The sequence below is a fragment of the Aythya fuligula genome, chromosome 4 (assembly GCF_009819795.1).
Source record: "Aythya fuligula isolate bAytFul2 chromosome 4, bAytFul2.pri, whole genome shotgun sequence".
NCBI classification, from domain to species: domain Eukaryota; kingdom Metazoa; phylum Chordata; class Aves; order Anseriformes; family Anatidae; genus Aythya; species Aythya fuligula.
This window is the reverse complement of record NC_045562.1, coordinates 17,088,916-17,233,094: the sequence shown is the minus strand read 5'-3', so window position 1 is coordinate 17,233,094 and position 144,179 is coordinate 17,088,916. Positions and strand designations below refer to the sequence as shown.

Below are 144,179 nucleotides of genomic sequence, written 5' to 3'. Positions count from 1 at the left end.
TCTTTATCTTTCAGAATATAAATAGAGTGCAGTGGTGGAAGTACAATGTTGTGGGAAAGAGTCACTTCTGATCTAATGAATACAAAAGAGACACTTCCACCTCAGGAGGTGAATGTGTGGTCATTATCAGTCACATAAAATATTTTAACTGCCCTCTGGAGTTGTGACTTCTGGGCTCTCATAAATCAGATGAGATACTGCTGGTCAAACAGTCTTATTTATATTCCAAGAGTCAAAAGAACTGTTTTTTTCACAATCATTTTCACTTTGCACTCATCATCCTCTAACCCTACTTTAAAAAATCTCTATTTTTTTTTTTTCCTTGCATGTGACTGATTTCCAGCAAAGAAAAACTGGCACCTGACTTCTGTGCAGTGAAAAACGAAAGCTTCCTAGCTTAACACTAACCTTATCTACCATGAAATTCTACCATTTGCCAATCAGCAGGACTTAGAAACATAAATGCCTTTGAGTGTATGTGAGTGTACACCTCTTGTATATGTGCACAAGTACTAATGCCAAAAGCACTCCAGGAGGTATGTACGCCCTGCTAGGAACAACATCTCCTCCCACCCTTCAAAGAACTCTTACATCTGAAAGATAGCTGAGGCCCTACTACTGTTTTCTTTTTGTATAACTTCTTGCTGAGAGTGAGCTTTTTCCTTTTTGCCTTCTTCACATTTCAATGAGATGCCAGGCTCTTGGGTAACTTGGAGATCAAGTGATTTTTATGCGCATAGTGCTAGGGCAAATAGAGTCAAATGAAGGATGGCACAGGAATGAAAATAAAAAAGTCAGTTCCTATGCCATAAGAAACTCATTCCAGACAAACTGAATAATAATAAAAAAAAAAAAGGCTATATCAGTCCACAAGGAAATTGCTTACAACACAAGTGAAACTAAATGATATAAAAACATCTGATTCTGACTTGAAGAGGACAGTCTTCAGCTGTGATCTCAGGTCCTAGAGAAAAAGATTGAAATAGTCCTTTCTCAGGTATCAAGAGAAACTTCCAACAGAAAAACTTGCAAGGAAGTCACTTGAAACACTCAGCTAGATGCATTAGGTATTTATACTTACAAATTTATATTTAGGTAGTGGATGAAATTCAGTGATTAACCAATGGATGCTAATCAATTTGGTCACAGTTGAATCCTGCTACTACAAAAAGAAGTAGGATTTCTTTTTAAATTAGCTTCAATAGTTGTAGAAAACAGCCCATAAATAAAACCCAGAGCTGATAGCAAGAACCTGGATTATCTGATCTGTAGGAAAAAAAAATGTAGTTAATGAGGTATATAAAAATTTACTCTCAAGTTTCATGGTATTTCTTCTGAAATGCTGTGTTTTTAAAGAAATTGTGACTTCTAATCCTGTGTACTTACAGAACAATAGTCTTCCTTTTCAATAAACATACTGATTTTGTCAGTTTTTAAATTTGAAGAGACAGCATTATGTAGTGTATAAACATATACATACATATGGGCACACATGTATGAATTATCTACATATAGAAACATGTAGATTTAGAACTTAGTAGTATGTCTTAGTGGTCAGCTTGTCAGTACCAGGTTAAAGGTTGGACTAGTTGATCTTAGAGTTGTCTTCCAACCTGAGTGATTCTATGATTCTATATATGAAACACAGCTGAAGAAAAGAAAAAAAAAAAAAAAAAAAAAAAAAGGTTCTTTTTCTTTTTTTTTTTAATTTTCTTGCATACTTTGAATCTGCATTCTTCAGATAAGTGAAAATATATATATATAATATACAAAGATATGAAAAATACTCTTCTAAAACTCAAGCAGAAACTCTCTTTGGAGCCAGACATAATTTTATGAAGAATTTAGCTACAGGGCAAATGTTTCCTATTTTCAATTTTTACAAGTCAACCCCTTCCTGGGATGCTCCCTGATACACTCATTTATTATCCAAACATTCTTTGCTACTGGATGGTTTTACCTAAGCTGTTTATCATACTGGTGAGGTCAGAGAAGCCAATTTCATCAGTATTAAAACTTGTCTAAAATTCTGACTGACTCTTAAGTTCACTGTAGCATGTCAAAAGCTCAAAAGACTTCTTCCAGCCTCAGTAGGAATTGTTGGCAACACATGGAACACTTCTCTCTTCCCCCACCTCCTACAAACTGTAAATTTGTAATGCAATTTGGGCTGACATTTGAACTCTGAATAATACAACTCTGGAATTATATCAAAACATACATTACACATCCTAAATATCCCAAATTATTTCTTAAATAGCCAGCATGTCACAGGATGAAAGAAATCAGGTATGTCGCAATGCATGGAGGGGATGGCCAGTTGTATGAGGGCCTTAAAATCCATATACAGAGAGAATTATGCACCTGCTAAAACTAAGTTATAAGAATACTAATCTTCTCTGCTCTGCTCAACTCCGCCGTTCCATACACTGCATTCATTAAAAAATAAATAATAAAAAAATCTTCTATATTGACAAAACTTTTGTTAAAGGGCAGGTTCTCTACAAAACAGATTCTTGATCTGAGCTAAAAAAGATAGTCACACAGGAAACTGCTGTTTTTTTTTTTTACTAAAGTATTAATAGAAATGAAGTTTTCTGAGGAATGGTAAAACAGCTGAGAGAGGTTGTGGAGGTGGTAAGATGCCAGATGGGACCTCAGGAAATCAAAGCAGCACTCCTAATTTTATTAAATAATCCCTCTGTGGCCTTTAGCAAGTTATTTAGAATACATTTTGCAAAAGCTTATAAGGAATTCAGATGCTTAAATCCCACTCATTTTCAATGAAAATTAGAGTACTGAATGTACCTGAGTCACTCACAGATGTGGGACATGGTTTCAGAAATTGCTAAGGGAAATGAGTCACTGGGGAACTAGGATAGATTTAAAAAAAAAAAAAAGCTATTAGTAGAACAGTGTTGAATGATACTAACATTGCACAAAGGTATGGGAATAGCTTGTACTTTTAATAGCTTAGAGAGATGTATGGATATAATACACAAAATGCATGTTTTATGTGTGACCCATATACATAATTGGCTTCTCTTTATCAAGATGAGAAAGCTCACCTTGCACAGCTGGAAATGCAGGAAGGTGTCAGGTCTCAAAGTTTCTGAACATTATGGCCAGGTCATTTAAGTTACTTCAAAGAGCGCTGACTCCTTGGAAAATTAGGACTACTGATGCTCTGTTTCAGGTGACCCAGAGGTATCACTGAGGGAAATGAACTGGCTTTGTTTTGTTTTGTTTTGTTTTCTTCAGAGAGCTCATTGTCAGAAAAAAAAAAAAAAAAAAAAAAAAAGCTGATTTTATAGTTCAGTTGATTATCCTGCTGATAATGAAGACAGGAAAGAGCTGAAGATTTCTCATGTAGGCCTGTTCCTTGTGATTAGCTTCCTAATACTCTCAGCCCAAAGCAGGTTTCTCAGAGTCTCAAAGAAATCGTAGTGCTTAATCATCTGGGACTGGGAAGGAGAACACAGCCCTCGTTGGGTGACAGGAAAGGGTAGCACAGAAACACTCAGAGGCTGGTGATAAGGTAGGAGTTATTTCATCTTGGTTTTTTTTTGCTCCTCTGAAGGAGCACAGATAAGTTCACTGCTACAAGAAGTAGGAAATGCCCTCAGGCACTGAAGATCTCAAGTGTGTGTGTGTCTCTCTGCCTCTTTCTCACACCACCAAGCTGAGTAGTTTTTTAAAAATCCTTTTCCACACAAATAACTGTACTCATCACATAGAGCCCGGAGAGGAATGAAACTGCACCAATTTCTAGGGTTAACTGCAGAGGAGGAATTTCACACACATCAGTCCAGCAGTTAGGTGTTGGAAGTCAGCAACGTGCATTTCTAATCCATGGTTCAGACAAAAAATAAAATAAAACAAAATAAAAATAAAATAAATAAAACAAAACAAAATAAAATAAAATAAAAGCAGAACACAACATTTTCCTTTCCCTCTTCTTTCTCTCCTCTCCAAAACCCTCAAGTACATACTGACATACTCAAATATTTCTAAAAGAGGCAAGCATTTTTTTGCTTACAAATAGTCCAGCAAAGCCCTTTAGAAATATGCTAATTTAAAATAAATAAATAAATAAATAAATAAATAAATAAATAAATAAATAAATAAAACACTTCGTTATTCTTTTGATGGTGAGTCAGCAAATAGGAATAAACAGATCCTCATGAGGAAGTCAGAGGTAAGCTGAGGCCATGCTCTCAGTGTTTATGTTTTCATTTTGACGGTATGTTCCCCTGCACATTTGCCCTCCTTTCAGGCTTCCTTCACCTTCCCCAGCCCAGATGGTGCTCCTGACCTATGTGATAAGGGCATTCCCACCATGTGGACCCAAGTAGGCTCACCAAGGCATGATCTCTGTGGAAGAGAAATACTTTTAATGGGAGCATCTGGCATAGTCTAGGTGTGAGTCACACATTCAGCTGCTCAACACTATGGCAGGATGGCAGAGCTTTAGGGCTTAACCTGAAGCAGATTTGTAGAGACTTGGGAGAGTTAGTCTTGGCACTTACTGTGCCTGGAGTCGTCATGCAACTCCAGGGTTAAACAAAAGCTGGTTTTGGGGATTCTGATTATGTTCTTGTATACAATCCTTTTGGAACTAATTTTATATTTTTAATTTATGATTAGATGAAAACACAGGTGTTATTTGAGGCTTTGAATTCATGAATTAAAATGAATCCCAAGAGACATATATCCATGTAAATTGAAACTAATGAAGAGGTTCCTACAAAGCCTAGCAAAGCCAAGCTATACAGCTTCATAGGTCTCTGCAATAAAAGCATTCTATAAAATTGAGTTAAATGTATTAATGCAGTAGTGTGCTACTGTATTAAGTTAACATACTGCAGCATGAAATGAACTTTATCTCTTTAGAAAAACAATTATTATTTAATGTAATACAATTTCCAGTGTGTTAGTACTGCAGAAACGAGGAACCATAGTCTAAATATGATTATAATCTCAGCAAGATAGCCTTACAGATTCCTCTTGTTTACTTCGCCTGGCATTTTTGCAGCCTTGGAATTGCTGAATGTAAACAAACCAATATGAATTTCAAACAGTCATTTTGCTAAAATCCTCTAAAACAATAATATGCTGTCCAGAGTATATGTAGATATGATTGTTCTGAATGACATTTCTAATGGTGACTTATTCTAAGAAAGCTGAGAATCAGCTGCTTTATAGTGTTTCAAATTTGCATTAAAATTCGTTTTAAGCCAATTTACATTATTTCTAATATAACTGAACATGAGGGGCACTCAGTCATTTATTTTGGGGATAATTCATGAAGTTCTGTGTCTCTAAAATGAATATTCTCTTTACCTCATTTGCAAGTTGATTTGGTTTAATATAGAAATATGACTGAGATCTAGTTTCATTTATATACTGATCTATAAATATGTTTATTTCTTGCACTCAGCTAAATGGAATGCTGAAAGGAACATGACTAGAAAACAACAAACCATTATCTGTTGCTAGTGCTCCATCAGGAAAAAATAAAATAAATAAATAAATATATATATAAATAATATATATATATATTATTTTTTATTATTTTTCTGTTACATTTTAGTTTATATCTAAGATAATAAGCCATGTTATGATGATTGCCCAGACAAAATAAAAGATTTGTTTTCTCTGAGCTGGTACCATTGTTTCAGCTGCAGATGCCATGGAGAGATGGAATATTGAACATTTTTGTCCTCTTTGAACATTACCTTTCCTTTGTGGCATATATTGCCCATTAGAAGCAAGCTTAGCAGGCTGCAGTGACCAAACAGCCAATATTTGTGACTTTTTACAACACTAACTGATACTACAGATTTTGCAGTTTATTATACCAGCTCACCAAATTTACTTTAGAGATGCATGATTAAATGCTGTTTGTCTGTTGTTGTTTTTTAAAGACTGAATAACAACTGAATAATGAAAATTTTGTCTTTAAATGAGATAAATGTGATAAAAGGCCAAGATGAGGTAAGTATTTTGTTCAAGGGACAGTAATATATTATCATCCTCACTGAATTAGCCATCTACTTTAACAATCTTCTTGATACCATCTCTGATATGGCCTTTACTCTTACTTATTTATATTCACAATAGCTCTACAAAAAACAAAAACAAAAACAAAAACAAAAGTGTTACTCACACTTTAGAACTACGAGTAGTTAGCAGAGGTGTCTAAGTCACTAGCTTAGGTAAGTCAGGAACCCTAGAGACAATTTATACCTTGCCCACATAAAAGCTGAGATGATCAAATCATCTTAAGCAAATATTTCTGTGCTTTTTTCCTCTTTGATATGCTCCTCCATGATGTAGAAGATCGGGGAAAAAACACATGTAGTGTGTTGTAATGTGATGTAAGAGCTATTTGACTGCTGCTGATATTGTCAAAGCTCAGTCTGACAGGTCAGAAGTGGAAATTAGCTTGAGCAGCACAGCCTTATGTAGTAGAGGTCATTTAGATAGGCTTGCAGAAATTTTTAAGAAAGAAATTAAGTGCTCCATGAGGAGACCATGTGAGCACTCCCTCACTATGATGAAGGTAGCCTGTTGTAGGGACATCATTTCCTTTAACAGGGAAGCTTGGCCATTTAGGGCTCACTTAGCCTGCAGTCAGCTGCACCTGTTCAATTATAAGACCTACTGGGAAAGAAACCAGCAATCATAAAAATCAGTAAGCGGCTCAGTTCTGGCTGACATGGGCAGAGGAGGAGATAGGATCATACAACAAGCCTGAAGCAGGGGGATTAATGAGAAGATGGGGGGAGCGTATGTTTCTTCAATTTCCTTACCTGTGGTAGGCAGAACTTTTTGTTTTGATGTTTGCTTAGGTTTTATGCTAGAGAATAAATTTTATCCTGAAAAAGAATAGAGCCTTTCCTGCTCTTGGGAAGGCTATGCAGGTCATCTTTAATGCAATCCTCCACTGACAGTATGATTCAGCTGATATCACATTAATGCCTCAAGTACTTGCTTTCAAGAAGGATAAAAGGTGATGTATTTGTGTGTCTGTTTTCCTCTCTGTTTTTGTTTTTGTTTTTTAACATGCACGTTACTCCTTGTAATATGTCATGGAAGCACGTGCTATCCTGAATATTGTTTTTTCATGCCACATATAGCATAATGAACGTGTCAAACTCTCTGTATTAAAAGTGCTGTGGGTTCTGGAGTAACATGAAGTTGCTGTGCATTGACTTCTCTGTCATCCGCATAGGAGAGTGAGATTTTAACTTTCTCAGAGAGATCCCTGGGAATCTTGAGCATTTGTATGATATAAGACAATGCTTACCTTTTTGTATCTTCCTTTTTCCAAAACTCACTTTGAGTTGTATAAAAAACGGGTGATTTCTACAGGCTTTCAAATACATTGCTGCTCAATGGCTTCAACATGTGCTTGTTAAAATATTAAGAAAATACCAAGGGCATTTCCGAAACCATTTTAATTCCAAGCTATTGCTCATCTCCACTTTATTTTTTAAAATATCATTATAAATTAGTTTAATTCTAGAGAGCAGAAAAACCTGCTGCTTGAGAAGCAATTAGCACTTAATAGCATGCAGAATTGGATATTATTTTGCTTAGTGTGCTGAGTTATAAAATAAACAATAACAATGTGATATTTAAATTCCTTGAGTGCATTGACAAAAATATATTTAGTCAATGGGGCTACCAGCAAAAAACACTTTTTGAAGAGCAGGCCCTCCTGCTTATCACTGTGTATTTATTTATTTAGTTATTTATTTTGTCAATTTGTCTTTTGTAGGATAGTAACTATACTGCACTAATTTGAGAAAGACAGATACCTCAGTCATCTTAGTCTTGAACAACTATATTTTTTTGATAAATCAAAAAAGTAAGTTCATACTACTTTCCAGGCAGACAGAAACACTGGCAAGAGGCAAGCATACAATGAAGATAGAAAGCTGTCACATGTTTTTCAAAGTTTATTAAACATGAAAATTACAAGACCAACTGCTGGTAAAGACTTTATTTTATCAAGTGAAGAAGTGGAATCACTATATCTTCTAGCTATACCTTTATAAACTTGGGGTTCACACTTTTCTCACTCTGTTTAAATATCGTTCCTACAAACATCTACACATGTGAATATATTGATCTCACATAAGAAGCACATGGGTAGATTGAAAGGTTGTAAAAAGCTAGGATGATAAAGTTATCTAATTTCCTGCATAAGAATGGTGGTGAAACTTCCCTAAATTAACTCTTGCTTGTATTTTTAGGAAAATATAGTGCTTTATTTTTGAATTGCCAGTGATTGTTTTTGGGCCTATGTCTTGTTCTGTGTCATTAAGTGGAAAGTAACAATAATTCACAATTATTGCGAAAACCTGGAATTTTGAGGTAATTTCAAGAGATGTCTCAACATTTGAAGGATTACCTTTAAGGCATATTCATCAATCCTCCTATTAATAAATGGGAAACTGTTTGATGGAAAAAGGCAAAATAAAATCTTTAAAATAAAACCAATGGATTTTTTATACTTACAAATATATTTTCACTTTGAGACCAAAGTTCACTTCTATCTTACTGACTATTTATCAATCAAATTTCCCCACTGTGAAGCTCTACTGAGTTACTTTAGGGATGCCTTTAGTCTGTTATCTATGTAACAAAAAAGCAACATTGATTTCACCCTCATATAACCCAAAAGTGAATGAATGGTGTTTTCTTTATTTTTCAGAAATTCTCATTCCTCTTAAAGCAAGATCAGACAAAACATGGAAAAATCCCAAACCACCCATTTTCTATAAAAGGCCTAATGAAATAATAACTACAGAGAAGGTCTGTTAAATAAATACTGTAATCATTTTCATATGGGCATATGGGCACTATATGGGCATATGCATATGGGCACTTACTATTTCTCCTAGCTGAAATTTTCTTAGCCATCTGTCCAGAGGTAAAGCATCTTTAAGATTTTGCAAGATCATGGTAAGCTTTATGTTCTGATACACTTTGTGGTTCATCAGCTCTGTGTTTGGGACTACTGAATACATTATACTTAAAAACAAGCTCTCCTATTTCTGCAAAGATAGTGATTTTGTTCCATTCTCCAGTCTCAAGTGTATAAAGGCTGTGACAACTTGAAATCACTGATCATTGGCTTTAGTACAAAGCCACAGACTATATGAAAGAATGCCCAGTGTAAGACCAAAACTAACTGCTCAGTATCTATGACAGAAAGGTTGCAAACAGAAAAGAAAAGCCCTATATTGTTGACAATCTTCAGTAGAGCAAGAAAATGAAGAGCACAGGCATGAAGATGAAAGCTTTTGGCAGCTCTGTATGGAAAACTGCACCAAGGAGAAGAGAACAAGCAGAGACCTGCTGGTGATGCTGACACAGCGTTGGAGGCATTCTCCTCTGAAGTGAGAGTACAGAAAAAAGTTTAATACTGTACCATAATCTTGTGGTGTACAGTCCTGATATGTGGTTTGGATCTGCTCAACAAAATAGGTATAAATGATAGTTTTTTGCTGCTGTTTCAATGTCTTTTGAGCACAGAAGGCTTGGAGGAAAGAAAATATTCTTCTCAGGAAAACTCTGTGCAAAGTTTCAACCTTAATTTGGAAGAGCTCAGGCAACCTTAGTATCTATAGATTTCCCCAGAGAAATATTTGTAACGTGTTTGCAGTCCTGTAAGGATCCTGTTTGTTTTAAAAGGTGAAACAAGAGATTTAGTGAGTGGAAAATCAACAGGGAAATAAAAGGAAGTGTTTTGGAGAATCTGAATGGTTTTGAGTAACACATATTTTTACACAGTTTGCTCATTTAACCAAGAGTAACTCAATGTACTTTAATTTTATAGCAAAAAAAAAAAAAAAAAAAAAAAAAGGTGAAATTACAAATACTATGATTAAACCACTGTAAATTATTTCAAACCAGTTAAGTGTTAAATAACATAATTAGAAAACTGAAATAAAAATATATTGAAGCCAGTTGGCTGAAACATTATCATCACTTCATAATTCTGAACAGAAAGTTGAAGGAGGTGGTTTCCAAAATAATGATAAATAATATTTATTTTTTATCAGTCTTTAGATTATATAAATAAATCCATTTTACTTTACATTTGCAATGGAATAATTACATGCATTTGCTCAGCAGTAAATCTGAGTAAAATACTCTCAAGGGGTAGTTTATGAAGTTAGGGTTCCTCATTCATTTGCAGTCCTGTAAACATGCTCTTAGGCACCTCAGTATGTAGAGGTTTACAAATGCCCAATATGCATTCATTTCAGAAAGGAGTTTAAATATAGTTCCCTCCAACATGCTTGAAGGAAAGAAATCAGGGTTTCATTGTGTACAGATTCAGTTCATGATGAATGAAATGAGATAATGGATCAACAATGGCTTCTAATGTTTATCACTTTACATTAATGGATGCTTGTGGGTAAATAAATAAACAAATAAATAAATGTACTCCTATATAACATTTCCACCGTTCCCTAATCTAGGACATTAAAATCCAGTTTTGTGATGATTGTTATAAAAAAAATAATAAAAAAAACTTCTCCTTTTAAGGGATAATATTCTATTTTATTTAACCTTCCTACACATCTGTTTGTAGTTTTAATATACAGGGAGAAAAAAAGATCAGATAGATAACACGAAATGGACGAAAGATTATCAGTGGTCAGGAGAATGGATAGAAAGCAGAAGAATAGAATATATAGGTGAGTAATTAGCTGAAACAGACAGTTCAAGATTATTCCAGCTAAGGAAATTAGTTTCTGGTCAGTAAAAAGTAATTGAAATGCTATATATTTATGCCAGCAGCCTTAGTGGCAAAATAGAGGAATAAGAACAAGAACTATTGGTTCAAGACCTGAGAAATATTCTTCATTTAACAGAAGCATCTTAGAAGAGCAGCTGTGGCAGGAGCACAGGTATAAAAAGATATGCATCGTTCGGCACAGACAGAAATAAAGACATAAAGTGATTGTACCTTAAGGATACGAAAACTTCAGGAAATAAGAGACGAGATGCATAAAGCAGATTTTTTTGGAGTCAAAATCATTTGGGGAAGAATAATAAAAGATGAATTACAAGTAGGATACTGAGGGGTTTGGGGTCTGGTGTAGGTAAGAACAGACAACTTTGTGAAGTTGCTAGAGAAATACTATCAACAGTTATATTCATAGGATCAGCTATCCTGGAGATGGCAGCTGACAGATTTCTTCATCAAAAATATGAAAAGGAGGCAATGCTATTTTAAACTTTTGGTAAGTACTAAACATATATCTGGTGCTAACAATAATCAAAGTTGTAAGACTGTAAACTAAGGGATAAATAAATAGGGGTAACTACAGTACTTAATTTTAAAATAGTAAACTTAGAGAAAAAAAAAATGGAAAAAGTTGGGGAATATCAAGCAAACTTACACTGCTGAGGGACATAAATATATCAGAAGCCAAGAATGTATTTCAGTTGAAGATACTACAGATACATAGGACCTACATCTCAGAAAGAAAAATAAAACAAAACAAAAGCAAACAAACAAAACAAACAAACAACAACAACAGGGAATCATTGGAGATAAAAAAGTCTACACCAACCAGCATGAACACCTTGAAACAGATATTCAAGCTATTTATAGCATCTAAAAGGACAAACAAAAAGAAAAAATGATCAGCAAAAAAACCCTGTCAAACTATAGGGAAGAGTAGGGAAATATTAAAACAAACAAAACTTGTTCTTGCAAAGAGAAGATAAAGGTGACCAAACAGCAAACATGTGATAGGAGAGCTAGTGCTTGGTCTCCAAATTAAATTAATATTTAGCCTTACAGTTCAAAGTTACAAAGATACTAATATTGACCATGAGATCAAAAGCAGAATAGCCCCATGAATGACAATGGGGATGGAGTTACCTCCACAAAATACATGCTGGTCAAGAAGACTTGATAATGCTAGCACAGAAAAGTAAGTACAAGATCATACAGGTCCTTTCCCTCCCCTCCCCTCCCCTTCCCATCTGATTTATGACTAGTCTGAGGGTAATCACAGCCACAGAGAGCAGAAAATGTACAGAAAACCCATATTAACAAAGAGGCCCTGGGGATCTCCCATTATGCATCTCTTCACAAGGATTTCTTCATCAGAAAAATAGAGTACAAAGGAGGCAATGCTATTTTAAACGTTTGGTAAGTACTTAACATATATCTGAGATATATATATATATATGATATATATATATATGGATATATATACAACATATATCTTCGCACACACACACATACAAAAAAACAACAACAAAAAAAGCCTTGTTTAAAAGCAAAATACAACCTGGATACAAAAGAACTGGATACAATGCAGCATAGTTTTTACATATGAATCATGCCACGCAAATTTAATATTTTTCTTTGATTTTTCCATTAGGAAACTCAACCTATGGGAAATAATTGATGATAGTAAGAGAGAATAGAGAAATTGGAAGATGGGTAAAGAACTCACAAAACCTATTACACACAGAAGTGTGCATTTATTGGTTTAAAAAAAAAGAATTTTAGTGGAGTTTCTATGAGGTAAATTTATGACTTAAAGTTTTACAATATCTTCATTAGAGAGCTTAGCACAAAAATGACAGGGTACGGATGAAATCAACTGATATTGCAAAATCAGTAAATGTACTTGGCATGAAGAAGGAAAGATCTCTGCTAGGGGAACAGGAAGCCAAGACTAGAAGACACAAATTTTGGAAGTAGACATAGTTATCTGTAAAATGCATTAGCTAGTTAACACTTTCTTAACAAGAATGCCCAGACTTCAAAGGAAATCCCAAATTAATACTGAAGATAAGATGAATCTTGGGGCTGAATTGACTGAATGGTGCCTATCTCAATTCAATATGAGTCTTTTCCATATTATTATGAGGTAGCCATTTCCATGTTATTACGAGGTAGCCACTTCCATCGCTACTTCAGCTTGCTTTTTGCTGGCTTCATTGCAAATTCCCTCCATGCTAACTTAGTCTGGAGGAGATGGTCCACCCATGAGTTTGGTATTGCTAAATGGAGATGAACAGACTCTTACGTACTCTTGACAATAAGAAAATGGTCCTAACTATGTTTGACCTTGATCTTTCTTTGACCTTGTTCAGAGTTCACAACTTATTCATTATTTCCTACAAGGACAACATTGGATTAGAAACCATGCATAAACCAAGTTTAAAATAGGAATAATTAATGCTCATTCTCATGAAAACATCTCTTTCCACTGATACACAGCAGACAGAGAAATGCATTCATCTTTGAAACTATGCATGTCAGTCCTCACATAACCCTAAGAAACCTTTTAGTCTGGGAGCACAAAGTGCGTGTGGCTGTTGCATTCTTTCTGCCAACCCTCCTGCTGCTTCCACTTAAGTAGAAAAGTTTTAACAGTTATTCTGTACTATGAAATTTACATTGGTTTTGCTACATAACCTTTTCCTAGCTGGCAATAGTCTGATTGCTGTATTTGAGTAGACAGTGGAATAGTCTTACCTAAACAAATCATGCATAGAGACAGGGTTCAAGGAAGTTTTGGGTTTATTCATCAGAAGTAAGGTTCAGCAAAAATTAGTTCTGCTCTCCTTAGTCAGATCCAGTCCTTTCCCGTATTGAAATGGAAGAGGAAGAGGCTGTAAACAAGGGAGAATCATGCTAGCAGACCAGACACTTTTCATGCAGACTTCATTCATTAACTGTAACATCCAGGCTTTTATTTCTTTAATTTTCTCTCAATAATATTTGAGGCTTGTTTTTGTGTTTTATGCAAACAAAACAGAGCTATAAATCTGGAGAGTTTTTTACATTAATATGTTATAGACTGGGACGAATTAGAAAAACAGCCATGAATTACACGCTAAGTAAAAAGATAGTTTTTCCCAAATTAATTGGAACCGCACAAAAAAAGTGGGGCAGTGAAAGAGCTACTCCAGTTTTACCCTCCAGTGTAATAAAACTGTAAGTAGAACTTTCATCAAATCAAACAAACTTTAAAACAAGGAATTTGATCTTCATGGAAACCTTCATGATCTTTATGTCTTTTAATTTCCCTGTGAAACCAGGCATTATTTCCAAAGGTTGAGCAGTGTCCTGGTCTCCAGGAAACTTCTGAAACTGTGTATTCTAAAATGTGTATTTATGTAAATTCAAGTTAAAAATAACAATGAGAAAGATGATCGGTACCAAATTCAAGTGAATCTGGGATATTGCATCAGTTTTTGTGTTTCTACTTTATAAGAACTTTGGTTCCCCATCCTGGTCTTTTACCTTCATTTCTAGCCCAGGTACTACTTATATCAGAGTTCACGGAAAATATAGTCATGAAAGATTTAATAATAAGAAAGTTTCTGTTTTTCAGCACTGCCTCCCAATAGTAATCTAAGAGCTGCAGAAAATGGATTCTAAAAAATAAATAAATAAAACCAAGACACTTCTTCCAAGCTCTAGGAGTCAAGCCAGTATAGTGAAACAATCCCATAACTGAATATTCCCTCTGTACAAATTAACTATAAACAGCAACTCCTTGTTTCCTTATACAACAGCCAATAAAGCAAGCCACAAAACCTGACTGTCTTTCATTTCTTTTCATACATGGTAGTATGAAACTGATATCAAGTGCACTGTTTTGAAAAGTACTTCACAAAAATTAAAAAATTTTGTGATCCTCCAGGTGCAGAGAGGTTAACATAGAATCTGTCATGGAGTTATGAAGGCAAGGTGGTAGTAGTCACTATTTCCACCTTATCACCTTGCCTAAAGGGCAGAAGTAGTTGGATGAGGCTGGAAAATTTCTGGCTGTTTTAAGTGGTTTGGGTTGTTGTTTTTTTTTGAAATACTTTGTTTTATAAATCAATAAAAGAAAGCCCTGAGGACCGTGACTGAAACTCTGGTGCTGGTGAAAACATTATTCGTCTTCATTGACTGGTTGTTCAGCCCACTGGCATACAATCCTACATGGAAAGTGATAGCCATGACTAACAGGAAGGGATGATAATTTGTCTAAAGGCTATATCTATTGGGTCAACATAATTTTATTGCAGGTAAAAGGAGTTCTGTAATAGACTAATATAAAATGGAGATCTAGCTCTGAAAGATTACTTACAAATGGCATAAAGTTACTTTAGGTTCTAAAGCTACATCAGAGATACTGTAAACATGTCTCTTATTATTAGAAGGGGAAACTTAATCATGTGTATCAAGTCAGAACAAAGTCTTTATACTACTTTCTATAGTTTATAAATCCCACTGTTAAAAAATATTAACTTATAATTATTTTTAAAAAGTAGATAAGGTTATAACCTTAATATGTTTGCCTCAAGGAAGGAATCAATTCGCTGCTCAACAAACAAACAAAAAAACACCAAACTTATCAATGTTAAGAATGAAGCTAACAAGGAGTAGCTCTTACACCTGTCAGTACATGAAAGAAAATGTGGTTTACTTTCGTGAACACGGACATGCACTCTTACACATACAACTGCCACATATGTTCAGTCACTTTATTTGTTTTCCTTTTCATCACTCTTACTTAAACTTATTTTCACAGCATGTGAAAATAAGCGTTAGGAGAGCAGACTTTCAGGGCCCAAACACTCCCCACGACATCTAGTAAAAGAAAGTCTGTAGGTATTGGTGACTCATTCGTGCCTATGTTTCTGAAAATATTCACCTTAGATTTCAGCCTCTTCAGAACAGAAACTTTTCTTTCTTAGTGTTGTCAGAAAGCACCTGACACCATTATATATACCACTATATAATATACTATATACTACTATAAAAACATTCATATACAGTTCTTTCATGAATGTTAATTATTTCCTTCTTTCTGACCTGAAAAATCCTTCTAACTCCTCACACTTGTATTTTGAGTATCTGTCATCTTGCATCTTTTGATTTTTATCTGACAAAGCTAAATGTGCTTTGTTCCTGACATCTTTCTTTTAGCATCTTCTTGTAGTCTTTTATGTTTCTCTATGTGTTCTTTTAGATGTGTCAATATTAGTGATCACAGAGAAAGGGAAGACTTCAGGATGATCTAATAGGTAACTCTAAATTAGGAATTGGTTTGACAAAGTAATGCAAGCAAACCTGCTCTGTCTGGTACATTGTGCCCAGTGAGGCAAATGGAAGAAATCATCTTAAGAGACAGCTAGACATTTTTATGGTGAGAGAAAATTGGAGGGGACGGTGACATATCAGAGGGTAAGCTAAGCTTAAAAGGAACTGACTTGGGATGAGTTGACTTTCCTTGTATAAGTAATTCTTCTACTTCTATGACACCTCTTACTTCAGCAGCTGTTAGTGCTCTATTTTATACTGAGGTAAAAAGTTGGCTAATAAAATCAAATTTGATTTTTTTTTTTTAAAGTAACACAGAGTTGCTTCAGGAGTTCAGGGCAGGTTAAATGTGACATATCTGAGATTTAATATTTGAAGAACTAGCTTTGCTAGCCAGAGACACTGCAGATTTAATGTGCTTGATAAATCACTGTCATTGCTACAATGGGACTGACATAGCAGGTATAGTAATAGAAGCCCAAAGGAAACACAACATGTTGAAGATGAATGATATCAAACAATACCTTTAATGGAAAACAACTTGGACAGAAATGCCCTTAGCTGCTACGGTTCTTTATCACAACATCTTCTAAAATCATTGCATTGCTTCAACAGTAATTCTGAAATTGATGTGTAGGTGTATGAAAATACTGTGAGAATCCTGAAATATACCTGATATATCAGGTATATATAATATACATTATTGAATGTAACTTTATTTGCCCAAACCTGGCACAAAGTAAAACATGAAAATAAAGTGGTAAAAGTTTGTTGAGTTCTAAGCCCTATACACATTGGGATATTTCCACTATATCCTTCAAATGTTAAGCAAAATATCATAGAATACAAACAAGAAATAGCTAGAATGTTATGATACAGACTAAATATTGAGTTTTCTGAAGCAGTTTCTCAGTGAACTCTGTGACTGCATTGGTACAAGAACAAAGTTTAGCCACAAACAAAAAGCAAGAGAATGAGAGAGAATTTAGGGAAGTATTTACACCACTTTAAACAACTAAATAAATTGTTTCTAAATTGCAAATTAGATTCTAAAAATAAAATCTTATAACGCTGTTATTGATTCTTCTGGTATGATATGAGAAGCCACCTTAAATAAGCAAGTTATAAGTAACAATCATTTAACATGTCATGGACAGAAATGTAGTAAAAATATCCAATTAAAAGTGTATCTTGTGAAGTGTAGTCTGCATTTCACTATTTTTTTTTCTGATATACTTTGTACAATTGTTTTGAAAAACAATCTTTAATACTCAGCAAGTTTGCCTCAAGATGTGCTACGTGTACCTGTCCTTGATTATTTGGTTATCTTTAGGAGTTAGAAATGTTTTTAGGAGAGTGCCTTACTGATATTTCTGCTCCTGGGCTACACTGACATTATTCCAGATATAAATATGAGTAATAAACTGGTAGGATTCCAGCAGCATTCAACATATTGGTCTACCTTTACTAAAATATTTTTGAGTTAAATACGGGCCACTTGTGGAAGTTGTGAAAAGTAGGGCTCTAAGTGGTTATGATAGGTTGACTCTAGCCAGCACCTAAGAATCCATCCAGGCTCTCAATAACTTGCTGTCCTAGCAAGGCAGAAGGAAGAAATGGAACACCAAATGCAAGATAAACTCATTGGCTGAGATAAAATAAAAATAAAAATAAAAATAAAAATAATAATAATAATAATAATAATAAAAAAAACAAACAAAAACAAAACAAAACAAAACAAACAAACAAACAAAAAAACACTTTAACAATTGAAGGAAATACACACATACTCCTCCCACAGACTGATGCCCAGTCTGAATGGGTACCATGGAAAGACCAGCCAAACACTTTTTACTATGAGCCTATGAGCACAGGACACCCTGTCTTATATAGCACAGGACATCACTTTGTTCAGTTTGGCTCAGATGTCCTGTGTGTGTCCCCTCCTAACCTCTTGCTCATGCCCAGCCTATATTTTGTGGGTGAGAGGGGACAGTGAAAAACTGATAGCTATGACACTGTGCAAGCAGTGTTCAGCAATAGCTAAAATACTGGTGTGTTAGCAACACTGCTTTAGTCACAAATCCAAATCACAGTAGCACAGAGACTTCTGTGAAAAAAAAGTTTACTTGATCGCAGTCAGACCAAGTACAGTGAAGCATTATGGACTAAATCTTAATTTTAATCTTCAACACTGCCTGCCAGGGAATTATCTGTCGCAGGGTATGATCCTGTTGTCGTTCAAATAAGTGCAAATAGACATGAGGTCATAGTAAAAGCAGAACTAGATATTCTGTTGTCTTGTGGAACATCTAGCTACATCAGCTATTCAAGTTGGACATGATTAATTGCCTTTGAAGCCAAACAAAATATGAATCACAGAATCACAGAATTTCTAGGTTGGAAGTGACCTCAAGATCATCGAGTCCAGCCTCTGACCTAACACTAACAAGTCCTCCACTAAACCATATCACTAAGTTCAACATCTAAATGTCTTTTAAAGACCTCCAGGGATGGTGACTCCACCACTTCCCTGGGCAGCCTGTTCCAATGCCTAACAACCCTTTTGGTAAAGAAGTTCTTCCTAACATCCAACCTAAACCTCCCCTGGCACAACTGTAGCCCATTTCCCCTCGTCCTGTCACCAGGAGAATAGACCAGCCCCCACCTCGCTACAGCCTCCTTTAAGGCCCCTGAGCCTCCTTTTCTCCAGGCTGAATAAGCCCAGCTCCCTCAGCCGCTCCTTGTAAGACTTGTTCTCCAGACCCCTCACCAGCTTGGTCACCCTTCTCTGAACTCGCTCAAGCACCTCGATGTCCTTCCTATAGCGAGGGGCCCAAAACTGAACACAGTACTCGAGGAGACAAACAGACAAAAAAACAGCAAACCAAAAAAATTGCCCTAGATATATTAAATAGCAATATTTAATTTTAAATACAGCCCATATTCTATTTCTTAACTAAGACAACATACACAAAAGTTAATAAAAAAAAATATATTTAATTCATTATGTCAGACATCATAAACTCTGTAGACAGAAACAGAGTTTGGGTTTGGATCTAACAGTCAATAATATTTAGCAGATTAAAAATTGACCATATAATTTTGCATTGCTATGTAAGTGTTTAAACAGCTCTCTGAGTGTTTTAGATTTATGACCACTGAAAAACAGAGGAGTGATAAATCCTGCATCAGCTGCATAACTGCAGTAAGTAATGCTAAACTGGGAAATGGCTTCACCCAACAGAAATGTAAACAAAAAAATTAATTGGTCCAAGGGGATTCTTTATGTCATTAAATATGCAATAGAGTTTGTACACAGCAAACTTCTGCACAAAACTGATAATAAGATTGAATCCACAGCAGAATTGCCTGCCCCAGTGCTAGGTACATATGTAACCCATCTGTTTGTGTTGTCTCAACTGATGCATTGGATTACTCACTTTCAATATTTGTTACCAAAATTACATAGGACAGCTGAACTTCATAGATGGTTGTATCAATGCTCATGAGTTGACAGCATCAATGTCTGCCTCAAAATTCACAAAGCTGATAAGCACAGACAAATAGAAGTAATTATTTTTGCACAGTCATCTGCCATATTTTATGTAATTAAATTTTGTAACAGTATTTGAACACCATACTCTTTGCAAGATGTTATTATATTTTATGTATGCAGCTAGAATCATTGGCACTGTGAGTTGGCACTTGTCAAGAAAGCTATGTTCTTAGTAATAACATTCTTTTCTTTGGGGCTGAATTTTTCTCTCATTTTGAGACAGTTGTAGAACAGAAGATTAAAAGGAGAATAAAGATCCTGAACCATGAATATAATGTAGCTTACAAATTTTTTTTTTACTATCTTATTTTCCCTATCCAAAATAAATGTCAGTTAGCAGGAACAGTGATCTCCTGTGAAACTCATCATGGTGGTTTCACACTGATAGGCAGCTGAACTCCACCATGCCACTCTCTCACTCTCCCTTCTCAGAAGAACAGGGGGAGAATATGTGATGAAAAAAAAGGTTAATGGTTTGAGATATGTACAGGGAGATAACTTACCAGTTACCATCATGGGCAAAACACACTCAGCATAGAGAGATTAATACAATTTATTGCCTAACAATAGCAGACTAGAACAGTAAGAAACTAAAAGCAAATTAAAAACACCTTCCCCCTATCCTCCCTCTTCTACCTCCTCCCCACACAACAGAAATGCTGGTGATGTTCCTCATAGCATAATAAGAAAGTCAGTTGTTACTTGAAATACATAGGAGCATACTAGCTCTTTCAGTTTAATTTGGAATTGTGTATTGGCAATTATAACTGCTCCTGTGATCTGGATAAAAATGAAATGAATATTACAATGGCTTCATGTTCACTCCAGATTTCTTTACAAGCAGTATTCTCACTAGTGTTGTATAACGATGCTGTAGTAATGAACAATATTAGTTTCTTAAAAGAAAAAGTAAATACAGGCAGTTCTAGAAATATATTAGAAATTAAAGTAAGAAAGATGGTTTACATAAACTAGAAAGTGATATTTCTGCAGATACATTCTTATTCTTCTCTTTTTACTCTTAAAGCTACCCCTTGATGGGGCAAGCTGGTGAGAGTCCAAATGGACCAGACTGACCCCTGAGAAGTACCTCAAAAGTCCAAAAGACTTTGGTCCTGCTGATCTGCAGTGTTGTGGACCCATCTTGGGTCTCAGGCTGTGCCCACTCCCAGCGTGCATCCATGAACACAAAGAGGTCTGAACCCAGGGGAAGCAGTGAGCAAAGGGCACTTTTTTCTGGCCAGACAAAAGACACTGCTTATGTGAAAGGCAGGAATCCCTGTAATCACTTCACAGCAGAGTGGAAACCACACTCTTGCAAAGGCAGGATATGGTTTTCAGGAAAGGTGGTCTTTTCTTGGCTCCTGTCAAGCTCAGTGAGAACCAAGAGACCTTGACTATTGAGGTGACAAGCTCTTACTGCTATAAAAGCAGGTGCATTATGGGCAGGTCCTTCTGAACTTGGACATAAACACTTTGAGAGCTGGAACTAATTTATGAAAACATTTTTTGACTGAATCAGACCACAAAATGAAGCAGCAAATAAGTGCCAGGCAGAACACTTGGGCACATCTGAGCAAAGACCTAGATCCCAAGCAGCCCATAGGATATGAAGACAAGGATCGGCTGTGCACTGTAGAGTGTTATAGCAGTACTAGAAACTTAGCTGAATCAAATAAGAATTAGCCACCTTTTCCTGCTTGGGTCACATACTGCCACAACAATTAGTGCACATTATTTTGAGAAATTATATTTCTAATAGTATAGGGTTGATTTGTATATATATTTTTTTTCCTCTATTTCTCTTTTCCTATCCTTTTCTCTAGCAGTAAATTACCTGCTGCTTTTGTCTAGTCTGGCTCGTTATTTGATTACTTATTCCTCTCAAACCTAATAGAGTGAATAATCTGTCTTAACCATAGACACTAGTGTGGAGGTCTCTGCTCACCATCTCCCGTCAGCTTTCAACTACATTGCATCTTTTAAATGCCATTTACCTATACAGGAACTGGTAAGTTATTACTTTAAACACATTTATCCTACCCTGTCTTTCTACTCTGACAGAAAGCTCAGCTTTCCAAGTTGGTTTGGCAATTTGACTGTCCTCAAAGGTGGAAAGTCCTTCCTTACTTATATCTCCACCTTGTTTCTCACCAGATGTCTCCCTCCATCTTGCCCCCTGTATTGAAACAAAATGACAATGTAAAATGAAAATCATCAGAGCATTTAGTACTTGTTACATTTGCCAAACAAAACCAACATTTAGTTCTGATAGCTGTTAGGTCAGAAAGGTGTTAGAACTGAGGTTTGGAAGCTTTTGACCTAAAAACTATACAACTAACCAAACATTGATACTGGTTCAGTTTACTTACTATTTCAAGTCATTTTGATACCTGAGATACCATTAAAACCAGTATCTCTCAGCTCTCTTTTGTCTTAGGCCAACACATTTACTTGTAAAAGAATAATGTTCTGTCTTTGGTTTAAATTTGGAATGACATATACAACACAGTTTATAAAAAAGCATAAAATATTTCTGTTTATTTAATGTCATTGTTGTCTGCCTGTATCCAGACTTGAGCTATAGATGGGTTTCATTCCTACTTGCTCTAAGTAGTAGAAGCTATCTCTGACACCAAGAACCAGAACTCTAGATTGTTGAAATTCAACTGGAAGTCTTTATAAGAACCATTACCAACACTTTTACCAGACGTATTTTCAAACTGAAAAGCATATATTTTATTTTTTTTTGGAAGATGATTATTTTTAACATCTGCAGGCTTTATTAAAGAAGAAAAACAGACAAGCAGTTCTGTACTCTTTGCTTTCTTTAATGTGATCTTCTGTGTCACCTCTACAAAGCAGCTTACTTCAGTGAGGAATATATAGCTTTATGTGACACAAGTCAGTAAGCATGAAAATATTCCAATATGAATAATATTTGTTAAACTGACTCTCTCATTTACTGTATATTCATATTATTTATGTTCTTCTACTTATATGAAAGTTTATATAAATATATTTTTAGAGAAGTAAAAATATATTAAAAAAATCTTACCTCTCCCTCCTGTACCAGATGAAATATGAATCGTATTTCCGCATGTGTGAGAGAACAAAGACTGACTGTCCCCTCTAGGCATTTGGTAAGATAAGAAATAACCTTCAGGCAATATTGTGACTTTTGCAACTATTGCTGTTTTGGAGATGTAGGGTAACGAAGTCCATTCCTTCCATTTTAGCTGCCAGCGGCATTCAGCCCACAGAGGAAAGAGCTTATGTTTCACATTTTCTGCCTTTCATGGATAATACTAGAACTACAAAATCTTTGGCGTATTAAAGGAGATTTCATACAAATCCCTGTAGTCTCGCAGTTTTAAACATTTTAAAATGGGAAAGAAATATTACTTAATAACTTAAATGCTGAGACATAAAGTTATTTCCAAAATTGTTGCAGGATGTAGGATGCACCATCCTGAAATTCCACCACACAGACTGGGAAAGTGGGGTGGACCCAGTAGTACAATGAACTTTAGAGTTTTAAAACTCCCCTTAAAATAAGAAAGAAAGACCAAGTGGCTCATATGTGAGAAAAAATATTAAAAATTTTTGTTTTATTAGAGAAGTATTTCAAGGTTAGATCCCACAGGACTTTGAAAGACAATCCCTGCTGTAGGGCAAGTTAGAATCCTGGAATGTGACCAAATCTAGCAGTGAATATAGTGTACATGGAAATTAAAATAGCTGATATATATATATATATATATATATATATATATATATATATATATATATAATCATTATTGCTGTTACATGTATCTCAAAGATGATGAGTTGGATCTTTTGAAATATTGAAGAAAATGGTGACTGAAATAAAAACCTGTAAGTAAGATTTATTCCTATTCTGTTGCAAAAGTGTTCAAGTTGTTTAGCATTTTCAGATAAACTGAAGATCTTGGGGGAGTTTGTAGATAATTATTATTTCCAGGGTTAAAAAACATGTAATAAAATCATGGGTGGAACATAACATCAGCCATTACGAGCTCCCTAGAAAAACTGTCTATGGATTTCTGAGACTATGTCATGTGTTGCTGAAAATGAAGAGGCATTGCATTCCTTCTCTGCATCACTACAAACACAAACAATTCAGTGGGAAGCAAGCACAGTGTCTTCAGAGAACGTGTAATAAAAGAGCATAACTCTATCTGCAGTGCTTATTAGTCACTTGCCACTGGTTTCCTGCTTGAGAATCACAACACTCTATAGTTCAGGTGTAGCCTGCTAAATGCATTTCTCTTTTACTCATTCTTCCAAGACTTAAAATAATCCCAAATGAGCTGAAGTGGGTCAATACATTCCCAAATAATCACTGAAGCAGGAAATGTAATCTCATGGAATCCTGATTGTCTGCTCAAGAGACTCCTAAAAAGAGTAGATGTTATGCATACGTATTTAGGCTCAAAGACACTGAGACAAATGAAATTTGCTTGCATCTCAGTCAGCAGGATTTTATCTTTCTTTTTTTTTTTTTTATTATGGTGTTTAGATATGACAATAACAGACACAGATAATCACCAAAACAAATATTACATTATACTCGTACAATGTTATTGCCAAGACAAAAAGTTCTAACATTAGATAGTTAAGTCACAACTGAATGAAGTTCACAGAATCACAGAATCACAGAATTTTCTAGGTTGGAAGAGACCTCAAGGTCATCGAGTCCAACCTCTGACCTAACGCTAACAGTCCCCACTAAACCATTTCCCTAAACCATTTCATCTAAACGTCTTTTGAAGACTTCCAGGGATGGTGACTCCACCACTTCCCTGGGCAGCCTGTTCCAATGCCTAACAACCCTTTCAGTGAAGAAGTTCTTCCTAACATCTAACCTAAAACTCCCCTGGCTCAACTTAAGCCCATTCCCCCTCGTCCTGTCACCAGGCACGTGGGAGAACAGGCCAACCCCCACCTCGCTACAGCCTCCCTTGAGGTACCTATAAAGAGCGATAAGGTCACCCCTGAGCCTCCTCTTCTCCAGGCTGAACAAGCCCAGCTCCCTCAGCCGCTCCTCGTAGGACTTGTTCTCCAGGCCCCTCACCAGCTTCGTCGCCCTTCTCTGCACCCGCTCAAGCACCTCGATGTCCTTCTTGTAGCGAGGGGCCCAAAACTGAACACAGTACTCGAGGTGTGGCCTCACCAGAGCTGAGTACAGGGGGGCGATCACCTCCCTAGCCCTGCTGGTCACACTGTTTCTGATACAAGCCAGGATGCCGTTGGCCTTCTTGGCCACCTGAGCGCACTGCTGGCTCATATTCAGCCGACTATCCACCATCACTCCCAGGTCCTTTTCTGCCTGGCAGCTTTCCAACCATTCCTCTCCCAGCCTGTAGCTCTGCTTGGGGTTATTGCGCCCCAGGTGCAGGACCCGGCACTTGGCCTTGTTGAACTTCATGCAGTTGACCTCAGCCCATCGGTGCAGCCTATCCAGATCCTCCTGCAGAGCCTTCCTACCCTCAAGCAGATCGACACACGCACCTAATTTGGTGTCATCTGCGAACTTACTGAGGGTGCACTCAATGCCCTCGTCCAGATCATCGATGAAGATATTAAAGAGGACTGGCCCCAGCACCGAGCCCTGGGGGACGCCACTAGTGACTGGCCTCCAACTGGACTTGGCTCCATTCACCACGACTCTTTGGGCCTGGCTATCCAGCCAGTTTCTAACCCAACGAAGCGTGCGCCAGTCCAAGCCAAGAGCAGCCAGTTTCTTGAGGAGAATGCTGTGGGAGACGGTGTCAAAAGCCTTGCTGAAGTCAAGGTAGACCACATCCACAGCCTTTCCCTCATCCACCCAGCGTGTCACTCTGTCATAGAAGGAGATCAGGTTCGTCAGGCATGACCTGCCTTTCATAAAGCCATGCTGACTGGGCCTGATGGCCTGCTTCCCCTGCAAGTGTTGCATGATGACTCTCAGGAGGATCTGCTCCATGAGCTTTCCTGGCACTGAGGTCAAACTGACAGGCCTGTAGTTTCCTGGGTCTGCCCTCCGGCCCTTCTTGTAGATGGGCGTCACGTTTGCTAGCCGCCAGTCGATTGGGACCTCCCCCGATAGCCAGGACTGCTGATAAATGATGGAAAGTGGCTTGGCCAGCTCCTCTGCCAGTTCCCTCAGTACCCTTGGGTGGATCCCATCCGGCCCCATCGACTTGTGCACATCTAAGTGCCATAGCAGGTCACCAACCAGTTCTTCATGGATAATGAGGGCCACATCCTGCTCCCCATCCCCTTCCACCAGCTCAGGGTACTGAGTATCCAGAGAACATCCGGTATTGCCGCTAAAGACTGAGGCAAAGAAGGCATTGAGCACCTCCGCCTTTTCCTCATCTCTTGTAACTAAGTTTCCCCCCGCATCCAGTAAAGGATGGAGATTCTCCTTAGTCCTCCTTTTTGTGTTGATGTATTTATAGAAACGTTTTTTGTTATCTTTAACGGCAGTAGCCAGATTGAGCTCCAGATGAGCTTTGGCCTTCAGTTAACATATAGCAAACATCCTTTCAGGAAAAAAACAAACAAATTTAAAGTCTTTAAAAAAATATCATCTGCCCAGTTCTGCTAAATGAGAAGGCCAACTGTGCTGTAGCCTAAATTACTAGGAGTATTTGATTAGGCAATGATGATTACAAATACTGAGTGTAAGTATTTGCCAGATGAGCAGTAGTCCAAATTTCACTCAAAATTTTGTCTGCTAGCTAAACAGAATGGTGACAAACCTAGGAAACTTAATAAGCTTAGTTTACACTGAAATAGGATTTCAGTTTAATGAGAGAGAAAGGATATTGTTCAGTAGCTGTCCCATGAGAGACGTAATTGAGAAATATGAGTTCTCTGTACTCTTTCCAAAGACACCTAAATTTGAAAATGTTGATTGTGTGTACATTTCTCCATATCTCCACACAATGCAAGTACTTGTGTGATAGGTTACTGAACTGGAGCAAACTGACTCACATAATTCCAGTACAGTTATATCTGAACCCATGAACACCACTAGGAGTTAACGAAGAGATGTCTGTGCATGTGAATCTCCTGAATAACTTCACTCATGAGCGTCTGGCTAGAGCAGTCTCCTTTTCTGCAAAGACAATCTACCTGTCTAATGGGTCTCCCAGAATTTAATAAGAGGTTCCTGGTTAAGCATACCTCAACCAGGATGTAAGAGCAAGCAAAACTGCTTCTGATCATATTTTGATGTCATTACGTTATATATCCTTTCCACCCATATCAGGAACTACGTTTAAAAGTATCTCAAATATAAGGTATTAGAACTAGAATCTGTTAAAAGGGAAAAACTCTATTACATTGTTGTTTTTTTTTTGTTGTTGTTTGTTTTTGTTTTGATTTGTTTTTCTTGTTTGTTTTGTTTTGCTTTTGTTTTTTTCCTACATTGATCTAATTTATCTGTGTGATACTTAGTGTCTAAGCATTCTGTGAAAATATTAAAACGGATTAGACTACATGATAGAAATCCAGTACTGTTTATAACAATCCACTGGAGACTACAGAAGTATTCAGAGGAAGTAAACTGCTCAAATTCAATGAATGCTGGTGTTCTGCAATAATTTACTTGTCTAGAGACACTGTGCAACCAAAACCAAAGGAAAGGAAAAAAAAAGTGAAAAAAAAAACTAGTGACAAAATCTATACAAAATTAAAGGCTCTGCCTTTGCCAAAATTCAAAATTTCAATGGAGAAAAGGAAAATATAAAAATGAATCATTTGAAAGGAAAATGCTGATTTTTTATGAAATACTGTACAAGTGAAAATTGGCATATTCTATTATTGTGAACAGGTAACATTTCCAGCCTCTTCTTTTCATTTTCATTCTTCCTGAGCTTGGATCCTGAGAAAAAGTAGAGACTTTTGAACTGTGCCATAGCAAAACCTTGATTACTTTGCCTCCTTAAAACTGCCATAAAAAAGAACTGTCTGGCATTGATTTGGCATGCTCTGTGGTGCAGGAATAAAAGGGTTTCTCAGTGACTAAAAAGGATGTTGCACCCTTGTGCAGAGCAGGATATTCCTCTTGTATAATGATTTTCTTAGCAATATGTCTGCTTAGCTTTAAAAGATACTGACCTGAGCTTTAAACATCTGACATTCCTTTTCTTTAAAAAATTTACCCACTTCATTTATGGCCTAAATGAATTATGGCCAAGAATTCACATTTGTTTTCTGGGAATATTGCTCAAAGTGTTGTGTAGACAGAACAGAGCTGGTATTTTAGTTTAAGTTGAAATGCAAGAAATTTAGGCTGTGATTACACACTTGTCTTGTGCTATATAGTGACCATGTCTAATAACTCCATTACTCATCAGAACATATCTGATCTGGATCAGACCAGAGATAATCATATTTTTATGTAAAAGATCAGAGAACGTGATAAAGAGATTTTTTTTTTTTTTTAATGTTGGTTTTATATTTGATGATGATTTTAGGAAAATGTGAGAGGAGAGATGATATGCCTTCAAGGTTGTGATTAACAGATAGACTTGTTCTTATGCTAGAATGCAAATCAATTCCTGAAGTTTACATTTAAAATTTTATCTTTGGTCTGACTTTATGATTTAAAATATATATATATATATATATATATATATATATATATATATATATATATAATTTTAATATAATTTAATATAATTTTAAAATATAGTAAAAATATATATTTTAAATATATATATATATATATATTTTTAATTGTGGCAATGGCCCAAATGTTGATTTACTGAGCTTTTCTCATGTATGCAGGAGATCCACTCACAGTTTTTCTGACTGTCACAATATCTTGTCTGTTCAAGGAAAATAATATTTTTGCTAAAGTGGAATAACTGGAAAGGTTTGAGAACCTCTCTGCATCTTTCTATTTCTTATTTACGTTTAGATGTTCTCTTCCTTCACACCTCTTGCATCTTGAGTATCTTCTCAATTTACATCATAAGGAAACTCAGTTTGTCCTGGAATGGTTACGCAGGTCTAGTACCAAGAGTCCAATCTCTGTAACTAAATTCAATGACTCAGTCCTGATACTTCCTGCAACTACCGAGTGTCTACAGCAAGCCATTTGCGTGTCTTGATTCGCTGTCTCACTTGTATGGATGAGTTTTTACATGACCTAACCCCGTTTTGATGACTGGACTAATGGGTGCCCCTTTTATCCCCAAACTTCCCAGGGCGTCTTTCATGCAAAAAGAAAGGAGTGAAAGAACAGTATTCTTGGGAAGAGACCCTTTTGTCATCCTTCCCTTCCCTTCCCTTCCCTTCCCTTCCCTTCCCTTCCCTTCCCTTCCCTTCCCTTCCCTTCCCTTCCCTTCCCTTCCCTTCCCTTCCCTTCCCTTCCCTTCCCTTCCCTTCCCTTCCCTTCCCTTCCCTTCCCTTCCCTTCCCTTCCCTTCCCTTCCCTTCCCTTCCCTTCCCTTCCCTTCCCTTCCCTTCCCTTCCCTTCCCTTCCCTTCCCTTCCCTTCCCTTCCCTTCCCTTCCCTTTTCTGAATTTTACACAGCATTAAAACACCTTAATATATCTAAGGACATACAAACAATCAAACAAAAAAAGCCATGTGATGTATTTTGTTTAATCCATGGCACATTATAATCATGTCCTACTATCAAAAAGAAAATCAGGTCCAACTGGATAAAGATTCTGACAGTCAAAATTTTGACACTAGGGCACTATTTTTTTCTCTATTTGGTAATGTGAAATGCTGCTTTCTTCCCACAGTGGCAAACTCAGAATTATCTCATTTGCTACAATCTGTCTGAACTTTCATTTCTCACCTTTCCTGTCAATCAACTAACGCAGAAGGGGAAATAACTTATTGGTGACTGGACACACAGAGCTTTAATCATCTGTCAGCTGATGCAAATCAGCAGAAAGAACAGACAAATACTTAGTTCAAAAATTATAACCAAAATATCTAAAACCAGTCAGGTTTCTCTGATTGCTGGATTAAAAACAAAACAAAACAAAAACAAACAAACAAAAAAAAAAAACACACTAAGTTTAAGCATTAAAATTGAAATTAAAGGACAGTGGACATCAAAGAATACTAAGTACTTGAGGGAGAAGATATAAGGAGCCTACACTTATAAGAATATGTATAACCTAATGGTTAATTAGACTTTAGAGAACACAATGAGCTAAAGAGTTTGGTTAAATGGAGAATATTGTAAGTTAACTTCTCTGCCTAGGGTTTTCAAATGTAAATAGAGTCAGTCCCATAAGCTGGATTCTCAAACTAGTTATCCTCTTTGAGACCACCTGAGTGGCTGGAGCCTGTCTGGTCATCTCCTTCTTTCAGCCTAGGACTGGAATTAAGAAAAACATGTTGACAGAAGTTAAATTGAAAATGGAGTTTGAGTCAGGTGAGGCTTACTGTTTTCTCATTGATGTTAACTCCTTAACTACACCACTCTCTAATTTAAAATGTAATCAAAAGTCTACAAAAAAGAATAGTTGCTCACCATGTCTTGCTGCCACCACATCTCAACTTTCTCTGTGGTTTATGTTTTGTTTTCTCCATCCAGATTGCAATGGTCACCCGGTGCTAGCCACAACAGAGTGAATTAGGAAAATGATTTTTCTCTTGGTCAAGCTATTGACAGCAGTATTATTTCATTTTGGCAGTTCTTCTACACTTCTCAGGGCCTTTTGTCATCTCCCTCTTATCCAACATCTACTTTTCTTTCAAATGTTCTATAAATGTTTACTTATATTACTGTTTACATCATTTTGTGTGTGTGTTTACAAAGTTAGATTTGTCATTTCTTTTCAGCCTCTCAGTTCTCATGGTTAAAGTAATTCATATAGTTTTCCTAAAGGAGCTCTGATATTTTAAAGTTTTTCATTCATGACAGAAAATGAATTTCAAGTTAAAATGCAGTTTAATGAATACTGACAATGCAATTAAAACTTTTCTTATGATGGGTAGATCCCAAGGAAATTGATGAGAAACAAACAAAAGTAGTTATGAATCACAGATCCTTTTTCTTTACAGAATAATAAGAATGTGAATTAAAAGACAGAGATAGTCATGGGCAAAATATTCCAGTATATCATCATCAGACAAACTTATCTTTGTTCTTCAAGTTCATTCATATCTTTTTCCCCATTGCCTTTAATGTTCCTCTACAGATCAGCAGAGATGATGTTAGAACTGATTACTGCTCCTGAGGCATTGGAAGAAGTAATTCTGATAATATCAATGATGGACAAACCTCCTACAGAATGAAAGTAGAGTTAAGATAAGGCTTAGCATGCTCCTGTGTCAAAGATCCCAAGACCCTTTACAAGAGACAAATGTAGGCATTACTTTGTCAAACAACTGTAAAAGCCTTTGGGGGGAAAAAAAAAAAAAGTTTTTTAACAACACAACTTTATGGGGTGCAGACAAAATACGGCAGATGTCCTTAGATTAGTGGTAATATTTACGTGTTTAGAAAATAAACATCTGAAAATTTGGTGCTTACTTGTAGCAGCTCAAAATCATTGCATTACCCTTCTCTTTCTCAAAAGGTGAATCAGGCTAGAAATTGAAGGAGCAAATTCCAAATCCATGAAACTTTGTTGTGAATTCCCAGTCAGAAATATTTTAAAATATTTCAAAAAGGATCATGCAGTTACTTCTGTGGCACTCTGAGTAGAGGGGGGCATTTTCTCCAGCTCTTTCTCCAGGAGCTGCATACATTTACATGCTGCATGTGAGGTGAGACCACAATAGCAACAGGTGAAAATAAATGTGCAATGAAACATGAAGGACATTTTGGGGAGGAAAAAAGACGTTACTTGGGAAACAACACTTATCAAGGAATGGTAGGGAAGTTGTTGCTGTATGAACAGTGATCAGAGGGGAAAAAGATCAGAAAAAAAGGCTGACTGGTTATTGATCCCTACCTCATCAATTTATGCCAAATGGTTATACAGATTATTGCTTTAGGAACATATAGATAAGATAACAAATGCAGGCACTGTTAAACATACTATTAGCATAAACAGTTGTGTTTTTTGTTTGTCTGTTTGTTTTTAGAAGCAGATTTTATGGATTTTTAAATTAGTTTTCTCTATGTACTGACCAGATTTTTTTTTCCAAAAGTAACATACAGAATGGGAGAAGGAAGATATTTCTTACAGTAAGATATATTTTATAAATGTATAATATAACGAACAAAAAAAAAGTTATCAAGCATTTAAGAAAACTTTTTTAAAACACATAATACAATTCTATTTATGAATTTAAGTTAATTTCCTTGAAATATTTACACAATTGCTAATTCTATAGTCAAATTTTTCCAACATATATTATATTCCCAGAAGAATTATGTGTAATTGCAAACGATGGATAATTATATCAATTCTATTACCCTTTTAGGGCTTATTATACACAGCTGATGAACAGCACCACTGAATTCAGTAGAAAATTTATAGTGAATTGACTCCAGCATTTAATTTATTATATTTAATATAGAAGGGCTGGTGTTTCCTTGGTTTATTTTAGTTTTCTTGTTATTTTTCCATTCCATTCCATTCCATTCCATTTATTTTATTGATTCAGCTGATTTTATTGATTCAATAGTTCCCAGTGGGCTCAGATTTTGACATTTAAAAGTTTTCATTTTCCTTGGTCATCCCATCTCACAGACTGCACTGGCAAACTAAAACTGTGACTTGCTCATTTTTCTATAATAGATACTTTGTTGACTTTCATTCTTTTTCTTGATGTTCATAGAAAGAACTCAGATTCTTTTTTCTCTGTTTTGACAACTTCAGGGCCTGCCCTTCTATGAGTTAGAGAATCAGTGAGGTTTGTAGGATGCAACATGAGAAATGTGTCGATTTGGGTGAGGACAGGAGGTACCAGGGGAAAAGAAGAGTGGGTGCTGACTGGAGTGGCCACCAAGATTTGTGCTAGATCCCTGTAGGGACTCTGCAAGAGCTTTTACAGCAGATAAGCAACATCCACCTGGGTAGTCCTGTAGTGATCAGTATAACTGCAGGATGTCAGCTGTGGGCTCAGTCCCCTCGGCAGCTGAAATTGCATTTTTATTCTCATTCCAACAAATATTCCAGTCCTTCTTTGCAATTAGGAAAGGATGAAAGAACTTAACAATGGGAGTTGTGAGGGCAGTAGCATTCTTTAGCATTGTTAGTATTTTTTCTTAATCCTTTTCTCAGTTACCTTCAAGTGAAGAGAAGGAAAAGGATTCAGCCACTGTGTTGTTTAATAGCGTAACTTCATTTCTCACCCTGGCAGCTAGCACCAGTACAACATACCTCTTCGTGAACAGTTACTTTGATGGACTGTACTCCTGTGACATTGGACAAGAGCAGTAAAGGCAGACAGTAAGTCCATCAAATGGATTCACATTGAAAAAGCTGCAGACCTTGTCAGAGGGCAACCTACATGTGAGGGTGTGACCATTAATCTTCCCTTTTTGATTTTTTTTGTCCTTTTCATTAGTCTTAATTAAATACCAGCTATTAGATCAAAGGTAATTAGTTCAAAGAAGGAAAAAAACTCAGTACATTTAATGATAAAGTATTAGGCAAAATAATCTCTCAACAAGCCCATGAGAAGTCTTTTCTAACTATATATTTATAGCCAAAGTCTAGAAGTTTTATGTTTATTTATAGGTAGTATTCTGCAGATTTATTTATTTATTTATTTTTAAGTCACAAAAACATGGCACTTTCAGGACTGTCTCAGATTAAGGTATCCAGTTATTGACAATCAACCTGAAAGTGGTGCCCAGGTTCAACAATAAATAGTAGCTTTGCCTTTGCTACAAATAAGCATCTCCAAGTGAATTTGAAGATGATTAAGCAGAAATCTGCTCAAAATTTTAACAAGGATTTGACAAGAGAAGCAATTTTCCTTTGAGCTTGTACTCAGCTTTGAATCTCACTAGAACAGAGCTTTCATTTCACAGGCAGTCTCTCACCGCACACCCAAGCTTTAAAATTTAATGAATGCACCCTTTGCAAGAGACTCTGGCAATAGCTCAGATATATTAGTAAGTGCAATGATGTCAATCAAAAAAAAAAAAAAAAAAAGAGAGAGAGAGAAGAAAAAAAGGAAGTGCAACTGATATCTTTCACTGTTATAATCTTATTGATGGTTTCAAAGCCTCTGTTTTGAGTTCCAGAACCATCCTCTATTTTGAACAGAACAGAACCTTAATAAATCAGCCAACAAAATATATCTATTTATTTACTAATTATACAAATGACGCTATATTGATTAATATGCATAGTTTAGAGGAAGTGTTTCAAACATAAAAGAGCTGATGCTAATTTTTTCCAAACATGCCATGTGAGACCAGGGTTAACCTCAAGAATGAGGCAGAGCAGCAGGCCACTGGCTTACCTGATGGGGATGAAAGCGCAGGAAGAGGCAGGACAGAGAGAGAGAGCAAAGCTAAAGCTTTGCAGAGATGAGTGAGCCTCAGGGATGCAGAGGATATTGATTTCATGAGCAACAGTAATGTGTGGCCATGGTGTGCCAGAGAGCTGTTATGAATCTGCTCTTTGCCTGGAGAGGCTCTTCTGGAGGACAGAGGCATGGCCACAGGATTTCACCCCATTTCCGGCACTGTGTTGGCTTGTGAAAATTATCCCAGATATGCACATATCACCTGCAATTTAGATAGCTTTCTCTATCAAAGCTCTCAGTGCATGTTTTGTGGACTCAGATCTTTGTGTTGTGCTGCAGACAGATATGAACTAATATGTTTCCTCTGTGAGAGCTGCTGTGTGTGACACGCAAAATCATTTCATGCCCCGTGTCTGCCTGAGATGGGATTTCGATAAGTTGATCACAGATAGCTAAAATTGTGTTGTTTCTATCTTTTACTTGAAGTCAGGATACCAAAGAGCTTGCGATCTTTAAAGGGTGAATTTTATTAAGGTACTCCAAAGATGAATGCAGACCTGTTACATAAAATGGAACAAAAGATGAGTTATTTAATCATGTTACCTTGCCCTCTGTATCCTTGTAGGATGGATAATTTTCTTCCTAGGTTTCCTCCTAGGACCCCCCTGGGTTGCAATAAGCTATGCAATCTCTCTTCTGAGTTTTAGCTGTGGATCTGCTCTCTTCTACTTAGAGTACTGTAAATCTATGTGGTAGGTTCCCAACTTGCTTGGTCTCTCCCCAGCCTGCTGCCCGACCTTGTGCTGTAAGAAACCTGTGTCAGCAGGTTTCTTGTTCAGGCAGCATGTGATGTCTTTGTCCCCAGGGCTGTGTCCAACTGCAAAGCTGCCTTAATGTCTTGAGCAAACAAGTAGATATAAATTGAGCAAGCAACCTGTACCATCTGTCCTAATATCCATGAAAACTACGTGCAGATAGTATATAGGGCGAGTATATGGATTCAATGGTTCCTTTTTTGTTTTAATTTTGACCAATACATTTTTATTTATGCACATTCCAGTTAACGTTATCATTTTCTTGAGCTCACATCTGCTTGGAAATATCAGGGACTCACAACTTGCATTTCTAACTGGAAATGGTCTGTTTTTCTGCTTCATGTTGCTTATTCTGCTTTCATTTTATATTTCACATGCTTACTGTGTTGAAAGTAATAACTGAAATAATTGATATCGGAGCCATAACTTGTAAATAAAAAATTGCATTTTCATATGAAACTTTTAAGCTTGATTTAATCTCTTTATCAGAAGTACAAATTCTTGTTCTTGCCATATCATTTTTGATTAGGACTTTGAAGATGATTCTGATAATTAGAGCAAATGTGTGCCCTCTGGAAGCATGAGTGAGTTAGAGCACAGCCCAGCAGTCTACCAAACTGAGCAAACTGCTAAGTAATCAATTATTTCTGAGGAGGAAGACAAGCACTTTGCATAAGAAAAGATTCATGTAAAATGCAACTGTTGCTTTTATAAGCCAGGATTATTCATTATTATGTATCTCATAATGCTGTAATCCTAATTACATAGAAAGCCATGCATCAGATCCACAAACCAAATTAATCCTACATGTATATCATGTAGTCCTAAAATATTTACTCCGAGAACATGACTAATTGTGTAGTATAGTCTTTTTTTTTTTTTTTTTTCCTTTGTGTGTGTGTGTGCATGTCAACAGCAATCAGATTTGATTTTAAATTAATGTTTTCTTGAGGGTAAATAGAATAGATAGTATACATGTTTTATATAATTTAGAGCAATGAACTGCTAAAGGAATGAGGCATTATAGGGTATAAGTAATGTTTGCTGAATAATTCTTACTGAATCTTGTTGTTATGTTGGATAGGATGAAGAAAAACTGTGTACAGAAAAGCATAGTAATTCAAGAAAAAAAAAAAGTAACAATAAGAGACAGTTATTCATCTTAATGATTAGCTGCACTTAAAAAAGAGAGTAAAATGTCAATAAATTTTCAGCGCTTCATACTGCATTGGATTTAACAATGCTATGCTTTATATTGATGTACAAATTGTGAATGTGAGGTGAAGAGGTTTGTCTTGAAGATTGAGTACTGATTTTTAAAAATAAAAATAATCGGAAAAGAGTAATACTGTATGTGTGAACATTACCTTTCATTTCAAGATGTTTAGGAAGCATTATATTTACATAGGAATAAAAAAAAAAAATTAAAATTAAAAAAATGCTCTCCAATCCCCAGTTCAGCAACTGATGTGGTTAGAGTTTCCTGTCTTGTACCTTATGCACGCCCACCTAAATACCTTCCTTAATGGCTCTGAGTATATATGCATCTACTCCTCCTTAAGCACACAAAATTGTGTTACATAGATGTGATTGTATGTACACCTTCACAGGTTCAAGGTTTAGAGCATCTGTACCTCTCTGCATAATTTTTGGCCTATAGCTCTATAATAGATGTGGTATTTGGTGCTGCTCTGAAAGGCCACAACAACCGACAAGTTATTACTTGAAGAAAAATGCTGACTCTAAAAACAATGAAGTATGCTTATTATTGGGTTTTGATATAGTCGAAATCAAATCCCCATCACAACTAAAAATAAGACTGTACTGCTGTTCCTTCAGTATTCTAGTATTTCAGTGCTGAGAGCAAACAATAGATGTTGTGGTTCTTCTGCACCTAGAGTTACCTAATGGAACTGTTTGGTTTGGGAGATTAATTCTAGATTTAATAATAAACCAGTATTGATAACACAAGACTGTTTTGTCTAGGTTGTGTGAGTGGTGTAACTCAGTACCCTGTATCAACTGTAAATTGCACTATTTACATTTAATCCAGCAGAGAGGTGATGGTGGCATATGTAGCAAACAACATGCCGAAGGCAATTTAGAAAGGCAACTACACTTTCTGCTTTGGTGAGCCGAATTAATTATTTTAGAAAGTTGGTTATCTTCTTCAGTAGAGGCCATTGGATACTGTTTCTTTTATGGCTATCTGGAAATGGATAAACTTTCCCTTGGTGAAAGTAATAACACTGAAGGTAGATGTTTTGTTAAGCTCAAATCACCTGCAGCATCCTCTCCTTACAGAGCACGGGCTGAATGAACTCTTCCTAGCCATTTCCTTACTCAGTATGATACAAAAACCTGTGTGTGTGTCTTCTGTCGTCTAAAAACACTGCAGTTGGGTTCTTCATGCTGGTTACAGCACTGAGCACCAAGTGCCACCAGTTCCTTACAACAAACATGGCTTTAGGTATGTTACTTAAGAGCAAACTTTTCAATTACTTACCTGAATACGATATACTGCTGACTGCAACTTACATGTAGATTTAAATAAAGGATTATCAGCAGAGCATATTAAAGTGCAAATAATATTAATATAATATTAATTCAATTATTTCTTCACAATATAAGCTTTGATTTGGGAAGTATGACATGGAAAACAGGTAAGACTGTATGAATATACTCATTAGTAAAATGCAGATAGTATGAGACCCTGAGACCCTGCTATGCATCAAGAATACATTTTGTAGCTGTAATTTGTCTCTAAATCCAGCACGTAAGAATATTCTAAATCTACATATTGAGCAACAGAGCTTTGCCTTTTAGATTTCTGACACTCCTGAGAGAACTGCTGCTGCCCCACCCCACCTATAATTTGTGCTGAATGCTAGTCTGTATCAAAGCATTGTATTACACATCTTCATTTATCTCTCTTACCTTGTCCAATTTTTTGTCTTTATTAATGCATGACATATTAGAGCACCATTCAGCACTGATTTATATTAGTGTCACAAAAATTGAGACCTGCAAAAAGGAAATTCCCTCCCTCAAAAGGATGACAAATATCTACTTAGGCCTGTAATGACAGTAAATGTTAATGTTTTCCTGAAATGAATCAGACATAAGAGGTGTTTGAAGGAAGAGTAACCCAGAAAGCATGACCAATTGAAACCAAAGTCTTTTAATGCACTTCTTCAGGTATCCCTCAGTGTGAATGACACTTGAAAGTACTCTGCCACTTCAGAGAGAATAATGATGCTACTTGTACACTAACAGCAGTACAGAGCTTTGTAAAGGAACAGTAAATTTTTAAGGATTTTCAATACACCTAAGATTTCACAAGAAAGGAAGCTGAATGGAAGCCTATGCAGGCATGTAGGGATTGAAGTCTTAGGAATGCATATGGTCTTGCTTTAAAATAATAGGACATTTGAATAATTAAGGCACTTCAGACTAATTTTCTTGCTCCCTTAAGATTTTTCTGACTTTGCAAAAGTTTAAAACATGACAAGTGCTGTATCCAAAGCTGTGGTGGTCAAATTTTGAATGATGCTGATTGATAGTGGTTTCACTTAATACCAGGACGTACTTGTGTGAATGCATGAATCTGCTGTTTTTATTTTGTGAACTAAAATGTATTCTTAAGGTTTGCTGTGATGTGTGTGGCTGTGGCTTGCACAATTTTCTGTGGAACCAGTTGGGGGAAGGAGTGACACACACAGCAGGAGATCTCATTTTCCTTTGAGAAGGTTCTTGAGCCAGCTTTTGTGTGAGAACTGGATATACTCTTCACTTTCTACATGTCCTCTGTATTTAAGTATATGTGGCACGACATGTTAATTGAAGATCTTAGGTATAAATAATGGTAGTGTTTACATGAAAAATGCAGTTTGCGATTTATTTATTTATTTTTTCTCCCCAAATCTGTTTCTGTTGTACTTTCAGCCTGTCCACCAGAAGCAAAACTGGGCTTCTAGACTGTAGGAAACAGGGCTGTAGGAAGGCCTCTGTCTATGGACTGATGTGACACCATGTAGCAGAGGCTGATTTTGAATTTTGTTTCCTCTTATGGTTTTATAATATATAAAACACGAAAAGTGAAAGACTATTCTGCTTCAAAGGGCAAGGAAAACTGAGCCTGCCTAGCCCTCTCCTGAGCCATGATCATCTTAGGAGAAGACCATCTGTGTTCTAGCAGTAAGAAATAATGTGGAGGGCAGAACAGCTTTGGGCTGAGGCTGAACACATCTGAAATGAATGCAACTGAGAAAAGTCATAGCACAACTCAAAGCAGAGACCTGTAGTTTGGTCATAAAAGTTGCTGAGTTGCAAGTTGCTGAGGCAGGAGTTAGAGCCTGGGGAAATGGAGCATCTGACCAACAATTAGCTGATTAGGATTTGAAGTAACATGGAAGCAGGGCCATCAACCTTCCATGACCTATCCAAAGGGAAGGTGGGGAGAAGAATTGAGAGTAAGTATAGTAATTATAAGACTATTCTGCAACAGGTACAAATATTCCTAGCTCCAAATACCTTGACTGAAGGGAGCACTATTGACACAGATGTATGGCCAAGTCGGCCCAATATCGGGGTGATTTACTACTTGCCACCAGATGTGTTGGTAGTAGGTAGCCCTCTTGAGATATGCATGTTAACATGTCCCCACCAGAAAAAGGCAAAGACTGGCTAAAAGCTCTCTCTCATACTTACAATAACTTCCACTAGCTTTGCTTCCACTAGCTTTGACCAATGAAAATATTTTCCCATAAGTAAACTGTTCTGTTTACCTTCATTCTGCAAAATGAATCCATTGATGATGAAAATGCATACCAGGACTAAACAAACTATAACTGAATAGGACTCAAAAAGCTCTTCTTTAAATGTAATATAAAGCTTACTGATCTCTATCCTTAAACATAGAGAATGAAACTTCTGCACCACATGCTACCAGAGGGGAAATAAATACCCGTGGAAGTGTGTGCACTGCAGCCTGGATACACTCATATATTCCATTGTTTTTGCCTGAAGGGCTCCTTAGTAATGACTTACCTTGAGGCTCTTTTTTTCTCTAGAGTAAGACTCCTAAAGCAAAAGTGCAACTATTAGAAGATAAAGCAAAGCTTTGCAACTTGGGAACTTCTGAGACTTTGTTACTGTTTATACTTTTGAACAATTTTTAAAATGCAAGACAGAAAGGCTAAAAATGAACCAGAGAAATATTCCCTATTTAATTAAATTCTAATTTAGAGGACCAATACACAACCTAGTTATTACGGAAGTCACTCATCTCAGATAAAATGTACTCTGTTAACGCAGAATACAAACCTCCCTTGAAAATATGGAAAGATGCTTCTTTTGACATTATGCACTTACTGCAACACGCAAGGAAAAATATATGGTTTTCTTATTAATTCTATCTATACCTTGCATAATACTATAGCTAACTGGGGTGAACAGAGAACACGGAATTTTGATTTTGAGCATAGGTAACATCAAGTTAAAAAACACTCTGTAAAGGTTTGTTCTACCTGCAGATACTTTTTTTTATGTGACAATGTCAAAGAAAGCAGAAGACATGTCATTTGACCTAACCTTTGTTCAAGATGATGTTGGATTTGGTTTGTCACACAGAAGACGCTGAGTTCTGAACTGCTATAGCTCTTAGTGTAGCCATGAATCCATACCTCTGAGGTGAACATAAAATGATCCTGATAAAACAATACGGACTGTGCATAGGTGAATGTCTACTCTATTATAAGTGAATATGCAAGAACACATCTATTTTACATTTTCATTAGAGGTAAGATTATATATATGTATTTTTTTTTTTATGTCTTTTTACTCAGTACTACCAGACATAAACAGCAAAATCATGCTCAGTTATATATATGTATCGTAAAGAATTATAAGAATAACTGCCAGAATTTCTAACTAAACTGTTCCTTTAATGATAATATATGTTATTCCAGTTACATCAACATCTAAATAAAGTAACTAAGTGCAACAAAATAAATGTATGGTATGCTTCCTCAGACTTCATCTGGATACATGTAAAAACTCAAAGGCATATGATATAGAAAAAAGACACAAGGAAGAAGCTGCTGGTACACAAAATTGGAAGAGAACAGAACTAATGCTTTTGAAAATGCTTGCTAAGGTCCATAGGAAAGTACTTAAACCCAGGGGGTGGGGAGGAAGCATATGGGCCAAGTACCATAAGATAGAGCACCCGTCAGAAATGGAGGAATCCGTATTGCCTGTTGTGCGTAGACATGCAGTTCTATTGCTTGTACTACAGCTGTGTTGTTTCTCACTGCTTTAGTTTGTTCTTTAAATCAAACCTAAACCAGTCCCCAGACTACTGTGAATGCCATAGTTAGGGTGATAAATTCATAGTGCTGGAAGTGATCACCTATGAAATAAGACAGGAACTGAGTTATCAGCTTCTTATGAATATAACAGAAAGACTTAAATCTTACAACAAATAGCATTCAGTCTAGCACTTCAGAAAATGTTGTGCATTAGCATCATAACAGTTTCTTAAGATTTTTGATACATGAGGAAAATATCTTGAAGTTGTTAACGCTTTTCTGTATATATTTTAAAGCCTGGTTGTATGTGCTTTATAACTTAGCAGTTCTTGAGATCTAAATGCATTATTCTGTGTATTTGTTTTCTGCTAAATTTTGTACTTTTTTTTTTTTTTCTCCCTCTCCCCACAGGGTTTTTTTGATCACATCTTGGGATAGGGGCCTTTCCTGAGTTGCAGCAAGATAAGGCATAACTCATTTTTATTTTTTTTCTATGTGCGTTGATGCTCATCTTCCATCTTTTTGCCCTCTCACTGCCTTTTGAGAGGTTCTTTTGGAGTTTTCACCCCATCAGCATGGCACTTCAGTATCCAAGGTCATTGATCAATTCAACTGGTCCCAGCAACAGTCTTTTGGAATGTGCCAGCTGTTTTTGTTTTGTTTTGTTGTATTTTGTTTTTCTGTCATGAGAAGTAAGGTAAAGGAAGCCCTATCCTTTGCTTGGTATTTTCTAATTGCTTTTCAATTCATGAAAAGGACACTTCCTCCAATTCTGGATTAGGTTCTTTAATAAAACCTTGCCTAGGTGTTTTTATCCATGTGCTTCTCTAATACCATTCTATCTCTCTAGAAGCTTTGCAAGCCTGAATTTTCCTCTATAAAAGTCCTACAGCTTTCTCAGCTGACCATTTTAATCCTTGTCCTCAGTAAAGTTACTTAGTCTTTATTAGACACTTGACCATCCTATCAGGATTGGAAATTGTTCACTGGTTTGCAGCTCTGAGGCTTCCCTCTGGACTCCTTTTTATAGATGAGAGCTGTGTTGGCAATCCGTCAGTCCTCTGACACAGCTGGCAATCTAATGATAGGTGGAGGCACCTCGGTCAGCAGTTCTGCAGCCTCACATCTGATTTCCTTCAGAGCTCTTTGATAAATGCCATTTGGTCCTGAGATCTTAGCAGCATCTAGCTTACCTTATTTAAAGCAAATACACAGAAGGTGCTCTGACCTATCTGCTACAGAGAATTCAGCTTCTCTGTCAAGGTCTTATCATAGAATCATATAATCATTTAGCTTGGCAAAGACTTCTAAGATCATCAAGTCCAACTGTTAAATATGCGGAGAATGCAGGCAATCAGTGGGTGCCCCATCTTAAACCCTGATCATCAGCTCTCTCACCAGTTCCCTGCTGGGTCCCCTCCTTTTGATGTGTTTTAGGAATTCTGTGCTACCACGCTGCTACCACCTTGAACATCATCTTCTCATTACTTTTTTAGCCTTCTTAAGTTTACAGTGGACCTGATGTTCTATGAGTGTTGCTGTTCCCCTTGGCAGCATTTAAAACACAGAACTCCCTAAGACACCTTTTGTAACTTTCTTGTTCAGCTACGAGTCTTTTTTATTTCTTTTTGAGTTGTGGCACATTTTACCTAGCCTTTAAATAGAATATTTAACAGTCTGCAGGTTGCTTGTTGGTGTCTAGCTATTTGGACTGCTCCTTTTTAAAATTTTAATTATCTGCCTTTATTTCTACATTACTCCTTCTTTCAAACTGATTATTTCAGATTTCACTTTGATTGTCCACTCTTGCAACAGTATTGAACCTGCTGTATTATGGTTGCTCTTGGAGAGTTACTCTCCAATTAATCTTTCTTGTGCTTAGTAGCACTGCTTAAGTTGCTGCTCTTGATTTGCTTATTAATTGTGAGATCTAGTCTTTGTTCCAGGAGGCAGTCGTGTACTTTTGGAACACTTTAACTCAGCAAAAGCTGCAATACTTAATCTCATCAGGATGTCATCTTGAGATCTCTCACAATTACTCCCTGAGTGTTGCAGTTTCTCTTGCCTTACTTCCTGATCAATATCATCATCTTGATTAGGGGTCAGTAGAACAGTTCTAATTCTTCTTAATAATAATAATAACAATAATAAATTATTAGAGGACTACAGACCTCCAACCACAGAGAATTATAGTTATACTTCCCCTTCCCTCCACCCCATAAGACTTCTATGTTGTCACATGTAATCCCTCATGCACAGTACCACTTCATCACCCACATATCCTGCTGTGCCATTCCTAAGGCAGAAGTCTGGCAACAGTATCTTACAGACTTCTTTTCCCCACCAGGTCTCTGTGATGTGTTATCCCAGGGCTGTGGTTTGGCACCACACATTCTAATTCTTCCACGTATTTTTTTAAGCTTCTAGCGTTGACATAAAGCACTTGTAAATTCTGCCTTAGCTTCACCATACTGATATGTGTCAGTCAACTGGCACTGTGGGCAGTCTGATTTGCCTTCCCTACATGTTGTGAGGTGTTCTAGCTAACATTCAGAGTACCTTTGACAAGGCTACATTCACCTTCATGTTTCATAGCAGGCTATGAACCAGGTGCTTTGATTTTGTCATTTTTTTTTTTTCCCCAGCTTCTGGTTTATATATTGATCTACAACTTTGCAACATTTTCACACCAGCAGTCTTGCTGCGTTTTTGTGTAAGATATACTATGTCCTTCCTGCCTTTTCTTGTCCTAAAAGGTTTCCCAGTTGTTAACATAACTCTAGTTTCCAGAAAAGGAATAGCTAGAGCATTAGATGAAGGGAGTTTTGTACAGATTAGTGAATTTTATCCTCATATTTAGAGGCATTTGTATATGATACATAAATAAATTCCAACCTGACTTTATTCCTGGAATGCCAGTGATAGTGAACTGGTCCTTGGAAAAATCTTACGTGTAGTTCTGATTGATCTAAGCCTTCTTGACTGGAAGGTTCCACAAACCATTCTGAACTACATCCTTTGGTATGGAAGAGAGATGAACTGAGTGCTGAGCCAGGAAAAGAAAAAAGAAATCCAACATGAAAATATGCCTGTGGAATATCATTTTATACTAATGGCTCAATATGCTGGAGTTGAATTAGGGACTCTATTAACCTGCCAAAATGAATGCTGGCAGGCTGTTTGCTCCACATCACTCCAAACTCCAGTGAGTAAGACTAGCATTAGGTGAGTCCTAAATGTACCTCTAGAACTGGAGACAAAGGCATTGAGTTGTCTGGCTAATTGGTGGTTTATTTAATAGTTCAGTAAAAATGAACAGATGGGGCTTTTCCAAGACTTCCTTGATCCTTACTCTTGTAATGGTAGCTACAAATATATCAGGTTGTACCATCTCTAGAATGGCTACCGAAGAGCTACACTGTGTTTTGGGGGGATCCTACATGACACTGTGTTAGTATGATCAGTGTGCAAACAATAATGTAAAATTAAAGCTTCTGGGCTGAATTCTATTGTCCGCTAAGATAACAGTTTCAAAGCAAAGTGGTAGCAAGATGTATGGAGTTGTTAAATTACAGTCCCCACCTACATGTTTAGGTATTTCTCTAAACAGGAGTTTAAAGAACAATATTTTGTTCATATGCCAAAACACATCGCAAAAGCTTTTAACAAAATTCAGATGAAAAATCCTGGCAATACACCTTGTATTCTTGTCAATGAGGAAGACTTAAACAGAAGCACATTATAAAGAAATTTATTTAAATTCTTGAGCACTAAGTATACTATATTCATAACTTTTTAGCACTTCCCAATGAGATGTTTACTGTATGTTTCTATAAATTAAGCATTCATTGCATAAAACTGTATTCATTTCTCTATTGGCATACTATATAAATTATCACAAAAACAGACGAACCAACAAAAGATTCTTGAATACATGTAACATTGGCGGGCAGATAATATCAGTAACAGCTTATCTTCATGGTAAGCAGCTCTAAATGAATCCCTCTTGAATTCATTTAATTAAGAAGCTGAAAAGAAAGGAAACATGATTAAATGCTGAGAAATGTCTATAAAATATAGCATCACAATTATTTCAAAAAGAATAAACAAGGACTTGAAAACATTCATTTGAAAAGTCATCCAATGTTTGTGTAATAATCTCTTAAATTTTTATATCCCATTAAGTAATTACTAAGCAAGATGAAAGCCGTCAAATAAAAACCTGAGTGACTGAAGCTTAAATTTTCCTATTAAAAAAATTAAAAAGCAAAATGCACTTCAAACATCTGTTCTCTTCAATCAAGCTCTGCATCTGCTCTTACTACTTAAAGTGAGAACTACCTCTCCCAGGAGATGTTTCAGATTTATTTTAAGCATTCTTTACTGTTGAAGTGGCCCCTGAGCAAAGAGGGTATAGAGGACTTAGCAAGGCTCTGTAAGGCTGCAGTTTCTTACATTTTTAATGTTTTAATAAATTAAGAAGTTTCAGATGACATTGTTGCTTCTTAACCCCAGAACACAGCTTTTTATTTACAAAAACAAACAAACAAACAAAAAACATACACATTGCTTGTCACACCTTTCATTTGGGGATTTACAAGGACTTTACCAAAGAAGAGTTATCTTACAAATAGGTTAATGGGAACACAAAGACACAATCACAGACTCAGTTAACAGTACAAACATAAAAACAATGAGCTACTGAATGGAAGGATTTCTACAGCTTCACTGCCTCTAGCTTTGCATAAAAGATCTTTCCACTCCTTTATAGACATGCAGTGTGCTCTAGCGTACACATTGTATTAACTTCATCAGTTTTCCATTAATGGCATAATTAATTACTCATTACAGAACAGCCATGCAATTGCCATAAGCTTAAAAGACAGTACCAGTATAAAGATGTTCCCTGCTGTAAAAAGTTGACACGCTTATTAGGCAAGACATACAAACCAAGGCAAAACAGATGGCAACTGGTTGGGTGCTGGAGGGTGATTACTGAAAGGGAAAAGCTAGCAAGAACAACTGCGTGATGAGGTGAATTGTAAGGTGCTGAACAGAGAAGAGAATGCTGAGCACAGTATACTAGAAAGATAACCTAGCTCATAGATTGGTATTTAAGGCCATGTATAGGAAAAAAAGAATTGAGAGGAGAGGAGAGAAGAGAAGAGAGGAATTCAGTCAGTGAAAAATTTTGGAGGTGAAGAGTGGGAAGGGTGAGGATTACAGTAATCATGCAGGTTGTGTTGATAGACAGGGCTGAAAGATATAACTGTAGGAATATATAAATATAGCAGCATCATTTTGAATAAATACACTGTCGTATTTACTGTTCCTTACTTTCTGTTTGTAACTGAACTGCATCTTTAGCAGCTAAGAGACATAATATAGAACATGCGTAAGGTAAACACTGAAAGTAATGTAGAAATTATAAAACAAGCCAAAGAGATGCTCAAAGAAGGAAAAAGCCAAAGGTGGAAAATGACAAAAAGCAAAAACATCATAAAAATCATGATATAGGGAGTAGCCAAAAAAGAAGGGGAGGAGGCAGCATTTCTGAAAAATCTGTGACAAGTTGGACAACATCTGTTGGAAAAGATCTGCAAAAAGAAAAAAAAAAAAAGAAACCATATCCCCTTAGGCAAAGCACAGCAGGAAAGGATGGCCAAACTGTGCCCTTCCAGACATTAACTAAATGGAAATGGGTACAACAGGTAGGAGGAAATGGCAGAACTTATAAGACTTATAGGAAAGCTATACATGCTAAAAGAAATTTCTAATGGTGACAATCACAGAAGTCCTACTCATTGAACAGCATGCAAACTGCCACAGGAAGAAGCATTCCCTTCTTAAGAGATGTGCTATGGGGCACAATTCAGGTCTGTTCTTCACCTGAAATTCAGGTCTACAAATTGGCACTGAATGTGGACATTTCTCATGGAGAGAAATGCAGTGGTTTGTGGCTATTCATTAATTAGGTATGCTCTTGGATAGTTTAGATGCATGGAAGAGACTGGGCTGTTTTGTTTCCATTTCAATGGACAGCTTCTTTCTCAAGAAGCTGCTGCCCGGCCACATTAAGAATAATAATATAAAAACAATAAATTTGAGGTGCATTGTCTTGATAAATGTGTATTGTAATTCTCCTGCCTTTTAAAATTATTCTTATTTCCTCTGTTTTGAGGAAAATAACCCATTTTGCCATAGACCTAACTGTGAATCTCGGTGTTCAACAGAAATACATTTATCAGTTCATAAACGTGAATCAAACTAATTAGGCATGAAGTCAGTGTGGCACACCTGAGCAGTTCTTTGTAGCACTCATATCTATTAAAAAAAATAATTTGTCTGCATACATGTTCATTTATATTTTACCAATATATTTTTAAGAAATAACTATTCTATTTTATTCACTTGTATTTAATCTCTATTGTTCATTATTATGCAAGTTTTCTTTACTGAAACTAATTTAATTACATTGAGGATAGACATTTCTTATATGGGGTATACGGTGAATGCAAGGAGTTTTGCAGCTCTGGGGCATCTTGTAATTTGTCTGTTCATGTTGCACTGACTGCTTTTCTCTAAGCAATGAATGAATACTTCATGTCTGACTTAACATTTATGTTCATTTCATGAAAATAAGGCATCTTTTATTTATCATGCTATCTTGTAGCTTAGTTCTTTCTCTCTGCTAGTCAATAAAGAATATGTATTTTTTCCATTCTGCCAGTACATAGTTCTGAAGGCTGATTATTCTTTATGATTTAACTAAAACTTCTTCACCTTAATCTTTTCAATAATACACAAATGCAATTGCTATAAAGGCTAATCTGATAATGAAACACTCAAATGCAAGTTAAAAAAAAAAAACACACACCAACTTTTGTTGCATAATGTAAGCAACTTAAAAATTATTTGAAAACTTCAACTTTTCAGCTGTTCGTATGATTTAAAATCAGATTAAGAAAAAAGTACATGGTAAGTCATAGACTTGAAAGGACTGTAAGAGGTGTGAACAATAACAAAACCATACTAAAAATTAATGCAGAAAATAAAGCATAAAAGACAACACACTTGGTAAATTTCAGCCAAAGCTGAAAAGAAAAAAAAAATATATATTTTTTTAATATTAGTAAACAGTGGGTAAGACTTTTGTCTGTCTGTCCTCTTGAAGAAACCAGTGTTACAAATATTTACGTTCCTAATATTCATAATAATACACTACTGTGCTAGAGTACTGATACCTTCTGTTTTGTTCTTATTGTCCTTTCTCATTCTTAATATTTTCTGTGCTTTTTTTGGACTGCAACTGCCTGAAGTGACATTTGCATTGAACTTTCAAAGCTCTTTTCTGACCAGAAAAGCTAACCTAGAGTTCATACGTTTGGCTCAGAGTTAAGTATATTCTCTCTGTTGTTACTGATAAAATTTTGTGCTTATATAGTGAAATTTTATTGCTCAATGACTGAATATCTGATACTTAATATATCACTTATTCAGTTTAAATGTTGGGGTGAAAAAGCTTCTAAAAATATTCCTAACAACACCCTTATCTTATCCAGAAAGCTTTATAAAGTGGAAAATGTTCAACAGTGTGAAATAAAATTAATGAATTATCATTCAGCCATCAATGACAACAATTAAAATAAAAGTTTTAGCACAATTAAAGATTCTATCTTGCTCCTTACAAAAATGTAGTTTAGTACCAGCATGAAAAAAATCTGCCCTGATAAAAATGGCTCCAGGGGAGAGATTTATTACATGCTAACTCATCCATCATGATTGTGTACTCAGTAAGTAACCTTCACGGTGACCTCCATTTTGCATCACCTCTCTCATTCCAAAAGTTGATCGTATAAGAGTATTTTACCAACATAGGAACTTTTTTTTTTTTTTTTTTCCCCAACACTAACCTTCAGAAAGTAATATTCTGTGGAAGGAAGAATTGAAAACTTAATTGGAAGATGTCTGAAGTAGATGAAAATAATGTAAACATAATGTTACTTTTCCTTCCTACATACATACGTGCCCTTTATAGAGCACGTTTATAGACTTGTGCTGTTCTCTAGCACTTTTCTGTTTGTCACAGAAATTAACACTGACAATGGCATTACTGGGGTCAAGGAAGTAACAGCATTCCCAGTACTTTTATTTATGCACGTTAGAAAAGGAAATGACTGTTTTACTCCAGTTTTTGACTCCTGCTTTATGTTTATCTATCTCTGTTTTTGATTTATCTTCACTACATAGAGGTCAGTGGAGAGAATGAGGATGCACAGAAGGTTATGTTACTTTTTCAGTTTTTATTGATGCATACTGCATACTGCTTCACAGAGGACTTGATTGTTTAGTGACAGCACAAACAATTTGGTATATTAGACCTTTTTTTTTTTTTTTTTAAGACAGAAGTTGATGCTTGTGATTATGTATATAGCATTAAAACAACATTTTCTTTAAATACTGCTTTCGGCATGTGTAGATTCTTTCATAAACATTCTTTCTTTTTTTCTGACAAATCATTAGTATGCATTGTTGTTACTGTTGTTACAGACCAAGCTTTACTAGCCTGAGGACAATTTATCACATAAAGACTGATAGTTTCAAGGTGAAACCTACTAACAGTGAAAGTAAACAGACAGACATATTTCACATTGTAAGACATATCTACACCAGGATCAACTGATGGGACAAGAAACTCTTTGGAAAGATGCTGAGAAATTCAGACAAAAAGATCAATGTGTATCAGCATATATGACTAAGATTTAAGAGCAGGATATAAAATTAATGGAGCAATGAGAACATAACAGAATTTATATACTTAGTCTACCTTACTGTTCTGTGTGTTCACTTTAAATTAAAATTAATTAAGTATGAGCATAAAGAAACTTCTCCTCTTCAGAAAGAGTATGGCAGTGTCATGTAGACTACATGGTTGAGACAACTGAAGTGTCAAAGAATCCATAGTATGTTTATTTACAATAACAGAACACAAAATGGGTTCAGAACTACCCAAGAGACCAACAAAACCCTCAAAGGAAAACCTCTCCTTAACAATGGAAAGGAACAGATAAGTAAATTAAACATTTGGAAACAAACAAATTTAATCATGGCAAAGTAATATGACCAGTTCTAGTGACGGTTTCCAGTAATTCTGCACTGAATGAGGATTTAAGACTGAATGGTTAGTTCATTCCCATGAAAACAGAGAATCTAGAAGAGTACAAGCAAGCCTGTAAAACCTTGCTAAATCCTGTAGAAGCAGTAATGTGGCAAAAACAAAAACAAGGAACAACTTCAACACACCAAGTCAGCTACTAAATGTTTCTCATGTACTCAGCATCCATGGAGTTCATTCTTTCATGAATTTATCTCATGGGTATTGATTAGTAAGTTGTGATGCTGATTCTAACTCAGCTCCTTAGGACAGATTTTGGTTTATGGGTCTAACAGTTTCTTCACAGTAGCAGCATGATGAAGCAGTATCTCACTTTAACAGGATTGTAATGAATCATTCTTTTCAGCGCTATCCTAGAGTTCTTTTATTTCTTTCTTCACCAGCTGTAACATAATAACGTGCATTTTTCCACATGCATTGCATATCAAACTAAATTTACCGAACCTTTGATAGAAATCAAATTTTCTCTCTCTCTCTCTCTCTTTTTTTTTTTTTTCTCCTGCTTCTTCACATCCTTTATTCTTAGTTTGGATACTAACAGAGGAGTCTAAAATCTACACAGGCTTCAACTTCTGCTAGACAACTGAAAAAAGATGTCTTATTTTTTCACTAAGAACAGATCCAGTTGTTGAAAAAAAAAATCTGCTTCCCCAAAATTTACAGAAAAAAACATTAGCAAGAAAAGAAGGAAATTCCCCAGAAAACAAGTATGCATGAACATCTATGGTGTTGTGTTCACAAGGTACGGTTCAACCTCAGACATCTTAAGTGTAACATGAGAGTCTAAAATGTCTAGTGTTAGCATTCAGAAATACCATGCAAGGTCTGGAAGTTGGCAAAATCATATAAGCATGTTGTTAATATGTGGTAAGAACATTCCTAAGATGAAAGAATTAAAAATGAAAAGTGACCTTAATGTGCTGCAGATGAAGCTAATAATTACTTCAACCTAAGCTCTTAATGGGAAGTAAGAATATCTCACACTTTTAGAGACTAGATTCTGTTCTTCACCCCAAGTTATTGAAGGCTAAAAGGTAGAATATGTTGAGAGGCTGTACAGACTACCCCTAATTGAAAATTACAAACCCCATACTGATGAAATCTTGCAGTATTATAGTATTGAGCTCTTTAAAGAGCTTTTCCCTTTCCAGCAGGAAAGAGTAAAAAGCAGGAACAGCCCTTCTGTGCATATTGCAAAGGGAAGAGCTCTATTGTCTTGAATGGTAGAACAAAGCACAGAATATAAAACTGGCTACTGCACTAATGCACTAGAGCTAGTCATAGAAAGCAATACTAAGAGAAAAACTGTAGAAGTATTCTTTACATGATTTGTTAACAGTGGCATTAACAGCGGAACTGTTAAAATTAACAGACAGTTCTTTTGTTCTCTACTTCAAAATATAGCCTTCCATCTATGGTGCAAAAGCTTCCTTTATTTATATTTTGTATATGTATTAGATGACATTTCATCATGTCAGATCTTTCAGCAAAATGTTACTGTATCTATACAGCAACTTGAATATCATCCACTTACTTTCATCCATGTTAAATAGTGATGTAGATTAGTATTCTGTGAATGATTAGTCTACTAGTTTATAAAAAACAATTTTACTGGAAATAAGGCAAACATCTTATTTAAAATGCATTGTGGACAGCTAGAGGGAGGAAAACAGCTCACATGCATCTTATCTCTATCGTAAAGCCTTACATAGCACATTAAGACTATGCCAACTGTATAATATGAACATATATATACATGAAAATATATTAAAAAGGAGCAAAGACTGGAGCAAAAGAAAGAACAGCGTAGTTTCAAATAGGATCAAAAGTCAACGGAACAAAACTATTAATCTTGGAGATTTGTTGGAACAACAGAAGACTCTTCCTCATTAAAAATATTTTAGTCATCTTATAAAAGAAAGCTTTGAATGAGAAAAATCAACAGATCTCTCTGTTTTGTTCCACAAACTTGATGACTCAGGAAATGTCACTGTATGGCTTTTATCTCAGTAACCTGGTCCATCATTACTACAGCACTGAAGACTTCACATAATTGCACATTTCCCTTTCCTCTGGGGTAGGATTTTTCATGTAAAAAAAAATTATACTGGGATTAAGAGAAAATGATATGGATTCTTAACAGGCTGCTGAAAAAATACGTTAACAGATGAGCAAGGCGATGTGAATCAAGTCTAGAACTCTACAGGTGACTCACAGATGAGAGCATCCACCTGCAAAATGGAGAGAGCTTCCCTACATCCTTGGGCAAGAACTGTTTTTCCTTTACTGTTTCTCCACTTTTTTCTTCTTGTCTGACAAACTACAACTGTTTAATTGGCAGATGTAAATATAATTAAAGATCATAACCCTTTATTTCCTCTCTGGTGTTTCTGACAAAAAAGATGGAACGTGGTGATAAAGCATAGCTTAGCACTGTACACTGGTTTGGTGTTTCTTTTATCTTAGTTTCAAAGACGCACAAAAAAATATCTAAAAAAGGTTTATAAGTTTAAGCATATGTTTTCCTTTGCATTTTTAGTGGTGGCACCGTAGATGCCATGGTCTGTGCTCAAACCAATTTAACTGATCTGCAGTAACAGTCATGTCAACCCCACTAGCTTTCCAGCCCTTTTTGGTTCGTTTTGATTAATCACCTTTCTTCCTGCTTCTTCCAGATCCCACAGACTCCAGTGATAAAAATTAAATATCTGTTACCTAAAAGCTATTCTTAAACTTATTCAAAGTTACTGAAATATATAAAATGAGAATTTATTGAGAGATTACCTATATGGGTAGCCATGGTATTTGGAACGGAATATCGACAAAAGGAAGCTGAAGAAAAAGACCACCAGACCCAGGCCTACCAGGCATATTACTGGAAAGAAAACAACTTTGTTTACTAGCATATAAAAGATTTAAACTGGAATTTCTACAAAGAATATTATTTATGTCAATCATTTATAAGGAATTTTGACAGTGAAATACAAAACTGTTGCTGCCTTGCCTACTGATGCCCGCTATCTTCTGACAGGATTTCAAACACACATGGAAATAATATTTATGGTTATTAAGAAAAAATAACTTGTCAGTATGAATGTATTTTCAAGAAAAGAGTAGCAATTTGCAACTCAAATGTGTGTGGATACAAACACCTTACCACTGATAATGGATTTAGTAACCCTGTAAATTATACATATCAAGTAATGTCATTTCAGGTTTTTGCTTGTTCTTTTCAGAAAACAAATCACATTTAGAAAAATATTGCTTGACTAATGGAATCATGTTCTCTCTAGTCAACCCTCTAAGGCTAAAGTAACAGCAAAGGCTGTTTAGTAGCTACTGTATCTAATTCTTAATGGCTAAAACATTACACTGTATTAAGTTCCAAGATTGGTAGCCAAATTATTTTTTACTCTTAACAACAATATTAATCTTCTGGTACTGAAGATAAGTAATAATGACACACAGCTTCTCATAGCACCTAGATGAGATGCAAGCTCTTTTAAGTCTTTTCAGGCTACAAATGAATTAGCAAACTAAAAACTTAAATTAAGAAATGATATGTGAAACAGCAGTTGGCACCTATGTGCCATAGCATAAAATTTTATCAGTCATCACTGTTCACTCAATTGTACGTAAGTGGGGGAAAACAAAATAAAAATAAAAAAAATGTTTTACAAGCTGTTGCAGGTAATTGAGATGCATCTCATCTACATTAGGTTATGTTTTGGTTCTAATGAGCAAATTTGGTTTTAAAAGCTTTTCTTATACTATTCCTAACCTAGGCAAACCTTTGCTATTTAATTGCAATATTTCTGTGTCAAAAGTGGCTGGCTTTGAGCAAAGAACAAGCAACCATGAAGTCAGTGAACCTGAAAACAGATGCATTTTTTCATTAAAATTGGCCATGTGAAAACTGACATATGTAAATTTAAATATATGATTTCTGCAGTTATTTTAAGAAAACTAGCCATATACAAATCTTATAAACACATTTTATCATCAAAAAATCATCAGTCACAAATACGACTTCAAAACATGAATAAATAAATTCATAAGCATGAGCAAACAATGCAAGGCAAGTACACAGAAAGCATTCATGTAAGGACCACAAGCAGAAAGGAGTTTGATTTTGTACTGTAGTCCATTGTTATTTCACTTACATTCACACACCCAGCTGCAATCTGGATCTATGATCTATGATCGCATGCCGATTAAACTCATGTCAATGTCTCTTTCAAAAGCAGTATTAGTTACATACTTTCATATCATGCTCTTACACGACTTATTGCCAAAAATCTTTTAAATATTCTGAATGACAATGAAATTCAGAAAAATATTAAACTTGCACTTCAGCCTTAGAATCTTTAGACATTACAGAATAGGGTATGTTCTATACTGTTGGGTTTTCACTTTCCTGTGGAAACCTACAATATTGGCAAAGTGTACCAAGAAAGAGAGTTGTTTCCACTCCTTCCAATATCGTCATCTTAAGCATTTTAAATGCCTGAATTCATGTTTTAAAAACAATATTTTATAACTCTTGTTCTTTAACTCACTGACTTTCAAATAATCCTAATCCAAAAATCATTCACACTATGCCTTACTACATCACGGAGATGCTGTGTTAACCTGTAGGTTGGCTGGGGATGCTTAAGCCATTTATATATATACATATTCGTGCATATATATATATACATACATATATACATATATATATATATATATATATATATATATTACAGCTACAACTTCATATGAATGCAGCTTTATCTCCTGAAGGTTTATGCTATCTTTTCTACACCACAAAACTTAAAAATTGTTTTAAGGGATACCTTTTGAAAACTTAATCAGGATTAATCAGATTCATCTGTAATTTCTCAATATCTTTTAATTGTGCAAACATTATTTTATTTGAAATAAGCAACTTACTTCTCCTCTTTCCAACATCCCCTTTGGAAGTAGCAGCTTCATTCAGGAGTACCATTCCCATGGTGATAGCAGCATCTGTATTGCCATTGTCAAGGAAACGGCAGATGTGTGGATACCTCAGGAAGTCACAAAGGTACAGCTAAAAACTAAAGTTTTCAAGGTAAATAAATGAAAAAATATTTACATACAAAGCTGCATATCACAATCTGTACCGTAACAATAGATTCACCTGTAGCAAAAGTAGGTAGCAACATTTTCCTTTGTGCATTCGACATAAAAGAGGATAGGAGGTTCAAAAAGCTTTAAAGGGTAAGTCCTCATGTAGGACACACAACGTTTGGAGAGTTATGGAAATAGCTATTCCCCAATATCTTCCAATATTCCGTATATTGGAAATAAAAGACTTTAGACAATGGAGACTAAAACCAGAAATCATTGTTATTGCACACAATTCACTGCTGTTTTTTTTTGTTTGTTTTTTTAATGAAAATTGAAGCAGTTGGACTGCTTTATCTTCCTCTGCTTCTAGACAGATATTAGCTCCCTCTTTAGTGTCATATTGCTTAATAGTTCAGCAGAGAAACATCCCAGAGGCAAAGTCCTCAGTCACTTGCAGTGTTTTATTGCCTAATTATTACTGTTACAAATACGAACAAGCACATAATGATAAAGCAATTTGACTAATTTAGCAAGATCTTAAACCATTCACTTAATTGTTTATTTGAAATTGTATAAATAAAAAGAATGGTTACTACTGTGCTTAACATCTGTTCTGAGGAGGAGGCATGCATGAATGCCACACTGAAGCAGGAGCATGTCATGTGAGTTATATTTCACAATGTCAGAAAATGCAAACTTTGAGACAACTGAATCTTGAATAAGGATTATTATTTTTTTTAATTTTACTGACTCTGGGGCTAGGTAGCAGGATGACAGACTATCAACTTTAAGAATGAGATGTATTCCAATTTACCTACACAGATAATGCACGAGAGATACTTCAAACATGCTACAACCATGAACAATATGTGCATCCTCTAACATTATACTTGCACTAATCCTATCAATATTTGTATTAACATTTTTTTTCATGTTAGAAATTGATCAATATTAGACCAAAATTCTTAAAGACATCTTGAATCACAGTTACACAATTTCAAACTGAGACTGGGCAAAACTATTAGAAATGTCATAGAATCATAGAATCATTCATGTTGGAAAAGACTTCTAAGATCATCTAATCCAACCTTTAACCTAGTACTAAAGTCTACTATTAAACCATGCTAATAAGTTCTAAATCTACACATTTCTTGAAGACCTCCAGGAATGGTGACTCAACCATTTCTCTGGGCAGCATATTCCAATACTGCACACCCCTTTCAGTGAAGAAATTTCTCCTAATATCCAACTTACACCTCCCCTGTAGCAACTTGAGGCTATTTCCCCTTGTCTTATCACTTGGAAAAGCTAAAAGCATATCAATGCTAACATCATCCCACTTCAGTGGAGATCAACAGCCTGACTAGGGGTAGTGGCTTTAAACTAAAAGAGGAGAGATTTAGATCAGAGGTTAGAAGGAAATTCTTCACTCAGAGGGTGGTGAGGCACCAAACAGGTTGTTCAGAGAGGTTGTGGATGCCCCAACCCTGGAGGTGTTTAAGGCCAGGTTGGACAAGGCTCTGAGCAAGCTGATCTAGTGGGTGGCATCCCTGACCATTGCAGAAAAGTCGGAACTAGATGGTCCAACCCAAACTGTTCTATGACTCTATGATTCACATTTGAGACTTCTAGATTTCATACATGAAGAATAAGAAAAGTCAAATATTGAATAATGGGATTAACAAAAATAAGCATCAGTGTTGAAAAAAAGGTAGATACTCATCTCTGCAATATCAAATAAATACAAGTATAAACAATCTTTTGGGTACAGACATCTTATCTACAGTCCTAAATTAGACACTAGCAACACATTAGTAGCCTGAATTACTTTTCTCACACATGCACAAGGTATAAGGCACAGAGTGACCCTTTTGAATAAATGGTTATATTCAAGTTCTGCACAAAATCATTGCTTAGAATTGGCTGGGGAGTGAAAAAGTGGGGATCTAACTCCTCCTAAACTCACTCCCCGTCTTTCTGATGATGCTGTCCTACTTTACCTAGAGAAAAAATGCAAAATTCTTAAAGGCAGAGAAAATTAAGAAACAATAATTGAATCCCAACAATACCGGGGAAAAATCTCTTTCAATTCCCAGTCTTAAGGCCATTTATAATTTGTTTGTTTTTCCCCAAAGCATCAGAAACTCAGAATCAATAGACATAGGAATTTGTTAAATTTATGTTGAGAGACATCAGCATCACTATTATCTTCTTTTTCAATGCCTGTTTTGAAGGAAAAGGTCTAAAATGTATTGATTGTTCCTAATGCAATGCTGTCCAGATGCGGACTGTGTTAAAGGAATTGGTGATTTCAAGGGACTTGTGCACCAGGATGCTTCATTGTGAATCTCAGAAGATGTTAGTTTCATTAATCAGACATTAACATATGTAGAATTGTATACCTAAGTACTTTTGGCATTTAAATACAACTGAAGGCAAAAATAACCTGGAAATAATGAAAATACGTCAAACATAGTCATATTACTACTGGGAAGACTGCAGATGAAAAGTAAAAGAAAAACAAGAAAAAATTAGTAGGTAAATATACAAGGAGTTTGAAGCTTCAGATAATGAATAGTTTGTTTCAGTGCAAAATCTGGAACACGAGGTTCCAACTCAACATCTGGAAGCACTTCTTTACTGTGTGGGTGACGGAGCACTGGCACAGTGAACTGTGCTGATTTTTTTTCCCAAGTCTTTTGGAGTCTCACATCATTACCCCTACAACTTCCCTCACACTGTCACTATTTTTGCTTCAGTTGTTGCTTTCTAACTTTAGCCTCACTTGGTTAGTGTCAATGACACCGGCTTTATAACTTCACACTCTAACAGTGAGTATGTCACTTACTTTATGACGTTGAAGCAAAAGAATCAGTCTTACTGAGTTCTGATTTCAATGCAATCATTAGCTTTTTACCACAGAATTCTTAGCCTAACTTAATATATTGGGCTACTGTTTCCTAATACTGCATGTTTTTTTTACATTATTGTGATATTTCACAAAATAGCTCAATGGTCCTAGCTACAGAGATAATCTTTTATGATAACATATTTTTCCAGTATTAGTTACTTGGAATATTGTTTACTTCGAAGTTTTCTATGCACAAAAAATAAGATGGCATTAAAAGACGTACTTATTTTCTGTTTCTCTTTATCCCTGTTACTATGCATCATGCAATTATCCTGAAAACATGAGGGAAGTGTGGCACTCAGATAAACCATGGCTAGCAAATGTTTCAAATTCAGGTGCTTATGTTTTCTGATAAATGTATACTTTTGTAGGTAGTTTGTGTGAGTACAAATCCAGTTAAGTATCTTCTCATTTTTAAATTTGGAATGATTTACCTACTGAAATTCTGCTGCCCTTTTTTCCCCAGCTGGTACATACTTTTCATAGAAATTGACAACATACACAATTCAGTTAGTTCTTTTGAAAAGGCTCCAAATATTTTGATACATGAGGGAGATCAGTTTAATAGCATGATGAAAAACAGTGATCACCAAAATTCATAAGATTATTAATAAAATGATCAGCAGTAGCAGAGCATAATATTTAGCTCTGTAAATACCAAGGTGCTTGCCTGGAAGTATTAAAAAACAAAAATAAACATTGCATCAACAAACTATGATAGCTACCTTACAAAATTAAAGTGATTACTAGTAAATTCTGGCTACTGTTTATTAGCATCCTTTGACTGAAAATTTAATTGCTACTAATTCCAGCCAGAGTACCCAAAAGGAAGAAAATCTGGTAATCCATAAATGTATTAATGTACCATTTGTATATTTTCTTCACAAATTTAGTCCTAATCTGTTGTGAGTGGGGAGGAAAAGGAGAGAAAATTAATTGATAGACAACTCGTTAGCTTTGTGAAAAAGTTTGGTGGCCTCATTCATAATCTGCTGGATTACTGCCAAGAGTAAAAAACAAAACCTACATTAACATTATTCACATAAAGAAACAAGTGCATTAAAGCTGCAGATCACGCAGCTTGCTTAATAACACATGAGCAAGAACAACAGGAGGACAAAATGTTCATCCACTCAACTTTGTGCTCAGTTTATTGTTAACTAAAATAGGGACAGGTTATCCCTTGAACTTTAAAAACCTCTTATTCACTTTATTGTGCGTGGATAAAAGGAAAGCACATACTTATTTTTTTTTTTACTTTTTTTTTTTTTTTTGTGAAGAAGTATCAAGATTTACAGGAAAATCAATGCCTTTATTTCCCCCCCCCCTTTTTTTTTTTCTCTGAGTAATACTAAGTAAAACATGATAAAATTCTTTACTGCCCCCTTATGAGAAGGACATATTCCACTTACCTAGCGAAATACCAGCCTTAACGTTTTCCTGCTAATATTTAAACCTCTAAAATACCTGTTATAACTTCAGAAATATTGACCACATTACACATTCTTTAACTGAACCATTTCAAGGTGTATTTAACTTTCAACTTACATTTGAGAAATCCCAAGATAACATGCATTCCAATCATTCTGTTTAGGAAATATTCTTTAGCTATGTGCAATTCTTGAAAACAAGGTATTAGTCACTTTTCTACCTTGAGAATCTGACTTTTTTACGTTAGTGTGAAGATAATAATCAAGACAAAAAGTACAGTTCCGAATTTAAACATTTCTCAGTTTCTTTCATGACATTGTCGCTTCAGTTCATGAACAACGATTCTAATATTCCACTTTGGCTCTTCAATGTATCATCAATTCTGAATTAGATCATAACTATCTCAGTGGATGGTTCAACAGGCCTTGAGGGCTGAGGAAGGAGGCAAGTTTAAGATAGCAATCTTTGTATGTCTGATCTCAGCGAAGAGGGATGAATCCTAAATCATCAGCTGAGAAAACAGAGCATAATTTGAAAATGTTTTGAATATGAGCTTAATTTACTCATTAATTGTACAGAATCAGAACACATACCTCAATACTTTTAATTGCCTGAACGTAGATGTACTGATCATCACAGCAACAACCCTGAACATTACACAGAATGGCTGAGATCATCTAGTCCTACCTCTCTGCTGAACCAGGGTCCCCTAGGGCACGTTACATCTGGATTGTGTCCAGAAAGCTTTTGAATATCTCCAGGGAATCCCTTTCCAGGAATTGAGGTGAGGCTGACTGACCTGCAGCTCCCTTCTTGCCCATTTTGAAGACTAGAGTAACATTCACCTTCTTCCTTTCCTCAGACTTCTGGCCTTCCTTGTCACATTTTTCCACACTCTGACAACATCACCATGTTCACCCCACGTGGTCCCTGCTTCTGTCTCCTGTATACCTCCAACTTATGTTAGAGTTTTGTCAGGAGTTCCTTATTCATCCTTGCAAGTCTCCTGCCCCCTTTGCTCCATTTCTTGCTCAGCTCAAGACACTCTGGCCTCAGACACACCAAATAGCTTTCCAGAAGTTTAGAAGTTATACAGCTTTTACAAGTTAGTCTTGGCAGTCAAGTTCCCCTCAACTCATTGAAACATGCAGTTCATAACTCTAAAGATGTTGGAAGTCTGCATTTCAACCATGTAAGTACCAAGCAAAATACACCATTCTTCTTTCTCGTGCCTTTTCATCAATTTTACAGAGCAGAGAATTAATTTGATACTAATATAGAATCTCCTATGTTGAAAACAGTTTTTTTATTATTCATTCAATTAATGTCAGCTTCAATCCATTAGAACTGCACCAAGATTATCACTTTAATCCACAGATAATCTGATGGAACCTGCCCTCCAGTGATGCTGTTACTTATTAGAAAATGGAAAGACTTTATACAAGCTTTAGGAATAGAGAAAGATTCTGGAATGCTTTTTAATTCAGCTGCAACAAAATAGCATAAAGATACCTGCTTAGGCTTGTACTAAATCACTAATCAAGCATTCATCCCTCCATTCAGGGTTTTCCAGCCTGATTTGCATTCTAATTATTCATATCAGTGTTGCCTTTTAGGATCACATTTAAAATGAACTTTGGAAAGATTAATTTTACTTTCAATATTTATGACCTTTTCAGTTCTGTAAAGTATATCTGATGGAATTTCAGGGTTAGTCCTGTCCATCTTACAAATTTTTGTAGTGTAGTTGCCATTGTACAAAACAAATATTATTTCTGACCTTATTTACGCTTTATAAATTGCCTCTAGAAATTTTCTGTCCTAGAGGCACATGAATCACAGAAGCGTTCACCAGAACAGGCAGATATGTAGCAGTACTTTAGTTTCCCTGCTTTACATTATTTTTAAGCACTTACAAATGCTATACTTGTTTTAGTACGTTGCATCTTCTCTTTGCTAGTATACAACTAATTCTTTAGCATGTACACATACCATCTCTCTTGCTCTCTCTAAGCACCTATAGATTTTTTAAAGAATATCACAGATTATTTTTCTATATCTTAAGTCACCACCAATACGACTCTAGGCTGGTATTGTGCTTTCCTTCGCTTTTAAAGACCTGCATGATACCGTAATAGATACAGTTTATCCTCATATGAATGTACTCAGGGACTATTCAATTTATTAAAAACTGTCTGTGGATACAAAAGGTACAAAAATACTTAACTTCTGACAATGTTTCTGCATCTTTCAGTCAAATAAACGTGTCTCTTAACAATTAAAATACCCATTAGATTTAAACTGATAGCTAAAGAAATCCTGAAAAATTCTGTTGGCTTCAGCCTGTGGTCAGTGAATGTCTTCTGGTCTGTGGACTACTAGTCAGATAGTTACAAAAGGCAAATGAGGAAAATCAGGCAACTGTCAGAGCAGCCCACAACTAAATTTGTTTCTGAGGGGTTTGTACTCCTACTGAAAAATTTTAGAGATGCAGATATTGAAAATGGTTAATGGGAAAATTACCAAACTACAGGGATAGCAATTTCATACACAGGACAAACATCCCATCAGAGAGTAACTCGCCAAATTATCATTCAATTAGCTGATGAAATAGAATTATGAAATAGTATGTTGTACTGACAAAAAAAGAGTTGTAAATTTAAAGTCCCTGTGCATCACTTTGACATCTAACAAACTTTAGGGTCTTTCTCAAGAGATCATATTATGAATTATTTTGAGATGAAAGCAGAGGGAGAATGAGATAATAGAAGGAAACATCAATGACAGTATTCCTATTTTTTCTAATTAGCATCTCCTTATGCATTGTTACATTTGGGAGGAATCAGGTAGACTCCAAAAGAGCCAGAAGCTCCTACAAGGTTAACAGATAGACAGTATTAGAGCCTAAATGCAAGCAGATTAAGTAGATTATAGAAAATATACACCATGTTTTGCTGCACTGGACATTGATTTCCACAGTTAATTAAAAAAAAAAAAAAAAAAAGTTTAAAAATGCTATAATTTTGTGCTATTCCATCTTTTTCCACTGTGGTGATCTTCCCTATTTTCCTTATCCTTATGATTGAACAAATAAAAAACTTGTATCACTGCTTTCATTAGCACCTTCTTTTACACAATAATTTGGGACATAATTTGATTCCATTACGCATGACTGATAGTGTCTTAGAACACAGATCTAAATGAGCATTGTTCAACTGACACTGACTCAAAATTTCAGGTTCTTACACTCAGTGACTACATTTTGCATTGACACACAGGAAGGCATCTTTCATTTAAATTTATTCTATAGTTAAGTTCCCTTACACCAAAGAGGCACTTAATACACTTCATTAAATTCACTCTGTAGGACAGGAAATGTCTTTCATAAGAGGTGTAATTTTACAGTTATAGAAAAGATTTGTCTTTTTCTTCATAACTAATCGGATTTTTTTTTTCCTTTTCAATCAACATCTTATATCCACCTACACAGCTGTCACATTAAATTCTGTCTTGGGAATTCAAATTAACAAAGTGGAGAGATTTCCATTTTCACTTAGGTGCGTATGTTTTTATCAGCATCAAAGTTAAGTAAGTTTAACAGTAATAATGTGGAATATTATCAGGTTATAAGTAACTGCTAATTCCTATAATTGTGCCTTTAGATTTATCTCCTTCTGTGCAATCAAATAATTTGCTTAATGAAAACTGAAACTCTTTTGATAATGCAAATATTTACTGCAACTTTTAAACTTAACTCTACATGGAAGGAAGGAAGGAAGGAAGGAAGGAAGGAAGAAAGGAAGGAAGGAAGGAAGGAAGGAAGGAAGGAAGGAAGGAAGGAAGGAAGGAAGGAAGGAAGGAAGGAAGGAAGGAAGGAAGGACGGAAGGAAGGAAAGAAGGAAGGAAGGAAGGAAGGAAGGAAGGAAGGAAGGAAGGAAGGAAGGAAGGAAGGAAGGAAGGAAGGAAGGAAGGAAGACACAATAAATTTACCGTGTTCAAACTATAGGCTAAAAAACAACCAAACAATGTAAAGGAGTAACTAAAGGATGCTACATGAAGTTAACACTACAAAAATTAATTGCTATAGAATGCTGTGCCATAACTAGTTCAAAAAAGGATTAAGAAGAATTAAGAATGTATTCATTCATCAGTGTCTAGGAGCTAAAATATTCTGCACGTCAGGCCTGGCTCAGAAATCCATAAATTGCTGGTTATAGTTGGATATTTTGTTTTTGTACTCTCCCTTTCTAAAGATCTGATTAATAGTGACCATTGCACTTACACACAAAGGTGTAAGCTGTGATGATATCTTGAGAAGCTGCTAAGTCTTAGTATTAAATCATAATGTGTTTAGATATACCCTCTTTTTATGTGTTTGAATTAGATATCTAGGCATTGTCTTATCAGGATTACTTATGTGAATAAAGTTATTCGTTTGTGTAAATTATGCCGTCCCAGGTTCCTCAGATATTCACATTCTTCAGAAGCAAAAACTTTGCATTATAGACTGTGTAATGTCCAGCATGGTGGCAGCTCCACATAAGTTACTCCTTTCATATCCATTTAACAACCACAACAACATAACTATTTCTGTTTAAATAAATCTACCCTATGCTGTTATTTTAAATATTTTGCTTGCACAATCTGCCATGTTTATTCTACAGCAAGTATAGACTGTTATGACTTATTGATCACTTTTTTACTTCTTAGGAAAGTCAATATTGATATAACTCTAGGTAACCTCTCAAATTATTGTGTGTGTAAATTACACATAGTTGCTTGAAGAAGCAGTGATCATCAGGCTGATGTAGGGATAAATACTGGCATATTACACAAAACTTCCTCGATTGCAAATGATAACCCATTTATCTTGCTCCTCAGAAGGAAACCAAATTTAGTCAATTTAAAAGAAAAATAAAAATATATTTGAGAGACAAGCATGTATATATGAAAGATTAAAAGCAACCTCAAACTATATTTATACCTACTCTTACTCTTCCTCTTTAAAGCAACATAAATCCATTCTCTACTCTAGGGGTGATCTGCAAACCAGAATAAATAAAAGCAAACCATGCCTTTTGTTTTCTGCTAGGTAATAAAAAAGCTAAAACATAGTGGATCTCATTATTCTACTCCTGAAACTCACCAGACCTTAAACAAAACTCATTCCAAATCAAACAACTGGGGTAGAACCAGTCTAGACAATATTTTCCTTTTTGCATGAAAATCACAGAATCACAGAATTGTCTAGGTTGGAAGAGACCTCAAGATCATCGAGTCCAACCTCTGACCTAACATTAACAAGTCCTTCACTGAACCATATCGCTAAGCTCTAAACCTAAACGTCTTTTAAAGACCTCCAGGGATGGTGACTCCACCACTTCCCTGGGCAGCCCATTCCAATGCCTAACAACCCTTTTAGTAAAGAAGTTCTTCCTAATATCCAATCTTAGCTCCTGGCCCAGGATCCATTTTCCCCTTAGAGATAGGGACCCGTCTGCGGCCATCAGGCTGACAAATAGGTCCCTCTGTTCCCCTGAGAAGGGAGTTGCCCACAACAATCACCCTTCTTTCTGTCCTGGTGGAGGCAGTCCTGAGATGCAGAGTTGACTTCCTCGCCCTAGGCATCCTCCTGGGTAGACTTTCTACCTCTTCCTCAGCTACCGGTCTCTCAAGCTCCAGGGCCTCAAACCTGTTGCGTAGGGGCACCTGGGAAGGTGGTGCCAGTAGGGTGGGGCATCGCCTGCGATGTCCAGCAGGGACCTGTCTCCATTCCTCCTCAACTCCTAGGTCCCCTGCCTCTGCCTGACAGCAACAGGGCAGGGGGTCCACCCCCATTTGGGGTGTCTCACCCTGGTGCCTGTCCTTCAGGCCGTGCAGGGAGTTGCTCCACAAGTCTATCTCCCGCTCACACTCCCTGATATCCCTCAACCTCTCGACCTCCTCCTTGAGTTCTGCCATGACGTGGACCAGATCATCCACCTGTTCGCACCTCACGCACACAGTCTCTTTGCCCCCCTGAGGTGGTAGCAACAGGCACAGGCACTCCCTGCACCTGGAGACCTGAAATGCCGCAGTTTTGAGCGGGCAGTCGGTCTGGGTGTGTACAGACTTCCTGGAGTGCACACTGTGCCTGGTGTACAGTAGACCACTGTTAGAGGAGGTGTTCGTATGGGCGGGGGGGAAAGCTCTGCCCTTCCTGCTCACCCTGCCTGCATGAACTGCTGTACTAACTGCCACGCCTCTCCCTTCTGATGCGCCACACCCTGTTTGCCCGTCCTGGTCACCGCACTCCTGGTCGCTCACGCTCCCTAGGGGCAGCTTATGAACAGCCAGGGAGGGGGCGCTGCTGGCTCCACCTACACCTCGTTCTCGCTTTGTTCACCTCCCTTGCGAAGGCTGTCAGGTCCTGGCGGCTCCCTTGAATTGGCTTAGTGCCAGAAAAATTGGCCCTGCCTGTCTGATCCCCCGCTCTGCTGCAGAACGCGTCTGCACCAGAACTGATCGTCTTGGCAAGACTCGACAAAATATTGCTGAAGACCCCACTAATTCTACAAAGTTGGCAAAAAATCCAAATGGAAGTCAACAAACTATGACAGACAAGATTGCTACACACAAAGCCGTGAACTGCCAGCTGGGAGGTTCACAATTGATGCTAGGAACAAATTCCTTTCTGTATTTGCTCAGAGAGATTATTCAATCTTCATCCTCAGCATTTTTCAATACTGAGATATGGAAGACAAGATTGTTGGTGACAATCCTGCTTTAAAAGGAAGTCTGGGGTATGTGATCTTCACAGGTCCCTTTCAATCAGCATTTCTGTGATTTTCATGATTATTTACTGAAATTAACTCTCCAAGACAAGGGAAAGAAAAGCCAAATAACAACAACAAAGCTGAACATCAGTATTGTCAGAATAGCATAAATCCCTTAAGGTTTCTGAGTAGTAACAGCCTGAAAGTCACAGTGGCAGAAGTGTATAACATAACAAGCACCACAAATCATATCCAAACATGCTCTTTTACTGTTCTGCCAGGTACTCACCCAGAAGGATTTATTAGCTCAGGCAGTTTTGGATGTCAGCTCCATGTATTTGCTCCATACCTGAGATAACAGCCTGTTTCTGAGTGCCATCTGAGGGGCTGAACAGGCATTAGTGTGCGTGCAGCAATGTTTATTAGCTCTGGATCAGCTTGAGCATTGGCAACCAGGTACCTTGTACTGCATTCCTAATGGGAAAATTACATTGGGATGCCAAGCCAAATGTGTGGATTTTGATATATTACTGTTTAATAGATAAGATCTCTGCCATAGTGTGAAGCCACACTGTTCTGACTGAAATATTCCAGGAACAAGTAGAAATGGGGTTTGACCAGAGATGGTTTTGTATACTCCATGACCATTTGACAACATACAACATAGTCTGGAATTAGATGATTCTGAAAGACCTAGAAACCCTAATTTCATGAAGTAAAAGGAATATCAGAATTAAAGGGGCTATCTCATACATAAAGAGTTAACTGTTTTTTAAGAAGTCTATTAAAATTTTTACTTGCTATCCTGCAGTCAGAAATTCAGCAAGGCCTATGTCAAAATACAATTATTACTATTTTTTCTTTAGTTTCTAAAAGGAACCTTCACCCAAGATGCAAGATACTGTGGACTCCATCCTCAGAAAGATAGCCCCCATTAGCCATGTCTAAAGACCTTCAGAATGAATCAAAACCTGGAATTTGGAAATGCAATAATGCCTCCTTCTTGTTCTGAGGAGCTTAGTATCAGTTTTTAATGTCATCAGAAAGACATTAAATAAAACACTTTCATCTGCTGCTAAGTGCAATACCAGTATTTTGGTTGTTAGAAAATATGCCACAGAAATTAAGTACAAAAGTCATTTCCAGAAGTAATCAAAGTGTTTTTTTGCATTTGTCTTCATTTTACAGATATAGTATTCTGTGCTGTATTATTACGGTGACTATTTCAATTGTGTTATTACTAAGATGTAGTTACCACATTTTAGGACTAAACCTATTTGTTTAAAACTGTGTAAGAATTTGGGGCGTACAACTAGTATGTACTCAGAAACGCTGTACAGATGTTACTAACATAAGATGTAAACTTAATTTGCCTTTATAGTATAATTGAAACAGAATATCTGATATCTTTACAAGTCCTTCTTACCCAGCATCCTCTTATTTGTGTAGTTACAGCTTTGGCAATAACAGCACATGGAAATTATCTAGCAGACTGCATAGAATCATTAAAAACAAGTATAGAAATATAATGGAAATTCATATTTTTTCACCAAAGATATTCAAAATTCACAGAAACACAACATCGCATTTCAACCACTATCAGGAAGCAATGACCTTGTCCTTACTTCTATGAAGTAAAAAGCAGCAACCAAGTGAAGCATGTACATGGCAATGTCTAACATGAAAATTCCGTGCATCTTCTAAACTTTAAACAGTGAAGTGTGACTGTTTATAGATCTAGCATACTTTCTTTATTTACCTTTTTATTATTGTTAAACTAATCCCCATATTTTCTATCAACATCTCCTGAATAAACAAAAAATAAAGAAGCAACGAAGCAGATAGTAATTGCTACCAGCATTGAAAGGATAAAGAAATACTAATTCCTTCACGCATAACTGTTAAAATCTGTCAAGACTTCATGTCACTTGTGAAATGTTTGTGTCCAAAATCCCAGCTCAACAGTGTTGAGCTATGAAATGAAACCTTAGAGAATTCTTTTCGCAATTGGCAATGAACAATCTCACTAAAAGTATTCTTTCAGCCAGCTGCTTTAATACAGTTAGCCAACTTCCCAGTTTAAAGATGGTCTCTGCCAACAAAAAATATCACTTTCACGTCTGAGTCAGACAAACAAAATATGTCATGAACAAAAGTTTTGTTTATTTTTAATCTTAACTAGTTTTTGCTGTAAAAAAAAAAAATAAATCTCATTTTCAATCAGCCAAAATGATTTGTTTTAGATAACAGATTTTTTTAAATTGTATCTGTTTGGGAAAAGCAAAAAGCATTACAAAATAAATTGTGGTTAAACTACAGAAAGCACAAAACCCGTATAATAATATGCATACTGTTATATAATACATTTCCATCTACAATATAATAGCTGTCTCTGTTTATGTTTAAAAATGTATCAATTAAATTAATAACTAGAGAGCTCTGACTTTGTAATTTTCACGTAAATCTATCTTTAGCTCTCCCTTCCCAAGAAATGGAGTGCAAATTTAGAAAATATGAATGATAAAAAGCATCTTCAAATCTTGAATGAATACAATGTCATTTTTACACAACATTAATTTGGGTATGATATAAAACCTAGAGAATTCACAGAATTGCAGGACAGTTGAGGTTGGAAGTGACCTCTTGACATCATCTATTCCAACACACCTGATGAAAGTGCTTGAGCAGGTTGCCCAGAACCATGTCCAGCTGAGTTTTGAATGTCTTCACAGATGGAAACTCTCCAACACCTCTGGTCATCTGAGCAACCTGTTCCAGAGTTTGACCACCCTCACTGTAAAAAGTGTTTTCTCATCTTCAGACCAAGAAACTAGTTGTTTTTCTATTTGGGTCCACTGCCCCTTCTAAGAGGGAAGCCTGGCTAATCTTCATTTCCTTTCATCTCCCCTGAACCTCCTCAGTCCCAGCCTTTCCTCAAATTACAGATGCTCCAAACCCTTAATCATCTTTGTGGCCTTTCACTGGACTTGCTCAAGGAAGTCTGTATCTATCCTGTACCGGTGGTGGGGAGGGTACAGAAATGGATGTATTACTCTAGTACAATAGGGAATGCTACATTTAATCTGAAAAATCTGTTCATAATTTTTAAATTAAATTTGCCTTGGCCATCTGTGGAATAAGGTTTAAGGTAGCAAAATTGATGTCATGAAGGAATGATGAAAAGAATGAAGCAAGTAGACAAAATGATACTCTTCTCTTTGGATAGTAAGTGCCAAAGATGAAAATAGATGGGGAAGCCAAAGGAGGGGCAGGATCTAAATAAGTCTACATATCCTCAGGAAGAGGGCAAGAGAGTGGCTACAACTGTCAAACTCTGAGATCTGGCTACTACTTCACAGCTTGGGAAACATTATTTTTTCCCTCATGTTCTCCTTAGAGGAAGATATTTGTGAAGGAAACATTGTACTTTAATATTAGTTAATGGTGACTACAGTTTTCACTCACTGAACAAAGCTGACCAGAAGCAAGGTTTAAACAAATCAGATACTATTTGAGTTCTTCTTACATGTTCTTAAGACTTATTCAACAAAACAAACAAACAAACAAAAACTTAATTTGTCCTGTGTCAGTAAGAATGAAAAATTAGAAGAAGGATGCTGAGTCTTTCCACCAGGAGGCAATGTGAGAACAAATGGGACTGAGTTATTATTATCATGAGAATAAGAAGTAAACTGTTTAGATTAGTTAAAAAGAAAAAACAGAAAAGCTGAAGACTACTGGAGGGCAAATAATCCTCATACATGATCAGTAAGTTTCAATTTAGCAAGTTCTTGTCTGTTAACAAAAATAAAATAAATGACACATCATTTTTAACTTTCAAAACAGAATGAAAAAGAGAAGAAAATTCATTTCTGCCACTGCAATGATAATATTGAAAGGAAAAGCATTAAGAATAGTAACCAGACATTAACAGTAACAAAGGTGATAACAAGGAACAAAAAGCGAAAAGCAACGCCAGCTTTCCTTGGCAGCAGAAACAACATTGAATATTTATTTAATCATATAGTAAGCCAAAATACAATACCTGCTCAAAAGTTCAATGATGTTCACTGTCAGAGCAATTTCATTTAATAGCACAGCTTTTTTTTTCTATTTATCACAATTTTGAAGGATACTCAGCAGAAGAATAATATGAGATTCTGCAACAAACTGAGCCTGACTGCTTCCATGTATGTAACTCTGTAAAACAAAAATGAAAAGCAATCCTGTTTAAAACAAAGAATTCCATTGAAAATTCCACACAACTGGATGTGTGTGAGCACAAACAAAACCTGTTTTGCAGAAAAATACAGGCAGCAGCAGCTATGGCTGAACAACAAATGCATCTATATATGGTAAAAAGGAGTGTTAAAAAATAAAATATTTAGGGTTATGCATACATATACAGAGAATGTAATATTTTATATATGAGAGCATTATGCTGTACTTACTTTCACACTGCTAAAGTAGAGTAAAGAACATACATTTATTTGTTCAGGACATAAGATTTTTGAGAAGGGAGGTTGACAAAATCAAGGCCATGCCTCTGCATACTTTTGACAGAAATGAAAACTGAACCTTGCAATGTTGCCTTTAAAAAGTCTATCTTTTTTATTCGTAGATTGAGTGAAGTTACTTAATGCAAATATTTTTTTTATATGAAATTGTAATAAACACAATCACAGATGCCAATACTAAATGGAAACCTAAGTAAGTCAATTTTTTTCCCCTAAATAATTATTGTTAATGGACATATTTTGTACATTACTTTTTAATAACATACAGCATATTATTCAGAAGTTGTTAGTTTTTATTGTTAACTAGCTATGATAGCAAAAAAGAAAGGAAAAACAGGAATGTAAACATGCAAAAAATGAGGGAATTTCTCTCTCTTCCTCTACTATAGCAATTACAATCTTGACTATAGATTGTCATGCTTTTACATAGAAATTAAATATATCTGTATTCTCAAAATATTATTTATATGTATTCTTCTGAGGCACAGACACAATTTTCACCTCAAATAAATAGACAAAAAACGCTCACTCCCATTAAAGTAAAGAAAAAGGAAACATTTTGCACCCCTCATGGTTTCAGGGCTTTGTTAGTCTATTTTACCTTTTGCTTTAATTCATTTTATTCTGAATGATTTTGCCTGAATAGAATTCATGTCAAGATTCAGAACAACTTTCCAAATCAAACATTTGAAATACTCTGATGCTTCAGCATACAAAAGAATGCCTTCATCCATACTGGTTAAATTCTGGTTGATGCACTGTTTAAACGTGTAGTTCGTAAGATATTATAAAACATTTTTTACTCAGTGGATGGTTATCTACTGTTTTCAAAATTGAGTTATTCTGTGTTCACTCAAATCACTAATTCAAAGCTAAAGTATGCAGGAACTTCATATATCTAAAGATTCAATCTCTCAAATGAAATGTCTTTTTTTTTTTTAACAAGATAAAAATAACTTACAAGATTATTTCATTGCAATATGACTGTGATAATAGGTCAATCTGTATTTTTTGACTTTTTGTCAGGGCCCCTTCTAAATCTCACTAAGGCAAAATAGACTGATATAACAAAGGAAGAATATAAGAATATTTCACATTAAGAAAAATTAAAGATCAAGTTAACATGCTTCTCAACAGACCAATTCTTAATTGCCTTTCTTTGCTGTCCTGTGTAAAGTACTATAAATGAGCACGTTGTGTTGTTATTAGCATATAAAACTGTAACTAGAAGAAAACAACCCCACCATCAGTACAAATATTCATATTTATCCAATCAAATTAATTGTTCTATCAAAATATAGGCTAAATTAGAGCTGTTTTCCCCAGAACGGTTATTAAAAAATAGTAGTACAAAAAAGTTCCCTGTAGCATACTCTGAGTCAGTTGTATCCACATAGCTGCAAATAATGACCCTGTCATTATTTCTCATGCAGCTAAAGCAGTATTTATACACACATATAGACACATGTGCAGTGTCTGGATTTACATGTGCCTAACAAACTGTAAAAATGTATTTCTACTTATTATCATAACACCAAGTTATAGTAAAGCTTATAATGATTAAAATACGTACTATATTTCTGAACACAAGATGATTTGAAATAAAAAGCACACCTTTCAATGGAAAAATGTAACAGGGTCTAACAGCACTATCCTGTTATTAAGTACCTATAAGTATTTATACATAACCACTACTGGTCTTCTCCACATAGCTCTGGAGTGGTCTGTCCCCACGTGCTCACAGACGAGCCGGCATGGAAGACTGGCCTGGCTGAACAGAGAGCTGTGGCTAGAGCTTAGGAAATAAAGGGGGTTATGATCTTTGGAAAAGAGGGCGGGCCACCCAGGAGGACTATAAGGATGTTGTAAGGATGTGTAGGGACAAAATTAGAAAGGCCAAAGCTCATCTGGAGCTCAATCTGGTGACTGCTGTCAAAGACAAGAAAAAATGTTTTTATAAATACATTAACACGCAAAGGAGGACTAAGGAGAACAGCCATCCTTTACTGGATGCGGGGGGGAAACTTAGTGATGAGAGATGAGGAAAAGGCTGGGGTTCTTAATGCCTTCTTTGCCTCAGTCTTTAGCGGCAAGACCAGTTGTTCTCCAAATACCCAGTACCCTAAGTTGGTCAAGGGGATGGGGACCAGATTGTAGCCCTCACAATCCACGAGAAAATGGTTGGCGACCTGCTACGGCACTTGGCTATACTCAAGTTGATGGGGCCAGATGGGATCCACACAAGGGTACCGAGAACTGTCGGAAGAACTGGCCAAGCCACTTTCCATCATTTATCAACAGTCCTGGCTATCAGAGGAGATCCCAGTCGATTGGCGGCTAGCAAATGTGACACCCATCTACAAGAAGGGCCAGAGGGCAGACCCAGGAAACTATAGGCCTGTCAGTTTGACTTCACTGTCGGGGAAACTCATGGAACAGATTGTCTTCAATGTCATCACATGGCACTTGCAGGACAAGCAGGTAACCAGGCCCAGTCAGCATGGGTTTATGAAAGGCAGGTCCTGCTTGACAAACCTGATCTTCTATGACAAAGCGACGCTAGGAACAGGCTAAAGTTGCACCAGGGGAGGCTTACATTTGATATTAGGAAGAACTTCTTTACTGAAAGGGTTGTTAGGCATTGGAACGGGCTGCCCAGGGAAGTGGTGGAGTCACTATCCCTGGAGGTCTTTAAAAGATGTTTAGGTTTAGAACTTAGTGATGTGGTTTAGTGGAGGACTTGTTAGTGTTAGGTCAGAGGTTGGACTAGGTGATCTTGGAGGTCTCTTCCAACCTAGATGATTCTGTGATATACACGCAACAGCTCCACCCAATATGGTATCATCCACAAACTTGCTCAAAAAACCTTCAAGTCCTTCATCCAAATTATTTATAAAAAAATTGAAGAGGACTGGTCCTAAAATGGAGCCATGGGGAACCCCACTAGGGACAGGTCACCAGCCTGATGTAACCTCATTTACAAGAAAACTCTGGGCCTGACCCATCAGCCAATTGTTCACTCATCTTATTATACTTTTATCTGACTGTATTCTGGTCATTTTGTCCAGAAGGATATTATGAGAGGCAGTACCAAAAGCTAGAGTATTACCATCACCTGATATTCAGTATAGATAAAAACATAGACTGGATACAGCTTATTGTAAATGCAAATAAAAAAAAATTGAACTAACTTAAAACAAAGAAAATGAAACTAGAAATGAAACCTGCCTAGAAGACCTAAAGCAGAGACTGAACTTTGAAAACTGGCTGATGAATATGAATTTCTGGCTAAATATCTCATAGGGATCGATGTTATATATTTTTAAAAATATCAATTGCTAAAGGCATAGCCTCCCTTGCAAGGAAGTTGATGTACTTTGATTTAGTTTTGGAGATACTATGTTTTAAAATCTAGTAAGAGACTATTGTTACACACTGCTCTTTCCCCAGAGAGAGGACAGGAATGGCTACAAGCAAAGTGAGTAGCCACCTTAACCATAACTTAAAAGCCATCATACCATCTTTATTTGAGAGATCAAGATATGCCAGGTTAACTTAAAAGAGAGAGACAGAGAGCACTAATTAAAAGCTAGTTAGTTGAAATGTTAAATAAGACAGATGTTTTTAGTCCCGTGTGCACATATATATTTAGTTTTTCATTTTATCTTTTAACTTCTTTGTTCTATTACAAATCTGCTTAGGTAAGCTATTTTTTAAAGTTACCTAGTAATAAATCTAACTTTGGGTGATCAGGAGGCTCCTCAGATTGCTTCCCAATGACATTATTCTCCAAATTCTCAAAACAACAGGAGGGTACATCTGCACGACAGCAGCATGACAGTCCAAGGAATGGGAGTGTAGATTTTGAGAAAATGAAAGACTGTTGCAGTGACAAAGGGAAAACAAAGTAACTTCCATTTGACACTATAATGTGAATCACTGAAGTTTGTCACTACCCTACGCCATATCTAATGGGGAATGTATTGATAACCACTGCATGAAAGGAATTACTTGCTGCGTTTTTTTACCACAAACAATGTGCTTTCAAATACAAATAAAAATTCAGAAGATGGAAGATGAGTAGTTAATGCAAAAATGACGGCAAACAGCTTTTCATGAAGAGAGAACTGTGAGTACTGTGTAGCACTTGTCCTTGTGTCCTACCCTACAGGTATATAATGACACTGTGAGGCCACTCAAGAGGTATACATTTTATTTGTACAGAGAAATATTTATGCATTATGTACCCCAATACAATAGTTTTGTATACTGCAATGGCTATTGACTCATCAGATTTTGAAATTCACGGCCATCTGTGGCTCAAACCTGCATAAAATAGAACACATTTAAAAACAATATACATATATATAAGTGTGACTATATGTGTACATGTATGTATGTATGACAAATCACCTTTTCAACAGTTCTCAACTTATTTTCTCAATACTTTTTTGTAGTTCCACAGCAGCTTTTAATTGTATAAAATTATTGAATTTTGGTTATTTTGGTTAACCAAAACAAGGGAATTGGTCACATGTGAGGTGTCTTTATTTTCACACTTGTCTCCCTTCATAAAATTGCTGAATGACCTACGTGGAAGACATATATTCTTGTGAAATTTTATCTGAGCCTGCAAACTATTAATGGACTGAAGTAAGATTTCTGGTTTTGCTATCTTTTCTGCTTTTTTTCACTGAATCCGTTTAATATTTGGAAGCTCTGTGAAGTCTGACTGTGAATGCTCTAGGCAAAAGCTTTAAATAAATTCATGAATAAAATCAGTATTTCTCTTTCATTTTAGAGGCATCAAGAGGAATGACCATGTAAGTTGCAAAGCTGAAGTCCGTCAGAACAGATGCAACCATGACTTACACAGAAGAGCCATATAGCCACACAATTGCCACAACCAAGACAACGGCAAATACTATTCTAGCAAGACTTGTAGTGGAACTGAAATGTGACTGACACATTGAACAACTGGTCCTTTTCCACCTTTAATGTTGTCCTATCTCAAATTTAATTCCACAGAAGCAATTTGAATTGCTAACTAAAATAATCATGTCCTCAAATCATGCCATTTTATTTGTTAGTGACAAACAGTTGTTTACTGCATGCACATTTCTACAAAGCAGTGTTAAATATTTATCTACTATTCATAAACTCATTAAATATTTAGTGTTATTGAACTGCAGATGGCATATGCATATAATCCCTCACTAGGATAGTCAAGGATAACAACAATGTAATATATTTTTAAATTTCCCTAAATACAACATATGCTTGTGATTTCCCTTCAAGAGTGATAGTTGTTCACGTTCAGGAAAATACTTGAGTTAAACATAATCTGTGCTCTTTCCTCCCTTTCTGTTAATGCAATGTAAATAAAACAAAGTAATCAAAAATAAGGCCTCTATGAGTTACACATTAAATCTTAAGGCAATACAATTACCTTCTGGAGTAGATCACATCAAGTTGAAACACAATTTCAAGAGCTCCAGTGCTCTTTCCTAAAATAAAACATCATAATGTTTATGAGTGTGTGGATGAAGGAAGCTAGGGTGGAAGGAGCTGATTTAACTGAGTTGGGTTTAGCAATAGTACACCATGCAAAGCTGCTTCATGAAGTATCATTCTGGATAACTGAGAAATAGCTTGCCCTGAATTTGCAAGATGTGACACACATATAACACTGTGTATTGGAAGCCAATAAAAAGCAGACCATTGAAATAGTCCAGACGTCATCTCACTTCTCTCTTAATTACTTCCTTAATTTTGTAAAGCCTCTACAAATGTCTAAAAATAAACTAATTGTAGATTTTCTGCTCAGTTGTCAGATTTGTTATATTTACAGAATAAGAACAAAGAAACATCACATATCTCAGTAGTTCTGTAGAATGTATTCTAATTTGATAAACAAATTAGAAACAAACAAACAAAAAAACAGAATCCAAGTATTTCATTCCTTATAACACTTCAACTTATCCTAAGCTTTATGAAAGTGTTTTTCCCCCACTTATTGGCTTTGTTTCTGCTCCCATTTTTTTTCCTTTTTAAAATATATAGTATATATAAAAATACATATTTATACAATTTTTAAAAAAAGAAAAAAGAAATGAGAGAACAAAGAACAGGATTCTAGTTCTAACAAAGCTCCAGAAGTAGTATTAAAAATCTCAAATAGTATTAAAAATCTTAATAAAAATACTGAAAAAGTAAATAAATACATGAAGAAATATAAGAAATATCTCAAAAACTAGAGAAATACAAGAAGTAGTGACTCCAGTTCATTTACTGACCAACTCAAAAATCTTTGATTAACCTAACCACGTTAATTTCCAAAGTTTGGTTGATATTCAAATGTTTAACAGGATAATTTCTTTAACTGTAGATATCCATTTATAAAAGGACACATTTGCAAGTGATGCTTAACTGCTTTACAACTGAATGTAGTATTAAACACAAAATAAATCCAAACTCACAACTAATTTAAATACAGCTTTAATGAATTTGTGTTTCTGTCAAACTGAAAATTGTATATGACTATAGCAATAACTGTGAAGCCGGCTATGATCTTCGCTTTGTTTAACAACAAAACAAAAATAATTTAGCACTAACCCACAGGAAATAAACTCCTTCAGAGTGTTAATAGCTCTATGAACATCTCCAACTCAAATTAGAGTCAACAGAATGCTACTCTCGTGAAAACTTCATGTTACTAAGCAATCTCTCTCCTCTGTACAAAATCCAATCCAGCTCAGTTACAGATCAGCACGACAAGGATTAAGAAAAAAGTTAAGGTACACATGCCAGCACATAAAAATGGTTAGAAATAAGCATAAGAATTACTAACAGTGGTGACTATGTACTTTTAGTGATTTTGTTCAGCTTAAGCTCAAGCTCTGTATTGTAAAAAGTTGTAGGTTAATCTAGAAAATCAGCAATGGACCCCACAGATAGAACTCTGTGTATGTAAACTTGCCTCAGCACCCTTGGAGTAACAGTTGGTATAGGTGTGGAGATTCTCCCTTAACAAGCATGACTGTATAGCATATAAGCTACTTCTATTAAATTTAGTTTAATAGCTATGGATGATTATTACCTGATTTAAGAAAAATTTAATGTTGATTTTTTTTTTTAATTATATGCTATAGCTACACATGACAATCTTATACAGACTCCTTGATTCACTCATATTAATTAAATGATTGAGAAGTAGATCTTCTATGCCTAAACTCACTGCTGTGTTCACTGTTGCCCCAAAACACAGCCCAGAGAGAGCAGCCAGTTTTCACAGGACTGGCTAGATGAAGCAGACTGTGCTGGCTGGCTTCCATGAGGTCCATCTGGCACCGAACACAGAATATGACTTGGGTTCCCAAGCCTAGAGCAAAAGTGGAGAGATATTGCTTAGTTTTGCAGACTAACTGGCTGGGAAGGGTAGCTGGTATAACTTAAAGGTATGCAAATCCTGGCTTATGCTACAGACTTTGGTTGCACCTAGACAGCTTTTATAGCTATACTGTATTACTTACGGTGTCATCAAAGTGCTATCAAAGGTATTAGGTAGTAGAGGTGATACTGCAAATACAGAAACTGTGAACTTTCTGCTCAGCTATAGATGTTTTAATACAACCCACTGAATAAGAAATTATTCTAGTGAAATAATTCTCCTACATTTATTTATTACTAAATATTAACAAGACAAAAGATACAGCAATTCTTTGAGGAAAAAAAATAATAACAACCAACCAAAAAAAAATAAAATTGAATTCACATTAGGAAAAAAACATTGCTACCCTTATGACACTTAATTCCCAAGTTACCTAAAAGACTGGCATACAACAGATGTCTTTTCCCTGAATGTACATTATGACACACAGTACCCACGTGAGAGACTTTAACTGAGATGAAGTTGAAATTTCCAGCATCTCTGAACTAGCATTCTGGTAGTTTGGGGAAGTTTATACAACACAGCTTAGCCAAGCTGCCTAAGAAAAAGAAATGCTGCTGCTGTGATGCTTTGCTTAAAAAATTTCAAATCAACATGTAACTTTCAAATCAACATGTAAAAGAGGACAAAAATCTCAAAGAAAGCTGACACTCCCACAGCTTTAATTACAGTGAGACAAAGGTGAGTGTTAATCAATAATACTAATGAAAGTTCAACTGTTACTAGTTGAAGTATGAACTGCTTGCTTACCACATGGAAGGCAAACTATGATATTTCAAATTAGGAAATAGGGAGAATAAACTTACAGGTACAGACTGGAGTAAAACAAATGATATTGGGAGGACAGAGTGCTATAAAAGAACAGTAAATGAGGGACTGGAAATGACACAAGAGCCGTTACAGTGATTTCATGTTAGCAGTACATAAGAGTTTGTACCCTAATGTTACACTGTCCAAGACAGAAAACTAATCAGATTTCCATCATCATGGTAAAATAACCATAGAATTTAATAAGAAAACAGATTATTTCCCTTTGCACATTTTATCACTATCCAAATTAACATTCATAATGAATTTACATGAAAGGCTACGGGCCCAAAGGGGCCCATATCTCCAAATAGGAACAGAAATTGAGGCCACGGTAGAAAGTGCAGTCCCACCTGACCTTAATGTTACATTATTTACTCAACAGAAACATTCATTTGACTATCAGACCTTCAATTCACAGCAATTCTACCTTCTTCTTGTGCTGAGGAAACTCATGATTGCAAGTCAAACTTAGTGACCTCTAAATGTAATATGAGGATAATAATGATACATTAATTCAAATGTGCAGTATATATTCACAGTATTGTGCTCCTAGGGTCCTAAATCATGCATGTAGTTTCATTTCAGGTGATGTATTCTACAGTGCTTGGAACAAGAATTGTGCCCTTAGATAAGATGATGAAGTCTCACCATCTACATGACATTGTTATTTATTGCAGTGACAGAGGATATACTCTTAGTGAAATACTATCAGAAAATGTAAGAAATGTTGGCTGCTCTACAGGAAACAACTGAATTTAATCCACTTCACTATAGCACTGTAGTGGTCAATGACTGTTACTGGGGATGGCCAACTTCTTTTTCCAAATAAATTTTGGTTGAGTTCTTCTCTATCAAATACATTTTTGCAAAGAAATTTTTCACGTATGGAGGACAAAAACATAATTGGTTACAAGTTATTTCCTAAATACCCTTTGATCCTTCCTTTCTTCAGTTAGTATGTCCAAACAGTTTTAAAAAATCACTCATAACGATGAACTGTCCCTCAGTATTTTCAATTGCAAATGTTATTCTTCCATGTGTCAATTAATAATCCCATTTTATTTTCCATTTGATGTCTAATTAGATTGCTTCATCTCTTAATTCTAACAGTAATATTTACCAAGTTTCACCACATACCACTTTAGGTTGAATACCTAATGCTAGACTGACCTTGTTACTCTCTACAACTTCCTGAGGAGGGGAAGTGGCAATGTTGGTGTCAGACTCTGACCCCTGGGAACCAATGATGGGACATGGAACAGCCAAAGGCTGCACCAGGGGAAGTTCAGTCTGGACATCAGAAAACATTTCTTTATGGTCAAACACTGGAACAGGCTCCCTAGAGAGGTTCCTGAGAAAGATGCCCCCATGCTGTCAGTGTTCAAAAGACATTTAGACAATGTCCTCATTAATATGCTTTAAGTTTTGGTTAACCCTGAAGTGGTGAGGCAGTTGGACATGATGATCTTTAAAGGTCCCTTCCAACCAAACTATTCTATTCTATTCTGTTCCATTCTAAAAGTGACCAATACAGCTAATCTAAACCTAAACCAAATCAAAATCTCTCCCAATAAGTGAATACAGACTAGTATTCTGAGATTAAAAAAAAAAAGGGAGGTTAGAACCAAATAAAATTTGCTGTACTGTTTTCTAGTCAATTTGTTCTAGAGTAAGTCTATAGTTTTCAGAGTTGTACAGATGAGTTACTAAAAAAAAAAAAAACTACTCTGTGTTGTCCAGAGCAATATTTTGTATAGTATTTTAGGTTTAGTTAACATGTTTGAAAAAATACTACTTACATGACATAGAAACTGAGCCAAATGAAGTCTTTACTAGGACAAACTGAGAACAAAGGAATCAACTCCATGTTTAGAATATAAAATTTGAAAGTAGAGACTGTACAAACAGGAATTTATTTCACAATAACAAGTGCTTTGAATCCATGATTTATGACAGCAGCTATGGGAGTCACATATTTAAATTTGTTGTTTAACACACTGGCAGATGCTTCCTAATTATTAGAATGCAGGAGTGAGAACATTATTTTTTTTTCAATGGATGTGTTATTAACATTAAACATCTTGTACTTTGGCAACTATCAAATTTGTAATGATGTATTTTATGAAGTTCTGTTTTAGGATTGCAAGCATTAACTTAATATATCATAAAAGCCTGTAGCTAAAAAATTTATGTTATGACACAAAATCTCAGACCTATCTACTGTGCAATGCCTAACAAGTATTCCATCCTGCAATGAATATAAATCAAATATTGCTGTCTGCAAGACATTGCATTTCAAGTTCTTCCCTTCATCCGTCTCCAACAAAAAAAAACAAACCCATGAATTGTCAAGAACTACAAAAAACAAAAGTCTGAACAAAAGTTCAGAATGATCATTACTTTCAAGTTTATACAGAAATATTTTAAATGTTAGCTTTACTAAAAGAGTCATAAAAAATAATACCTAGAAGAAAATCAATAGAATACAATGTCCATGTACTGGGAAAAAGAAACCTGGGATTTATTTAAGGCCAAATGAAAAATTCTCTCAGATGTAATAACTGCTTATTCATGTGAGACTTTGACACTGATATGCAAGGAAGTTAAAATAATTTTACAAGTATTAAATTGTGAAACTGCAGTCTCCTTTCAGCTCAGAAAGGAAAACATTAGCTTTGAATATGTTACTTCTGGTATCTGTGAATGTGACTAATGTGACTAAGCTTAATTATGTCTGAATTCATAGAACTACTCCCATTTTATATTTTATTTTCATATTTAGTGATTTGAAACAAAAAAAAAAAAAAAAAAAAAAAAAAAGGGCCACTGTGGACAAATAAGCTTTTAAGGCAGAGGCCATAAAATGAATTTCATTAACAAAGTAGACTGAAATACAAAGTAGAGCACATCCAGTACCTCATGATGATAAATGATTCTGCTTTCTCTGTTATAAGGTAGAAAGAAGAAATAACTTTCCTTTAGCTGATCACAGCTTTGCAGAACTGAACGAAGGCAGAGCTGACTATATCAAAAACATAAAATAGTCATCATAAAAATTTCAAAAGCCAAACTACCACCATTGTGCACACACATCTGAATTATTGAAAATGCTGGAATTCAAATTTGTACAGATCTTAACTCTTTGTATTATCCATAAATTTGCAGTACTGATATAGTACAAGAAATTTTCTGAATCTATATGGAAGAAATAAAATCCATGTGATCTATGTAGCCTAGCACCCAGATTCTAACTTCACAATGTTAGAAAAACAAAACAAAAAAACAACCAACCGATAAAAAACAAACAAACAAACAAACAAACAAAAACAATAAACTACCTTAAATTACAGGTTCAAGATTTTCAGATTTCAAGATTTTTACAGGTTTTCAAAAAAATCAACAAACCCAACTCCATAGTTGGGGGTATGCAAAATGATTAACATATGTACAATTATTAATGTCCTGAAATTTTCTTATAGCGTTTCTTATACTTTCAACAGTTTCTTTAAGTTCTTACTGCATTCTGTTGACTTTCCCTTCTTCAAAGGGAAAAGTACTAGTTTACTTTCTCTAATAGGCAGTTATGCATATTGCTTTTTGTTTGTTTTTGTTGTTGTTACTTTGAGCTAAAGACAAACAAATTTGAGAACTCACTGCTGACTGATAGCAGGAGGGGTATATTTTACAGTGCTTTAACATGTTTACATTCCTATTGTATTGAACTTCTCAGACCTCTGGTACCTCAGTTGAATTCTAGCATGTAAACTCTGGATAAATGTTGAGAAGCTCCCCACTAAAATTTTGTTTTGCTGCAAGTTTTTCAGCAAGTCTTACTGTAACTGCATAATTCTAATATGAGAGAAGATAAATTACTCAGGATTGCACAAAACAATACATCAAGCACGCATAAACTAAATTCCCAATCACACAGATCTTTGAGGTTACAATTATAGTGATGGTTAGATTTTCAAGTTAGACTCTGTAGTAAACCCTTAGTGGTTTGCAAATAAGTGCTATTAGTTTGGGCAAAGTTGTTGAAAAGCAAACCCTTGATTGATCACTTTCAGAAGAGAATATTAATTTGCCCATTAAAAGGTAAAATACTGATGTCATGTATTAGGCTTACATGGCAAGGTTTTAGTAATAGGAGGGAGGCTGCATTTGTACACTGTACATAAATACAAAACAATTTTTAAATATTTTTCCACTGATAATTTGAATAATTTTCCATTGATAATAGAAGAAAACCAATTAAAATTGAAAACTTACAAAACGTAGTATTTTATTAATACTTTGTTTGCAACTCTCTTATACTAAGCAAAAACTTTGCATTTAGATTTGTCCTAGAGGGAAATTTATTCACTAGCTGAGCCTGAATCGAGATCTGACAGGCTGAATAGTGCCCTCAACCTTCTGCATTTCTCTGAATTTAATTAATTCACTAATTTATTGCTGGCTGAGACAAGCAAATTCTGATGTGGTGTTTGTTGCTTTCTCTAAATGAATTAAAATTAACAAAACGAACAAAACTCCAGCCAATAATTCCTAGAATTTTCTGCATTGAGTCAGTTTTCAAAACTCATCTATACTGGTAAGTTTTTCTTTAACTTAACACAAACATGTAATCTGAAGATTGTTTCTCCAGGCATCCCACCACTTCATCACAAAGGTTGTGCCCAGTGTTGGAGGAGCACTTGTTGGCTTCATAATGAATTTTGTCTGCTTTCACCTCTCTGGACTTTCAAGATTCCTCTCAGTTCCTATAAACTAATTAGTGATTCTTTTAACATTACAAGCAATTTCTCAAAGTATGTTATTAAAAAAAAAAAAAAAAAAAGAAAAAAGTTTTTGCTGCACACTTCCGTTTAGTTTACACACAGTGAGCAATGAATTCTAAGGCTCTCGTTACAAAACCTCACAGTGACTCTGACCTTAGCAGAGTTTCAGTCCCATGCTATTTCTAAAAGAGCACAGAGGTTTCTTCTCTGTACACAAAATAATTTGGATGAAATGCTGATTCAAAATAAGTCAATAAGCATTTTGCTATTGATTTCAAGAGAGCCAATATTTTACCTTAATGGTTTATTGGACATAGAGTTTCAGAATATCAATATTTAGAAAGATATATAGTATGCAATAAGCCCCATAATTGCATAGAACAAACTATAAAGTAAAATCATTTACTCTATATTAAAGAATTTTAACCTAACATTTATTTCAATGTAACATTTAATTGAGCTTCAGAAGACTAAATTGAGTGCCACAAGAAAAAAGTACGTCGAAGTCTTTCCATAACAAAAAATGGGTTCTACAAATAAGCTCAAGTAAGAAGTTCAGCAGGTGAATTGTCATCCATGTTTCTGGTGGTTAGAAATGCCTCCAAAACTGACCTAGAGAGAAAACTTTTTACTGAATTAAAACTAACTGTGACTAACAGTGCATGGAAAACATCTGGTAGACACTTCATGATATGCCGACAATAATGCTCCAAATAGAGTCTGGTATCCCATCCTTAGCATTTGATTTTTCTCAGGTCTAAAGGTTGTTTCTCTGCTCCTTATCAGAATATATATATATATTTTTTTTTCTCATGAGTGAAACACTCCTTGCTTATTCAAAAAGGCAAGAGACAGGAAAAGCACTAATTTTTTACTGTAATATCTATCTCAACAAGGAACTGTGATGGCTAGAAGCTAATGTACATCATGTACATTAGCTCATTCTTCTCAAAGATTACAATCACACAACAAAGATTACAATCAAGATGAGAACAGTCACAATCCACCAAGTACTATCTCTGCTGTTTCTCAACTTCTGCTACTAGGAGGTAAGTCTCTTCTACCTGTTGAATCTAAGCATATTTTACTTGTCCTAAAACTCCTTCCAAGTAAGAGGAAGCGTAGCATCTGCCCTGATAAAGTACTCCAAAATATAAGTTATTTTCAATGCTAGGAAGTATATCTTTATATCTTTGTCTAATCATCTTAAGAGTTACATACATGTGATCACCTTTTCTGTTTTTCCGTTTCTCTCTTCAGTGACCTCTCAAAAGTTAACCTGAACAGCTGGCTGCATGCACGAGCAGCACTACATAATGCTCCCTATCAGTCCACATCTCATTTTCCCTTCCTCCTTAAATCTACCTCCAAAAGGACATGGATTAAGATGTATACCATGTGAACGATGTGGGTATTCCAGTATGAAATTCAAATAACTCCAGCATGACTAATACAAAAGACCCTTCATCCTTGCAACATAACAATAAAATAAATAAATAAATAAATAAATAAATAAAGCTACCTAGTTTTCTTTTAAATGACCAACTAATTAAAATCTTCATTCTTGTGACTACACTGCTAGTATTTTCCACATTTCTTACACACACTTGAATTATTTACAATTTTTATCCTTCTATCTTATTAAATGCTGTGGACAAAGACAAAACTAACTTTGCTCTTAACAGTCTTCACATACTTCAAGACAGATGCTATTAACGACACTACATTTTGATGTTTATGTTGAGGTTTGTGATCTAGAACCTTTAAATCTCTCCCTGAGATACTGCCTCCCAAGCTATACTTGTTTTAGGCAGACTACCTTGAAACTACCATCCTGAACAGGTTTTATAGCTATAAATTTGTTCAATAGCTTTTTGCATACTTTAAGCTTTAAATGCCTGCAATAACCTGCAGCATGGAGTTCCACAGCTGGCTGCATTATGCATAGAAATGTTTTATTTGAAAATGCCACCTTCACATTTAGTTTGAATAAATTGAAAAGATTATTCTTTTGATGCTTTTCTCCATATCATTATTTAATGGACCTCTTCTGAAGTTCTTCTGCACTGAACTCCATCTATCATTATTCAACAGCTGGAAAGTCTTTAGCATTCCAAATAACTTAAGGCCAACAGCAAACTGTCATGCTTATAGAAAGGGATGAATAGCAAATAGCAAAGGTGCTAACATAAACCCCTGTGAGACACCACTGATTTTCTTTTACCTTGAAAATTGGTAATTTGCACTTTTTTTTTCAATTTATCCATGAGAAGAACTTATTAGACTTCATTCTGTAACTTAAAGGATAATGGAGTACTTGAACTCTTGAAAGCTTTGCCCAAACTCTCTACTCTTCTTGGAAAAACACAGCTGTGATATCTTAAATCTCCTCATCCTTTGTCCCCTGCTTTTGGAAGCATGCATTGCCTTTCAGTGTAAGTTAAACAAAATTACATTCTTAGCCTCAAAGTAAATTCAATATAAATGAAGTACTCACCACATATCTCTGCAGCATTGCATATGTTCTTCAAACTGCTTACAAAGATGACATGATATCTTTAAGAATTAAAGATTGTATCTATATTTTATAAAACATATCACAAGGAAAATGTAAAACTTACTTATCAAATGTAATTGCTAGCACAAAAGCTTTTTAGTGACCACAGAACAGACTCAAGAATATTTTTTCCCTTCCTACACAACTTCCAATTAGCTTTTACTAGTTTTCAGGGAGGCCCAGCTCATCAAAAACTAGTTACAGACTTCCTAAAACTAGCTGACTGGAATTTCTTGTTGTTTTTGTCTGTAGTCCTTTTTTAGAGAAAGACCTGAATGGGGCATGTCATTGTTTTACCCAAGAACGGCTACATACTATACAGCCTAGAGCTATGAGAACACTCCTTGTGTTGCTTCCAGTTAAAAAAGACACTGATATACAAAAAAGAGCAATTCAGGAAGGAGGTCATTCCAGATATTTCAGTATATTTCAGCTCATCCTAATAGTAATTCAAGATTCATGACACAGGTCCCCTTGATCTTAATATACGGCATGTCCTTCAGAAAAGATAAACTAAGCTGGTTAACAAAACCTAAAAACAACTTCAAATATGGATGGCAACTGTTTAAGTATTGTAAAGATATAACGATTTTATTTTTTTAAAAGTTAGACTGATATAAATATTACACCTAAAGCTAGTTTGTTGCAGCACTTTGCATAAAGTTTCATTACTTCTCTATAGGTCTGGAACTTTTAAGACAGTCTGTAGAGCACACTTCGCAAAATATTTGTCTTCTACAGTGAAAAAGCTACAGTGAAAGTGAGCTACTGCTGCCTGGATTACACTCTGGTAGTTGACTGTTATTGGACACTTTCTCAAATAAGATTGAATATTATAATTATATAAACTAAAGAGTAAGAAGAAAAGTTGGACAGTAAGTAAAATATTTTACACCAGTGTTGCCTCTGCATTTTCATTTCTTTGAATTGTTTCTTTACTTCCTTTTTGCATGTTGAACCTTTTTAAAACTATAAAAGATACAGGAATTCAATCTGCTAAGCTATGCAGAGCAATATGAAAGTATGTATTTGCTAATAATACTGCTTTATATATACTTTTATCGTTTTTATCTTTTTAATTCAATGCTCTATCAGCAATAAGACAATTGAGAAAACATTTATCTATTGCTTCAACCATTTTTGTTTTTCTTAAAATAGGCAGATTGGGAGGAAAAGAGAAGACAGCAGAGAACAAAACAGAAATAAGAAAAAATTTAGTCCTCATTCTGTAAGATGAGCACTATAGCCTGACCTGTCATGTATTATAAAATATATATTATCGGTTATGTAGCTTGCTAAAATTTCTGACACTGATATTTTTCACTGGCAGAGTTCTTATATCCAATATCCAGTTAATCAAAAGGCTCCTGTATGAACTCATCTGGAGTCTTACAGTTAAAAACAACGTGTGTATTATCAGAATCTTGAGTGATACTAACAGGGAAACAGTCAACTTTACAACATATGGGACACAATACAAAATGAAATCTATGTTCAGTAACAATTAGTTCCAATAGTTATAGAATATGGAGTATTTTTTGATATTAAAAAAATAACCTAGCTTTCAGCTGAACCACAGTTGTGCCTACATAAAATTTGCTAGGCACTTAGCATATTTGATGATTATTTGAATTTAATTTATGCTGATGTATTACGAAGTGTTTTCATACATCTGATATATTAGAGAATCCTAGTGAAGCCCTATGCACTGATACAATTGTTAATCTTTATTTGTTAACCTGTACATTGGAAGATCAGGGATGAGAATTTCATTCATGTAAAACAAATATTATTTCAGAATACCTAGATGCAATAAAAGACTACCAAAGACTACCTAAATCTAGTAGTGAAGATAACATATAATTCTCATAGAAGAAATCTTGAATTATTGAGTTATTTGACATATTCCTAACAATGACCAACAATTCAAAGCTGATTAAATGAAAACCAGTGCCAGTGGGCTGAGAGTTGTAAAGGCTAAGCCATCAATTAATTTCAGTGTAAATATTAACAAGTTTGAAGTAAGCCAAATGTAAAAGCTTAAGTGTCATCTTCTTAACATGTAAAATTTGCACAATACTTTTACACGCATTGACACTGTGTGCATTAGCTAGATAGTATAAAAAAAATCAATATTTATGTGAAATAAAAGTAACAAGCCAAGTAACAAACCAACTTATACAGTCAAGTAGTAAATATAATGGGTTTGCATGCATTATCAGAAAAAACATTAATCTCCTTGTACACAACCACCATAAATAGCTTGTAATGGTACTTGTACATTATGTAGGGGGCTGGCATTTATTCTGTGTGTTTATATTCCAGTGCTAGACTCTGAAGTTCCATCTGGCTGATGATTCCACACACATACCAGGAAAAAATGCAGATCTTAATGTCAATTTCAAAAACCAAAAAAAAGGGGGGGGGGGGGGGGTAGGGGGGGTAGAGAGGGGCATGGCTACAAATGTGTTTGAAAATATTTTTTTTCCAGAAAATATTCATAAAAATCTGAGAGAGATCAAAGTGAAACTTCATCCTGTATAAGGACTGAGAGAAACATTCAGAATTTAGTTTAAAGTCTGACATATTTATCATTATACTAATATCTAAACTATATTAAAAACTGCATTTCAGTACATGCAATGAGAAATTGGCTACACTATAAAAACACTGATAATAGCGTTATCTCTTCTGTACCAGCGAATATAACCTCAAAAAGGGAGCTTACTCTATTGACAATTCAAAGTCTTCTCGAGTATTCATATTATGACTCTGACACTTGCATGACTGATAAGAGACAAAGTCAGAAAAAGTTTGAAGGTTATTCTTTTGTCTCCCTTGAAACTAGTATTTTTAACACTACCTAGCAATCCTTTTCTGACAAACCCAGTTAAGAAACAATTTTTTTTAAGATATTAAAATGCAATTTCTGTATGTTTGGAACAGTAGAGTCCTATTCCTTTCTTTTTTTTTTTTTTTTTTTTTTTTTTTTAGCTGGCCAGATAAAAAGCCATTAGGAATAACAGCACTGTCCTTCTTTAAAATGAAATAAGGGATTTTAAAATTAGGAAATATTATATATATATGTATTATATAATCTGAAGTAATTCTTAGTTCTGTTAAAAGTTTGAGCTTTTGTTTATGTCTATGAAATAATTTTTATTCCTCAGAGTAATAAATTTCATCCTTTTATAGCTTGGTCCTTAATGTGGTTTGTTATGTTGCAAAACTTTTACAGAAGCAGCTTGGATGTTGTTAGATTCTTTCCTACTCAAGGGATGAGGAACACTACAGGTCTGATCATGGGATTTGGCAGTTCAGAGAACAGGAAGTATTAATGTCTGCATCTGCAATGTCTGCATCTTCTGCATCTTGGGAGATACAGAACAGCAGGTATTCGGTCTTTCTATTTCCATCTCTCTAAGAGAAGCCTAAAACAGAAGATGAATGTAGTAGCTATTATAGATAAAAGTAGACATGATCCGAAGCTCTATCTAGTAGTGTCTTTCATATATATATATGTGTATAAAGAGCAGCAGGAAACAGATAAGCAATAGAAGATCTATTTGAAAATCTAAGATCTAAGAACATATCTGGTAAAACATGACACACCTTGTCCTAGGAACAGGTATATCACATACGATCTGTGGTTCAGTTATGTTCACGGAATCAGAACCTCCCACTAACATCACCCTTCACATCAGAACAAAGTTCAGAAGTTCAGCATTTGACTGGAAGAATACCACTGCTACTGATGCAAAGATGTTTATGTTGAGCCGCTGAAGACTCCCAGGCTATGTTTGTATTAGCGAGTAGTGCCTATTGATTTTTATTGATTTTTTATTGAATTCACTATCCACACTACACATTTCAAGTATTTTTACTTCACAGTAGATCCTCTCTAGTCCTATGGACTGAAAAAACAGCAGCAACTGGGAGCATACTGGGTGAACTTCTGGAGTTCACTATTTGTCTTCACTTCATTCAAAAGGAACAGTCAATGTGTCCAGCGTTATGTGAACCAAAGCATACAAGGTGGGAATGAATGTGACATGGGTTTCAAAAAAGTGTTCCTTATCTGAACTAAGTACCGATGCAGGTGAAGTCACAGAGAAATGGAAATGAGAAAGTGATAAGCTGAGCTTCAGTGGAACATTTCAGGCCCTGGAGGAGAACAAGGTCAACAGATAACTCAGGCTACCTGCATGGTGAAGGATATTGCAAAGCTGAACTGAAAGGGATTCAAAAAAAAGAACTTCTCATGGTAGATGGAAGACTAATTTTCTAGATAGAAATTGAAACAGATACTACTAACAGCAGACTTCAGTGATCTTTATGTGACAGCTGGCAGATTCTATCTTCAATTACTGGTTCAACAAGAAGCAATGCTATTTTAAGCACAGTTTTCATAGAAAAAAAGGCACTGTAAAGACACAGGAAGTATAAAATAAGTTCACAGAAAATGTTACAAGTTAATTCAGTAAATTAGACTAAAAGATGAACAGTAACATTTAAAACTTCCATTTAAGATTTACCATTTAAAAAGATTTAAACTGAAATAAAAATTGAATGAGGGTAGTCATCTAGAGTAGAAAAATTGGTGAATTGAATTTGAGTCACAAGCAAACAGTTAACGTTTCTTAAGTTATCTTGAATCTGTATCCGGCACATCTTTAAATATAAAGTGGCCTTTCAGGGAAGGATTCCAGACCTAGCTAATTAATAAACCCAAATGGAATAACAATGAACAACCAGACCTAAGAGAGTGGAAAGAGACCAACTAGTAGCAAGTACATTTCCCTCTTATAAAGTCAGGAAGCTTAGAGATAAAATGAAAGTTGTCAGTAGGTAAGCTGAGGTGACCCTGCAAATGAAATGAAAACAGATAGCTCATATGTCAGCCATTAAAAGAAGAGAGCAAGCAAAGAGGTTAATATGCAGTAAAGGATGGTAGTGACCTATTTCCTGAATCCTGTTTTCAGCAATGCTGAGATGAATATAAGGGAGACAAGGGTTCAGAGATGACAGAATGCCTCTATACCACATCAAAAGTTGAATAAAAATTCGAAGAGACACATTCCAGAAGTAGCACATCAATCTTAACGCTTAATAGTGATTTTAATTTTTATGTATTTATTCTAACCAATTCTATCAGAGTATGCTAATGTACATTTATAGAGTAGCATACATGGAAAGTATATGGATTCTAGAAACAAAGAAGTTAGATTTCATTAACATGAAATGCTTTGGGATAAATTTTAATTTAGAGAACAATTAAACATATAAAGGAACATGAAAAATGAGATGAAGTAAAGCATATTTATTCCAAAGAGAAGGGTACCAGATTCAGCAGGCACAGTATCTTCCTTTAGGCATTAATCCTCTTGACAAAGAAAATGTGGTATTTATCTGGACTTTGGTAATTCATTCTGTTACATGTAAAGCTGGAGAAAAATGGGTTTGGAACATTATAGGAGGCTGAATAACTGGCTCAATTGGAGACATAATGGGCTGTTAAAAAAAAAAAAAAACACTTAAAAGAAGCCTGGATTTTGGGACTAATTTATTAAGTATCAAGTTGATGATAAGCACAAAAGTAAGTACTAATGAATTCAGATGATGCCAGAAAGAACAGATTAAAAGACAAAAAACCACACACTACATTACATGGGAAGAAATTAAGATTATCTTGCTTGGAAAGTCAGAATTTCCACAAATTATGTTCTCACTGCCTAAAAAAAATTGGAAAGAAGTACACACTAATGAATCATATTCAGGCTGTGCTTATATAGTATGATCTGCCTATTAAAAATTATGTTAGATTTGGGGTACAAAGCACTGCCCCACAATATGTTAATATAATACTCATCACCCCTACTCAGGATCTCTCTAGCATGGGCAGAAAGCAAGCCAAAAGAACACAATAGTCTTCTAGATGAAAGAAAAGTGAAAGAGCTTGGTTCAGGCCTTAGAAAACCAAGGTTTCAGTAAATTAAGCTTCCCCATATTTTAGTAAGGAAAACAGGAAATAAAACAAAAAGAAGGAAAAAAGCCAGGAGATTCACAAGTTGAAATCTGTGTATGGTTTTTGTTTTTCCAGATAGTCAAGATTTGCAAAGTGTTTTTGTAGACCTGGGCTTAACACGGTGTTTTTAAGGGATGAGAGCAATAGAGTGGAAAGACTAGCGCAGCAAACATAGTATAGTCCCTCTGTGAGCACTACAGAAAGTGGCATATAAACTCATGTCACGTCCCTACAGTTTTGTATTTTCCAGAGAGAATTAACAATAATGCAAGTGATCAATTATTGAGATATGAGATGACGAGTGTTTTGAATTTAATTCAATTTGGTTCTTAAATCAATTCTTAAAATCCATTCTTAAACTGTGTGGCTGCTCCAATGCTTGCATTATTTCCACTTAGTGTAGCATATGTATAGTTAAAGGCACATTCAGAAGTTCAGGTATCTAATGTTGACAAAACTGTCTCCAGTTTTTTAGTGCCACACAAAATGTTTGTGAATAGTAATATGCCCAAATGTTTCTGCACTTTTACAAAGCTCAGTTTTAAAACTCTGTTTTTACATACAGAGCTTTTTAATGGCAGTATCCCTACTTGTGTTCTAGAGACAATCTTAAGTGACAGCACTGGACACGATGAGATTGTTTATTCATTCATTACTATTTATTGAAGTGTTCTTTGTTTATAGACAGATAAAACAAAAATAACTGTAAAACATTTTCAGCTTGGTTCTATAACTCTGGTATTTAGCTCCAGAGAAGACTACAGAACCATTCCTTCTTTTATCTGGCAGGGATTACTTAGCCTGAGGTAGAAAAATATGGATGAACGAAAGGCAAAAGAATACTTTTGCTTGAAATGTTTTCCAGAACAGTGATGATAAAAAATAATAATAATAATCGGAGGTCAAAGGCTCCTTTCATTCCATTAACCCATATTAATAGTGTGAAGGACTGGTAAATCCAGACAGCTTCCATCTTTTAAATAATAATGCTATTTTCTCTTCATTTAGAGAACCCTACTATGCCAAGTGACCTCAGGATCTGGAAGTTATTTCATATCTTGTTTGTTGCTCAGAAACTGGATTTGCAAGACTTTCAGTAAAAACTCTAAGTTGCATTGTGCTTAAAGTTAAAGAACTCCAGCTTCTAAAAGCTTTTAAATAAATATTAATGATAGACATTCAAGGAGAGGAATGGTGCAAAGTGCCTCCTCATTTCAGTACAGACATATGCAAAAGAACTGCAGTCCACTTCTAATAAACGTTAAAGTTTAATTCTGTAAGCATTGAATACTATGAAAATGTGATGTACACTAAGCCTACTCTCTTACTCACTTCTGTATATCATACTAGATTGATGCAAGATGCTTTCAAAACACTTAACGAGCAGATCCATCTCAGCTGTGCTATTCAGATGAACAACCCTGCTAAGTAGGACTGTAAGACCAGCTTTTCCAACCCATACATGTTTCAGTTCTGTAATATCTTTTTAAGTGGAGTACAGGAGCTTCCTTGATTCAAGAATAGTGCAAACCAAAATAATTCCTTGTGTAAAGCTTCATGTAATGCCCATTTCTTTCACGAACTTGTTTCTAATCAACGAAGACAGAGTTTGAAACCTGACTAGCAAACGGGATAAAAATTACATTCTCACTGTCTCCTTCCTTCCAAGGAAGATGGCTGGAGGAGTTGGAAGATATTCACAGTTCAGCAATTTTTTTGATAGACAGCTTACCATATATATATCCACACCAAGAAAATAAATTTATAATGCCTGCTTCTACATATAAGCACTAATATAACAGCTCTGTAAATTATTCTTGTGAACAAAATACAATTGAATTAATATAAAAATAATTAACTTGAACTTTTCATCAGGCTGTAATATAAGACTACAGTTCACAAATTAAGTATATTCTAGTGAATTCTGGGTGTTTAGGTTGAATTTTTCACAAAATTTCTGTATTGTATTTCTGACATAATAAGCATTTCAGATTTGGTATGTGTTTCTAACAACTTCTAATTGTATTTAAGATATATTACAGTAAGGAGAAATGAGAAAATGAAAGTATATCCATACAAAATACGTTTATAATTACAAACATTGTAATAACAATTCCAAAGAACAAATAGTAGATAAACTGAGAAATGCAAAAATCAGGAAAAGAGGTCCTTCATACATTTAAAGATTCTCATTGTTTAGTCTAAGGCTAGACAAAATTTTACTTCTGCTATTGAAGCACTTCCATGGAAAAATAAAACTGAAGTTATGTTTTCTGGATATGATTTTCAAAGGTGCTCTAACAGCTCTAACTTCATTGCAATCAGAGGTAATTTCACCAATGAACTGGAAAAAAACAAAACACTATTTATCCCAGTAGTCAATCTTTATAAAAATGAACCAGAGCATCTATTCTTACATTCTGCTCAGATATATAACCTTCTGAAGTACCAGTTTATTCCTCTTCAATTTTAGCACAGGAATAAGTTTTGCCTATCTGAGCACATTATCTGAAGGCAAAACTGGTTTCCCAGATACCCGGGTTCAGCCTGTTGAAATCTTATGTAAGTATACTGCTAGGCAGCAGGGAAAAAAACACAGGAATATAGTACACTTCTATATCTCAAAAGAAAAAGTAGAAAGAATAGCAGTAGCAGTATCATTACTTTGTCAATATTCATAATGCTTCAAAAGAATATATAAGGAAAACTTTGAAAACAGATTTCTCTCCTTTGCTCTATTATCTACAAGATCTGAATGTCAACATATGTTAATTAAAAAAAAAAAAGTGTAAGTGGTTCAAATAAAAGAAAAATAAAAACATAGATAACTTGCCTTTTAATGTCCAGGAACTCAGAAATATTTGCCATCTGAAAGACATCATTGTATAGTACGATCCTACTGCTTATTAGAGGCTCAGAAGGACAATCAGCATATAGAATAAAACTTTTTATTTACCTTTTAATTTTATCTTTATGTCTTCTTCTATGGTTTTTCGTTCAGGAAAAGTCAGTACACATAAAAGATTAGCCAAAGAAAGGAATTAATGTTGACATGAAAGCTAGACAAAAAAATGAGAATAACTTGTTTCCTTGAAAATATATAAAAAGCATTTTATATTTATCAAAATATAAAATAGCAAATTACTGTTGCTTTGCAGATAAAGTATCCAAAGTTCTTTGCATTCAATAATTCAACCACCACAAAGGAGAATAAATATAAAATAAAAACAATAAAAACGTATCCCTCCAAGGCAAAGATTATGGGTGAATTAGTCCTGGAAAGGCTGTCTGAATTTTTGCTGCTTCATTTACAGCATTACACATTCAAATGCCTGTTCTTTCTCTCTGACGTTCTTCATAAGCAGATAAGAGAAATCTAATACTGTTACATTGAAATGACAGCATTAGAGTTTACTGGCAAAACTATATGGAGAGTAAGTGCTCTCCAACTGAAAAATATACCAGATCTGTAAGTCTAAAAGGCCCTGAAGGACACAATATATTTTGATACTTAATTAGTAGTTAACAAAATGATTCCCAACCTGTGTTGCAGGTTATCTTTAGGGAGGAAATACAAATGATTTGCAAAATAATCCATCTGAAGTAGTAAAACACAGCTGTACTAAGATGCAAAGAAAATTCTCTGTATGTCAGGTTTAACATTTTCTCATTTCTAGTATGAGTATTGCAGAGATATAATGCTGCTGCCACTTAAGCAAAGGCATGCTTTCAGGAGCACTGAAAAGGTGTACCCCTTGGCTAAGTTTAACTGTACTAAAGTCAGTGGTAAACTCTACTAACAATTCAGCTATATCAGTATATCTGAACAGAGGAAAAAATTTACTTTAACTGTTCCCAAAGGAAAACCAATATATATATATATATGTGTGTATATATATATATATATATATATATATATATATATATATATATATATATATATATATATATATGAACATATATATATATGTATATGTATATATATATATATATGAACATATATATTTTTATATATGAACATATATATGTTCCTGTATATATATGTGTGTGTGTATATATACAGGAACATATATATATATATATATATATATATATATATATATATATATATGAAATATAAAGATTAAATTAAAAAGTAAAAAGTAGGAGAATTATGTGGATGGTAAAACAGTGCAACAGGTTGCCTGGAGAAGTTGTGGAATCTCTAACCATGGAGACATTCAAAATTTGCTTTGACTAAGTCCTGAGAAACCTGACCAGAATTGAGCTGGCCTAGTTGCTCTTCATAGGTATGGTTCAAACAAAATTAGTCAGTTAGAGAAGGCCTTTAAACATATACACAACCAGTAAAGTCCAAGGAGAAAAAATAGATTCCTACTTGATACTCAGCCAAAACTGCTCTTGCCTGTGCAAGCAACAGCAAAACACAAACATGCTTTTCCTTGCATCATTCTTTTTTTGTGCGTGTGTGTGTTTTTAAGAAAATGTAGCTTTTCTGTATTTCATTATCATTTTATCATTGTTATTCTGTCTTCCTATCTTCATATACATGTACGTCACAACTTCACACAGCTGAGGTTTTTCTGACTTCTGATATAAAAAGAACTGTTCTGTATAAAATGGTTCTTTTTTCCAAATGAAACTGAATTTAGTCTAAGAAACCCATTCACACACAGTCAAAATATGTGTGTGGGGAGGGGAGGAAAGCGGGGGGGGGAGCATAGGGAGAAGGAGTGTTTGTTGTTTTAAAGTGGTACTGATCAATTAAAATTGGCTTTTTCTTTTTTTTTTTTTAATTGGATTTTATCATGACAGACTACTTGTTGCCTGCCTACCTGTCCAAAATCTGCTTTTATTTGATGGGAATCTGTTCCATCGTTACTGAGCCAAGAATACAGTACTGCAATAAAATTACAGTCTATTCTCTAAACTTTTTTAGCATATATGCTTCAAGAACTGATAAATTTAGTAATTTAGAGGTTCTCTTTCATCCAAAAAACTCTTCTATCTCACCTCTTTTTCTTCCCATAATAAAAATGGCTACAAAATATTGGGTGAGAGTTCCCTTTTCTGATATCATGGTAGAAACATTTGTTATAACTAAAGTTATTGAAATGTCAGCTATGACTTGCCTTGCTATCTCAAGCATTAGGACAGATGTCTTATACAGGTTAATAGTTTTCCCAACTCTAATTTAACAAATGAGCAACATCGTATCTAATGTGTTTATCTGCTAATAGAATTATTTAATAAGATCATTTGTTTTACAGTAGTTCAACCAGTTCCTTACACTGCCAATTGTTTTTTTGACTAAATCAAGACAGAAGTTTAAATTACAGGCTTGATAAATCCTTTACTAGTTGCAGCTTCTAAGTAAACTCTCAGTTTTGATGATCACAGAAAAGCCATTTCATTAAGTACAGTCATAATGTAATCTACTTCTCACTTCTACCAAGTATATCAATGTAAATAATGTAAATAATTGCTTATTCCAATAAAAAATAAGAAGTACTTTCAACAGTACGATGTTTGTGATTATTGTTGACAGATGCATCAAAACATCACTGGCGTAAGATCAATCTGGATATCTTATGTTTGACACTGATACAACAACCAGTAAGAACTTTTTTTTCTTAATTTAAAAGCAAGACAAATACATTATAATGCATCATACAGCAAACTGACTTTTTTTATATATTGAACCTGCAACTAAGCAATCTGGCCACTTTCAGAAAAGTCAGGCATTTCAAATACAATCTGAATTCAAACATATTTCTGGATAGGTTGAAGGCAAAAAGACAATGTATTTGCTCTGATTTACTGATATGGGAAGGTATTTCTAAAACAGTTCAGTACTCACATGAAAGTTTTATCCTGCTTAGCTATAGAGGATTAATGTGAATTAAGTTTCTTGATAGTCTAAGCATAAATTTTCACAGAGCACCTTAACTTTACATTGACAAATGGAAAAGTGAATCAGAGCAGTCAAACACATTTTTCATTTAACTTCAGAAACAGACAGATTACCAGATAACCCTGCCAGAGGGACTATTTGAAAAGAGATATTTTAAATAATGTTCCTGAATAAAGATCAGTGTTTTTTAAACTGTTAAAAGGCAAGTAGTAATAAAAAGTAAAAAAAAAAAAAAAGCAGAATAAACAGATTGGTAACTGAACAAACATTTAAAATTGATCTGATATTGAAAGGTGATATTTAAAAGACCTACTAAATGGGTAAAAATTGCTTCCTAATGACACAACTTTTTTTATGTTTGAACAATTTTAACAAGCTTCCATAATATGAGACATGTAAAAGAGAATCTAATTAATATAGTAGCAAATAAAACCATTATCCATTTCATAATGCATCTGCTTATGTAGGGAAAATATCTTCAAATTATCAAATAAATATACTAAATAAAAATGCACGTCCTCCCTTCACAAAAAAGCTTTTCCAACTTCTAATCACTTCTCACAAAACAGAAGAAAATTATGAGCTTTGAAAAATGTTTTCTCTCAATATTTTAGCTCAAGCTTGTCCTTTATCTTATTTTCCTACATAATAAACTTTCAACTATTTTAAAGATGCAGTCCTGAGCATACTGCACAATGAAAATTGTAGAATTTGCATCCAAATATTTTAAAAGTTGCTGATCTATCAGGATAAATATACATAAATATTTTCCTAGCCATTTGATTTTCTTAGTACCTACGTGTGTAAAAGCTGATGAAAATTTAATAATTCTTTGCTGTTAAGTGAATTAAATGTCAACAGAACTACCTCAGTAGGAAGCTATTTTGCTGTATTCACCATCTCTCTACTTGTCCCACCGCTAGCTCTACCACTGATAAAATTCAGAACTCTCTCAAGATTTTATATATAATCAGTGGGATGTTTAGCTTTCACTCTAAATTTAGTTAGTAAGGGTCTAATCATAATGAAATTACTAAGCAAAAGATGAAGAACTCCAAAAGTACAACAGATGAAGAAGACATCAAGATAAAAGACTGGCATGACTAGTTTCATCAATTTAAAACAGAACTGAAAGATAATACTGCTGCCACTTTCATGTGGACCCAAAAACTGAAATTACCTGAAGGCAATAAGGAATAAAGGAAGCAACGACCACCACCTCAGTAACAGAGCGTATCAACTTCACATAATAGATCTACCCAGAATACAGAAGAATACAGAATTTCAAAGAATACAATCATAGAATTAAAGTAATTTAGGTAATCAAGAAAGGAATCGTAAATGCTGTGCACAAGCCAAAAATGCCAAGAAATGGTATGTTACTTCTAAAAGATACTGGCACTAATAAGTAGTCTTGTTTAAGCAAAACAAACAAATATCTTTTCATCTTTTGAAAAAATAGGAATTTAAGCAAGAGAAATGAAGTGTCATCCAAAATTATGATAAGAACAAAGCATATAATAGGAGATATCTGAGGTAAGGAACAATTTATGAAGACAGAATTATTATCCCTTTCCAGGAGGCATATCAGGCCCTGCACTACAGAACCTAACTACTAACACCTGAAATGAAAAAAAAAAGCTAAGTTTGACCCTGATAATAACACAACTAAGCCTGGTGAGCTGTTCTATGCCTTCTATTGAAAAGAGTTTACATGTTAAGATTGTTGAACAGTTTGTGAGTATAATGTACATGAAAACCTTGTGCAAAATTGGCATGTAAATTTGGAATTGGTACTAAGTCCTGGACAACAGAAATAAAATGAAGAGTTAAACATCATCCAGATATAAAGATAGTACTTGTTAACTTACTGCGGAACACCGTTATAGCTATCATAGCTAAATAAATCTTACAGAACTCTCAGATAATTAGTTTTATGACATCAAATTCAGCTAAATGCTAGAAAAAGAACATAGGTTAGTGCTAGAAAAATGAAACAGGAAAATGTTCAATAAAGTTCTTTAACAATTAGAAATGTAAAATAAGTCAAGGTTTATAGAACACTTACTAAGCTTCTAGCACTGGTAAAAATCAGAGCTTTAAGTTACAACTGTATTGGTCAGTGCTATTTTAAATTAGGAACTTGGTGAATCAATATCCGTACCTTTTTAAATTCTTAGAATCTGACTTTTTACTTAATGACACAGACAGCTCCATGGGAGGTAAAAGCACTGACACATGAACAAGTTAAAGACAGGGGAATTAGAGAAACAAAATAACTTACCTGAAGTCATGTAGTGGAGTGAAAACAGAAAAGTATGTATTGACTTATATAGCAGATTAGTAATTAGAATTTAAGACCAGCCCAATGATTACCTTTATTTAGTTGTTTATATTTATACTCCCTAACTAGTAGCTTTTCAGACATTCAGAATCTGAGCTCACACTCTGAGAGACAAGATGGCACAAGCTGAGGAACAATTAAAGAGTTACTTTTAAATGATTTAATGAAAACAGGTCTTTAAAAAGGGTGGTGTATATAAACCTGGCTACGGTATAAAACTAATTTATCAGGAATGGTGCTTGTTCTGTGCAGTATTTCTTCTTTCTGCTGCTCCATGGGGAAGCTTCATAAATTTAATACTGCAAGGCAGTAATGAAAAGCTAAATTTTTCTAAACACAGTGTTTTACAAAGATTATTTATTACATTTCCAGCTCTACTTTTGCATAACAAGGTTGACAGATAGAGTCATGTCACTTTATGATTTTTGTATGGTGTTACATTCCAAATACAAAGCAGATTGGTAAACAAATTCAAACCATCATTTTTTCTGCTCTCACAATTACGATACAAAGGGATCTTTGAAGAAAATTTATTCTTTAAGTCCTACACCAGTCTCTTAACTAGCAATGGTCAAAGCTGAACATGGCTCAATATGCCACAAAGTATGGAGAACCTTCCTGTCTGCAACTGTAAATTTCACAGATTCCATCCTAACAACTTCTTCAAGAAGTGGTAAATATGGAAGAGTAGCCGAAATTAGCCAAGGTCCTCTTTACTTTCCCTGTAGGTAAAGAGAGTTTCTCCTTGTGAACTCTGATGAACGCTTACTAATTTATGAGCAGGAAGAAGCAAGGATGAGAATTCCTTTAAAGACAGCAATGACAGCATATAGTAGCAATTTTGGCTGTACTGAATTAATGTTAACTTTCTAAGAAGCTGATAAAGACCTTACATTCAAGAAGTAAAGCAAAACAGGAAAAAACATTATGTAAAATTCAGGAAGTTCAGTGGAAGTGTGTGACAGGTATAATGGAAAATGGTAAAAAACATTAAGACATTTCCCATCTTTTCTAAACAAAACGCTCAAGATGAAGAGGTTACAGGAAGAGGTTACATATCTCAAAGGTTTGGATAAATGAAAAATAAAAAATAGCTTGCTTTTCACATTGAGAGGGATCATGCTTTTGAAAAAAAAAAAAAAAAAAAAAAAACAGAACGCATTAGAGCAGTGGAAATTGTGTGGTATGGACTATTTTATGGCACATTCACTGTAGCTGGGAGCCTAATTAGAATTTTGAAAAACACAGGCACTCATTTCACTGCCCAAATCAGAAGTGGTGGAACTTTCTAAACACCAAAAAGTCTGTAACGGACTCTGCTTCTAATTTGAGACTTAAGAGAATGGTGCAGTGCAAATATCTGCAATTACAGATTCACTGTAAGAAATATCTACCCTCAAAATAAAATTTAAAAGAATTAACTCACCACTTGTCCATTCTGAGGATTTTTATGAGCATATGGGGGTCCACGGATGTGATTCCACATCTGACCAGATGTCATAGCAAATACAACACACTAGAAAAATAGAAAAACAACAATATATTTGTTTTTTAACCCAGAGGAATTGAATAAAAAAACCACTCTGCTAGTGATGTTTGTTGTAGGTATATAATTGTTTACCTAACCAGATACAGTATCTACTTCTATTTGATGTTTAGGATAGGGTTTTCTGATGTGCTGCTCTCATAAAATTCTTAATGACTTCTGTTAGAAAATGAGTTAGCTAAAGACAGAAATTTTCAGAATCTCTCTTCAAATAATCCTCTCTTTATGTGCACTTGGAATTGCCACATTTACAAATCCGCATGGCAGAAAACACTCATGATAGTAGAAAGCACTCACTGCAAATATTCTGAAAACTGTCATTTGAGATTTCTACAGTCTTTCATGATGTTTGTTCTGCCTCTAATATAGCTTTATATAGTTTAGCTTAGCTGTTTACTTTCAGGTATATGAAATTATTTATAAAAAAAAACACCAGGAAAAAAAAAATCCAACTATCCAAATGTCTGTCTCATTTATGAAATGCTTACTTTGTGTCCTATATGACTGTAATCCATTTTAGCCATGACAAAAGACATGGCTGAGTTGATAGATAAGTGATATTCTCTATGGAAATGTGTGGAGTTAGGATAGGATTCTATGAAAACTGGAAAAAATGGACATTACTTCTAACAGAAGGTCATACTACAGAATCTAAATGGCAAAAATCAGTCATAGCAGTAGTCGTGGCTATCTTAAAGAGGTAATTAAAATATCCTTTAATAGCCAAATGAGAAAAACAGTAATACAGAACTTGGATCATCTCAATGTCTTCTGATTTAATAGTGCAAATAATCCTTAAAAGACTGATATAAACTAGGTACATATATATATAGGTATATATGTGTATATATATATATATATATATATATATATATGCTTATTTTTACTGTAAATGTATATTTCCACTAGCAAAAGTATAGCCATAGCAATTTAAGCAGATGGTTCCCGAATATGTAATTTTTTATTTATTTTTTAACCGGGATAATTAGCTAAACCAGAGATGACTAACTTCTCTTTACTAAAGAAAAGTAGTGAGGAATTCTTCAGCTTTTCTTTAAAGAATATTTAATAATGTATTTGTGAAATAAATTTAAGCTAGTGTAGCTCTGTAGCACAGTAAATCCAGAACACCTCTAGCAATATACTTTGAACCAGCTTTGGAAGGTCTTAGCACTGAATCTTGACAGACTTTATATAAACTTATCTGGCTTTTCTAGAATTCTAACTTGATTAGCTGAAACAGCCAGTTTTTCAAAGATCAGATGGCTTCAAAGATCAGATGGCTATACTTAGTTTACATTATTTTTGCTCATCTCTGTAGGGCAGAACCATTTTTTCCCTCTCCCTTCCATTTAGGATGAATTAATTATGATCAGCACAGTGATGCAGTGTAACCAGAGATATCAAAAGCAGTACCACAAGATACACTGTACCAGTATGGAATTATAAGATGGGGGTACACGATGACACTAGAGATCACAAGTCCATAAATATTGCACCAATGCTGAATTACAGAAACAAAGGCAAGGGAGCTGCTCAAACCCAGTTTTAGGGATAACAAATAAAACAGATAAGCACCAATTTATCAAATTTTTATGTGAGGTGTAGTTGCTGGTCAGTGGAGAAAAAGCACGATGTGTAAAAGTAGCCCCACGTGAGCTCTAGGGCGAGGAGGAAAAAAAACATCCTACTTCCAGCAAAGTGTGAAACACTGAGAACTCACCATAGCAGTACACCCTTTCGCCAGATCAAAGCCAAGGATCTCAAGATCCAAAGAGAATCAGTGGAATAACAACCATGACATTCAGAAAGAGGGAAAGATAATAGGAGAGTTTGCATAATTTTGTGTTGTTACTATTGACATTTTTTGCCCTTGTAACAGAAAGAAAGTAATGAGAAAAAATATATAAACTATTTCCACCCTGTAATAATGATATCTGGTTTAACAATAATACTTTAATTATACTGTTAAGATTTGAATTACATTAAGAACAGATTCTTGGCTCTAAATATAAAGTGAGTTTCATTTTGTCCATAACAGGATTTGGAGTGTAACAGTATTGTAATTAATATGGCAGATGAAAGCATATTGGTAGTGATTATTAGCAAATGGGTTATGTTTTAATTAATAATATGCAATGAAGTGATGAGAGTATGTGCTTCCATTAATGAAAAAAAGGAGACCGTTATTTCTATACCTTGCAGATTATTTTAGCTGAGAAATTTATACTGCAATTTTGGTGATGAATCACAGAGCTGATAGCTTCTGTGAAGATAATAGAAGTGTAGAAACTGAGATGAGGGTAATAAAGGTGAGGTGAAAGATGTGAAAGAGCAAAAGTCAGACAGCTGAAATGTGAAACATCAAAAGAGCAGAGGTGCATGTAGTGCACAAATACTGGTGGCTCTGAAAGTGAGTCTTCTATTAAAATTGTGATTTTCCTCATTCTTAAATTTATATATTTAATTTATGCTCTATAGGGCCAAGTCTGTTTCCATATGTAAAGATATAAAAAAAAAACCACTACCTCAGTTTACGTTAGTGATATGCTTTTAATTGGTAATTCTTTCAAATCGCTTTAGTTCTCTAATGATGGCTAGTACGGATATGTGACCTCACAACATGCTAATATCTAATGAAAAAAGAAAAAAAAAGATAGGAGACAATAGTAGGAAGAAACTCTTAATCTATTTTAAGTACCCCAAGAATATAGCATTTCCATCTTATCCCTTAGGAAAGCATTTTGTGTGCTACAGGTAGTAGTTGACATTCAAGCTCCATTCCATGTTCTCCTATTGCTATCAATGAAGTATTGATCTGTTATATTCATTATAGTAATCTACAGACTTTTAATGTTTGTAAAATATACCTGAAATATACCTCATTATTTGTAGAACTGACACATGCATCATAGACACACTGATACCCAATGCTCACCATTCCAAACCCCTTTCCATGTGATCCCATGCTTTGGGATCCAAAATTTCCAAATCACCTGGTTGTTTCATTGCTATGAATCAATGTTCCTCAGGATAAAACTTATACAAATTCATTCTTACAAATGAGCAACTTGGAACATGTGATTAATGACTTCATATTTACCTTAAGGTTTTCTATGGTATTGATTACAATGAAACAATTCATATGCAGAGAAATTATTGTTTTCAGTTTTCTTGGACCTTGTCAAAGGATGAAAAGTACAGAAAGAAGATTCCAGCAAGGCACTTTTCTGTGAGAACTTTAAAAGATTTATTTTTATTTTTTTCATTTACCCAGGCGAAGCAGAGTCTCTACTTTAGCAGTTCTACAAAGAAAAGAAGCACTCAGCCTTTACCAAAGACAGTCCTTTCATATACTCACAACCCCTTCCTTTCATACTCCTTACTAGGAAGAATAGGAACAGCTCCTAGGCAGCTGCCTTGGAATCTGAAAACAGGCTTTGCCCTCCCAGATTCCATAGGTACACAGGCAATATTGAAATGTATGCTGAAAAACTGAAAATTGCATGCAGAAAAGCATGTTGGCAACCCAGCAAAGAAACTATTTTAAGAAGCCCCATGTTGTCCACATTCTAGGCATTTGAACAAATATTTTCTGAGCTCTAGAGAAATTGTTGTCTGAAGTGTAGCAATTGCTTATGTAAAATGTTAGAAATTTGCTCAGCCTTACACTATTTGACCTTTTATTCTCTGCTTAAGAAATGAAGAGTCTTGACAAGAATCTGAATTGCTTCTTGTTATCAGTATAAAAGGACAGGAGTCTGCAAATATCTTAGGACTGAAGTCTTTCCTCATCTTCATATTAGTATGTAAGGGGAAAATACCCATAGATGAGCAGTAGGATTTAAATTAAAGTCTAAAAAAATCTAGGGGATAATTTTTGGGTGTGATCTCAATAGATATCTTTTGAGTACTAGGTACAGTGACTCAACCACCACAGTTTGCCTTTCCAGAAATCTTCTGGGTAATGCTGCAAGTAAAAATGCCTAAGGCATACAAGATACTACCAGAGTTTGCAGCGCTTCCATGAGAGGATGAAACAGCTTATCACACTGATACTGCTCGATCTAATATTGAGGACAAAACTAATTCAACAGTTTTGTGTTAACTGACATTGGAATCAATGTATGACAGTTCTCTTGATTCTGTGCTTATTCAAATCTATTAGATGGGTTGTTAAAAATGGCATTCCAAAATATTTTCCTAAAACATGGCTGGAAATATTATTTATGAGGTGTGGGTTGTTTTTTTTTTCAGTTGATGTTCATACCAAATTAAAAACCAATCTTCTGGGATCCTTTTTCCTCCTTCTAGTGAAAATAGCAAAGGCACTTTATGCAGAGAACTTTTTCTAATTTCTAGGAACAGAGAGGCACTGTCCTTTTTTTTTTTTTTTTTTTTTAATAAAGATAGGTCTCCAACCTTTGTGAGTACAAAAGCTCTTCAAAACAGCACACCAAAGAACTCTTTAAAACAATGAAAACAAAAAACAGACCTGTCTATTTGCAATGATACAGAATCCCTGCTTTTCAATTACTGAATTTCAGGAGATCTATGATTAAACTGAAATGTAAAATGTTATTTTCCATAAGGTTAATGAATGCGGGCCATCTAGCAGAATGAAACATGAGAAGAAAAAAAACAATTTTGATTATACACAAAGTTAGAGTACACTCATGCCTTCAACTACAGCCCCAGGGTACACAATACATGACCTCTTTAAAATGGTGCTAACAAAAATCTCTGACAGATGTAGTATAAAGTGGTTTGATACTTGCATTAAAAGGCAGTCACTATAGGTGATAAAGGTTACTTTTTCTTTCGGGTCATTTACCATCATCTTTTGAGATAATTTGTCTACTACCTTTCCTAGAGAGAATTACAGAGGCTTTGTGTTTTGTTTTGTTTTTTTTTTCAATTAAACTAAAACGATGTAGGAAAGCAGACAGGAAATAAAATAACACTAATAATAATAATTAAAAAAAAAAAGGTTTAATACCACCTAATTCAGTCCTAGAAATTTGACTGTATTACTTTTACTATGTTTCGGCCAAAGTGTATTCGGCCAAGCAACTATAAAATGAGATTATTTACCTTTTTACTATAAGTAATTAAACTGGAATATTATATTATAAGCCTAAATTCTGTGGTATTATTCAGAAGCATACATCCAAATGACATTGTTATAAAAGTGGCAGTAGAGTGCAGCCTCATATAGCTATAGGGCAATTACCGTTGCAAGGGACCTCCACGGGTCATCTTACACCTGTTACAGTTCAGGGCATTGTCCAGTTGACTTCTGTCAGGACAGCAGTCCTGACCCCTGACCCTCAGTCCAGTTTTTCAATTGGTCTTCTCCTAGAAAGCTCCAAATTGGACATAAAAACACGCATACACATGCACTGCAGGAATAACAGGTGGCCAACACTACATAGGATTGTACAGTGTCTCGTTTTGTACACTTTGGACCTGCGTAAGTCTGAATAGTAAAAGAAACGCTACAAACCACTTCTCTGTTTTTTGTTAGAAATCACAGATGCCAGAAGACATCCACTCCTTTTTACTCTCTGGTTTCTCTCCCTACTCTCAGCTCACACTTTTCAAGGATTCACAACCCAACACTTCACTTTCAAAATGATTAAAACTTTTTCATTGGAAAATACTAGTATTCTACACAAATATATGGATCTAAATTAGACAGCCTTACTTTGAAGGAGAACTATCAAAATTCTGTGTTAGAGCTCAGGATACTGTAACATACTGAAACAAAGAACATTCTGCCCATGGCTCTCTAAATTGAAAGAAAACATTCTACTTGAAATCTAGTCCTTCAGGTGGTTTATTTGCAATCTTGGACTTCATTCTTTGACTTCTAGTTAACTACTAGTATTAGTAGTTTTTAACTACTAGTATTTTTTAACTACTAGTATTTTTAACTACTAGTAGTTTTTAACTACTAGTATTTTCTATCCTTTTTCATCCTTGAATTTATGTAATAAATGCTGCCAGTGAGCCCATCAGCTGTAAGTTTCACAACAAGGTAGTATCTCCTTGTCTTGTTGAATCAGAGCAAAACTGACCACCAATGTGACATGGCTTTGAAAAGGCAAAAACAATTTTGTTTTGTATCAGTAACCTGCTTCTAGAAGAGCTAAAATGCAAATGCCACTGGCAAAAGTAAACTCATATTCCATCTACAATCCTGGCCATATGCATTCAAGAAAAATTAATTTAGATAGAAGCAAGTTGAGAAAAGGTCTTCAAAATGATTGAGTGAACAAATAACCTATTTACATGGAAAGAGAAGAAAAGCTTGACTTATCTTGTACAAAATACATGAACAAATTTCTAAAAAGTACTGTTCTCATTGCAAGCATAGAAGGAAGGAATTCTGTTAAGCTGTAAAATGTTGGATTGACTTGATGCTACTCTAATGCTGATAACCAGGCTCCTGAATCATGGTTCAGGAGCATGTCCCCCAAAATTAAGTCTTAATGCTACTTCTCAGATTTAATTCTTCTGTCAGTCACAATGACAGCAGAAATTAAATTAATGAGTACTTGTTGATAAACCTTAACTGTCATCTGTCATACTTACATGCTATCTAAAACTAAGATAGCTGACTATGCAGCACAGACAGTGTTTTTCCATGAGTCTTCTCAGATGTTTGAAGACTATGGTATAAATGAACATACTGCAATACACTGTTAAGCACATTCGAACTTAATTAATCATTTATGGCCTTTGGTTTTTAATTTACTATGCAAGTAACAAAGACACATACACTAAGACAGGGAACTAACGCAAAGCATATTAGTATGGAAAATCTGCATACCAGAGCTGCCATGGCCCAGCCAGTTTTGTTGTAGATGAATTCTAAATTATTTCTTCTCAGATATAACAAGCCACCAACAAGAGATACCAAAAGAGCCAGTGCAATTGTACCAGAATAGTTAGGAGGCCTGAAAACTCTAATCTGGAAAAAATAAAAACAAATACAGATCGGAAATAAATACATACCCACAGATCTATTTCCATATAAGCAAACAAGGAGCATAAGGAGCATCTGAAATCTGGTTTTGACACAGACTATTCACTGAATGTATCCATAAATAAGAAAAAACATAGTACCTGCCTTAATAAATAGATTGCATGAAAAAAGCTGTAAGGACCATTTTAAACTAATACGCTACTGGTCTGAAAATTTCAATACAGAATATTCCATTATCTCTTCTTTCAGAAAATTAAACTGTTCAACTCAAAAAAATATATGTATTTTCAACAGATATGCATGTTGTTTCTGAATTAGGAGCAACTACTTTTAGATCCATTTGTTTTGTATGTAGTATTGCAAGCATGTATTACTCATTCAAAATTAATTATCACAATATCACTACTTCTTTTCATCTAGAAAAAAATAAACATAATTTAAACAAGAATAAAATATAATCTGCAAACTGTAGAAGTTACCACAACTATCATGAATATTTATTTTGGTTTTGTTTCTTTAAAAATATGCATTCAAGAGCCTACGTTTTAATGGAAAAACAGGCATTAAGGAGGGACTGCATTTGTCATCTGCCTGTCTCAGACTACAAAGGTACATTTGGCTCTAACTTTTAAAATTGTCGAAAGACTTACATGAACATCTGTTCTGTCAGCTATCCATTTAGCTAGCTGTTCAGCTGCAAATCCGATTCTCTGCAGGTCAAATGTGTCAGCTCTCTTGGGCTTACCTTTTGGAGGAAAATGCATGAAAGTCGGAGCAGAGTTCATATTCAGCTTAAAAAAAAACAGGAAAAATAGCAAAAAAAAAAAAATTAGTAACCCCATACTTTAAAATGTTTACCTCTAATGTATCAGACAACATAAGAATATTCAATATGAAAAATATTATTTGCCCTCCTGCCTAATGTGTTACTCTTTTTTATACATCTTCATGTACAGTCCTAGAAAAAGTGCTCAAAGTATTCCTTGCTTTTTTCTTCTGGTAGATTCTTTTGGATGTTTAATTATTCAGAGTGTTTCACCTACCAGCTTTTTTGACTAAGAGTATCTTACATTATATAGTTCCCACACACTGTAAGAACTTCCCAGCAGTTAGTAAAAACAGACAGCCCACCTCCCTCCAATCTATTAAAGTATATTAGGCTGAAATTCAGGGGAAAATAAAAGCTTATAGCTTGACATTGTTTCTCTTGCTTAGCTCTCACCAGTCCAAAGTTACCTAGGCTATCTTCATCTTCACTGGTTTTAAGACAGACTACCCCACTAGTGCTTAGTCCTTTTTGAATCCCAGAAAACCTAGATAACTAGCTTCGATGACATAACTTGCTCTGGGAATTGGGTGAATATTAATCCACATGTCAATACTTGACATTAAGTATTTTTCCAATACTTAATTGGAACTATTCACACTGCATCAATCTGGGAAGTTTGTTTAAATATAATTCAATTGATTTAAAACCTGTAATAATTAAAAGAAATAAAAAGTGAGAGTATGCCTCTTTGTAAGTCCTCTCAGCTATATTGTGTACAGGGTAAAAAAAACTCATAGATGATAAACAAACAGATTTATATTTGTCACTTTGTTTAAATTTTGACTTCAGCTTTGTTATAGGTGCTATAGGTATATATTACTATGGGTATACATTATAATTATTCTATATAAGATTCCTCCATATTTAGTCCATCTCAGAAAAGATGTAATAAACCATTTGAAAAACATGAAAATTAATGTAAACAAAATCAAGGAAAATATTTAAATATGATGCAATATGGAGATCTTTGAACAGCAAATGCAGAGTAACCTTGTTTGTTTCATTCCTGCAAAATGAGTTTTATCACATTACCAAAACATATTATCTAATCAAGTATAGAGCTGAATTTATCATTAGAAATTACCAGCTATTAAAATATTTTCCAACTAAGCAAAAAACAGCTCACTTCCTTAGTGAACCTATTTGTAAATAAAAGTATTCTGAGAAAGGCTAAGAGAAATTTTGCGAAATAGTTTAACAATACTTTGTAAGATTCAGAAACCTCAGATACAGAAGCCTTCTGACACTGTACAGAGATGGCAGTTGGTTTGCAGCTGTTTTATCATTTCTCTACAAACAATATAAAAGCTGGAAATCCAGTCTTCTTTTTAATTATTTTTTTTCTTTCTTTTTCCTCTGACATCAGTATTACATTACTGGTTTGCACACATAAGGACAAGGTCAGAACTACTTGAAAAATCCATCTTAACCATCTTAATCCATCATCAGTCATTCAGGTCCCTTATGCTTATCACAATATTTCTCACAGACAGCCAAAAAAATTAAACATTTCATTTAATTTGGTATAATGTTTATGTGACTTTAAATGTGCATCATCTGAAATAAACTGAACCTGTGCCCTTTTACACAAGTAATAAATTGGACTGTACTACTCTAATATGTATTGATGGCTTAAGGCAAGATCAAACAATGTATTTTGTATTAGTGTAACCATAAAGGATAATGTAAGATAAATTTTTAAAGGTTGAAAGTTTTAAAATCAAAATCTTACCCATTAATAAGCATATTTTTACACAACACATTCTAAGATGTCTGACAGAAGCCAAAATATTTACAAAACACAAACTAACAAAATATAAAATATTTGAAAATTAAATATTTAAAAAATTCAGGGAAAATGTCTAGCTCATATTTCACCAAAAGGTGATTAAAAATATAGAGAACTTCAAAACTTGTTACTCTTCTTAATCTCTATTTTAGCTTCAATCAGTAGATAAATATCAAAGAGAAAAAAGCATAGTTTTATTTAGTATGAATTTTCCAGGGATGCTTTTTGTCTAGATTATTCAATTTAAGACTATTTTCCAGTAATTGATTCCTCATTCTTCATAGCCAGCATATAAAATCTAAAATCTAAAAGTCTCCTCTCTTTACCCTGAAGAACTTCCAGACTAAGAGTACTAAAGCTGAAAAATATTTTCTTCAACCTATTCAACTAAATGGCTTTTAACTAAGACCATTTTTCCTAAAGATAAATAAAATCTTTAAATGCAAATGTTATTTACACTGCATTTCATTCCAGAAAACACTAATAATGGGCTGATTCAATTTTACATACATATAAGATCATCTATAAATAAATACCATGAACTACATTTAGGAAATGCTGAAAGTGGCTACTTGTACTATTCTTCCTTGTTAATGTTATAAAAATTCCAGCATCTGATATTTTTACCAGAAAATTTATATATGAAATGCATATGTATCTACAGAGAGAACACTTTTCTGCTGTCATTTATCAAATAAATATGTATTATAAAAAATTAAGAATGTTTTATAATATCCAGCATTTACCTGTTGAAAGACATCTGCCCCTTCATCATAATCCACTATTGTGAAGAACAGCTTGTTTGAAAAAGCAGATGAATAGCGCCATGAATTAGCCAGCACTTGATATTCTTCGTTAGCTTGCCTAAAAGAAACAAACATATATCCGTGTGGCATCCACTGGCAACAAAGATGACCTAGCCAACTGCAGTGGTTAGGTGATTTACACTTAAAATTTCATTCTCAACACCCATATTATCAATTAATAAACAAAGTTTCAGCTCATTATACAACTCTCTGCTTCACACTTGCATTCTCCAAAATTACAAATGTGTTAAGTCAAACTAAAAGCAGAGAGATCCCAGAAGATGTTAACAAGAGTAATCTCCTTCATAATCAAAAGCTTCAGAAAACACAATTAAAACCCTCAGGAGCGGCCTCCTGAGGATCACCAAAATCTGCAAACAGATCTCTGTATGGAGATGCTTACATGGCCTTCAAGTATAGTAACAGGATTTACTTGCCAAAGACAAATGCACATAAAGAAATCTGAAAGTAGTGGAAAAATCACAAAGAAACGTGACTGTAGTATTCTGTACAAAAAAAATAGAGCCAAAGAAAAAGTCTGTCCACACTATGCCAAGAACTGCTAAACACTGGAGATGTGACAGCAAGCTAACAGGAGGTTCGTAAGTAGCATAAAAATGCTCATGATTATTTCTATAAAACAAGGTTTAAAAGCAATACAGAATAATTTTCCATAACATACAGGGTTATATAATCTTTTTTATCATCATTAGAAAGCCATATTGCTACTACTTGTGATTTGCAAGAAAGCCTCTTATTTGCTTTCCTTGCGGCTGTACATTCAGGGTTGTTTTGGGTTTGCTTTGGTTGCTTAGTTTATTTTAAACCTTTCCATGTCTGCCCTGAGAGGAGGAAAAAAAAAAAAAAGGGCGGGTACACTGATCCTTACCAGGAGAGAATTGCCCCAAATACACAAGCACAGAACCATTTCCATGCATATGATGGTGCAGACTACTATTTATTTAAAAGCTGGGACTGCAAGAGAGAAACTCTGCACTAAACACATACAAAAACATCATATTTTAAGAGCAAAGAGGAGGAAGACAGAATTACAGGCGTGGTAAGACAATACCCTATTTCCTTATAACTGTGATCAGCCTTAGGCATGAGATATATTACATACAACTCCAGCAGAGTTGTGTTGTATCTAGGAATATATTGTATACAAGAAAAATCTATCGTGAAAAAAAAAAGTTAAAATAAAATTTGATCATCTCTTCTCCCTGAAAAAGAAATTTCATGAAGCGCAACAAAACTCAACTTTCACTCATTACTTGATTAAGACTTGCTCCTTAAAACATTTATTCAACAGACAAAATTTGGAATTATAAAAAATGGATTATGCTTTTTTTTTTGCCTTTTTTTTTTTTTTCTACAATCAAATATTATCATTAAGCAGACTAACATATTCACTGTCATCCTGAAGAGGGCAGTCAGACAACATCAAAGGAATGCTATAAAACCTCAAGAAATATCTGTGGGACACTCTTCACTCTTCTGTTAAACCTGCTATATTAAAGTTTCACTATTTTCATTATAAAAACAAGATAAAATCACTTCATCTTGATGCTAGCATTCTTCTTAGTCTACCCTTCACTTGTGATGTAACAATATTTCTGGAAGTTCTGATACTCCAGTTATGCCCCCACTATTTGACAAAACCCTCTTGTTCCCTTCGATCTCCATGCATTTCTTCATGTTTAAATTATGCTATTTTGATTTAATGTAACTGGTAGAACACAGGTTTCAGAAAGTAACATTTTTCCAAACGTCCTCTTGAATTTTCTGTAACAGTACAATTTTATCTTCTCACTGAACGTTCCAAAGCATTCTGCAGTTCACCCTTATAGCAGCTCTTGGAGGGTGTGGAGGAAGGAGACTGCAACAAGGAGGGGCAGGAATGCAAAGTTACAGGATTGCTACTGAAGAACAACCTACAATTATTGTGTTAAGTAATTAAAAAAAAAAGATATTCTACATCCACTAAATAAGTTCCAATGGATATCCTGATGAAGCCAAAAAAATTGCTTTTTTTTTTTTTTTTTTGATGTGTTGCTTACTCGTTCTTAAATATAATAATAATAAACAGCTGGAAAAAAAAAATCAACCTCCAATTAACATCAGTTATATCAATTCCATCACTAGTTATCTACTTGTCTATCCCTACCATTAGTTAACATCAACTCTATCACAGTTTGTTTACATGAAGTAATGTTAATTATATAATTCATTATAAAATTATATAAAATACTATAAAGACATAGGGCAGAACCACACTTGGTATGAACTCATCAGATTAACATTAGCACTGTTCTTGTTAGTTCGACACAATTTCTTGATAGAAAAGATTTAAATGATATTGCTGCTACAGTCACCTCTTAATCTTGTCATAACAAGTAGCAACATAGGAACTAGCAACACCAACAGTAATAATAACCAACTTCTAGAAAATAATGACCAGATCAAAATAAAATGCTACTACTAGAGTTTCCTAGAACCCACTGAAAAGTAAGCTGCTAGGCAAATGGTCTATAAAATGTCACACATTACACAAGAGCACTCATTAAATATTAAAAGTTTTATTTAAAACTATTAATTACATTGGTGGCTATGGCAGATAATCACATTTGTATAGCTTGAGCTATATTAAATTTGATTAATTTTGTTCTATTAGTCTGACATTATATTAGGGAAAATGCAAACTGAATATTGTAAAAGGAATAAAATAGACTGTAGAATTATTTGTCAAAGAAAGTAGTAAAACATCAATTTTTGGCATGCTATGGAATGCAAAAAAAAACATTTACAAATGTACAATTGGCAAAGAATGCATTACCAGGTGACCTACCAGTTCTTAACCCATCTGCTTAAGTAGAAATGTGATCAATGCTGCAATTTACATCCAGAACAACTTTTGTTTTTGATTTGAAATGGTTTTCCCTAAAAGATGAGACAAAGAGGCTACATGCATATTTTAACTACTGCTCAGTATCAAGATAATAAATTCAAACTGCTTATTTGCTTTTGTTTTTAGCATGACTCAATGTCATGGTGAAAAGCATGAAAGAACCTAACAAATTCATCCAAAATATACTCCAAACACTACAAAATAAGACAGAACGGACAGTAGTTGAATACTACACTATTTATGCAATCTAAATATTGATAGTAACAGAAAACAAGCTAAAAACCATGCTATTCTATTTATAGCATCCCAATAGCTCCAATTCCAATTTATTCTGGAGATGAAAGGACACTTCATCATATTTTGTAGAAAGAGAATAAGGAGCCTCTCATGGTCCACACAAATAACTACTATTCTGGAAAACAAGACTCATCCATACTTCTATCATAATACTAAAATGTACTGGAAAAAAACAAATGCAGAACTTTCACTGGCTCGTTCCACACCTCCTTTTGAACTTTTTTGAACAAAAGTTCAAAAGATAATTCCCTCTCAGTACAGCGAAGAGACATAGCAATGCTTTTTCACTACCCGCTCATGATCAACCAGCAAAAAGCTGAAAGGTAGAGGGAGGATCATGTCTTCTCATTTCTCACGACAACTCCTTGACTGTCAGAATTTTATTTTTTGCTTTTGACCTAGTCTTTGATCAACTACTTGAAAACAGTTTTCACAGATATCCTCTTGAACAGGGAAACCAATAGATTTCATTTCTTTTCTAGATAAAAAACCTCCTCCTAGATATATCTTACTGATGGGGTAGATGGTAAAAATATGTGGAACTTATTATTTTGTGTATTTTGTCATTCCTTTCTGCACATTGTGAGTCAACAGCAGAAGGCAGCTATACTTAAGGGCCTTTTATGAAAGGCACATGACATTAAGCTCAGAACTTAAAAATGCACAAGCTGTATGTTGAATTATAATATACCTTTTTATAATCCTAAAGCAAATACAAAAGAAATAGTTAATAACTAATTGACTTGGAGCTCATGCTACTGCATGATATCTGCAGTAGCCACATCTTAGTCCAAAAGACACCGTTAATCCTTTCTGACAGAATTCAGCCTCGTCACTCAAAACGCACCAAAAGAAGTCTTTAGAAAACATATGCCACCTGCAAAATTGAGCTGCCTCCCTCATGACCAACACATATACAGTATACACTTATTATACTTATATATATACTTTTATATATATATATATAAGTATATATAGTATATATTTATATATACTATATATATACTGTATATATTATAGTGTATTATATATACTATACTACAAGTATATATATAATATATATACACATATATATATACACATGTATATATACTTATATATATATATATATATATATACACTTATATACTTATTATACTCTTTACACACACATATTTACAGATGCATACACAACTTCATCTAATGGGAGTGCTCCTTTCAATACAAGCTTTTACATATACAACAGTCTAGTCAACACGGGGTGAAAAAAATACTGGCTACACAAGCTTCTCTCCATTCCTAGCCTTTTTTGGCTGCTTCTTCATAAACATAGCCTTTGGAAAACTGTTAGTGAAAATATTTCATTAAGATGAATACCAAACCAATCCGTGTCTCAGAGTTGAGAAATTTGTTGTTGCCTTTTCAGAATCACCTGTAAATCAATCTGATTCGTTATGGACATAGAATAAATCAGAATTTATATATATAATTTTTAACTTTTAAAAGTATGTATTTAAAATATTGAAAAGAGATTATGTAAAAGAATTTGAAGCAAATCAAGCAAAATTATGTAAACAAAGCATTAAATACAACAGTATGACATGTATTAGGAACAAAGACATAAAGCACTGGATGAATAGATAAATTACATAAAAAATGACAAATTAAATGAGAATCACTGATTTTTTTTTCAGTTAACCCTTCTCAAGCTGATGTGTAACATTATCTATTTATTTCCTGCAGTGATAAAAAAATGCTTCTCATTCCATTGGAAAAAAAAATCTTCAGTAATTTTTGCTTGAGAACATCTACAAAATATGCAATATTCTTTGATTTTAATCAAAAAGATCAACTAGTAATTGAAAGGTTAATTTTACATAGTTTCATCCAAACTTCTGAAGTCACAAGGATTTCTTGGCACGCAGCATTTTAAGAGTAAATTCATATTATTTCCACATGCTTTCACAAACCTGTAACTTCTACATGATTTATGTGACTGATGTGACAATGTTGTCCTTGCTGCACACAGAAAAAACTTGGATTTTCTGAGACAAATGGGGTCATTTCTCCACGTATGGGTTCTTACTATATGTAAGGGTATACTTTTTCACAAGTTATTACATAGCATAATCCCAAAAGTTTTAAGATTTGGCTACAATCACTCAACCAAGTTTTAACCAAAATATGGAACTTTTCTGGTGTTGAAAAGATTGGGAAAAAGATCTTCACACCTTCTAGACAATGTCCAACAACAACACTCTTCAGCAATGGACAAACACTGTATTCCTTAGTCTGGTACAAAACTTGATCACTAAACTGATTTTATGTTCACTCTGAAAGGGTACCAAAGGTGATGCTAACTTCCTAGATGGAAGAAACTACATCTCCATTGTTGGTAGTAAAATCATTCCTGCAAGTATACTTGCAAGAATGTACAACATTGTAAGTAGGGGATCAACCTGACATCAAGCATTCTAAATTTAGACAAATGCAAAATCAGATACACAAAAGATACAGTTTATTTTAACACAATAGGACACATTAACCCTTGTGGCCTCAGATGAGCAAGTCTCCAATGGCCTGCTCCAATGACAATCAGCTTCCATTGCTCTTCTGCAGAAGAGAAGCACATCTCCTACCATTGCTCTCCAACCTGTTATTTCTCTCTCTCTCTCTTTTTTTTTGTTTTCCCCCCCATATAATACTTTGTTATTCATGCTTAGCATTTGAGGTAGGTCTATGCAACAGCAGCACACTACATTTCTCTTTTAAAAATACTGCTCCCCTATTCTTATACAAACTGGACACTGAGATAAAACTCCAAAATGTCAAATTGTCAAATCTATTCACCAAAGAGAGAAGACCTTTAGACTTTTTTTTTTTTTTTTTTGTGCGGGGGGAGGGTGAGCATACTAATTCTCGAGACAGTTTTTCAAAGACAAATATTTCAGTCTAAATACTACTTCTTATTTTAAATATAACATTGATTTTTGTATACAACTGTTTCAAAAATATTTTGATTAGTAACAGCTAACTTAAACCATGGATAGAAGCATCCTCACAGAACATTACAGATTTAGTTAAAAATCTATTTTTCCTTTAGGCAAACTGGCTAGTGAATAGCTAACAATAAAGTAATGCATGCATTTCAGTTCTGTATATCTTTTCAGTGCTCCCATCCATTAATTAACCATTGATTTGAAAATGTCGATTTTCCTAATAATGGTTTTATGTGCAGTACGATCAACCTCATTAAATTTCTTTTATTTCACATGAAAGAGAGGATCTCAACTTCACATTCATTTAAATAATCCCGACTGAAAGCAGTATGTTGATTTTTTTCTTCCTGTTACGCTTAAAGATTTTTAGTTGCTTCTATACATAAATACCTAGCCTAGCATATTACAGAATGAAGCTTATAAGGTTAACTTATCCACTTGGAAGGAAAATAAGAAGTGATTTTAAACAATATGGTAAACTTCCAACTATTGTTTCATTTCCTAAAATTAAACTCTGGCAATGCAAAGAAATAGTAACAACCAAGTGCAGGAAGTGGTAAAGCAGTATAACTTTGACTTAGCAATGTTAGACAGCTTCTGTACCTAACTTCCTCCCCTTCGCAGTTCAGATGTGGAGGGTGAACTCATGGGAATGCAAATTACACACTCTTCTTCAAAACTGACAAACTGAAACCAATAGCAAAAAATTAACCTATTAAAACATCTAAGAAAAAACATATATAACTACAGGTTTACATCTTATGATTGCAAGCCAGTTGAATTTTATGTTGTATATGTTGCATTCTATTGCCTAAGAAATCCAACAAGTTACTAACAATTATCAACTTTAAATATTGCTTACATTACACCTATTTAAAACAAAGAAATATTCTTCATATAAATGTTACCTATTTTGTAGTTCTATGCAGCATTCCGGTGCCTATTTAGATAAGTTTTGAACACCCTGAATAATAAGCCTAAACACAGTAATTTCTAATGCATGTTTTGGCTGAAGAAGGTTTTATTAGCTCAATTTCTGATTTAGTAATGTAATTAAGTACATGACTAGCTCTCAGTCCCTTGGCCCCATTCCCATGTCTATCATTTGTCATTTTTTGATTAACTGCATTGAACTAGAAACTTGCAGAGAAAGATCTTGGACTTAGAAGAATACCATTACCACTCCAATATGTATTCTAAAAGGAGCTAACAGCACATTTCAAAGTGCAGTGCCAGACAGTATTCCACAATATTTTTCCTTGTGGAAAAATGCACTTGCATGTAAGAACCATCCAAATCGGTGAAATCACAGCATAACTCACATCTGTATCAGAGCTTTAGATATCACTTAATGGGAGAAATTAGTGAAATGTCATATTATTGAAAGGTAATTATTTACTTTATCACAAAACATCTTTGGAGAGATTGCAGCTGACTGATAATAGTATAAACCAGATTTCTTAAAAAGTTTTAGTCCTAGGTGGCATACATTTTGTTCAACTGCAATAAAAAAATGCTGAAACTAAGAAAACTTCTAAAATTTATCATATATATTAAAAAGAAGTTGAAATGATGCTTTAACAAACACATGAGGCTGTTAAATAGTAAATATCTGCCCCAAGCAAAGAACAGTCCTACCTGTATTTCACATTGATTAAAATGTTCACCTGAAAATTGTGGTGAGAAAGACAGAAAAAAAAAATGAATTACCTGCAAACAGAGCATTGCCGCTGTGGCTGTAGAGCAGTGAACATCACTATCACAGAGTAGTTACGAGGTGGAGCCTTCACAAATCTTCGGAATTTGTCTCCATTCATGCGGATGACCGAGCGCCTTGAGCTCCACTCCATCAGCTGTTCTACCTTCTCAGCCAGAAGATTCTGTAATTGAGGACAAAGATGAGGAACATTTAAGCTTAAATTTCAAGCACTTTGTAGCTATATTCTGCCTTTGCATGCCCAGAGGGGACAACTGTATAGCACAGTTTAGTCTTGTATGTAGACAAGTAGATTGTAAGTATCTTAAAATAACTCAATCCGGTCTTAAAGAGAAAGGATGCACAAAATGAAATCAGATAGCTTCCTACCTACAGCAAAGGCGTAGAGTAAGGCTGACTAAATAAGAGATATCAGTATGGCAATAATTTAACTTCCATTGAAAATTGGAAGCTTTAGATGATGCAACATTATGCTACACATTCTGTTTTGTAAAAACGTTAGTAAAATATTTAGTAAAAACATATTGTCAAACATTAAGATGAAAGAAAAATCTGTTACAAAGAAATAGAAATAACATTTCTTTACACACATGCATATTTATGCTGAATTTATACATTAATATTTTGTATTTTGATACAGATTGCTCTGTTTTGTAAAACCTAGCCACGTTCCATTCTAACATCATGGTTTTAGTTTCTTTTAAGACTGGGATCACGATACTATTTGGGCTGAACTATGAGTGTATAAGAAAAAAAAAGAAGCACACATTTTGCTTGCATGCTTTTTTCTTTTCCATGAAAGTATTAAATTATATGAATGATCTAAAAGCAGACTATGACACACTAGCAGATGGCCCTTACATCAAATACACTCATCTAACTATTCCTGTGAAAATCTATTTATACTTTTTTTTTCTAAGTGAGACTGATGTCATACACGCTCTGTAGAGAATTGTTAGTTTCTCAAAATCACCTACTTTGAGTGAGGCTGCACTGACAATGCTGTAGGTGGATTGCTACACCTACAACATACCAGGACCAATGCAACAATCCATCTTGTTTTAAGTTCCTCACCCAAGGACACCGTGGAAGCTGCCTATATTGAGTAATAGCAAAGGAAAAAAAAACAGCAGAGAAAACTGGAATGATACACACAGAAGCTGAGTACTGAGGGAGGATGGGTAGGACAGAAAAAAGAGACAGACAGAAATAAAGTGAAGGCGGTACCAACCAAGAGAGAAACTAAGGTCAGAAGACTGGAAGGTGTGAGACCTGTGATAAGACAAGGATGAGTTGGTGAAAGAGGAAACCAATGAGGATCTGGGAAAAGAGAACATGGTAACAGGCGAGACAACAAACACAAATACTGTGCAAGAACAACTGTCCAAGGAGAAAAGATGGCTTCTCTAGGATTGAAAAAATAAATAAATAAAAATAAAATAAATAGAAGAATAACTTAATCTAGTAATATTCCGACAAATCAGTATGGCCATAATTAAGAGTCAAGATACATATATGAAGGAGGGAAGGACTAACTACAACAATAAAGGAAAATTACTCTCAGATCTTCCATCCTAAAGATGACCCTTGTAACTCCTAAGACACAAACAGTAATCAGAAGTTTTAAGTCTAAAAGAAGCTTTGATCAGCATAAATCTTGAACAGTTTTGAGACAGCTACATTTATTTGTCCTGATAAAGATTTAAAGAAAAAAAAAATCTTTTAAATTTTCATTGCCATTACTATATTTTGGCTGAGTTCTATAATCACAAATCCAAAGGAGAAATTGCAACTCTGTTTATCATGAAAACACCAATGAATCAGTTAATACTAGAAGTTTTCTTCTGCTAATAGACTTACTCATTTTTGGTAGTTTTGCTTCAGTAAGGTATTACAAAAACAGAAAGCAAAACACATAAAAAAAAATACAGCCTACTCATTTGTATCCTCAGTTAGCCGTATCTGGATTAAACATATTAATTTCAAAAGACACACTGGTTTTGTATTAGGTACACTAGTGCACAATGTGCAGTAAAGCAGGAACAAAAAGGATATGGAAAATATTTCCAAAAGTTGTAATAACTGAAGTAAAGGATAAACCAAGGAGAACTAAGATAACTTTTAAATTAGCACAGAAGAACATATAATGTGTTTCTTGGTAGAGAAAACCACACACTTTACAGAATAGGTCTTATTCAGAGAAAAGAAATACAAACCCATGAAGTAGCATTAAGGGTACTATGGTAAAAGCACAATCTTAACAAAAAAAAAAAAAAAAAGGGGGGGGGGAGAGAGAGAAAAAGACCGTTGTTTATTACTGCTATATCATATTTTTTTCTACAAAATTATCAATTATATCAAAAGAGAACTCCCAAGAGAAGCTCCATAAAAAGTTGAATTTGGAAACCTGTGTTACCAATAAGCAATTGCCTCGTGCTGTGGTAGTGTGTTTTTTTTTTCCCCCCTCCAGATTCAGCCATGTATATGGTCACCTACATGTAACCATGAAGGCTCTTGTAGAGCACCACAAAGTTCACCACAACGTTCTCAACCACTTATGTCTTCTGTTCTGCTTTTTCTAAATGGCAGGTAGAAAGTCAGCAACCAAGTTAACCAAGTAAGTTTATGGTACTAAGTAACCAACTTCATATTCTTGAAATACTAGCTTGGCAGGTACAAATTTATCACTTGCTTCCCTGGATTCTGGAAAATTTTTTTGAATATAAAAATACCATTGAATAAACAGTAGATAATCACATACATTACAGAAATTCTTCTATAGGCCAGATTACTTAATCTTAGATAACTGACTGCACTTAATTATTCAACCATTAAAAAAAAAAAAAAAAAAAAAAACACTTCTATTCCAGAAAGTCTGCTTTTGCAGAATAATGAATAGATCGCATCTTCTGGAGTTAGGTAGCTTCACTGTAACGTCTGTGCCATGTCCTATATTTTAAGTCTTTCTGGTTTATAACACTTCACAGATAGATGAGGTCTGATACTGGTCTGTCTTTTCTATCCTTTACACAATGAATACTGCTCATTTCTTTTAAGAAGGAAAGAAATAAACCTAGTGTTAAATGAGTTTCCACTGTAGCTGTGCATTTTACTTTGAAGTCGAGCACCAGCGTTCAGGAAAGATGGCAGATTTCAACATTACAACTGTTTTCGACTTTGAATCAAAAAAGGCACCGACTGTCAATACTGTTAGAAATTGAGCAGTCTATTAAAAGAGAAAAAATGTATATTTTAAATGCTGAAGCTAGCAGACTGGACTTTGAGATTTAATAACCCAGAATGTATATTAGATATTTTTTATAAGAAAATTAACAGTTCTTAAAATAAGACTGCATAAAAACAAAGAGGAAAAAAAAAAAAAGAAAAAGATTGTTGACTACAAGTATGACTATAAGCTGTATCTCCAGTAAAATTTTTTCTCCTGCATAAAAGAACAGTGTTGAAAAACTAAGGGAAAAAAAGTTTGTCAGTTAATACCCAGGAAAGCATTGTTAAAAAAATTAACATGAAAATTAACATAACCCTAAATTATTCTTGCAACATACATTACTGAAACTAAAGAAATCCTTCAGCATTTTTCTTTCACTGATTATCATCCAGCTATACGAGCTATAAAGAAACTATCACCAAAGCGAATCACCTTTAGGATGCCAGATTTTTGCTAAAGTGTTACTGACCCACCTCTTTCCACTTGTCAGACCTGTCTGTTTGCCAGAATCCTCCATCTCTCCAAATCCTCTATATCTCCAAATAAGAGAAAGTGGCTAAATCTGATACGCTAGGCAAAACGCTGCTTGCAATGACTGAGATACACGAACGATTGTTGCTTATGTCCAGAAAATCACAAACACCATCTCATTTTGCTCTATGCTGCTAGTTTTCTGCTCCTTTCCAGTTCATAGAAGACCCTGCATTTATTTAAACATTTATTTAAAGAGATCCTCTGAACATTCACTAGTTAATTTACCAGCTTTCTGCTGATAACTCAAAGGGGCTTTTGTTGTTGTTGAAATACCAGCATAAATCTCAGGAAGCGAAACTCCTCTTTTAAGAAAAAACTTGGAATGTTGTTGATGCAAACAGCTATGTAAAACATTTAAATAAATTGGTGAAAAGGCAGCCACGTATCATTTATTTTCATTAGCTAATGCTCCAGTTAGAATAAAGGAAAATGCAAGATGTGTGTGTAAACAACATGAACATTAAGAATTGTAAAACACAACAGTAACACTGCTTACTGTTCCTACAGTGTTTTGTAACAAATGCAAATATACAGCACAATTTTTTTCAAAACTAAATAAACCATAAAAACATAACTGAGAAAATCAGAATCCAGGAATTTTCTGATGCAATAAAGAAAGCAGTTCAGGGATTGCTCCATGAAGAGATGACCTATGAAAATCATTTTTGTTGCTGGAGTAGGAGCAGAGCAATTAATGTTTTGGCCTCAATCCCATTAAGCAGATGAGCAGTCCCTACTGAAGTCAGGTGCTCAGGAGAGCAATTCTAAATAATTCTGCTTTTGTTACTATGGCTAGCAAAGGATTTTTCCATGTGAAGTTACATCACTGAATCAAGAACAAAGCAAAAGAATAAAGTTAAAGTTCATCTATTATAGATCTCGGTTTTCAGTGATGTGATGAAACAACTATGGCACCTGTCAGAACTGTAGGCAAACTGTGACAAGCTATGAAAAAGATGATGCTGGCAGGCCTGGCTTCTGGCATCTGCACCTGGTTAGAAGCCTTCCACAAAGCAATTCCCAGTTAGGAATTGCTTCCCAGTGATCCCCCTTATCTCCTCCTTGTTTCTTAACCCAGTAGAGCTTGGCATTTACAAGACTTCCTTTTTGTACTCTGCCACTAACAACTCAAAACACAGCTTTATTTAACCATTCTCCAAAAACACAATGCCTACAAGACAAAGGATAAACAATCACCACCACCCTGTATACATGTTTCCCGTCACTTGACTGCTAATCTTCCTTGACCAGATTTTGTAAATTTCTCTTGGCCAAATAAAACCATGCATGGCTGGGGAAGAAAAACAAAAGTTACACACACACACACACACACATATATATAAAACCACAACACACAACAGATTTTCCCAATTGCAGCTTGCCCTGGCTGCCCAATGGATGTGATACATTCTCAAGACAAACCTTTTATTTTTAAGACAAAATAATATACAGTCTTAAATCTTTTAATTCAGATCTGTTTATCTTGGCAATAGCTGATTTGGGAAATACGTATCACAGTAATATGGCAGGAGTATGGCAAAGGGTAGTTTCTCCCTGATTCTCATAAGAGTTCCGTCAGTGTCTTTGTCATTAAAATTTTGTTTGACTTTACATTACAGGAAATGTATTTGGAGTTGAGTTTCTACTTTAAACAACTTTTGATTTACCTTGCTTTCAGTTAGAACATGACCACACAGGTAACTTAAAACAAACAGACATTTAAAAAAGCGAAGTCCCAAAGATCCTACTAAATGCTTAAGTTTCCAAATTAGCTCCCATTCATTTGAAACTTACTGGGTCTACCAACCAGCCTCCTTCAGGTTTCCAAAGAGGGTTTAGGTATGAGAAAAGAGGATGCCCCTTGAATACAACTAGACTTGTGAACACAGAAAACCTTAACTCTGGAAAAGTAGGGCCAAGGTCTGTAAGAGGAGATTCCCATAATAAGAAAAAGTTCTCAAAATAGTTACTAAGAATTAGATGAAGACTCTACTAGTAAGACTGAGGAAACACTTATTAGCAAGCCATGCCCCATTTCCTGATGAAAAATTCAAATTCAGCCTAGTAGCTCAAATCTCACAGTTTCAGTAGTGCATCTTCCAAATTAATGGTGTTAGACTAACATTGCTACAGGAGATTAACTATGTTTTTAAAGGATTTCTTACATTACAACTTTGCCAATCAAAAAGTTGAGGTAGCTTGACTGTCATGTTTCTTAGATGTATACTTTAGCAAAAAGAGCTTATGTAGACTGAAAGACTGCTTGAAGCATGAGTTTCTCTAAACATTTGTTATGATTTCTTTCTTTTCTGTAAGAGACAAGTCTAAACGTGAGCTTATATGGCTTATGGACTTGAAGTTACTTAAAAAAAAAAATCTTTGACCTGATTGTATCTTCACTCTCCTCTAGCACTTCCATGATCCCGGAAAACTATTAAAGCATATTTCAATTTTTGCAAAAAGTTAATTCCTCTTGGGAAAAAAAAAAAAATGCAGCATGAATAGTTTTACATAAAATATTATTTATTGTTTTGAACTTGTCTATAAACAGGGGTAGATATTGTGGGTCATGTCAAATTTACACTTCATTAAATGCAATTTCTTCATAAACAACACAAGAAAATAGCTCTAACAGAGACCTTTCGGATTAAAGGTACTTGATCTTCCATGACGGAAAATGCTTCTCTTCAACAGAAATTAGCAACGTTTACATCAAATTCTATACAATGCTTCTGATGCTTTCAATCTTCTATAGGTCATAAACTAATTCCTTTGTTGAGAATGTTTTTATCTGTACTAAAATGTTTTCTTCTCTTGTCCCCCTCTATCCTCTACAGCTTTCCTAGATCTTTCAAATCTAATTTTATTTTTGTGCCTTTTAAAAATAAATGCTGTTAATAGAAAGATTACTAACTAGTAATGTACAAATAAATTTTTAAAGACAGTACTTTCTCTGAAAGGGAAAATTTTATTTACAAAAAGACATTGTCTAAAAATAATTGAGAAGCCATGTAAACTGGCACAGTATCACTGACTCAATATTATGCTCCACTGACTTGAAGTTGATATAGCTGTGACAGTTTAAACACGATTTGCTTCTTGGAGTTTCATCTTTTCATCATGATTTTTAAACAGATGCTTTAAGTTAGTTCTATACCCAATTCTTATTTCACAAAAGATGGAGAAGTAAACTGTCCTTTTAAGGTCCAGATAAATAAGTCAACAGAACTAAAAGTACCAAGTTTTATTTTTTATTAATATTATTTTAGCCCACAAGATGCACTATTAACAATTAAAGAAAACTTTTGTTGATTTCTTATTACACAGTTGTCAATTTCTGATCACTATACAAAAATAAAATTACATCAATACATATTTTTCACAGTAGAAAAAGCAGGTTATAAATTAACCTACATAACGGTTTACATGGATCTATTTGATCCAGAGGATTTCAAAGTGATCCTTAATTTCCATGGATCCATAGTTGATTATTGCTTTCAAATTGTAAGAAATTAAATTTTTAATAAATATTTTTCAGCACATTCGTAATGTCACAATTTTTAATATAACTATTTATAAAGTTCACCTAGTATAAAACTAAGTCTGTATAGTCAACAGTATTAATTACAGAGTAGGACTCTAGTGCTGAAAACAAGCACATATCCCTATTGTACTGTGTTAAACACTGCATTAATATCTCAGAGTTTATAGAAATAGGCCTAGATAACATGCCTTGTACAACATTAACAATAGACTTTTTCCCCCTTTTTTTTCCCCACAGATCAGAGAAGTAATTAAAAACATGAAAGGAAGTTGTGGGGAGCTAGGGGAGGCCTTTTCTCACAGGTAACTATTGACTAGAGGGAATGGCCTGAAGTTGTGCCAGGGGAGGTTTAGGTTGGAAATGAGGAGACATTTTTTCTCAGAAAGAGCAGTCAAGCATTGGAACCGGTTCCCCACGGAAGTGGTGGAGTCAGTGTCCCTTGGGGGTGTTTAAGGAAAGGTTGGACATGGCGTTTAGGGACATGGTTTAGTGGGTGATATTGGTGGTAGCGGGATGGTTGGACCAGATCATCTTGTAGGTTTTTTCCAACCTTAATGATTCTATGGCAACAAATATACGGAGGATGAATTACAAATTAGAGAAAATATACTAGAAGGAAAAAATCTGCTAAACTTCTAAGTATATTTTGTTTAGGTCACCTTTACACTGAAAAGATACTACTCCTGGGAAAATTAATATAGGACAACCAGGAAGATTCCAAGACTACACTTTATATAGGAATACTTAAGAAGTTCAATTTATTCTCACTGGAAAACATTTCAGGGTGACCTAGCAAAAATATTGCAAATGTTTTAATTTATAAGATGGGAAAAAAGCCTTTGCAAAGTATTAAAATGATACAAAGAGTTAGAAAACTAACATTATTGAATAAGAAGCAAATCATAGAATATCCTAAATTGGAATGAACCCACAATGATCACCGAGTCCAACTCCTGGCTCCACACAGGACCACTCAAAAATCAGACCATGTGTCTGAGAGCGTTGTCCAAGCACTTCTTGAAGTCCAACAGATTCGGTGCCATGACCACTTTCCTAGGGAGGCTGTTCCAGTGCTCAATCATCATTGCCGTGAAGAAAGTTTTTCTAACATCCAGCCTGAACCTCTTCATGCCATTCCCTCAGGTCAAAACTGAAATATCTGTGCAGAGTTATAATTAGTAGGTTAAGCATCTTATAAATAACTGTGCTTTTTTCAGTATTTAGAATCACAGACTCTTCAGATTTCTGATAACTGGATATGACCATTCCTTTTCATTGGTAAACTTACAATTTTTAAGCAGATACTTTTAAATCAGTTCTATGCCCAGCTGTTATTTCACAAATAAAAACTTTGTTTGCCCAGGAGCACACCTCACAGCTACAGATCATCAAGATATGTCGTGGCATTTAATACACTCATTCAGTCTGTCATTTCTGAATACTTTGAGTTTTAGCTAAGAGTGTATATTTAGCTAAGACAGCCCTTTAAACTAGTTTCTAATAGTATTTCCATTCCGAGTTTCAGGAATTCTTCCACACATCCAAGAGCTTTTATGAAGTTCAGTTTGCTGTAATACTTATCTCATAGCACTCAGCAGCCTGGCTGAATGTACAGTAGAGAATTATGAAGTAACTACTGGAAGCTATTCAACAACTGTTACATAATATGTGTACCTCTCTTTCTAGAAATATCAACTTCTCCGACTCACTATTAACACTTTTTTTTTTTTTTTAAAAAGAAACTTTTGATCCCACTCGTTTCCTTTCACTTTTTTTTTTTTTTTCAAATATTTGCTGTAATGAGCACCTTATTTAAACTATCCAGATCATTTAAAGAAATGGCATTTGTGCACTAAAAGCAGAGTCTCAATAGTATAGAAACGAGATGCAAGCCACTTCTCTTTTCTTCCCCTCAATGATGATGATGGCAATAAGACACAGGTAAACCATTTCAGAAAATTAAGGTTGCTTTTCATTTGGTGAAATGTCTGCAGTATATCACCATTTGAAAGGAAACAACAACTGAAAAAGCAACAAGAGTTCAGGGTATTACTGGATGCTAAGACACACAAAAAAGAATTAGCTTGAACAACTCAGTCAAAACACTGTGAAGACAAAAGAAAATACATACGCCCATATGGGAATATGCCTTAAGACTCAGTCTTAGAGAACAGTATACATGTATATGAAGCGTAACTTACTTTCTCTCTGAAAAATTAAAGAACTTAAATTGCAGCCAGATCTTTTCTATTTAGGAATACTAGAGACATTTTACAAAGCCATTCATAGCTGAGCTCTCTTCACTGTGGAATAACCACATAGCGACTAGCCCCTCAAATCTGTGAAGTACTGTGCTACGCAGTAATAAATCCAGATAATAAAACCTCGCGTAAATGTTAAAAAGGGATTTTCTTTTTCATCAATTTTCTAAGTTATTTCAAACATCAGGTTAAAATGCAGATGCTGTAGGTTCTATTTTCAATCATTAGATGTACAGAAATGATCTTGAACAACTGATGCAACAATAACAAGTTTTACTTTAAAAAGAAGCTTATTATAGACAGCTAGCTATGGGAAAAGCACTAAGACTTTATAGCAAACTAGATTCTAACAGAAGAATGGTAAGGGACAGGAGCACATCCTATTAAAAGAAAGGATGCAAATTAATTTAACTTTAACAATCATTTAAAATTTTAAATGCCAAGTGAATACAATATATCAAATATTTATCAAATGAATCAAAGATGCCTTGGTTTCATAAATGAGCATAAACAAACTAGAATAAAAAGGAATGAAAGGGCAGAAATGAAATTGTTGTAAGAGCACTTAAGCACTGCTTAGTAATCAGAAATAACTGCTTGAACAAGAAAACAATGACAGCTTAATCAAACATGCCGTAATAATGTTGACAGAATCCCCTTAAGAATAATGAATGTAAGATTTTATTTTTTTCAAATTGCTCCATCAAGAAGCATAACAGTACATTACCTTATTTTGTTATTCTATAATGGACAGTTAAAATGAGGGTATAGAATATTAAAGAACATAAAAGACATTTAGATGAGGCTAAATGACCTTTAACTAAATCAATACATCAGCAGAGTTCTTACAAAGAAGTTATTCCACACAAGCACAGAAAGACCACTTAAGTTGATCTAGAGGCCACGTAAAGTATCTGATTGAAAAACATCCTGTGTACAAGCAGAATCTGGATACCTCACCTCCCCAAACTTAGAACAGAGAGAGGTCACAAGTTTGCCTTTTTGGTTTTACCAAAAAGAGTCAAGTACCGATTTTCTAGTGGCATGTTTACAATTACCACCCCCTCCCTCCCCCGAAAAAAAATAAAATAAAATTACCTTGCTGATTAGCACACAGGAAAAGTACAATAGTTAAATCTCTCATCTGCTTCTTCACAACACACTGTGAATAGTAAGTGAATTAAAAGACTAATTGCAGAGCAAAGATGTGGTGATAAGCAATAAACAATTTCTATCTTGTGACAAGCACATTAGGCACTTTATGAAGTAGGATATCTAGCTATGCAAAAACTAGTCTATGTACAACATAAGTGTCAAAGCTATTAATCAAAAAATTGCAATCAACCTTGTTATCAATCTTTAGATTAGTATCATTACTAAAGACACTGAAACATTTTCTAAATACGTACCACGGATATCAAACTGAATTTCTTCCTTAAAATTCTAGATGCCAAAAACATCAAAAGAACATGAATGTTTCTCAATTTGAGTAGTGTCATAAATTATATAAGTCCAAATTGCACAGCTAGCATACCAAGTCAGGTACTGAGATCACTAAAATGGGAAAGCATTAGAATATTGTCTACCAAAACACAATTTGACAAAAGCTTCAGTACATTGGCATATGACCAAATGGCTTATTTTTGGCTTTGGTGACTTTTTCATTCTCTAAGAAATTTAGTATTATATATTTGGATTTTTGCCCATATCTTTTGTTACAGCACCACAATTATCCAAAAGTTACTGCAAATTAGTAGAATTACTTTGAATATATTTGTAATATAATATTGTTTAGAGCCTGATTTCTAGGCATGTTCTAAAGCTTTCCTAGCAAGTTTGTCTAATTACAAATTGAATGCCATCTTATTTCCATTCTTCTTCTATTGATAAGTAAGCAAAGATGTGACACAACCTCAGGCTCAGAAAACTTAGAAGCTACACACTTCTGTGAGAAAGAGGTTATATCTAATGAAATACATTCTATACATGTCTTTTTCTTACCATCTCTTTCTGAGCATTTCTACTGGCTGCTTGTTAGGGTAGGATACTACACTAGCCAGACTCCTGGTGTAAGCCCTGGGACAGTATCTGCTGCATTGGAAATTTCTATCCTGTCTGGTATTTCAAAAGCCAAAACAAGATATTTTCAGTTTAGACTCCACTTCTGCTAACCTGCAGTACAGATTTACATACACACGCCCGTAACTGAACAGAAAATTTTAAGGGTATACTTTCTATTTCAAAGCTATTAATCTACTAACTTTAGTAATTCCTGTTGCTCTGCAGATATTTTGAATATACTTTTAAACATGGATGACCTGGGAAGAAACTTCTTAATGAAGATGATGGCACGTCACTTGGGAATTGAATCACTGCATAGACTTAAAGTCGTTAGTTTGCAATTAACTTATTTTTAGACAGTGCCATCTCCAAAATTATACACTTAAGTACCCGATAATACAGTATTCCCGCAGTGTTGTTTTGGAAATAAGAACTTTGGTTATTAAAAGCAGAAATAAATGTCTTCTGTGAACTACTGTGATTTTATTTATATATATACACTTTTAAAGCCATTAGATGTTGGTACCCTAATTAATATATGCACTGTAACCATCATTTGCTTTTCAAATTTCAGAGAGAAAAAGATGCTTATGGTATAGAGGGTTTCACAACACATGAATAGTAAGTGCATCCTACCACACTGGGTTGTATGAACATTTGAAGACTTAACAAAAGACTACTAGTTCTATGATAAATTAATAGAACTAACGAATACAGTCCTATGTATTTGTGCCTTGAGCTTACATTCTGGTGTCTTGTGAGATACCAATATCAGTCACAGATTTTTCTTGCAATGGAAATACAACATCTTTTTGCTCAAGAATTCTCAGGTATTTATTAATGCTGGAGTTGAAATTGTCCAAGTATAAAGGCTTAAGAAGAGAAGAGATAGACATGCAGAGATTGTTTTGTTCTTGAAATCAAGGACAAAATTTGTTTTGTAACATATGACTGCCTGTCCAATTTGAATGTGTGTTTAAAGAGATGTGTAAGTTCTTACTAATATTATCTGTTCTCTTTATCTTCATGTTTTACCCATACTTACATACCCATAGGATTAAACACCTCCAGTGCTCCCATGGAAAGAAATAAATAATACTTACACAAGCAAACCTCCTCTCACTGCACAATAAATGATAGCTATTAAATCTGCTAAGTCTAGGAGTTATCAGGGCTAAAAATAACTGATCCCCCCTCAGCTCACCAAGACACTTGAAACTTTTTTTGTGAAAGAGTAAAATTCCTATTTCAAGACCTAAGAAAGTCAAACACCAAGCTTCAGTTCCAGTAGACTGACTCAGTAGACTGCTGGTTATTCTGCTTCTGAATTTGAGGAAAACACAAGAACCCTTGTGCTTCTGGAGTGCGGGTTGTTTAATGATAGAAAACTAAAAGGGAAATAAAGTATTTGGCAGTTTGTTTTTAGTGGTGGAATTTAAGGATTTCATTGATTAAAAAATGGAAAAACAGAAGTAGAGAAGAGGCATGGCTATAAAAGCTGTATGTGCCACAGACCTATCCTAGAAATTAGCCTTCAGAACAGTTAGAAGGATAATTTTGTGAAGCACTTTCACTTTTTTTTTTTTTTCTAGCTGTAGAACAGCCATTTCTGCTCCTGATTATCTGCAGGCACCCTGATCCACTCTCAAGTCCTGTAAGGATATAACAGAGGTTGTATCAGGCCATGCTAAACATCAGCCTAGTCCCCATCCAACTGCAGACACCTACAAAACACTGCAAAAACTGAGCACACATTATATATCTTACTACATACTCAATATCTCAGGGACATGTGGAAATAGAAAATGTTATCTTTGTATTTAATATAACTCCACAAAGATAAACAATGAAAATTAATGAAGCCGAAGACTGCATTATCTTCAAAGAACGCATCTATACATATACAAATATAATTTATGCAGCTTCTTGCCTCTTCTTGGTTAGCAGCTAAGCAAAAAGATACACTGCAGCTAACTCAACTTAGATTTAAATATTCTTCTTTTTAAATCTGCATTCTGTAAGGTCAGTATTAACACACTAGTTAACCACTCTACCTTCCAGCACCCATTCACCTTTCAATTCCCATCCATCAGTGTAGAAAAAGAAAAAATAAAAAGGCACCTCAAAAACCTTGTTTTATAAAACAAGGAATTCTCATGAACCTGCAAAAACAGCTTCCATGCAAAAGGTTTGCCTTTATGACTGAGCAGGCATAAAGCACTGCACTTCTCCCATGTGATGCTACAGAAAAGCACTGTACCACCTTCCCCAACAAATGCTATGCCATTTGCCATGATAATGAAATAGCAAAGTCAGCCACACCAATAGCTCCAAAAAGTAAGTGAAAACACATCACTTTACAGTTATAACAGAAGAGATGTTGCTATTATTTTTATGATAGCACAAAGGTCCAAGCTGGAACACTCGCACCTTCCTATTGGAAGGATAAATCATAAAACCTGAGGAAGCAACTGACTGCTGATAACCAGAGAGCAGAGTTCTGAGCTCTTCATTTACCAATTACAAACTCCTTTACAAAGAGGACCTAAAAGGCAAGTTGTGTAGCTAGTCAAAGACCAAGTGTGGGGAAAAAAAAAAATCAAAAAAACTTTCTCTAGTTTAGGGAACAGGAGGAGTCTAAGAGCTTTTGACAGATTAACAATAATTGCTATTGAGAGGAACATCACAGAGTCCTCAAAACAAAGGTAAGATTAGAAATAAATACAAAGATAATCAATATGTTTAGCACAAAAATTGGTGAATATTCATTGACTATGCAAGTACATCAACCAAATCACCTCAATACAAGGAAAAATGCCAGTCAGGAACATTCATTTCACATTGGTTACATACCTTTGAACATAATCAGTTAGGAAGATTTTCATCATTGGAAGCAGCTGAAACTTGTTATAGCATTAAAAATATGTCAAAGAAAAAAAGGAAAGATAACACTGACTAGCTCCTTCCAATTCTAACCTGGCACAATTTATATCCCATGATATTCAAGGGCATCAAGGTTTCACATTTCATGACCTGGATGCTAACAAATCTCTCTTCTACGAAATGACCTATGAAAAATTTCCTCCTCACTTTTAGTATAAGAGGGAAAATGAAAAAATGAGTAACAGTAATATGTATGTGCACATCCCTAAAAAAATTTGCAAAATTATACCATAATTTACAAATATATTACAAATATATATATTTTTTACTCTATACTTAAACAAAAGGTAACAATTAGGGGTGGGGGGGGACCGCTTTGCTCTAACAAGCCTAGAGATGAAACAAATCTGAATTTAAGTCCTGTTGCTTAAGAAATTCACAACAGACACTTCAACTCCTTCCTACATTTTCACTGAACTAATACATCAGTGACCACAGGGAGGAGAAAAGCATTACAAAAAATTAGATGCAATTACTGTCCTAATCCCAATAGACATAAAGACTAAGAACATACTTTATCTCCATTTGACAGAACCGTATCCTTTAACAAGAACACCACACGATTTGTTGTAAACTTTTAGGTCTGAATCACATTTAAAAATAAGCATGAGAGGCATTATTTTCCAATTTACTATCCTGGTACATACTTATCTCCCACTCCAAGAATTTAGTTCAGCTGAACTGAATTTGCTCTGCAGAACAATATAGTTCCAAAAAGAACAACATCTTTAAAATGCATAAAATGTACTTAGCAAACAATAAATATAAAAATTAAAATGCTGCATTATATATGCAGTTAAATATGCAGACTGAAACTGTAGAGTGTTAGTCATCTATACAAAAATGATTAATATAGAGTTTCTCTATACACACAATCTAAGTAACACTGACTAGACTGAAATCATCTGACTGCTCAGCTAAGACACCATTAGCTTGGCCCATTGGGTTTGGCCAAATATCCAGTAACGCAGCATTTTGTGGTACAAGGTAAGAAGAGACATTTAATATTTTTCTGAAAATACTTTTGCCAGAAATTATGCAAACATATGGTTCAAACAACAAGCAAGTCCACATATTTGAATACCCCATAAAATACAACACATAGGGCAGGTGGGCTATATGGCTTTTTTTTTTTTTTTTTTTTACCAGCTCTTAAAAAAAAGTAATCTGTAGTGTGACTAAGTCACTTCGCATATACAAAGCTCTGCCTTCAGAATAAATTATCAGGCTCTGTAATGCTAAAATAAAGCTTCATATGTATACAAAAACAAACACCCTGTTTGAGTACATCATAACGTTTCCACGCAAAAAAAAAAAATACAGATAACACAAGTGGTAAATTTACCTTTCTGCTACTTGTAAATGGCATTTAAACAGACTGTCAGGGGGAAGAAAAAGATGCACATAAGGCAACCTTTAGACAATTAAAATTTTAAATTTCAACCAATATGAGAGATTTCAGGAAAAGATACATTTTCAAAACATTCCTACCAAAATATACATATCAGAGGCAAGCCAATGCTTTTACAAAAGCTGAAAGTTGTGCTGGTGAGAGCCCAGCTCAATTGTAACAACCATTTAGAGCAAGCTCGCTTACCTGTTATTACCTCTCAGTCCATACTAGATTTAACAGGTCCTTTTTCTCTTTTCCGTTACACGCAGACATGAAATTATCCCCCCTCTCCCATGGAAATGAATGAGAAGACAGACAAAAGGACTGTCTTTCAGCTTACTGCCAGCAGAGCTGGTTACTGGAATTGCCAATGGAGCACAGGGAACAGTCAAGAGTTCAGAAAGCCATGGGATTTATTTTTCTGGGAAGAGGAGATCCAGAAGATTTTCAGATGATATTCTGAAACTAACATGGAATCTATGATAATGGAGGAAGAAGAGAAGCAGATCAGGAAAAAAGCCAAGAAACTATAAGCACAAAGGATGGGAGCTTCTGCCATGCCCACAGTACATGGATGAACAGTATATTTAAATCTGTGCTATAAAGCTTAAAGAAACAAGAAGCTATGCTCAAGACCTTACACATCTCCCCAAAAATCCATGGCTGAATCCATGTATTCAACTCACTACTAAACATACCTTTCAAACTGTAGAACAATGCACTTCTTTTTTAGTATTGCAATGATAAAGACTTTATAGACTTAGGTTGTTCAGAGCACAGGCTTTTTTTTATTTTATGCTGATTATCACCAATAATAAGAACATTGAAATAATAATTCCTTGCACAAAATAGAGAGTTCTTTAAAAACTTAGTCAAGGAGAAGAAAATAATTGCAGAAGGTGGTAACAGATGAGCATAGAACAAAGAGTGCTTTAGTCCTAACAATGTAGAAGCCATGAAAGAAGGAAGATGTAACAGATCTCCTTTGCTTGTTTACATGTGTCTGTGCACAAGATATAGTATATCAGTGAAAATACAGGTGAATGTGATCTACTGTTGTTTCACCGTATCTATTGTCTAATAATATTCTATGTTAAGGTTTTAGAAACATGACAGAAAAAGCAGAAGCATCTTTATGAGGGAAAGAACATAAGTTTTTTACAATGTTTTAAAGAACAGGAGTCTTTAAATTGCTTTCTGAGATGCTGCTTCAATAGGAAGATATTAATAAGTTTTGGATTTTTTTATGAAGTTAAACAGATGGACAACAAAGACACTGCAGGATAATGAAGACTAGGAAGTTGGCAAAAAAAATCTGCTTGTGCACAGAACAGTAAAATTAAATATGTTCTGAAGCATTTGTTTACTACCAATAGTTGCAGAAGTAAATGGTATGTCATTTGTCACAAATACTGAAGGACCAGGGCTGGAATACAAACAGAAGGCAGATGGGGTAAGTAAAATGCTGTCATTTTTGTAAGTTTTCAGAGCAGGCATTGCTTTAATATTCATTAACTGTAGAGACCCTTTATTTCATCCCTGAAGCCCTAATTATTGTGAACCCACACTGTCATCTACATTTTTTGCAAGACTGCATCCTCTCCCTTTTTAGAAAACTTAATTAAATCTTTAATAAGCCAGTATAAATGTAAAGGATGTGGAACACAAAATATCACCTTATGCATATTTATTAAATTTCTGCAAACCCTAAAGCATTTCTCCCCAAATTAATGGTACGGAAAAAATTGATTTCAGTTTACCTGCCAAATTATTTCCTTTTAATAATTCCATCTGTTAACTGTCATGACAGGGACCTTACTACTAAATACTGTCTGGATATAGTCTCCAGGACTTGGTATCATCCCCAAAGCTTACTATCAGGCTAAACCACAGCTGATCACTTCCTCAGGTAATTGATTAAAATAATGTTGTTCTAATCATTGTGTGAAATTAAGTGTGAAATCTACCCATCCTCACCAAGCGGATGGTTTTGTTTTCATCTTCTTGCTCAGGTGCTAGCGTGCTAAGTAGTCTGTAAGATCATCAAGGAAGTTAGCAATGACATTCAAGTGGTGTTACCACCACTCAGATATAAGAGCTCATGTTCAAACTTGTGATAGTAAAATTGCAATTTCTAAAAGTACTTAATCCAGTACATTTCCTTCAGGTAATTTGTTAGATTTGTTAGACCTCTTTTGGCAAAAAGATGGTAAGATAGATATCACAAATCAGTGAACTGAATACTCATGGTTGCATATATGCAAGCAATCTTGTCCCCAACAGCAAATGCTGCCTTCACACAATACTAGTATATCCAAGTTGTCCAGGGGACAAAGGAGGAAGGAGAAGCAGAGACGACAATTTCTACATGTTTAAAAAAGAAAAATGGACAGCTACACTTTTTGGGGGGATAGATTATATTACTTAAAATATATTGATTCCAGCTGACACTTGTGATAAAAAACATAAATGATTGATTGGACATCAGTGCACTGCTGATTTCCTGAAGTTGTAGGAAATTCAACAGCTATGAAAGCATGACTTGCATTATTCATCTGCTCCGACTGAGATCTACAAATGACATTTAGAACGTCAGCACTGTTAATTTCAGTGCTGAATACTCTGATAGAAACATTCAGCTAACATTCTAACAAACTATCCAACTGACTCTCAAATACCAGAACACCAATGATTAACAAGAGAGCAGTATATCTAGTTTGTCGCTCTGCAATGCAGTTATGCTTTGTTGATACAAATATGTGGCATATGGAAAGAATACACAGCATACAAAATGAACCGCAGAACAGAAATCAGGGAAATTGTGCAGGTGATGGGTAATTTTCATAGCTTAAGACAAGAAGCAGCATTACAAATCACTTAATCTAAACAACAAAAAGACAAAATAAATTAAATCCTCAGGTAAATTAAACTAAAGTTAATGAAGTATCTTACATTACAAAATTTGCACCTGATCTCTCACTTTGCCTAAGCTTCAGCTTTCAACTGTCAAACCAAACAATGTTTGATATATGAGACAGGCCTTACTAAACAGATATATATATATTTTTTTTTATACATAGGTAAGTTTAGATTGTGGTCAAGGCCATCCTTAATGCTTCACTTTATTCAAGGATTGAATTCAAGCCTTTACCTTCCAGGCAGATCAACAAATATTTATCGCAATTCTTTCCTAAATACTTCAATGTTTTTCAAACATTTTCTTCAGCATAGATATCAGAACTGGCTATAATACCCTACCAATTGCTTTGTCCATGCCAATACAATGTGCACATGAAATAATTTGATCAGACAAATACTTCTTCAATTGTTTACTCACAGACCAAACATTCTCTTCACAACAGCTTCAAATTGACATTCACTTGTAAATGGTTGCCATTATTTTCCTCCCTATCACCACAGCATTCCAGGACCACCTTGTGGAAGTGACTCCAGACTTCATTCCTAGTCACATGCACCTATCAAGTGGGTGAGTTCAACATACAGAACTATTGCCCCCCCTTAGTTTTTAACCACCAGAAATAACTTTTATCATGCATAAACCTATGTTTCTCTCTCCAAATGACTGATGGAAGACGACCTATACATTAGACTGTTTGAATGAGATAATTCAATATTTTATTTTTTTTTTTCCTGTCACGTGATTAAGTTTTCTTACTTTTAGGTCCTTGAACCTCTAGTGCCTAACTGTCAGGAAGCCTATCATTGAACACAGCACTATCTCTTTTGGCAAGATTCAATGCGGATTCAATTAAAATGCTTTTCAGAAGCCTTACATATTTTCTTCTCTAATCATTAGGTATTCAAAAACAGTTCCCCAAAGGAACACCAATTCTGGAGTACAATACTACAGTATATGGTAGCAAGACAATACGAGAGTCTTAATATCAGGATCCTTTGAGTGAAAATGTAGTCATGCTTAGTGTTTCACAGCGAGAACACCTCCTCACCTGTCATCTCTGTATGTTTAAGTTCTTGACAGCTTCACAGTTTTAACTAAGAAATGCCACAAACTAAGTTGGACCTTTGTACTATTCTTTGTTTCAGTCTGTTGTCATGATGTTTTACATAGGGAACAACGTTGTACGTTCTTTGCTTCAAACAGCATCTTTCCTCTGGAGGTGTAAGACCTATTCCTTCCTTTCTCTTTATTGTAAGCTGTTGTCTTTAAAAATATAATTGAAAGTGCTACTTCTTCAAAATAATCAAAGTTCATTTCAGGTAAAACGGCAGGCTCAGAATTAAACTGTGATTTAAGAGCTAAGACAAGGTTCTTCCATTCAAAACATAAAACCTTATTTTGTGTTGTTGTTAGTATAAATTACTGATTATACGATCATGGTTAATTCAATTTTTCAAGAAAGACTGATTGCTAATGTATTTCGAAAGCAGTCACATTTTTTACCGGGTTGATTTACTGGTTGTGATTTACATCACAAATTCATTCCAAATTCAAGGGACTGCCACTAAAAGTAAGATCTCATGCCCTCACACCAGCCATCCTCATCACCAGAAAACAAGTTCTCTCCAAAACCCACATGCTTTGGTATGTCATAAATGCAAGCAAAACAAAGAGCATCATGCTGCTTGTTCAAGAAGGTGCGTTTTTCTCTTTCTATAAAGCTTCAGAACTGATAGCTACAGGTTACATGGTAACCACTAAAGACAACTAATCTCTTTACCAACTGAACATATTAAGCTTTATTTTTTTCTATATAGTTAAATCATTCCTATCAGACACTTCCTGTTTAATAGGCAACCACTACAAACTGTAAAGTACACAGCTGAGCACTTCACTGCTTCTGGACAAAAAAAAAAAAAAAGCAACAAAAAAACAGATCAGTCACAATTTTCCTATTTTTTTTTCTCCTGGAAATGTCCAAGTAGAGCCAAGAATTTCCACATTTACATCTCTGGACTGTTCAGAACTACTATATACAACCAGGAATATCAGGTATACACACTGAGCATAGGCAGCTCCAATGCACTGTTCATATCTCTTTGGCCATCTCAGTAACAGAAAGCTGGACGACTTCCCGCAGAAGACAGCTGAAGAACTTTATTGATAAAAGGTCCAAGTATCAGCCCAATTATCCTGAAAGAAATACTCCCTTCAGCAGGGAAATGAGCTCTCCTGAATCTTAAATAGAGAGGACAATGTTTTGGTACATTCTTAGCGTAACATTCCTGCAACAAAAGACACACAACAGCAGAATTTACATCTGATAACATACTCTTAATTTGCAATCCTCTCCGCATAATACGTTTAACCGCAGACCTAGATTCTGTATGAGCTATATATCAAGAAAAGCATAGAAAGAAAGGTACAAGATCTAGGACTGTTGAATTAATCATGACAGTTCATTCCGCAGAGAGCTCCACTAGTGGAAAACATCAGACTCAAGAAAATCTGAGCTGAAAACAGTGGAAGGGTGGGAGACTACAGCTTAGTGATGCAGTAATACTTATCCTGCTACTACTCCTCCCTATGCATGCATTTGCAGATGTTGTTTGAGAAAGAATATTGGGACTAGGTGAACTTCACCTAAATGAGTTAAGTCATTTTTACCCACCTCATATGGAGATCTTAGATGATCTCAGGTTATAAAATAATGAATGCACTATGTAGTTTTTAATGGGAGAAAAAAAAGATTTCTTCTGATTACCACAATATGGCATGCAGTTAGCTGCTCTGGAAAGAGATATCATCTGAACCATTTTCACTCAATAAAACACGGCAACAGAACAAAAATCCTTCTGTGAGATCTTCTGTCAATACATGGATAACATGAGAGGCAACGATTAGAGTTTAATGAGTGAGAATCATCCCTTTTATAGATTAGAGCAGAGAGTGATCATGACAAGCCCAGCATCCATTACTAGCCTTGTACATATCAGGGAACTGCAACGAGCAGAGAGGAAAAAAGAAAGGTATCCAACAGAGATCACGTTTGTTTTGATAGCATTTCACACCATATCATCCCAGTTATTTTTCTTGTCCAAGTAAAGCAAAGGAGTAGAGCTTCTTGAGTTAATTCACACTGCCTGTTTTGAATTTTCAGAGAAATAAACTCAAGACCTCTGAGTTACAACAAACACCCCGTGAGTCAAAAACAAGCAATGTAATAAATCTCTTAAGACAAAAGGATATTAGTCACAGAGAAACAGAATCATGCTGAAACCAATAACTTTATGTCATAGTTACAAAAGACAGCTCCAGGAGAGCTAACAAAACCTTTTACCTTTCACATTAACAATAAGTCAAGTATTTTAGCTCTAAAGACTAAAAGTCCTTCAGTATCTTACAGTTAGAAATGGTAATAACAGTTACTTCAAGGATTTATCCTTGCTCTTATTTTGCAGTGTTAGGAGAGCACAAGACACTTAAGTATATGAAAACAATCGGATCAGCATTGGTATGAACTCTCTCAGAGAAAACCTGGATCAAACCGGACAGCATCTGGAAAGCAAATTCTGAGTATTTCTTCCTAGAGTGGAAGCCACAGGATAGTTTTCTAGATGATTTGATCAACTTAGAAATAAACAGATGTTACAGTTTTAGGGAAAGTTGACTCCTTAAAAGCCCATAAATAAATAATCCTTCAATTTCTGTCTTCATTTACAAGGGATATGGACTTTGAAGGAGAAGTGATGTGAGGCAGAAACAAATAATCAAAATAATAAGCAATGCAACATTGAACAGTCAACTCAACAATGAGGAGGAATTCAAAATAGTGACAGACATCTGCTGACAGAAACCAGTAGGAAGAATGACGACGTGAGCTGCTCTTTCTTGACTGCTGTAAACTGAACCTATTCTGGTCCTGACAGACAGGAGAAATATTTGCATGCACCTCAACATTAATGTGCACATGGTCTTTGATTTTACAATAGATCATACAAACAGAGTGAGATAGAGATAATTGCATTCATAAATAATTAAAAGAAGCCCCTGTTAGCTTTGTACACTTGTCCAGAGATACCATGATGTTATGGTTTAACCCGGCCGGCAGTTAAGCACCACACAGCCATTCGCTCATCCTCCCCCCCTCCCTCTCTCGGGGGAGGGAGAGGGGGGAGAGAATTAGAAAGAAATGAAAACCTGTGGGTTGAGATAAAGACAGTTTATTAGATGATTAGATCCCACCAGATGGGATGGAATACCCCTTTGGCCAGTTTGCATCACCTGTCCTGGGTCTGTCCCCTCCTAGCTCCTGCTACACCCCCAGCCTGCCCGCTGGCAGGACAGAGTGAGAAGGTGAAAAGTCCTTGGCTTAGTGTAAGCACTGCTCTGCAACAATTAAAACATCAGTGTGTTACTCTTCTCATCCTAAATCCCAAACACAGCACCATACCAGCTACTAGGAGGAAAATTAACT

At 34.9% G+C, this 144,179-nt stretch overlaps 1 protein-coding gene across 1 annotated transcript; it reads right to left on the bottom strand.

Moving 5' to 3' along the window:
* Positions 1-44,933: 44,933 nt before the first annotated feature.
* On the bottom strand, positions 44,934-121,022 carry TUSC3 (tumor suppressor candidate 3; the record flags this gene model as incomplete). Its single annotated transcript, XM_032186225.1, has 9 exons — positions 44,934-45,226; positions 53,158-53,248; positions 55,306-55,380; positions 70,698-70,761; positions 102,383-102,472; positions 109,338-109,478; positions 110,144-110,284; positions 112,858-112,975; positions 120,811-121,022. Coding segments are annotated over 9 exons (948 nt in total), but the record flags the coding sequence as incomplete, so codon positions are not given.
* Between the last annotated feature and the right edge of the window lie 23,157 nt (positions 121,023-144,179).